At 45.1% G+C, this 144179-nt stretch overlaps 3 protein-coding genes and 1 long non-coding RNA gene across 7 annotated transcripts; 1 reads left to right on the top strand and 3 right to left on the bottom strand.

The window, feature by feature from the left end:
• Positions 1–42896: 42896 nt before the first annotated feature.
• On the bottom strand, positions 42897–45337 carry LOC144711426 (uncharacterized). The gene is made up of 2 exons (XR_013583544.1): positions 44104–45337; positions 42897–43174 (listed from the first exon to the last, which is right to left on the bottom strand). It is a non-coding gene; the product is annotated as an uncharacterized LOC144711426 (long non-coding RNA).
• A 2760-nt stretch (positions 45338–48097) lies between these two features.
• Positions 48098–75625, top strand: EMB2423 (telomere length regulation TEL2 family protein). Of its 3 annotated transcripts, none has more exons than XM_078585524.1 (13): positions 48098–48329; positions 48801–48903; positions 61168–61342; positions 61736–61933; positions 62419–62579; positions 67804–67956; positions 68294–68570; positions 71786–72000; positions 72080–72184; positions 72457–72926; positions 72987–73723; positions 74720–74918; positions 75008–75625. In XM_078585524.1, the coding sequence occupies exons 1-13, from the start codon at positions 48123–48125 to the stop codon at positions 75155–75157; spliced, it is 3150 nt and encodes a 1049-aa protein (XP_078441650.1). In that variant the 5' UTR covers positions 48098–48122; the 3' UTR covers positions 75158–75625. The 3 variants fall into 3 exon arrangements, with proteins under 3 accessions (XP_078441650.1, XP_078441649.1, XP_078441651.1); XM_078585523.1 differs by having other exon boundaries at positions 72987–73729; XM_078585525.1 differs by lacking the exon at positions 67804–67956 and having other exon boundaries at positions 72987–73729.
• A 1356-nt stretch (positions 75626–76981) lies between these two features.
• LOC144710834 (uncharacterized) lies at positions 76982–112617 on the bottom strand. 2 transcript variants are annotated; one of them, XM_078584650.1, is made up of 12 exons: positions 112287–112617; positions 112065–112193; positions 110903–111097; positions 96390–96437; positions 96184–96312; positions 95675–95799; positions 86834–86944; positions 84324–84432; positions 78577–78695; positions 78252–78402; positions 77954–78098; positions 76982–77171 (listed from the first exon to the last, which is right to left on the bottom strand). In XM_078584650.1, exons 1-12 carry the CDS (start codon positions 112398–112400, stop codon positions 77107–77109), a joined length of 1440 nt encoding a protein of 479 aa, XP_078440776.1. In that variant the 5' UTR covers positions 112401–112617; the 3' UTR covers positions 76982–77106. The 2 variants fall into 2 exon arrangements, with proteins under 2 accessions (XP_078440776.1, XP_078440777.1); XM_078584651.1 differs by having other exon boundaries at positions 76982–77165; positions 112287–112616.
• Positions 112618–132356: 19739 nt separating this feature from the next.
• Positions 132357–134357, bottom strand: LOC144711229 (uncharacterized). Its single transcript, XM_078585159.1, has 3 exons — positions 132910–134357; positions 132631–132798; positions 132357–132554 (listed from the first exon to the last, which is right to left on the bottom strand). The coding sequence occupies exons 1-3, from the start codon at positions 133468–133470 to the stop codon at positions 132525–132527; spliced, it is 759 nt and encodes a 252-aa protein (XP_078441285.1). The 5' UTR covers positions 133471–134357; the 3' UTR covers positions 132357–132524.
• Between the last annotated feature and the right edge of the window lie 9822 nt (positions 134358–144179).

Raw genomic sequence — 144179 nt, 5'->3', positions numbered from 1 at the left:
GTACGCCTGAACTCTTTGGTGTCGACGTGTTCTTCGTCTACTATTCCAGGAGAAATCCTCCACCGCCGACAGATTTTGACTTGATTTGAAATTCCCTAAAATCCTCTCAATAGTGATATTTCCTCATGACATGAATTCGTGTATTGGATTTGGTGCTTCGGTGTCGTCGCGGAGGTTGAAGATAGTACTCCTGCCCTCGACAAGGAACGGGACTACACCACCAGTATTTCATTGGTTTTAAATTCCGAATTTGATCACGTGGATTTCTGTGGTCTGTTTTATCCTTCCATCCTAAACCCGTCTAGCATTGTTCCCATTCTCCAGTCGAGGAGTGTACCAGAGGCTGAGGACACACCGCATTGAGGATAGGATCATCTCAGGGGGCATGTCGCTCAATTTGGAGGCAAAAGATACCTCTAAAGGCTATGTTGTTTGCCTAGATGCTTGCCAGGAAGCGGACAATAACCCGCGTGAGACGTCGAAGGTTTTTCCTGGCTGAATCTTCATTGTGCCCTCTGTGTGCGGAGGAGGAAGAGGAGTGCGGGCATCTTTTTTTCCAATGTCGGGTCGCTCGTGCACTATGGGCTAGCCAGGCGCTAGCAGAGTTAACGTCGAGCTCGGTCTTATGGGCTACACTACCGCAGCATCAACGTGGGTTTGACAGAGAGCGGGGGCTAAGATTCGGAGTGCTTTGGGCCATATGGTCCCACCGAAATGAGATCCTATTCAAGGGGACAGCAATGTCGGTGGACAGGGCTATAAATGAGGTGGAGAGACTTGTGTATTGCTGGTTTGGCCCTGGATGAGTTGGGGGTATGGGGGGCCATGATGGGCCATGTTTTTTTCTTTTGGCGTAGATCCCTCCTGTCCACGTGTACCGAGGATCACCAAGCTGGGTGATCTTCTTTATTGTTTTCAAAAAAAAAATATTGAGTGAATGTCCAAGCTTCACTGACTTATCTTATCAATAATGATAATCAATTATTTCTTATACAGCAAGAACTCCCTTCAATGATTCCAGAAACTAATTTCTTAAGAATTAATCGTACAGAGGAGATAGCATCGTTGTTCGCTGGAATAGAAATATCACTAAGATCTGGGTCACAAATTCCCTCAATCGTCGATACTTCCAAGGATATCACCTTGGCTTTCACCAGGGAAGTTAGCCGCCTACGTAAATTACCAACAAGGTCCGGTGAGTCTAACCAGGACCTTAACTTCATTAGAAAATTTTACTAGATGTCAGCTACTGTGATCTTATCTTTTCTTTTTTATTATGTTTTTGAGGAAGTAGGATATCAAGGGGGAACAAGCATAAAAACACAAGTATTCAAGGAGAAAATTTTCCTTTGATAAGCTGAAGGAGCAGAAGGAATCAAGGTTTGCATATATTTTATATTGTTGCACTAGGTACAATGCACAATTTAAGTTGGGGGCAAGAAAACACCATTACATGAGGTTCAAAGTTTTTAATTATGTACATCAATTTAAAGTTGGGAGGGGATGTAATTAGTGTAAAAGATCGAATTGTTTCAAAATTTAACTTCACAGTTTTTTTTAATAAGAATTTCATTCACAAATTTAATCAAACCCCACCTTGGAGAGTTCATTTACTTAATGTCTTAGAGGCATGTGTATAGAAGTTAGGCTCTTGCAGCGGATCATATGCACCTCTTTATGGTATGAGCCATGGGCTTAGACTCACATGTTAAGCTTCCAAGTGGTGAAGATATCTGGTAGGCTGAGGAACAGACATGAAAATCAAAGGGTTGAAGTACTATTTTCCTAGGTTGAGTGCTGAGTGAACAACCTCATCATACCACCTTCTGTTAGCAAACCTACTTAGTTGTTTTGGATCTCCATTAAGTGGAATCTCACTTGGGGTAAGGGTGGTCATTTTTTCAAGTCTTGAGTACAGAATCACTTTTTCCTTGAGCAACCTAATGCCAAAAATTGAATCGCATCCTTACCATCTCCATCTCACCCCTGACTACCCACATGTACCATCATAAATTGTATAGGAACACATCTTGAACCCATTTCCCTATTTTTTAAGATATGCCCAACTCCCAAGCATTTCTTTCCTCCCTCTCTACTATTATCTTTTCCTCTTTCTTCTATTCTTTTCCATCATTCATTATCTACAATAATCACCAGCTATTCTGGATTTGAATTGTAACCAGCTGCTATCACTTTTTACTTCTCTATCATCCCTTGTTATTTTGGAAGACATGTCCTTCACATTAGGGATATTATTTGTGTAATTTTGACTTTGTTTTTATAGGATTGATTTTTTTTATTTTTCATTACCCCTTTTAAAAAAAGGCAAAAAAAGAAAAATACAAAAAGGCAAAAAAAAGCGAGTGAGCAAAAAAAGCAAGAAAAAAAGGGGAAAAAGTAAGAAAAAAATTAAAAAAAATAAAATATGGGAGTCCTCAATAGCAAAAAATCCGAGGAACAAAGGAAAAACATCATTGGGGCTTGTTGTAGGTTTTTATTTTTTGCTCTAAGGACATCAACATGATTTGTTGATCAACATCATCCCTTGTCTGATGTTGTTTACATCTTCATTGCTTACTTTGAAAAATATTCTGCATCAAGGCAAGGAGCAGGTCATCGATCTCAAGGTCGGTCGGCGGCGCCCATATCCGGCGGCGGGGCGAACTCGGAATTTCAAAGGTCACAGGGGAAGCTAAGCAGGCTACTGGTTGAGGCCAGAGGTAGGAGAAGGACTCTTGCTATTTACTAACTCAAAGGAAAGGACGTGAAGAAACATTGGAAAAGATCATTTTTTAAAGACTCACTAAGGGGTCCTTGGGCATGCCTTCCTTATATGGGGGTGGGGAAGGTGCCAAGAGACCATAGGTGAGGAGGGGTCCATCGCATGACGTGGCCCTCCTCTTTACACGTAACAAAATGGAACGAGACGCGAAAATAGCGGACGAGGCCTAACACATGGCCAGATCCGAATGTTTATCACGAACAAAAAAATCAAAGAAAGATTATAAAAACTTACGAAGAGTACTTAAAGTCGTCGTCGCGGGCGTACGCACGAGCAGCTCGGAGAGGTCGAGCGCGTCCCGCGGCGGTGTCGTCGTGATGGTTCCCCATCACGTGATGTGCACGCTGACAGAGTTTCATCATGGCAATTATGGCATGAAGCGCCTAAATAGATCACATATATTCCTATTAGCCAAATCCGAAGGGACTTCTCGCATAGGTGATTTTTGACCGTTCTCTTGGCATAGGGACTTCTCGCATAGCACTCTCAAACACCATCTACCTCATATTGGCCAAAGTACTGGCAAATCGACTTTGGCAGGTAATGAGTGATTTAGTGGGACCGTTCCAATCCACGTTCATCCTGGGGCGACAACGGATCGACAGCGAGGTAGTTGCAGGGGAAATCATCGCAGCTTGGCAGAGAGAGGGCAGGAAAGGCTTCATGTGGAAAGTTGACTTCGCTAAGGCATACGACACACTTGATTGGGAATTTCTATGGGCCTCTCTTAGACACCGGAACTTTCCAAGGGAATAGATACAATAGGTGTGAAGGTGTGTGACGTCACATTCTTTTTCGGTCCTCGTGAATGGTAAACCAGAGGGAGGGTGGATCCAACCCCAAAGAGGGGTTAGACAAGGTGATGCCGGACGTCGTCTCAACGGCGTCCGACCGTCACCGAAGGAAGGAACTCGGTGTCGTATCGCTAACTAATCGGGTTACGTCCACGACGTCAACCGATGGATATGCGGAGAACAGAAATATATGTATGACGGCGACGGACGATGGTTCTACAACGGTACGTGCAATGCGCCGACAAGCTATGAGAGCCAACCCGAGCGGGACGGGTCGCCAAGCTGGGTCGGTCCAGCCTCCAAGTCGCCCGAGGTGGGTCGAGGCGCGCACGCCGCCGAATGGGGTAACTCCCACTGGAATGCTCACACGCGCCGGGCGCCCCACTGCATCGGACAGGTAAGACGCCGTCTTTGTTTCGCTGTTTTCAATCTGTCCCACTCACCTATCTAACCCGAGCGGTGGAGGCAATACGAAAGAATACTGACGGAAATAAATGACGAAAGAGGCTAGGGAAAGCAGAGTACCTTCGCCGCGCTGGCGACGGGATTTTCGCACCAACTGGTTCCGAGGAGGGAGTTGTCGGGTGCGCCGGAGGTTGACTGGTGCGAGGGCGGTTGTGCGGAGCGATGCAGGAGGCGGTCAGCGAGCGTGGGCGCGGCGCGCGCGGCGGGCGTGGCGCGGCGCGCGGCGCGCGGTCGCGCGGCGGCGGGCGCGGCGCGGCGGCGGCGCAGGGCGCGCAGCGGCGGCGCGCGGCGCTGGCGGCGGCAGCGCTGGCAGCAGCGCGCGGGCGCCAAGGTAAGCGCGGCGCGGGCGCGCTGGCGTGGCGCGCGCGCGGGCGCGGGCGGGCGCGGCGGCGGCGCGGCGGCGCGGCGCGGCGGCGGTGGCGCGCGGCGCGGCGCGCGGCGGCGCGCGGCGGGCGCGGGGCGGCGCGGCGGCGCCGGGCGGCGAGCGCGGCGGCGCGCTGGCGGCGCGGGCGCAGCGCGACGGCGGCGGCGCGTCGGCGCGGGGCGGCGGCGCGCTGGCGGCGCGGGCGCGGCGCGGCGGCGCGGGCGGTCGGGCTGCGGCGGCGCGGGCGGGCGGCGGCATGGCGGCGGCGGCGCGCGTGGCGCGGCGGCGGTATGGCGGCGGCTGCCCTTCCTCTTTCCTCCCTTTCTCCTCCTCCTCCTCTTCTTCTTCCTTCTCCTCTTCTTCTTCTTTCTTCTATTCTTCTCCACGACCTGACCCTTCTTCTCAAAATACCATTCTTCAAAATTTAGGTCAAGGAAGCGCCCACCTCTTCCCTTATATATGGGTGAAGATAGGCCCTTCCTTAAGTCCAAAAACAACAAAACAAACAAGGAAAGGAAAGGAAATAATGAAAACGGGCTTGTCAGGCCCAACATAAAGAGGGGGTGAAAGAGTTCTCATATGGATCCTTCCCGCTACACGACAACACGATAAAACCGAAAAGCTATAGAATAAGGTAACCAAGGTGTCGGTGTGCTCGTGGTCGGGCGTCCGCGTCATGCCGAGTAACGGAATGCGGAATCCCGTGTTGCCGCGGGCGCTCGCCGTGGTGGCTGGACTCGCCTCGTGGCGAGCTGGGTAGTGCCGGCTCTCGGTGCCGGGTCGGGAAGTCCTGCTGCTCCTCTGCTGCTGGCTCGATGACGCCCGGTGGTGACGCGCCATCAACCTCCCGGTGGGAAGGACTCGACCCGGCGAGTCAGGGTGGAGGATCGCGACGGTGGAAGGAGGTCGGACGGAGGCGCCGAGCTCCTGCTCAGAACCCACGGTCGTCCGCGCAGGTGTGGCCCGCCCAACGCACTAGGAATCTCTCGATGCTTCCCCACCTGCATGGTCAATTACCTCCTGCAAGTACACAATCGATTGCCTCGTGCCTATCGGGTGAAACAATTGGGGAGTGGTGTCGGCAAACTCACTCACGCTGAAGGGGTCTAGAGAGGCTGGGAGTGGGGAGGAAGAAGGGGCCCAGATCGAGCTAGGTCCGCCACATTGAATGTAGAGCCTATTCCCACGAGGAGGAATTTCGACGACATACGCGTTGTCGCCCACTCACGGAGGATCCGAACGGGCCGGCGCCGCGAGCATGCAGCTTCGTTGCCGCCCCGAGAGTATCTCTCCGCCCGAGTCTGACCATCACTAGGTCTCCCACGCCAAATGCTCTGGGTCGGCGATGCAAGTCGGCGGCTTGTTTGTACAATGCATTTTGCTGCGTGATCCTATCATGAATGCGATGATGTAATGCAGAGACATGCTGGGCAAATGCAAGTGCGCCCTCGGAAACCCTAACATGAGGATCTATGGGAGCTAGGTCTAGGGTCGACGGGGTGCCTGGCCGTAGGCGATCTCAAAGGGGCTCAACCCGGTGGTTCTGTTCACCGAGGAGTTGTATGCGAACTCAGCGCGTGGTATGACAAGATCCCAAGACGCGAGGTGTTCACCTACGAGGAACGAGTAGGTTGCCCAAGCTACGATTGACCACCTCCGCCTGACCGCCGGTCCGCGGATGGTAGGCAGTCGAGAACTTGAGCTGCGGCCCAAGAGGCTCCACAGTGGTCCTCCGTATAACTCGTGAAGCGCACGCCACGATCGGACACGATCGAGGATGGCAGGCCATGGAGGCGCACGATCTCTGGAAGAAGATCTGGGCGACCTTCACGGCGCCAGACGCCTTCGCGCAGGGCACGGCGGGCCATCTTCGAAAACCTATCCACGACTACCATGATGGAGTCGAGTGCCTCGCGTGCGGGCAGTCCCAAGACGAAGTCCATGCTCACGCCGTTCTGTGGACGCCGGCCGGGCAATGGGGTATAAAGTCCGCGCTCTTCTTGACCTGCTTGGCCAAGGCACATACACGCACTGGGCAACTATGTTGCCAACATCGCGCTTTAGGGAAGGCCAGTAGAATTGGCCTTCCATGGCGGCGATCGCCTTGTCGCGCCAAAATGACCGCTATACCTCCGCGTGACATTCCCAAGTGAGGAAGTCACGAGTGATGTGCGAGGTACGCACAATCTGTTCTTAAAGAACAGGTATCCGCCAGTAAGGACATAGTCCTTGTAATCGTGGGATGGTCCTCGCCGGACTTCCGCTGATGGGGCCAAATCAGGGCAGTTATCGCATCCATCTCGGATGGTCTCAACCCCAAGACTGTCACCTTCATGACGCTGAGCACGTGAGTTCTCCGCGAGGGCGCCGGCCACGACGTTGTCCTTGCCCTTCTTGTGCTTGATGACGAAGGTGTAGTCCTGTAGGTACCGACCCACTGGCGTGCCGATCGCCAGTTTCTGCCGCGAGTGCAGGTACTTGAGCGCCTCGTGATCCGAGAAGAGCACGAACTCCGATGATAGGAGGTAGTGTCTCCAATGCCGTAAGGCTTGGATGACCGCAGAGAACTCCTTGTCGTGACGTGGAGTATCGGCTTTGCATCGCTCAGCTTCCTGAAGAACTCCACGGGTGGCCCTCCCGGCCGAGGACGCCCGATGCCGATACCGAGGCATCGCATGTAACTCGAACACTTTCCCAAAGTCGGAAGCCAGAGTACCGCGCTGTGTCATCATGAGCTTTATCTGCTGGAAAGCTCTCTGCCGCCGTGTCCAGCGTAACGACTCTCCTTGAGGCGTCGGTGATGGGGCGAACGAACTGAAGTTCCGTGATGAATCGCCTATAGAAAGTCGCCAGTCCTATGAAACTCCTAACGCCGCATGTTTGCCGGGTCGGCCACGACGCGATGGCCCGACCTTCTCCGGTCGGCGGTTACGCCTGGGCGGACACGATGAACCCTAAGAAGGCAACCTCGACGCCAGGAAGCTACACTTCTTGGGGTGGGCGAGCTGCTCCTCGCCAGAGGATGGTGCAGACCGCCAAGGTGGTCTGCATGCTCGCCTCGATCTGCTGTAGACGCGATGTCGCCGGGCGAGACGCACCACGAACTTCCTATGAAGGCGCCGCAGCACTGCTCATGAGACGCTGGAAGGTACCGGGCGCATTGGAGAGGCCGAAGGCATAACCTCCACTCATATAAACCGCCCTTATCTTAAAGGCGGTCTTCCATTCGCCGCGGACGGATCCGCATTTGATGGTACCCACTCTCAAGTCTATCTTGGAGAAGATAGTGGATCCCGCCATCATGTCGAATAGATCCTGCACACGCGAATGGGAAAACGGTACTTGACCGTTATCTTGTTGATGGCACGCTATCGCAACACATGCGCCACGCGCCATCCTTCTTCGGGCGCTAGGAGAGCGGGTACGCGCAGGGCTCATGCTCTCCGGATGAGGCCCTTCCCAAAAGCTCCTCACTTGCCGTAGCAACTCCTCGCACTTCCGCGGCTCCATGCGTAATGCGGTAGGTTCGAAGCGACGCGCCGGCACCAAGTCGATGGCATGCTGTATGTTCCTCATCGGGGTAATCCGCTTGGTAGCTCTTCCGAAGACATCTCCGAACTCCGATATGAGAGCCTCAACCTCTGGGGTGCGAGGGGTCACTGACCGGTCAGCAGGACGCCAAGGGTGACGGCCAGACATAGGTGTATCGTCACCCTCGCGCCAAGGTCGCGAGTGAATAAGGGTCTCGACTATCACTAACCCTACTGGTCGGGTCGCGCCGCTTGCTGGCCGGCCAGGTGTACGGGTGCCACGTAACTCGCCGCCTGGTGCATAAAGGAGCAGGTGTTCACGCGCCTGCTAAGGTGACGCCGTGATCATATAACCACGGCCGACCGAGGATGATGCTACCCACCTTCATGGGTAGTACATCACAGAGCACGCCCTCGGCGTATGTGTTCACCTTCAGGGGACGCGCACCGACGCTTCACAGATAGTGATGAAGCGCCGATCCATGAAACGCCAGACGGGCGTGGGGTGCTCATCGGTCAACCCTGCCGCTGACCATAGTATCTGAGATCGCGTTGATGCAACTATCGCTATCCACGATCACCTTACATGCCTTGCCGCTGATCTTGATGTACGGTAGAAGATCGACGACGGATGGCCGCATCATCGAACGGTGTCGGCTGTTGAGCGCCCGTGGAAGTCTAGCGGAGTTGTCAACCCGCGGTGATATCCTATCTCTACCGCTGCCGGGTGTGTCGACAGCGATGTTGGCTAACGGCCGACGGACGCACGCCTGTCACGGGTGGGGCTCTCGCGCCGATGATCTGGATGAATCCTATTCGTCCATCGGGCCCTCGCACTCAAGGGCGCATTCCTCGCTCCCGTGATAGTGGTCCTCCTGGGGTACGCCGCCCATCGCAATAATCCTGTTCGGCTTCCCGACATCAATCAAAAGTGTAGATGGGCATTGGTGTGCCCGTGCCTCGCCCTGGCATTTGTAGCACGGATGTGTGCTTGACTTGGTGCAGCGCCACGGGCCGGGCATCGCCGCCGAGGCCCGGCTTGCGGGTAGACCCCACCGAGGTGGTTGGGGTCGCTCTGGCCCCGGTGACCGGTGCACCAGTGGTCGCGGTAGGGTGGAACGAGCGGTGCAAGCCGAACCGTAGGAACTCGCGCGCGGTGTGCGCTGGCGCCGGGTGTCTTCGACAGGCGGATCCATGTGCTCCACTAGGTGGTATGCCTCATCGACCTCCGCCGTTGGCAGTCAAGACCTTGCTGCGCAAGGCGGGCCAAGGTCAGGCAAAGAGGCCGGCGATGACGCGGGTCCTCCACGAACGGCAACGATCCGCATTCCTCGAAAGCCTCGATGTACTCCGACACCGAGTCGACCTTGCTTAAGGTCGAGCCACGAGAGGAAGAGTGTCATCTGGTACTGACGAGGAACGCATTTGTTCCTTAGCTTCCGCGCCATTTCTGCCCATGACATGATGGGCTGTCCTCGCTGCTCGCCGAGAATTGCTCATTCTCCCAGAAGATCTTGGCTTGTCCGCTGCCGCGGTTCTCGCGCACTCGACGCAAAGGTCGCCATCCATCCTGTACCACCTGAAATACGAGTTCATTTTTGATTCCCAGTCAATGAACTCCTTGGGCTTCCTCGAGCCCTCGTGACGGTACGCCGGGCGCGCACGCCTCTGGATGCGTGCACGATGCTCGCGCCGACGCCGTTGCCATCATAGTGCCGCCGCACGGGTAGTTTCGCCGCGGGTCCATGGGGCGACGGGCGGAATGGGTCGTGTCCGCGTCGCCCCCGTGGTAGGGATGACCATCCAGCGTGCTCGGTCCCAAGGCACCGGGTGATGTGGTGGTGGGCATGCACCGTCAGCCCGTAATATGGCGGGGTGGCGGCCGTGGTAGTCTCGCCGTGCCGGTGGCTCGCCGAACCGCGACCACGGGAGGAACGGGTCGAACCGACGGGCCGGATAGTCACGGCTCGGTCGCGCTGCATTGACGATAGGGAGATCAGGTCGAGCATAAGGGACCCCGCCGAGCCACGGGTGTAGTCATCCCGCTGGCGATGCATGTCCCAAGCGCGACATCCTGTGGGTCGCGTGACGGGCTCTGGCTAGGCGCGCATCGTGGCGGTACGCCGTGAAACGGGCGATCAGGGACCTCGTAATCATCAGCAAGGTCCGGTCGGGTGACCACGGTATTCGGTCTACCAGCCCCGTAAGGGGGCGAGGGCCTCGTGCAACCGGTCCCGCCAACTCCGCGCTCGGACACTCGGGTGTCGGCGAGCATCCGCTCCAAGCGCTCCGCCCTAGCTGCCGGCGCGCGACGTTGAGCTCCTTGGTCTTCCGGAAGTTCTTCTCTTGGCGGTACTGGCGAGTGGCGCCGTCGCCCCGCCTCTACCCCGCAGGGGTCGCCTAGGGGAGTACTCGACGACGGAGATTTCCGTGGTCGCCGCCTGCGGGTATCCCGGCCTCGAGTCACCGACGGAGTCGCCGAGACGCGCGGTGTGCCGCGTGGGGAGTGCTGGGATCGGCGTGAACCACCGGCGATGCCGGTGATTTCGATGCGCCCGAGCACCCGTGACGCCGGGTGGGACCGCGTGTCCTCGATATGGGGTAAGGTAGGTTCCGCAATCGGCGAGGCCGGTTGAGGTCCCGAGAGGGCAATCTCGCGTTCTCTCGCCTCGCGACGGTTCGACTCGCCGCGGGAGGTAGAACCTCCGCGTTGCGCCATCCGCGCGGATCGCGCCTCACGGCCATTCCTGGGTACCGATATGGATGCACGAAATCGATGGATGCGATGCACTAGATGCGATGCGATGCGATGCGCGGTCGGAGACGTGTGGGCGACCACACCGGCTCGATACCAATTTGATGCCGACGCCGCCTCAACGGTGTCCACCGTCACCGAAGGAAGGAACTCGTGTCGACGCTAACTAATCGGGTTACGCCCACGACGCCAACCGATGGATATGCGGAGAACAGAAATATATGTATGACGGCGACGAGGACGGCGGTTCTACAACGGTACGTGCAATGCGCCGACAAGCTATGAGAGCCAACCCGAGCGGGACGGGTCGCTGCTGGGTCGGTCCAGCCTCCAAGTCGCCCGAGGTGGGTCGAGGCGCGACGCCGCCGAATGGGGTAACTCCCACCGAATGCTCACACGCGCCGGGCGCCCCACTGCATCGACAGGTAAGACGCTGCCTTTTGTTTCGCCGCTTCTCAATCTGTCCCACTCACCTATCTAACCCGAGCGCGGTGGAGGCAATACGAAAGAATACTGACGGAAATAAATGACGAAAGAGGCTAGGGAAAGCAGAGTACCTTTCGCCGCGGGCGACGGATTTTCGCACCAACTGGTTCCGGAGGAGGGAGTTGTCGGGCGCGCGGAGTTGACTGCGCGGAGGGGCGGTTGTGCGCAGTCAGCGCGAGCGGCGCGGAGGCGTGGTCGACAGCGGTGGCGCGCGGTCGGCGGGGCGGGCGCGCGGCGGTTAGCGCGCGGCGGCGCGGGCGCGCTGCCGGCGCTGGCAGCGCGCGCGGCGGGCGCGGCGGCGCGGCGGCGCGGGCGGCGGGCGCTGCGGGCGGCGTGGCGGGCAGCGCAGCGGCGGACGGCGCGCGGCGGCGGCGCGGCTGGCGCGCGGCGCGTTGGCGGCGCGCGGCGGGCGTTGCGCGCGGCGCGGGCGCGGCGCGGGCGGGGGCGCGGCGGGCGCGTGGCGGCGCGCGGTGGCGCGCGATGGCGCGGGCGGCGAAGCGCGCGGCGGTGCGCGGCGCGTGGCGGGCGCGCGGGCGCGGCGCTGGGCGGCGGGCGCGGGCGGCTGGCGCGCGGCGGCGCGCCGCGTCGGCGCGGGCGGGCGCGGCGCAGCGCGCGGTCGCGGCGGCGCTGGGCGCGGGCGCCGGCGTCAGCGCGGGCGCGCGGCGCGGATGGCGTGGCGCGGCGGCGGGCGCATGCGGCCGGGCGCGGCGGCGCGATGGCGGCACGGCGCGCGGCGGTGGCGGCGGCTGCCCTTCCTCTTTCCTCTCCCTTCTCCTCTTCCTCCTCTTCTTCTTCCTTCTCCTCTTCTTCTTTCTTCTATTCTTCTCCACGACCTGACCCTTCTTCTCAAAATACCATTCTTCAAAATTTAGGTCATAAGGAAGCGCCCACCTCTTCCCTTATATATGGGTGAAGATAGGCCCTTCCTTAAGTCCAAAAACAACAAAACAAAGAAGGAAAGGAAAGGAAATAATGAAAACGGGCTTGTCAGGCCCAACATAAAGAGGGGTGAAAGAGTTCTCATATGGATCCTTCCCCGCTACACGACAACACGATAAAACCGAAAAGCTATAGAATAAGGTAACGAAGGTGTCGGTGTGCTCGTGATCGTGTCCGGCTATGCCGAGTAACGGAATGCGGAATCCCGTGTTGCTGCGGCGGCTCGCCGTGGTGGCTGGACTCGTCTCGGTGGCGAGCTGGGTAGTGCCGGCTCCTCGGGTGCTGGGTCGGGGAAGTCCTGCTGCTCCTCTGCTGCTGGCTCGATGACGTCCGGTGGTGACGCGCCATCACAAGGTTTCCCACTGGCCTTACTCTTTTTTCTCCTTGTAGTGGATGCCCTGGCCATCTGCACGGTAAAGATATGTGCATAGGGTAAGCTAAAGGGCTTTCAATCTGCAAGCTTCCCAACGAGTATACCGCTACTTCTTTATGCAGATGACACTACATTCTTCATAGAGGGCTCAATGGAGGAAGCCCGAAACCTGTCAACGCTATTAGATCTCTTCGCGAATTTCTCTAGCCTACCGATCAACTGTTCCAAATCCGTATTTGTGGGAGTGCACCTCAAACCAGAAGAGGAGGTCCAGTGTTCAGAAGCTCTGGGGACCCCCATTGGAGCACTTCCAATGCGTTATTTAGGTTTACCCCTGAAGAGGGGGCAACTAACCGCTATGGATTGGTCCCCTATGATCGAGAAGGTGGAGAAGTGCCTCGAGTGTTGGCAGAGTCGGGTGTTATCATGAGCAGGACGTTTGATTTTGGTGAGGTCGGTACTCTCGGCAATACCAATATTTTATCTCTCGATCTTCAAGTTGCCTAAGGGGATTGGCCAGCATTTAGAAGCTCTGATGAGACGTTTCTTCTGGAACGGGCCTGGATCAACAATTGGCCGAGTATCGGCAAGGGTGCCATGGGAGGTGGTGTGCAGACCAGTCGAGTATGGCGAACTAGGGGTAGCACATCTGAAATCCATGAATGTAGCACTGCTAACTAAGTGGGTGGCCAAGATTATGGCCCCGAAGGAGGACATGGTCACGAAAGTACTACGAGATGTGTACGACACGAGTTTGAATTGGGAGCTGCAATCGAGGCCAATTAGAGGGGCCTCGAGCTTTTGGTAGGGACTAGGCCAAGTTTTCCAGCAAAGCCAAAGGTTATTTATACCCAGATTAGGGGATGGCGCATACTTTGGTTTTTCGCTAGGTGACTGGTCCACAGGAGGTCCGACGCAAGAAGCTTTCCCCCGACTGTTTGCATTGGCTAGGAGCCCACAAGCGTTAGTGAGAGACTGTTGGGATGGCACATGGAATCCATGCTTACTAGATGCACTATCTGAACAGAGAGTGGAAGGGCTATTGAATATGCAACAGAAAATTGTGGACCAAAGGCCAGTGCATGGAAAAGGGACAATTGGGTATGGAGGGGAGCTCAGTGGTCAGTTCGAGAGACTTATAGGCAGATCCAGGGGAGTACGATAGAAGAAGCGGACTTTATACACGCATGTAAATGCCTATGGAAACATAAGGTACCGTTGAAAGACAGAATTTTTGGTTGGATGCTTCTTAGGCGTCAAGTTATGACACGTACTCTCCGTAGGTGCATGATCCTAGACACCCCAATTGCATGCCCCATGTGCGACCTTGGAGAGGAAGATTGTTCTCACCTATTTTTTGAGTGTCATTTTGCGTAGGCCGTTTGGGGAGCACAGCAGCTGAGAGGGGTGGATGTGACATCAAATGAAGCGTGCTGGAAGTCCCTAAGGAGAATGGCAGGTAGCGAACAGATGAGCTGGGGAAAGGTGCTTGCGGTGCTTTGGACGTTGTGGCTTCACCGCAATGAGGTGGTATTCAAGGGGAAAGCTGTGTCACTGGAATTGGTGTTGCACGATATAGGGAAATGTATATCCTACTGGTGTGGTAGGACATAACGAGATGAAAAGGGACCCAGTGGGCCGGGCATGTACTATGTCACGATCACATATATCAATAATATTTCTGGGTTGACCACCGTTTTTCCGGGTGGTCTTCCCTCTTTAAATTCAAAAAAAATAGAAAATATTTCAAACTCATTATTTACTGTATGATATATATCTAGTCTATTTATTATATTTATCTATCTTCTTTCTTCTAAGCCCTAGTTTACCTCGTACAATTTAATAGTTATCCTAATAATTTATTATTTTTCTATGCAGTATAAATATCATCTCTCTTCTAGGAACTAAGTATTTGCTCTCTTATGTGTTTATGTTTTAAAAACAAAATATCTTAAATAACTATCCCACAATCGTCAATCAATGAAACTTTTTTAGAATAATTCAAAGAAATTTAAATGTTCTGTTTGATCCTAAACTTTTTGATGACTAAGTACTTCCATTGATAAATTAATTCATTCAAAAATCTGTATTCCGTTTAAAACTTTGGATTATTTATTTATTTCAATAGAAAATTTCTAGATTTGTCGCGGCTTTAGTTTGTCGTTGTACAATATTTCTTTACATACTGCTGTTTAATAACTTGTGAAAGAGGCTTAAAATATAACTCTCATTCTTCTAAATAATGTCTTTCCAAATTGTATTGTTCTGTTTTGTTAGAGGTTTTTTGAATACTAATATTTTGCTCCTTTTTTATGCCCCAACATTTCTTTGTTTTGTTCCGGACGTTAAATATTTCCTCTATCATGATTTTCATTTTTGGTTCCTATGCTAATTTAACCTTTTCTTCCCAAAAATGTTTTCTTTACTTTTTTAGGTTCAAGCTTACCTTTACAAGTTTCTTGTTTACACTTAATGTTATTTTTATCATATAAAAATATTTAATATTCTATTTTAGACATTTTTCAGGAGTAAAGACGGAATGCTGTGTAGAAACGCAGCGCGCAGCTTAAATTTTTTTCCCGTGCCAAATTGTGGTTTTCTTCGTCAATATGATTAAAGTTATTTTCCGATTCTTTTAGAGTTGTTGTTTGTGTGATCAAATTTCCTTCTTTGGTTCTGGGTTTTAGTTTTAATGATATTTTATATTTTTATTTTGTAATGTTATTTATTTGTTCTTTCATAGGTGTCTTCGGTTATGTAAATATAAAATGTCTCATTTGAGCTTTCATCCAAAATATGTTTAAAACTCTTTTTCTGATTTTTTTAGAGCGCGAGTTCATCTCGCCAATTTTCCTCCTATGAATTGAGTTCCGTGTGCATGTTCCTTTTGTCTTTTCAATCTGGGCATGATTTATTTGTTATCATTCTTGTAGGTTCAGTTTTTTTTTCAAAAGAAATCCTTGTAGGGCCAGTTCTGTGTACGAAGAATGTTAAAAGTTTCTTCCCGATCACATTGTTTAAAGAATTCATTGTTTCTGGTTATGTAGCTTAAACGTGGTTCATTTTAGTTTTTAACGAATTCGTTTTACATTTTGAAAGGATGTCAATATTAGAAAGTTGTTGTTTGAGGTACTGAAGTTTTTGCGTAATATTCAGTTTTTGCCTAATCACGTTCTGCTTGATCGTGAGGATATTTAATATTCAGTTTTAGTCATTTTTCAGGAGTAAAGACGGAAAGCTGTGCAGAAACACAGCATGCAGATTACATTTTTATTTATTCGTGCTAAATTGTGGTTTCGGTTATCAATACGATTAAAGTTGTTTTTCCATTATTTTATCGTAGTAGTTTTTAGTTTTCACGTTATTTTATCTTTTTATTCTGTAACATTATTTATTTGTTCTTTCACACGTGGGTTCAGTTCTGTAAATGTAAAATGTCTCAATTTTCTTCCTGATGGCTTTTATTTTAAAATTTTACTGTGTTTGGTAAAATAACTGCACCGATGTTCGTAATAGGAAAGGTTCTTGTTTAAGGCACTGGTGTTTTTACCCATGTATCACATTGCTATTCATCAGTCTTATGTAAACTTTTAATTTAACCGAATGAAATATTTTGAATGCCCTGCTTAATTTTTAAGGTAGTAGTCATCCATTCATGCATAGGTTAGTAATTAAAAAACAAGATGTTTTTAAAAATTCATTTACCCATCGTGCCAACTTGAGCTTTCATCCAACATATGTTTAAAACTCTTTCTCTGATTTTTTAAGAGTCCGAGGTTGTCTCATAAATTTTCCTTCGATGAATTGAGTTCTCTGTGCATGTTCTTTTTACCATTTTAATCTGGGTATGATTTGTTTGTTCTTATTATTGTACGTCCAGTTCTGTGTATGAAACATGTTAAAAGTTTCTTCCTGATCACATTTTTTAAACAATTCATCGTTTCTGGTTATGTAGGTGAAAGGATGTCAATATTAGAAACGTGATTATGTGAGGTAGTGGAGATTTTGCCTATGTAGAACATTTTGATTAATACGTATTATGTTACCTTTGAACTCATCCGAATAGAGTATCTCAGATTTTCTGCTTGATCGTGAAGATATTTAATATTGGATTTCAGTCATTTTTCGAGAGTAAAGACGGAATATTTGTGTTTATACATCATGCAGTTTACATTTTTATTTAGTCATGCCAATTTGTGATTTCTATCATCAATACGATTAAAGTTATTTTTCTGATTCTTTTAGAGTCATCAACTTTCCTCTTTGGTACCCATTTTTAGTTTTCATGCTATTTTATCTTTTTATTATGTAACATTATTTATTTGTTCTTGCACAGGTGGGTTCAGTTCTGTAAATGTAAAATGTCTCAATTCTTAAAAGAAATACTTTTTTTAAAAGAATTTACAGTGTTTGGTGAAGAAACTTTTGTTTTAATAACTGCATCTATGTTTATTATTGTAATACATTTCGAATAAAACTTCATCTAAAATTTTAATTTATTCAAAATATTGTATTTTAAATGTTCTGCTTGAGGGCAAAGATATTTAATCTTTAATTTAGTGTCACACTGTCAAATCTCTAGCTAGGTTTCTTGCTCCGAATTGGTGTGTGCCGGCCTCAGTGCTTGGAGCAGAAAATTAAGCAGCCTTGATCTCTTCAAACAGAAGCTTTGCATATTGCTTAAGATCGCATAGAAAATGTTAGAGGAGATGGTGGTGCTAGGCACCATCAGGGAATACGGTCATTGCATTAATATCATAAAGAGTACATTTTCCTTGGGGATTACATCGGGGAAGACGAGGGGTGATACAACAAACGAGACGAGGTGCTATGCGCCGAGGTAATGTCACCACACTGCCTCAGGGCCGCCGCTCCGCGCGCGCGCCTATTCTGTCACTACACAAGTGCATCGGGCCGGGCGATCACACAAGCCACCCAGCCTTGACGATTCCATATGCCACCAGCACCCGTGCCAACACTCTAGCGCGCAGCCTGCGCGACGACGTCGCATTCGGGAGCGTTACACGCCCTCTGTGTCATCTCGGCGCTCTCTGTGCGCCACATGCCTTAGTCTCCTAGCGGGATGTCTCCCAGCCCCACACCCCGCACCCCGCACACACAATGCGCGCGCTGCCCGCGCGGCACCCTGCACAACTCCGCACGCTACAACCGCGGCACGCCGCCCGGCCTGCGCATCCTGCACCCGTGCGCAGCACTTCTCGCTCCCGCGCGCAGCGCTCGGCGCTGGCAGGTGGCGTTGGCGCCCGCGTGGTGCTTGGCGTTGGTGCGCGGCGCTTGGCGCGCGCGCACACTGTTCAGCCTGCGCGCCCAGAACGCGCAGACTGTACCTGATCTGTCACGCCTTGGGCGTGGATGGGAACGTGCACAGTCTGCCGTTTGTCATCACGTACAGTGACAATGGCCTAAAAGATCAAGTATTTGGGCATCGCTACCCATTATGACTCAGTCCTTTAATGTCGTGAGCCAAATTACACTGACACTCCATTCCAATAAGCATGCAGGCCTCTAGAAAAGGAATGTCGCCTAGTTAAGGGCCTAACACGCCCCACCGCCTGAACTTCACGACGCCCTCGTCGACGCCTGCTACTCCGCTTCATATGCTCGCAGTAGGTCCTCGAACTGCCATAAGTACGAGTCACCCTCCCAGGTGGCTGATTCCTCTGGTCTGTTCTTCCACATGATTAGGTACTCAATCTTGTGTTAGCAACCGTGAGGTCCTCCCCGCCAATTTTCCACTTCGCCAGGACAGCTTTTGCTTCCTGATCAAAGTGTGCCTGCACATTTGGTGGCGTACGTTGGGGCTGGTTCCTCGTCGCATCTTCAGGATCTGGTATATATTCCTTCAGAACCGACACATGGAAGACCAGATGGACCGCCAGCCGACAGGGAATGTTGAGTCGGTAGGCACCCCGTCCAATTTTTGCTACCACTTTGAAAGGTCCATCATAGCGGGGAACCACACCCTTGTGCCGTTGCTTTGCTTGCTTCATCTTCAACATCTGTGCATTAGTCTTCAACAAAACCTTGTCTCCAACTTGCAACTCTACATCCCATCTGTGTTTGTTTGCATACTTCTTGATTCTTTGAGCAACACTCTTCAATGCCTCATGGGCCTCCTCAATGCAAACATGATAATCACGCGCAAAGCGGAAGGCCGCAGGGAAATGTCCATTCCCTTTCCTTTTCACAACGTCTAGAGGACTCAGTGGATGTCTTCCCGTTGTAATCTCAAATGGTGAGTGACGTGTAGCCGAGCTCTGGTTGATGTTGTGTGCAAATTATGTTGTATCCAGCAGCTCCACCCAATTCTCCTAATTGACCGAAACGTAGTGCCGGAGGTATTCTTCGAGCATGGAATTGATACGTTCCGTCTTACCATTTGTCTAGGGCTGGAAGCTCGTAGAAAATTTGAGCTTGAAGCCCATGTACTTGAACAGCGACTCCCAGAAATGACCAGTCAACCTGGTGTCTCTATCACTAAGAATGTCCAATGGAAGACCCTAGTACTTCGCCACATAGGACATGAACAGACGAGCCACGCCATCTGCATGCACTTTCAACGTGGTGGAGATGAAGGTCGTGATGGAAATATATGTGCCCGCAAGCCAATCACACATTCCACATCTCATTCCATATTCATTAATAGAATATATTCATTATAGTGCACGTGTGATGCGTATAATGAAGTCCATGAATACATGATCGGACTTAGTGAATTATGATGAGATCGTAATACGGAGATCACTAATCTTTAAGCATGTGTTCTAAATAGTCCTATTCAAAGGATACGCAAGAAAGACATCAAAGTATCCGGATAGAATAGCACTATCTAGCCTCACTCATATGATGAGTATGGCCAATCCCGTAGCCATTAGTGTGGCGACACTAAGGATAGATAGTGGGTGCTCTTTAGTGGAAAGACTTCACTAGATTGATCTGTACGAATCCCTGAATGGTATTATACCGAACTGTCAATCAGGTTGATTCACGTCACGGTTGTGTAAGTGGTCCTTAGACCTGAGACACCAAAGACGTCTTGTGGACAGGCGGTTGTACTTTGGCTATGGCCAACGAGCTTCTAATCATGGGATTCTAAACGGTCTTAGTTTGGGTGCATCAAGAAGTACACGAAGGCGATTGAGTGGTCAAGATGGGATCGTCCACCCTTGGTATAAGAAGTGAAAGTTCAAGGAAGACGATGCGATGAAGTCCTTACCCAAGGCAGTGAAATATTGGAGAAGAGTTCTCCGATGATTTCCAAATGCATCAGTACTAACTCGGATGACCGATTAGGGTTTGAAAGTTGACGATACCCTAAGTCATCCAAGGAGCGTCAAGTGGATGAGGGATTATACATACACGGTAACCGATGACGAACAGGTTCCATGAGTGAGTCGATACACACTCCTTTGTATCTTCTAGATCACGAGGTGTAGCTTGGCACCCCACGTGTCGGAGTCTCGACCTATCGATTTGGTTAAATCGATCCGACATTAATTAATCTATATGATGATATAGTTAATTAATTTGGAAGGCAAATAAAGGTTATTGGGCCGCTGGAGTCATTAACTAGACTAATACATGGCCCTAGAGGGTCAAACGCAAATGGTCTTTTGGACGTTGGAAGATATACTTAAGTTTTGGGGGTTTTATGAAAAATACCCACTTAGTATAAATAGGGGAAGGCCCTGAACAAAATTCACCCAGGCCAGAATTGTTTAGGGGCCTTTCCCCTTCTTCTCCACTCTCCCCACACCCCCTCTCCATCCCTGATGTGATCGGGACGATGTAACGACGCCGACGGAGAAAGAACGGGGCTCGTCAAGGAGAAGGAGGAGATCCGACGTGCCAAGGACCGCGTGGATACGTCTAGAGGCTGCACACTTGAGCAGCTCGACTCGTCTCGCTCCGGGATCAAAGAAATCACGAATGAGACTCGTGCAAAGGTACTTTGTTTTAATGTTTTTGTTGATCTCGTTCGATTCGCAAAGAGTCTTCCGCTGCACATCGTTTTGTTTTGTTCATCCAAGTCAAGGTCTCTAGAACCCAACAGGTCCCATACTTGGAGAAATGATCCTGATGGCGAGGACGCCAACGCATCGACATTGGACTCATCACCATCGTCAATCGAAGTCAACGCCGCCACTTCAGACACCCCGCCACTATCAACCAAAGATATTGCTACCTCTACAGACACGCCACCACCATCATCAGACAAACTGGCGTCACGCACGTCTCCACACATGCACGCTCCTTCCTTCATCATGACACATTGCCAACGGTAGATCAACAACTTCCCCTTGACGTGATACGAGTCATGTCTCTCGTTTTTAATTTCTTGTCGTTTAGTTATGTTTTCTCTTTCCTCCATGGCCTATATGTATAGGCCATTGTTTCAAGAAATAGCTAGGCAGTCATTATTCAAGAATTGAGTTTGTTTTAACTCTTCTTGGAGGACTGCCCAGCCTCCCCTATCCCTTCTCCTCTCCTACCGCCGTCGCCACCGCCGTCATCGTCGTCGCCAGCCTCCCTCCGGCTCTCTCTTCTCCTTCTTCCTTCATCTCTCCCTCTCTCTTTCTCACCCTCTCTTCTCTCATCCTTTCCCCCCACCACCCTCGCATCAGGCCACTCGACACCCAAAGCACCAGGCTGCCCAGCGCCCAGCGCAAGACCGCCTAGTGCCCATGCTCCTGGCCGCCTCGCGCCCTAGCGCCAGGCCAGCCCGCGCCCAGGTGCAAGGCTGCCCACGCCCTAGTTCCAAGCCGCCCACGCCCAGGCGCAAGGCCACCCAGCACCCATGCGCCAAGTCGCCCCCGCGCGCCAAAGCAACGGGCCGCCTAGCACCCACGCTCCTGGCCACCTCGTGCCCTAGCTCTAGGCCACCCTATGCCCAAGCGCAAGGCCGCCCAGCTTTCGAATGCCAGGCCGCCCCCGTGCCCTAATGCCAGGCTGCCCCACGACCAGGCGCAAGGCCGCCCAGCACCCTAGCACTAGGCCGAACCCAAGCCCTAGTGCCCGGCCGCCTTGCGCCTAGGCTCTAGGCCACCCAACGCCCTTGACGTCGCCACCAACTTCCCGCGCAAGTGACATCGTGCAAGCCTCCAATCCGGCCGCCCACGCCCAGGACGCCATTGGCGCCACAGCACATTGTGCATACCATTTTGGTGTCGGGGTGCTGCCCCCTACCCCGCACGGGGGCGACTTCCCCCTTGACCCCCTGCCAACTGACAGCGCAGTTGGATCCGCGGCCCCGCATCGAAGCGCCTGTCAATCGTCACGCTTTCCGCTAGGGCCGCACAACGCTCGAAACGCCCAGACTCTCTCATCCAGTGGGCCATTCAATGCGCGTATTAGCTCAGTCTTGTCACGATCAGAATTTCCTGCAGCCTCTTCACACACTACAGTGCCGAGAAACGCCTAAACTCTTTGGTGTCGACGTGTTCTTCGTCTAGTATTCCGCGAGAATCCTCCACCACCAACAGATTTGATTTGATTTGGGATTCCGTAGAATTCTCTCACTCGTGAGATTTCCTCGTGATGTGAATTCGTGTATTGGATTTGGTGCTTCGGCATCATCGCGGTGGTTGAAGACAGTACTCCCACCCTCGACGAGGAACGAAAGTGCACCACCAGTATTTCATCAGTTTTAGATTCTGAATTCTATCTCGTAGATTTTTGTGGTCTGTTTTATCCCTCCATCTAAACTCGTCTAATACCCTCCCTCCACTCGTCATCATCATTCCCATCTTCCCTAGTTGTCCTACATCAGATCCATGACAACCAGAATGGCGTCGTGCCTAAGCACGCGCGAAAGGCAAGTGATGAAATCCATTGAAATAGACTCCCACAGTCTGCTCACCCTTGGGAGAGGTTCTAGTGTTCCAACTGCCTTGGCCTTCTCCGTCTTGTCTTGTTGACACACCAGGCATGAACGGACATAGGCTTCTCCATCTCATTCCATTCTCGGTCAGTGATAGCTGCTGGATAGGAGTGCAAGCGTCTGGGCGTGCCCTGGGTGTCCGGCGTGGGGCGCGTCATGTGCTTCATAGAGGAGCTTTCGACGCAACCCACTCGCACGCGGCACATACGGCTCTTCCCATTTGCGTATATGATGTCGTCCTTAGTCCAAAATCTCCTTGTCTTGCCCACAGCAATGTGCTTCATTAGGCGAACAACTTCTGGATCATCTTTCAGCGCCAACTTGATGTCATCGAGAATGCTTCCTTGGACTGCTGAAAGTGCAGCCACGAACACTTCTAGCTCTTTGCGGCTTAGGGCGGCGGCCACTTGGTTGGCGCGCCTCAGCTTGTACTTCAAGTCAAAGTTGAACTCCGCCAAGAAGTCTTGCCATCTCGCTTGCTTCGACGTCAGCTTCTTCTGGGACTCGAAGTAACTGGTGGCCACATTGTCGGTGTAGACCACGAATTTCCCTCCGAGGAGGTAGTGGCGCCAAACTCTCAAGCAATGGACCACCACTGTCATCTCCTTCTCGTGTACCGAGTACCTCCTTTCTACGTCATTCAGCTTGCGGCTCTCGTAAGCTACGGGGTGTCCATCCTGCATCAAGACACCTCCAAGTGCAAAATCAGAAGCATCGGTATGTACCTCGTATGGCTTGTTGAAATTGGGCAGTCCGAGCACCGACTCACTAGAGACTACACTCTTCATCTTGTCAAATGCTCTTTGACACCGGTCTGTCCACTACCACCTCACATTTTTCTTCAATAAATCCGTCAGAGGGGCAGCTAGTCGGAGAAGCCTTTGGTAAACTTCTGGTAGTAATTTGTGAACCCAAGGAAAGATCTCAGTTGCGGCACTCCCTTCGGCTCTATCCAATTCCTCATGGCCTTCACCTTCGAGGGATCCATGCGCACACTTCCCTTCCCAACCAGGTGTCCAAGAAACTCAATGTCCTGCAAGGCAAACTCACACTTTTTTGGGTTGAGGTAGAGCTCGTGCTCCTTCAGCTTGGCCATCACCTTCCTCAGGTGCCTCACATGGTCATCCAAGTTCTAGCTGTATACGAGAATATCATCCAAGTACACAACAACAAAATCATCGATATAATCCCAAAAAATATTCTTCATCAGGCAACAAAACGTTGCAGGAGCGTTCGTGAGCCCAAAAGGCATCACGCAAAATTTGAAGGAGCCATAGCGAGTCACGCACGCCGTCTTCGGTTCATCCCCTCCTTGATCCGCACTTGGTTGTACCCGCTCTTCAAGTCCATCCGTGAGAAGTAGCGAGCCTCGCCGAGCTTGTCGAACAACTCTTCAGCATTCAGTACAGGATATTTATTTTTCAGTGTTACCTTGTTCAACGCTCGGTAGTCCATGTGATGGCGCAGCACCGCCAGTCGTCATCGAGCCAGAGTGCGAGGAGTCACCATCGTCATCGAGCCCGCCACCGACACGTACCCAGCCGCCACGACGAGCCGCCGTAGTGACGCGCGACCCCGAATTCAGATATTCGGCATGATGACGCGTCGCCACCACCTCCGGATCGCTCACCGTCTCGCCCACATTTTTCATCTTATCGCCGCATCTTTCTTTTTTTAATCTTATCTTTGTAAGGGGGAAAGAACCCATATGAGGATTCCTTTCCCCCCCCCTAGCACTTTAGCTGGCCTTAACAGGCCTTCTGTTTTCTTTCCCTTTCTTTTTTTCCTTTTCCGTTTTGTTGGTTATTGGGGCCCATATCATCCATCCTATATAAGGAGGAGGGGCGCCCCAAGAACAGTACTCTTGAATTTTTAAGTTATAATGTTATGAGAATTTGAAGAGTCACGGTCGTGAGAACAGGAAGAAGAAAGGAAGAAGAAGAAGAAGAAGAAAGAAGAAGGAGGAAGGAGGAAGAAGAAGAAGAGGAAGGAGAAGAAGAAGGAGAAGGAGGGAAAGAAGAGAAAGAGAGAAGAAGAGCCACCCCCCGCCGCTCGGCCACCGCCGTCCGCCGCCCAACCGCCGCCGTTCGTTGCCCTACCGCCGCCTACAGTTGTGCCGACGCCGCGCCGTCCCCCTCCGTTTCTACCGCTGCCGCACCGTCCCCGCTCATCCCGCCGCCGTTGTGCCTCCCCCTTACCCTTCTGTCGTCGCCCCCGCACTTCCCGCAGCCCCTACCGCCACCCTCTCCCCTTTTTCTTCCGCTCCACCGCTGCTCTTCCACGGTCGCACCTTTTCACCTCCCGCCGCCGTCTGCGCCGTCTTCCTCGCCCCTGCCGACGCCGCACCACCTCCCACACCCCCTTGTCTCTGCCCACGCTCTCCCCGCATATCTTGCCCCTACACCTCCCACCTCCGCCCGCGCTATCTCCCTTTCCCTGCCCCCGTCGCGCCCTCTCTCGCCCCAGCTCCTCCCGCCCACGCAGTCTGTTTTCCTTTCCGGTCGCGCGACACCCTCCATTGTCAGGCGACCTTGCGCCCACACCCACCGCCCACGCCCACTACCCACTCTCGTCCCTTTCTCCTCCCCCACACCACGCCATTCGACCAAACCTACCCGCCGAGACACCCCAGTCCGCTACCGCTCTCTCACCACCCGGGGGCGATTCTACCCCGCTGGTAGACGCTCAGCGCGCACGGTCCCGTGACACATCCTCGGCTCCGGCCGCCCACATCGCATCGACCCGACACCTCCCGTCAACGTTCGAGCTGCCGCCGACGACGGTTACTCCTGCGCCCACATTCTCGCCGGCATCTTCCCATCGCTCAGGACTCCCGCTCCCCTACGAACCTCCGATTACGAATATCAGTCGCCAGCGCGACGACGGTACCTCTCACCCGCTCCCCTATACGTCCTTTACTTTCTTCAGTGCACTTTTGGTTCGCCTCTTTCGCGCTCGGGTTAGATAGGTGAGCGAGAGACAGGTTGAGAAAACGACGCAAATACTACAAGAGTCTTACCTGCCTGGTACGAGTCGGGTTCACCCGACGCGTGTGAGCATCACAGCGGGGTTTCCCCGTTCGGCGGCGTACTCGCCCTCGACCCTCTCGGGCGAGGTTCAGGAGACCCATCCGGCCTCACTTAGAGCGATCCCGTCAATTCTCTGGAACGGCACCCACCACTCGTCGGCGCACGCACGTACTATACATAGGATTTTTGCATTGCACGTCATCATCCATATATGTCATTAGCTTTTGTCAGACGACTTCGGTCGACGCCGTCCAATTAGTCCTCGATACGACACCAAGCCGTACCCTCGGTGACGACCAGACGATGTCTTGACGACGTCCGGCATCACCATGCAAAGCCAGAGCGACCCGTCCTTCTTCTGGAAGAGAACTGGGGCGCCGAAGGGAGCCTTGGACGGCCGGATGAGCTTGATCTCCAGCAGTTCTTGGAGCTGTTTCCTTAGCTCCTCCAGCTAAGCGGGTGGCATTTTGTAGGGTGCCCGCATAGGGGGACGTGTTCCGGGGAGAAGTTTGATCTCATGGTCCACATCCCGCCAAGGGGGCAGCTTCGTGGGGAGTTGCGCAGGCATCAACCTGGTAAACTCCCACAGTACGTCCTCAATTGGCCCCGGTAGACCACCCGCGCCTACACCAGGGTTATTGTCGTCATCGTCAACCCAACTAAGTGCCACCAAATGGGCTGATGCACACCCCTGTTTTTCACCCTTTTTTTTGGGGTGCCGGCCCTCGTATGGTGACGAGGAAGGTCTCTTCCCCCATCCTCAATTCTTCCTTGATTTGCATGGCGGACAGGAGAGTGGTGTTCCGCAGCTTCTGGACCCCTTGGTCCATCACGAAGCATGGGTGAGATACCTCCGGTAATAGTACACCGCCGAACTAGGCGAACACGATAGGCCGTGAACCCATTAGAAGGTCGAGACCCAGGACGACCGTGAAGTCATCCATGGGGACACCATGAAGTTTGTCCGGTCCTCCCACGTTCCCACCTACAGTAGCACCCCCTTGGCCACACCGACGATGTCTCATACTTCCGAGTTCACGGCCTTGATCTTCCCCGCACTTGGGGACAGCTTCAGGCCGAGCTTCTTAGCTTCCTTCTCAGTGAGGAAGTTGTGTGTCGCCCTCGTGTCGACCATCGCAGTGGAGGGCTTGTCATTAATCGGTAAGGGGATGTGCAAGAGGTTCAGACCCTCATACTGGACTGGGGCACCCACCTGTAGTGCCGCTAAGTACTGCAAGGGGTTTAGGGTCACCGTACTGCTTCCCCGGGAACATCCGGTTGGGCCGGCTGCACGACCATCGCATTAACATTGGTGGCCACTGCCGTCCCTCTTGGGCAATCCCTCATGAAATGGGGTCCTCCGCAAGCGAAACAAGTTAACTTGTTGCCCCCACCGCTTGGACTCTGTTTCCACAGCCTCGGGCTCTTACCCTTGTCTCGGCTCTTGTCGTGGCCCGACTTAAACTTCCTCTTCAGGCCTTGACTGCTCGGTGCTGCTAGTGCCTCGGCGCGCTCTTGGCGCAGCTTGTTCCCTTTCACGGGTCTGTCCTCTGTCTTGGTGGATCTAGAGGGGCAGAGCTCTGTGCCTTCCACGACCTTGTAGGCTGAGTTTAAATCTCTGCACTCTCTCCTCTCCATCTCTGTTTGTAGCCAGTGGGGAAAGCCCTTGGCGAAGCGGTACAACTTGTCCGCCTCAGACATGTCGGTGATCCTCTGATTATGGACACGAATTGGCCCACATATTCTGATGTAATACGAGAGCGAGCCGGGATCGATCAGCTCGTATTACGTCATAGGAAAACGATGAGTGGGTTCATGATTAATGAATGAATGCCGAGAGAGAGAGAAATTCCTTTAATGAGCAATAAAGGGTGGCCACGGAAGAGGAAGGATGATCAACGTCGTCTGCTGGGGAAGATATTGATCTGATTAAACTCCCAATGACCCTTTCGAAGACCAAGTACGACGGCTAAGTAGCGAGGGGCGTTTAACGGCCCAAAGGTGTTCAGTGTCTAGGATCAACGATTAGCCCTCTACCACAAGAAAATCCTATCGCTCAACGAAGGTGGCTATCCTATCGATAAGATCGTGAAAACCCGGCAGAGGACGAGATAGCAGAAGACAATACTGCTAGACGTAATGATACTGGAATTAAAGGAGGGGAGACGGAGAGGTACCTGATTGATGATAGTCCACTGCGCGGAGAGTCGTTTAGAATACCACGAGTTGAAGATGAGTCGATGGCAGGACCGTCAGCTGGTGATGCACAGACGAGGGATCACCTGTGGGCACAAGCGGGCTCCGAGGGCGCGCGGTTACCGGACGACGGACACGTGCGTGCACCGTGTGGGGCGCTGGTTGGTTGGTCGCGCACAGGGGCCGCGCGGGTGGGCCTTGGCAGGCGCCGGAGTCGCGCGCGAGCTCTGGGCTGCGGTATGCACGCGTGGCTGCGCGGGTGGGCCTTGGCAGGCGCCGAAGGCACGCGTGAGCGCTGGGCTGTGGGATACGCGCAATGGCTGCGCGAACAGGGCGCTGAAGAGTGCCGAAGGCATGCAGGAGGGCCTGCCTGCGGGGCACACGTGGGATCGCGTTGCTGAGCGGTGGCCGGCGCTGAAGGTGTGGACGACTCCGAATTGCAAGTCGTGCACAGGCCTGCGCGAGCGGGAAGATGGCGGGAGCTGGAGGCGCACGTGCAAACGGCGTTGTCAGGCACGCACAGGCGAGGGCCGGCGCGCAAGAGGGGAGGGCTGAAGCCTACGGTTATTACTGGTAAGGCGGCGGGGTGGTTGAGCGGTGGCGGACAGGAGCCGCGGGCTGGGCGGTGGGTGGGATGCCTACGCGCAGCCTGAGTGGGAACGATCGGCGATGGCGGCGAGGGCTCAGTCGAGGGCAATCCTCCAAGAACAGAATTCTTGGAGAGCAGTTGTTCAAGAATCCAAGGGTGACGAGCCTTTGATCAATCAGAGGATTCCTGAGGCAGAGGAGAGATCTTGGTGGGAATCGGCGATGGCACTTCTTGAGTCTTCAAACACCTTCGGAGTGATCTCGACGAAGGAGTCTTCGAGCTTCAAGAGAGATCGCTTTCTTGAATCTTTACGCGTCTTCGAAGTGATCTCGACGAAGACATTGAACGCGCTCCACGGAGTGATCTCGACGTGGGGTCGCGGGCTCTACACCACGGAGTGGTCTCGACGTGGGCAAGGGCAGCCACTCCTCTTCTACACTCTAACTCTCTAACTATGATAGGTGGAGACAAGTTTGGAAAAATTATTCAACAAATGCCTCAACCTTCACTTGGGCATGTTATCCCCTTGTATAATGAGTATAGGTGCCAAGTGAGAACGTGGGGAGGACAAACTGTCGCGAGACGTGGTTCGCCCTCGGTTTCAATTCAAAATAGAAACATGACAAGGACGAGGCCCAACATCGGCCCAGTCCATAAAATCCAAGAACGAAAATAACGAAAAGATAAAACAAATAAAAGGGAAAATAAGATGCTTGCGCGGAGTACTTAAACCCCGGGTGGTGAGCATCGGCGCGAGCAGCTCGGCGTGGCTGAAGACGTCCGGTCTTGGCAGCAGCTGGATGTTCCTCCATCATATTCCCTCAGATTACCCGTCATCTTGAGGTTTTCCAGCTCTCCCCTTGCAATCCACACCGTGTTGTGTGGCATGAAGCTCTCCCGCACAAACTCTTCGGATGTCGAGCCACTCAATTTCACACACTTCTTTAGTCACCACCACGACTGATGCAGAACGGACATTGTCGACGCCAGGCGCGGGGCGCAGTCCGCTTCGCTCTTCCTGGGACGTTCATCCGGGCGCACGCCCGCCTTTGTTGGTGGGTGTCCTGAAAGATCTTGTCCTGGGGTCCTCACCCGTGGAGGGCCAAAGTAGACTCTATCTCCACATGGTTCGGCGCCCGCGGTAGTCGCGCGTATGGTAGGCCCGACTACGGTGGAAGGGGGCTGTTCAGCCGCCGGATGGCGCAGGACGGCGACGAACTAGCAGCCGCATAAGACGGCCATAGGCGACGCCGTGTGGCGAGCGCGATGGTCAGCACAGCGGCGGCGGCAGCCGAAGATGGTGGCGGCGCATCGCTGGAGATGTCGATGACCGAAGGTGGGCAGCGGCCAAGATGGCGCAGCGCGCGCTGATATAGCGCGGCGGCGCCGAGATTGCCGGATATTGAGCCGCCAGAGGGCCTCTTCGGGGTAACAGACCACCGAGATGGTGGCGTCCATGTTAGGGCCCGTAACGGGCATAGGAGCTGTCGCGAGGACTGCGCGTATCGCGTGCGCGGCGCGGCTGCGCGTGGGCAGGCCGCGTGAAAGCGCGGGCTGCTGCGGGCCGCGCGGGCGGAGGGCTGGAGGAGCGCAGCGCGCCGCGCGGGCTGCGCGCGCCGCTGGGCGTCGCGTTTGCTGCGAATACGAGTTGAAGCGGGCATGGGCGCCGCTGGCCTTCACCGGTGATCATGCGCAAGGCGTCGGGCCGCGCGGGCGGCGTTCCGCGGCGCGCGCGGTTACGGGCAGCGGACACGTGTGTGCACCGTGTGGGGCGCTGGTTGGGTGGTCGCGCCACGAGCTGCGGGTGGGCCTTGGCAGGCGCCGGAAATGCGCGCCAGCTGCGGTATGCCGCGCGTGGCTGCGCGGGTGGGCCTTGGCGGCGCCGAAGGCACGCGTGAGCGCTGTGGGATACGCGCAATGGCTGCGCGCGAACAGGCGCTGAAGAGTGCCGAGGCATGCAGGAGGCTCATACCGCTGCGTGGGATCACACGTTGCGCGGCGAGCGGGTGGCGCTGAAGGTGGACGACTCGGACTGCAAGTCGTGCACGTGCTCGCGCGAGCGGGAAGATGGCGGGAGCTGGAGGCGCACGTGCAAACGGCGTTGTCAGGCACGCACAGGCGAGGGCCGGCGCGCAAGAGGGGAGGGCTGAAGCCTACGGTTATTACTGGTAAGGCGGCGGGGTGGTTGAGCGGTGGCGGACAGGAGCCGCGGGCTGGGCGGTGGGTGGGATGCCTACGCGCAGCCTGAGTGGGAACGATCGGCGATGGCGGCGAGGGCTCAGTCGAGGGCAATCCTCCAAGAACAGAATTCTTGGAGAGCAGTTGTTCAAGAATCCAAGGGTGAGCCTTTGATCAATCAGAGGATTCCTGAGGCAGAGGAGAGATCTTGGTGGGAATCGGCGATGGCACTTCTTGAGTCTTCAAACACCTTCGGAGTGATCTCACGCGAAGGAGTCGAGCTTCAAGAGAGATCGCTTTCTTGAATCTTTACGCGTCTTCGAAGTGATCTCGACGAAGACATTGAACGCGCTCCACGGAGTGATCTCGACGTGGGGTCGCGGGCTCTACACCACGGAGTGGTCTCGACGTGGGCAAGGGCAGCCACTCCTCTTCTACACTCTAACTCTCTAACTATGATAGGTGGAGACAAGTTTGGAAAAATTATTCAACAAATGCCTCAACCTTCACTTGGGCATGTTATCCCCTTGTATAATGAGTATAGGTGCCAAGTGAGAACGTGGGGAGGACAAACTGTCGCGAGACGTGGTTCGCCCTCGGTTTCAATTCAAAATAGAAACATGACAAGGACGAGGCCCAACATCGGCCCAGTCCATAAAATCCAAGAACGAAAATAACGAAAAGATAAAACAAATAAAAGGGAAAATAAGATGCTTGCGCGGAGTACTTAAACCCCGGGTGGTGAGCATCGGCGCGAGCAGCTCGGCGTGGCTGAAGACGTCCGGTCTTGGCAGCAGCTGGATGTTCCTCCATCATATTCCCTCAGATTACCCGTCATCTTGAGGTTTTCCAGCTCTCCCCTTGCAATCCACACCGTGTTGTGTGGCATGAAGCTCTCCCGCACAAACTCTTCGTATGTCGGGGGCGACCAATTTCCACACACTTCCCTTAGTCACCACCACGACTTTGCCTCATCTGTGAGGAAGTAGCTAGCCTGTAGGATTTTACTCTCATCCGAGAGTTGTCTTTTGCCAAAATACCGGTCTTAGTCGTATAGAAAATCTGCCACTACGTCTTCCCAGCGAGAACCGTTGAACCGCGGTTCGGGTAGTCAGTGCTTCCTCCCATCGTCGTTACTGGAACGATTGCTGGTGCCTTCTTCCAGCCTCTCCATCTTGAGTTTAAGAGTCAGGACCATCTCGATCAGGTGTCGAATGGTATCTTCGTGTTGTCTGATCGTCTCTTCGAGGACCTCATGCGTCCGGCGGGTCTCCACCGACACTTCTCTTACATCTGACTTTAGTTCGTCGTAGTTCTTATCAACATGGGTCTTCAAACCCATCACGTTCTTGTGCATCAGGCGATTAGTCAACCTCTGCTCCTTCTCCTTCTGTCGCCTCTCTTCGTGTAATTGTGCGTGAAATGACTCTATCTCCTCAACCGAAGTCAGAAGCACAGGTGGAGGCGATCCAACCTAGCTCTTGATCTCTTGCAACGGAAGCTTTGCAGATTGTTTAAGACCGCATAGAAGCGGTTAGAGGAGATGGTGGTGCTAGGCACCATTAAGGAATAGGGTCATTGCTTTAATATCATAAAAAGTACATCATCATTAGGGATTACATGCGGGAAGACGAGGGGTGATACAACGAACGAGATGAGGCACTATACGCCGAGGTAATGTTGCCTCACCGCCTCAGCGCCCGCGGTTCGCGCGCGCGTGCCCATTATGTCGCTACACAAGTGCACCGGCCCAGGCGATCACACACGCCACCTGATGGCGAAGCCCTCTAACATCTAGTTTTTTTCCTAGGTTTAGTTAAAGTTTCATGTTCAAATAAACCATGTATTAGAGGTCTTAAGAGGGGACCTTTTCCTAATAGGTTCCCCCTCTTTTGATCCCTCCTTAGGGCCCATTATCCTCCCTACATAAGGGAAGGAGAGGGCACCTGTTCTCCTAAGTCTATTTGGAATTTTTGGAAAAAAAGAAGTCCCGTTCTGTTTTGAGAGTAGAGAGTAGGAGAGTGAAAGGCGGATGGGACGGGGCCGACTTTGGCCGCCCGTCCGGTTCCGCGCCCCCCCGTTCCATCAAGACAGACCGGCAGCACCCTCGGCGGCCACCGCCACCGGGGTCCTAGGTCAGAGGGGCGCCGCCCGGATCGCAGAGCCGCCACCCGTGCAAGGGCCGCAGCCGCCTGACCCGCGGCCGCCGCCATGAGTAGCGGCCGCCGCCGTGAGTAGCGGCCGTAGCCGCCGAGCGACCGCCGCCAGCCGCAGCCGCCATGGCCGCCGCAACGCCGCAGAATCGCAGCGGCCTCAGCCGCCAGAACCACCGCAGCCGTGACTCGCCGAGCACCAGAGCCGCACGCAGCCCCCTAGTCGCCAAAGCAGCCGTAGCAGCCCGCAGCAGCCACAGCCGCCAGAGCAGCCACAAGAGCCGGAGCGATCGCAGCGCCGCAGCATCCCACAGCGGTCGCAGCCGCCGAGCGCCGCAGCAGCCTGAGCGCCGCGGCGCCGCGGCTGCCCGAGCGGCAACGGCCGCGCCGCCGCAGCTGCCGGAGCGGCCACAAGAGCTCAGAGCGGCGCAACGCCGCAGCCGCCGGAGCGCCGGCAGAGCGGCGCGCAGCTGCCGAGCGGCCTTAGCCGCCATCAACGGCCGCAGCCGCCCGCCGCCGCCAAAGCGGCCACAACCACCACAGCGACCGCAGCCACCGGAGCAGCCGCAGCCGCTGGAGCGGCTACAGCCGCCCTCAACGGCCGCGGCCGCCAGACCAGTCGCAGCGGGCGCGACGGTCGTAGCTGCCCGCAGCAGGAGCGGCCTCAACCGCTGTAGCAAGCACCACTGCTACGACGGCCGCAGCCGCCGGAGCAGCTACAGCCGCCGGAGCCGCTACAGCCACCGGAGCCGCTAAAGCCGCTAGAGCCGCGCACGCCGCCCGCCGCAGGATCGTGACGGCGATGCGCTGCGTTCGCGACCACGCCACCCCGCAGTCCGCGCTCAGGCCGCGCCGCGCTTCACACTGGTCACTCCTCAACTGTGCCGACTCTGCCCATTGGGCCCAAGCACTATTAGTCGGTGCCCCTATTCCAGCCCAAGGGGCCTACTCGACAATCTGGCTCCCGTATCTCGAGGCACCGCATCCCGCTCCCCGAAGCGCCACCGCTGCCCTCCGAACCGCCGCCCTCCGAATCGCCGCGAAGTCCAGCCACTACCACGCGCCCCGAGGCGCCGCAACCGCTCTCCAGGAAGCCCAATCGCCATGCAAGCATCTCGAGGATGCCACGACAGCCCTATGCCCGTTATGGGCCTAATTTAATGGGCCGCCGCAAATCTCAGTGGCCCGCTCTAACCCAAGCCCGAGGCATGTTACCCTGAAGGAGGCCCATTACCATGGCTCAATATCCTGGCTATCTCCGGCTGCCGCCATTTTGGCCGCCGCCGCCGCTGCCATTGTTGCTGACCATCGCCGCTCGCCACACGACGTCGCCCATGGCCATCGTATGTAGCTGCCAGTTCGCCGCCGTCCTCGTCATCCGGCCGGCTGAACCTACTCGCCCACCGGTCGTCAGGCCCACCAATGCCTCGACGACGACACCGTGGGTGCCGACCAAGTGGAGAACAGTCTCCCTCGGCTTGTGCAAATTGAGGCCTCGCACAGGACCTTTCCGGGACTCCCACATAGAGCGGGGCATGCCGTCCAAGATGACCGTCCTTGGAGAAGGACGAACGGATGAGCACTTCCACTGTAGGACGTTGACCACGTCCGTCCTACATCACCACCCCAGCCTTGACGATCCCACACGCCACCGGCACCAGTGTCAACACTCTAGCGCATAGCCTGCGCGACGTCGCCGCATTCTGCGCCCCCAAGCTGGGCACTGCGCGCCCAGCACTACCCGCGAGAGCACTATGCGCCCTATGTGTCGTCTCAGCGCTCTCTGTGTGCCACATGCCTTAGTCTCCTGGCGGGATGTCTCCCAACCCCGCGCCCTGCACCTCGCCCACGCAATGTGCACGCTGCCCGCCCCCGCTGCGTGGTACCCTGCACAACTCCGCACGCTACAATCGCGGCACGCCCGCCTGGCCTGCGCGTCCCGCACCCACGCGCAGCGCTTTTCGCTCTCGCGCGCAGCGCTCGGCGTTGGCAGGTAGCGTTGGCGCTCGCGCGTGGCACTTGGCGTTGGTGCACGGCGCTTGGCGCACGTGCGCACACCGTTCAGCCCGCGTGCCCAGCACGCGCGGACCGTACCTGATCTGTCCCGTCTTGGGCGTGGATGGGCACGTGCATAGTCTGCCGTGTATCACCATGTACAGTTGCAATGGCCTAAAGATCAGGTATTTGGGCATCGCTACTCATTATGACTCAGTCCTTTAATGTCGTGAGCCAAATTACACGGACACTCCCTCCCAATAAGCACGGAGGCCTCTAGAAAAGGGATGCCGCCTAGTTAGGGGCCTAACATTTAGGTATACTTTTGTATAGTAAAAGTGGGAAAAAATTGAGCAACATTTAGTTCAAGTAGTTCAAAATTTGTAGATTATTCATTTTCAGTATAGATGTAACTTTATTTGGACTAATTTACTATACAAAAGTATACCTACATGGTATTCGAAAAAAATAATTTTATTTAGTTTTTTCTAACTATTATGTATTTTAAATATTATATCTATGTACCAAATTTGTAGTGTTTAGATTTCGTATTGTAAAACATTTAATCTCGGCCTTAATTTATCTTACCTACTTTTAATGTTATTTTATCTTTTGAATATTAACCTTATTTATTTATTGGTCGATTCAGTTTTCTCTCCAAGTAAAATGTTGATGTTTCAAGGAGTCATTAAGATTAGAAATGACCTTGTCTAAGGCGATGGTAAAACATTTTGATAAATCGGTTTTATTGTAATGTTTTGACGTTCTAATTTATTTTTTATTTTAATCGTAGTACATTTTATTTAGTTTTCTAAATATTATGTATTTCAAATAATCTTTTTATGTACCAAATTGTTTTTTTGAACGAAATATCTTTAAAGTTATCTTTTTTCTTAGTTCTGATTTCTCTTTTCTAAATATTATGTATTTCAAAAAATCTGGTTATGTAACAAGTTGTTTTTGTTGACCAAAATAGCTTTTTAGTATTTTTTTCCTGAGTGCTAACTTATCTCTTAACTATCCCTCTTGCCCCTTTAATTTTTCTCTTAATTTTATTATTACCTTTCAAGATTACTATTACTACTTTTACATTTATCTTGTGAATTTAGTTTTCTTATTACTTGGATAAAAATTTAACATTATTTTTTCCCTTTATATTTGTTTTCTTATCTTCTGAATTAATTTTTATTTGTCTTTGTAAAATGTTGAAATTTTCTTCCTTGTTAAGTATTTTTTTATTGAGAATTCACAGTGCTTAAATTTTCTTCCTTTTTCTTCTTAATAACGTTATTTTTTGTAATTCATAGTATTTGGCAAACTAAGTCCAATGATGTTAGTGTTGGTATCTAAAGCACAGGAGCTTTAAATATATTTAGATTAAGAAGTTTTATGTAAATTTTTAGTTCAATTTAATAAAGTATTTTAAATTCTCTGCTAGATCATTTAAGGTACTGAATCTTTAATCTTGGTCATTTTTCAATAGTAAAATATGAAGATTTGCTTCTAGACATTATGTTTTATTTGCCTGTGGCATTCTGTTAAAATTATTTTTTCTGCTTCTTTTAGATGTCGTAGTTTATCGTATCAATTTTCCTTTTATGTATTCAGTTTATTTTTAATAATATATTTTCTATGTAAGGATTATTTTATTTTTGTAAGGCATTGCTATTTTATTGATGTAATTCATTTCAATTAATAAGTTTTATGGAAATTTGTAATTCGATTAAATAAATTATTTTAAATGCTCCGCTGGACCTTTGATATTGAATCTTCAATATTGGTCATTTTAAATAGTAAAAAAAGGAATATTAGTTTCTAAAGCACTTTACAATTTGTATTTATCGATGCCGAATTGAGCTTTTTATTTGTTGTTATCCATGTGGGTTCAGTTCTGTCAAACTAAAACGTTATATTTTTTCTGCGACGGTTGTTTGAAGAATTCACAGTGATTGATAAAGTTACTGAATTCATGTTTATATTAGTAGGGTTGTTCTTTCACATGTAACATATTTAGACTGATACAGGCTAATTTATCCAACTACAGTAATTCAAATGTTCTGATTGATTGTTCAGATATTAATCATCAATCTTAGTCATTTCTAATCTTGAAAAGCCAATACACCTTTTATTTATTCCTGAGCGATAGAGATGTTCATGAATTATAAGCTTAACACTGTTTTTTCTTATTCCATTGGAGTCATAATTTATCTTTCCTATTTTTAATGTTATTTTATCTTTTTAATATTAACCTTATGTATTTGTTGGTCGATTCAGTTCTCTCTCCAAGTAAAATGTTGATGTTTCAAGAAGTCATTAAGATTAGAAATGACCTTGTCTAAGGCAATGGTAGTACATTTTGATAAATCAGTTTTATGGTAATTTTATAATTAACTAGAAATTTCAGTCATTTTTAATGATAAAAATGTATTTTGTGAACATTTTCATGTTGGTTCAGCTTTTTCTAAGTAAAATACCAAAATTTTCTTCATGGTTACATGTTTTTTTATGAATTAATTTTCGAATAAAAGTGTTTTTAATAATCATTTAGCTTTTCCTTTCAATCTTGTGAGTTTACATTTTGTTTCCTCTGTAAATTTGATCATTTATATATTTAATTTTTTTTTGATTATTTGTTCAAAAATGTCTTCGAATGTGTTTGGTGTACCGCAACACATTTCTTTAACTCATACAACTCATACAAATCCTGTAGTTCTCATTCATCTAAATCCTATACATTTTAAAAAGTGTATTGAAGTGTTATCCTAGTTTACTTTTTAATACTAATATTTTTATTAGTTTTTGTCCACTACACATTTACATCATTTTTATTTTCAGGTTGAATGGTGCTTTTCATCCATATGTGGTTTAAATTAATTTTCATGTGCTAATTTGAGCGTTTGACACAAAAAATTATGAATTTTTTTATAAAGTTTATTCTTGTGTGTTTAGTTTGACTCTATATATATTATATTGATCCTTTATTTTTAACATTATGAATGAAAGTTTGAACTATATAGTTTTCTCCCCCCCTCACCGTCTCCCTCCTCTGCCCTGCCACACCTCTTCTTGTCTTCCTCCTTCGTCAGCAGAAAAAGTCGATTCTCTGTTATCCATTAATCCTTTTCGACATCCGTCATTTGTCACGAATGATGGATGAGTAATGAAAATGTTGGGAAGTCTAATGGGATTTGGTTGTGATTTGGTTGCATCCCCCAAGGAGGTCATAAATCACTGTGTTTGTATGACGCACTACGGCTTCACGCATGACATCTAAATCATGTACTCCGTCAACTAAGCAGTTGTACCCAATTCTAGGTGTAGCAATGACTTTAAGCCAGCTTGAACACATGTTCAGCACGTGTGCAACACACGGAACATGTCGGCCCACCATGAATGATCATGTAAATGATCATTTATCGGCTTAAGCTCCTTCGCCATTAGTGATGTCATTTGCCCGTTGCTTGAGGCATCTGTAGTGATAATGCCAACCTACAGTGAAAAATGGCTGAGTTATGCCATAAATAAATGTACTACATAATGAAGCTTGATGGGTTATTGCTGATTCGACCTCAAATAGAAGTCATCTAACGCTTGGAACACAATTGTGCTCATATTCTCACCATCTTGTTTCACCACTAGCTTGCGTATTGAAAGCACATGTTCACATAGTTCCCATAAGGATACGACATTAGAGCTGCCAACATCTTGTTTTTTGAGCTGCTTACCTTGCCTTCCATACCTATAGCTGTCATGGCACCTGCCATTATGATCCCATGTTCCATCACCACTCTCTCCTTTTCTCACACTCCTTTTCAATTTAGAATTTTTTATAAACTTCTGATTTATTCAAGTAAAGTATTTGAATTTTTTTGGATCATCAAGTTTGGGTGGTCCGCTTTTAATTCAAAAAAAGGATTTGAAATTTTATGTCTGACACTTTAAATAGTTACATATCATTTTTGTCCATTAATTAGATAGTAAAGTAGATTCAGTAATGTGAATTTCATAAATGTTGTTGTCTCATTTACCCTTTTAATGCATTTTTTAAAATATATATTTCCAACTGATAACTTTTATTCCTATCGATTTAATTTTACACTTAACTTTATTTTCATTTTTGTAGTATGAAAATTAGTTATTTATTGTTACTATGGCAGATTAGTCGTGTTACTTTTTAGTAACTTGAAATATAATTTTCCAAGGCCTTTGGTATTCAGGTCATTTTACTCATGTAATGTATTTCTCTTAAGTTCGAATTTGTGACTGTTAAGATATTTAATCATCAAAATTCTAACGCACATGTTTTTTTTAATTGTTAATAAATAAAAGAGTGCAAATGTTTTGTTTAATTGTAGACCAAAATATCTTTAAAGTAATTTTTTCCTAAGTGCTAATTTATCTTTTAACTTCCCAGTAACTTGAAATTTTCCAAGGCCTTTGGTATTCGGGTCATTTTACTCGTGTAACATATTTCTGTTAAGTTCTAATTTGTGACTGTTAAGATATTTAATCATCAAAAGTCTAATGCACATGGTTTGTTTAATCATTAATAAATACAAGAGTGCAAATGTTTTGTTTAATTGTAGATTGAAATATCTTTAAAGTAATTTTTTCCTGAGTGCAAATTTATCTTTTAACTTCCCAGTTGCCCCTTTAATTTTACTCTTAATACTATTATTATCTTTCAAGATTAACATTATTTTTTATATTTATCTTTGTGAATCCAGTTTTCTTACTAATCTTATTAATCTTGAAATTTTCTTCCTTGTTAAGTATTTTTTATTGTTGAAATTTTCTTACTAATCCAGTTTTCTTCCTTGTTGAGATTTCATAGTGCTTAAGTTTTTTTTCTTAAAAATGTTGAAATTTTGAAATGTTTCTATATAAGTCAAACGTTGAAATATTCTTCATGATTACGTTATTTTTAGAAATTCATAGTGTCTGGTGAATTAAATCCAATTAGGTTAGTATTAGAAAGGTCGGTTAAGCACTGGAGCTTTTATTCATGTAAAAACATTTTGATTAAGGAGTTTTAAGTAAATTTGTGATTCAATTTAATAAAGTATTTTAAATGCTCTGGTAGATTGTAAAGGTACTGAATCGTTAATCTTGGTCATTTTTCAATAGTAAAAAATGAAGATTTGTTTCTAGACATTATGTACTTAACATTTTTATTTGCATGTGACATTATGTTTAAAATTATTTTTTTCTACTTCTTTTAGCTTTTGTAGTTTATGTCAATTTGTAATTCAATTAAATAAATTATGTTAAATGCTCTGCAATTAAATAAAGTATCTTTGATATTGAATCTTCAATAGTAAAAACGGAATATTAGTTTCTAAACATTATGAATATGTCTAAATTCACAGTTTTATTATCAATTATTCTCTCACTCAATACAAGTTCAACTTTTAACATTATTGCTTGTATTAGTAAGGTCGTTCTTTCACATGTAAACATATTTAGATAGTTAAGTTTAGGCTAATTTATCCAACTAAAGTAATCCAAATGTTCTGATCGATTGTTCAGATATTAATCAACAATTTCAGTCATTTCTAATTATTAAAAAGCCAAATTGAGATTTTCACCAGTTATAAGTTTAAGGCTCTTTTTTCTTGTTCCTTTGGAGTCATAATTTATCTTACCTACTTTCCTCTTAAGTATCAAGGTTTACTTTTAATGTTATTTTATCTTTTCAATATTAACATTATTTATTTGTTATTTTATCTTTTCAACATTCAAATGGTGATATTTTGTTCCTGGTTCTGTTTCTTAAGAAGTCATTAAGATTAGAAATGTCGTTGAATGGTAATTTCACATTTTGATAAATCCATTTTATGGTAATTTTACATTTCTTCTGCGTGATTGTTAAGATATTTATATGTTTTGTAAACATTTTTGTTTATATGTGCCAAATTGAGTTTTTCATCCAAAAAATTTTTATCTTCTTTTTAATTTTGCTCCTAGGAATTCAGTTCTACTTCAAGTTTTAATTATTTATTTCTTGTTATTCATTTGGGATCAGTTCTTTCTAAGCAAAACGCTGAAACTGATCAAAGAATTGCTTTTTAAGTAAGTGTATTTGTCATTGCCGTCTACTTATTTTCCTTGGGAATTTAACTTTTGCTTTCTATCTTGTGAGTTTAACATTTTCTTTCATATGTAAATTTGATCATTTATGTATTTAATTTTTGTATTATTTATTTATTGTCTTCCAATGTGTTTGGTATTCGGTAACACATTTCTATAACTCATGTAACACATTTCTATGAAGATGTTTTATGTTACATTTTAATTTATCAAATTATAGGATTTCAAACGTTCCGCTTTACTGTTAAGCTATTCAACAGCAAAACCGCAAAGATTGTTTATTTATTTTAAACACTATGTATGTATTTTAATGTTAATTTAAATTTATTTTTCTGCTATTCTTTGAGTCCTCTACTTTTCCTCATGTGTATTTTATCTCTGCCATTCAAATTTATTTCTTATTATGTAAGATTATAATTAAAATATAAAAGTGACATTTAAAATAGAACTAAGACAAAAAAAATAAGTGCAAGAGGAAAGGTGATAATATGAACTAGGACAAAAAATAAATGAATAATTTAAACCCCATTTGGTGTTTTTTTACAGATCTATATAACTTATTGTATTTATGTCTTATCCTCTAGTTCTCATTCATCTAAATAACATATTTTAAAAATTTTATTGATGTGTTATCCTAGTTTACTTTTTAATTCTAATATTTTTATCAGTTTTTGTCCACTACGCATTTAAATCATTTGTATTCTCAGGTCCAGTGGAGCTTTTCATCCATATGTGGATAAAATTAATTTTCGTGCGTGCATTTGAGCGTTTGACTAAAAAAATGATGAAAATTTTTGTTGTTAGTATGTGTTTAGTTTGACTCTATAATATTATCCTTTATTTTTTAACATTATGAATGAAAGTTCTCATTCATCTAAATGTAGATCTGATATCTTATAGTTCTGATTAGTCATTTTTTGAAATATATAGTTTCTCTGGTATACATCAAATATGAGTTTAAAATTGTATTTTCCTGTGAGATGTTACACAAAATATATTTCAAAAGTTAATATCATTTTTTCCAGTCTTATATATTTTTAGAACTCTTACTATTACGTCTTTAGGATGACTACTGACACTTTTTAAATATTAACATTTTATTCTTATCCTCGTGAATTTGATTTCCTGATGTACTTTTAGTATGTTTATACTGGGTGAATATATTTTTGGTTACAATAGGCCTCAAAAAGTATCTTAAGACTTAGTTTTATTTCAATAATTTGTATTTATGTGCTAGATTGATTTTTTTATCAGAAATTTTCTTTTATAATTATTTTTACAAGTCCTAAAAAATTATTTTTAGTTTATTATTTCTTTTTTTCACTCACCCTCTCGTTCGTGCTCTCTCTCACCGTTCCCTCAAGGCCCCCTTTCTCTCGGCCTCTCTCCGTCTCTCACCCTCACATTTTCTCTCCTTTTCTCTGTCACCCTCTCTCCCGCTTTCGCTCTTGCTCCCTCTCCCTCTCTCCCTCTCACTTCCCCGCTCCCTCTCTCTCTCTCTCTTATATTCTCCTTCTTACGTGGACTTTCACATTGACTAGTCAACATGACCTACCGGACAGGTCCAAGACAGACCAAAATTCAGGTCTAGGTTTAGTTTTTTGGTAAAACCAGATCGCAAGCAGCCCTTCACATAAAACTTCTTATTTTTAATGTGTTATATGAATAGAAAGGACGGCGTTTTCAACATGAGAACTGGACCAGGACTGGAAGGTTAGGTCAGTCCTAAAAGGCTGACTGACAGCCCAGCCAAAGTTTGATGGATTTTTCGAGACCCTAAGATGTGTGACGGGACGGTGACGTGATGAAACTTTTGTCACATCATTGTTCGTCAGGGATCGTCATCCGTCCCATCACGTCTGTGGCCTAACGTTCCAAACATGTTGTTCCCTGCTCAAAACACAGTTTTCAGAGGCATTTTTGCACTAGATCCTTTATTTGTAACACTGCAAATAAGTTTTTTTCTTTAGGGTTCTGATTCATCTATATTAAGTTCTTTATCATAAGGATAGCTAACCATGACGTTTATTCATTGACTAAAGCATAACAAAATATTGTTTATTTTTTCCAAACAGTACATAATTTGACATTTGAAAAACGTTTTGATGATTCCTAATTTTATAAAAAGTAACTCAAGTAGGTTATTATTATAAAAATGAAAATATAATACTATTATCACAAACTGACGTCATAATATTCACATTGGATTTGTACGCTCCTATCATAAATTTGTGCGCTCCTAAATTTTCTTTTACAGGGAGCATAAGAAAATGAGAATTTTAAGATACTATTATTTAATTTCAAGGAAGAATTGTGAAAAATTACAAACGCTTAGGATGATGCGTCATCTCTCCCCCGTCCCATGTCTAGAGCTCAGAATGGATGACGAACGGCGCAGATATATGACAGGATGACGCAAGTAGTTTCTATTCATATTCAAACAGTTATCAATTAAAGTGTTGAATGCAATCATGGGAGGCGAAGACGAAGAGCGATCATAGGGGCATAAGGATAGAGAAGAGATCGAGACCCTGCAACACCAACAATGCAGACATCTGTGCATAAACAATCATTTTAGAACGATATTTTACAGGTGTGAATAATCAACCCATGAATTAGATCAAGAGATAGTTTAATATTTGAGAATTAAATAAATTAGATGGTGTGATTAATCGACCCATGAATTAGATCAAGATATAGTTTAATCTACTTGAAAACTAAATAAATTCATGAATGGACAGATGGTGTGCCTAATCTACCCATGAATTAAATTGAGATATTGTTTAATCTATTTGAAAATCTAAATAAACTAACAATTATTGGACATATAATGTGACCAATCTATCCATGAATTAGATCGGAGACTGTGAGAGATATAGTTTACACGATTTGAAAAACGTGTAGAAAATAATCATAATTGATCGGATACTGCATGAGGAAAAAACAATCTTGATCACAGATATGGATATTAAAGATGAAAGCGGAAGTTATTTCCCACACACAAACAACAAAAAAATCTAGAATATCGTTCTAAAATGAATCATTAATGGACAAATCAACAATGCAGACATTCGTCCCTAGAACCCCCAAAAATAAAAAAAGTGAAGGTGCATTGCTAGTTTGGATATGAAAACCCATGATATTGATAGCAAATCTATGTCTGAAGGTACTCGTCACACAGTAGGAGAGAATTTTGGGTTACTTTTAATAAAATGGTTACGTAGGCCTGAGGTTTTCAACTTTCAGGAGAGAATTTTGGGGTTTCGTACAAATAGAGAGAAAGAGATAGAGAGAGAAGCCTGTACATAGGCCTGAACGTTTCCGTCAATTTGTAGGAGAGAGAAAAAAGGGTTTCGAGAGAAGCAGAGAGAGAAAGAGATAGAAATTGAAGTAGAAACCTGGGGACAGAAAGAGTGACAGAAAGAGATAGAGGTAGAGATAGAGATAGAGAGAGAGAACAGGGGAGAAAGAGACGAATTGAAACCTGCAGGTGTTGCCGGAGAGGAAATCCAAGGGCTTCGAGGACGTTGCCGATGGCGTGGATGACGCTGGAGAACATTGGAGTCCCTACAGTTGAACCCCTTTTCTGATGAACATGCGTTCCAGTTGACCCCGCTGCCCTCTGCTTCTGTAACCATTTTCTGTAAAAGAGCATTTCTGATGGGAAACCCATGAACAAAAACAATAACCTTCCTTCTCTTTCACCGGTGAACGAAGGTACAGCCAATCAGAGGCCAGGATGAACTTCATACGTCTGTTTTATTCAATTGAATTGGTAAATATACTCAAATTTGTAAATAAAATTGGTAAAAGTACAAAGAACTGTTAAGAAAAGATGATTATAGCTTGGCTAGAATCCCTGCTTGATCCTCGCTGACGGATGACAATGATAGAATTATCCGACTTAAAGTACAAAGAACTCTAAAAAAAACCAACCTTTGGTAGAAGTTCAAACTTGTTGAGCTTCCAGCGTATTCCTTGGAGAAAAAAATATATTGTGGCGAAAACAAAGCGCGATTACATATCGATATTAAAAGATTTTGATTGAAAATCCGCGATGAAATCGGACTTGATAAAATCTGAAAAAATGGATTTGATTGGACGAAACAAGGATTGGCGTTCAACGATTTTTAAATAAAAAAATGAACCTTTGATGGAAAGTCGAACTTTTTGGTCTTCCAGCGTATTCCTTCGAGCAAAAAAATATATTGCGGCAAAAACGAAGCGTGATTACAGATCAATACGAAAAGATTCTGATTGAAAATCTGCAACGAAATCGAACTTCATAAAATCTGAAAAAACAGTTCTCTGTAGCCAAGCGACAGAGATATTGTTGCATGACGAAAATAATTTGTTACATCACGCCGCGATTACAGATCGATACGAAAAGAGGATTCTGATCGAAAATCTGCAATGAAATTGGACTTGATAAAATCTTTTAAAAAAGATCTTTGTACTTTTACCAATTTCTAGTCGTCATCGAGGATCGAAGCACGGATTCTTTTGTTACAAATTCTGATGATGAAAAAAAAAGGATTTTTTGTTACAGATTCTGATAAAAAAGATTTTTTTACATCATGCCGCGATTACAGGTCGAAACGAAAAGAGGAATATGATCGAAAATCTGTGATGGAATCAGACTTGATAAAATATGGAAAAAAAACACATTTGATCGGACGAAACGCGGATTGGAGATCAACGGTTTTTACATCAGAAAAACCAACCTTTGATGGAAATTCAAACCTTTTGGGCTTCAGTGTATTCCTTTGAGCAAAAAAATATCTTGCAGTAAAAACGAATAAAGACACGACTATTACTTCCGGTCGATAAAATTATTGGCCCAGTTCGTACAAAATTACACTACGCGAGAGAAGAAACAAGTAAACAACGATTAAAAATAGTGTTAACAGCATAAAGAATAAACTTGAAACATAGCGAGGTAAACGGGATTACCAATTATAAATTTCTCTTGGACGATTGCGCCGTCATTTTCCGTGTTCGTCTCGATTTTTTTTCTCCAACATCGATCTTTCCTTTCGGTTTCTTCTCTCCTCCATATATATGAAAAGAATCTGATCGATGGATGATGATGAAACGCGAATAAACACGGAGCAACTGTTTACTTTCTCAACCGTTTTTCTACTCTCAGTATATATCAGAGTTGATGGAGGACCATCCAGGAGACGCGACGACGGGACGACATCAGCCTCGCCGAGCTGCTGGTGCCGATGCTCGCCACCCGGGGTTTAAGTACCCCGCGTAAGCATCCTATCTTTTATTTGGATTTCATGGACTGAGCCGGTGTTGGGCCTTGTCCTTGTCTTGTTTCTTTATTTTCAATTTGTATTTTCAATTTTAAGAGAGGCCGAACCACGTCTCGCGACGGTTCGTCCTCCCCCACGTTCTCACTTGGCACCTATCCTCATTATATAAGGGGATGGCATGCCCAAGTGGAGGGTTGAGTCATTTGTTGAAGGAAAATCCAACTTGTGTCTCCACCATATCGTAGATATGAAAGTAGACGTAGAGAGGAGTGGCTGTCCTCGCCCACGTCGAGATCACACCGTGGAGTAGAGCCCGCGTCCCCCCACTTCGACACCACTCCGTGGGAACGCGCCCAACGTCTTCGTCGAGATCACTCTGGAGATGCCTAAAGAATTCAAGACTCGCCATTTCTTGGAGCCCTGAAGACTTCCTCGTTGAGATCACTCTGCGGGTGCCTTGAGAACCAAGAAGTGTTGCCAACATCCACTGTTTCAAGATTGTCAAAAATTTCACCAAGCAGTCCAAGAAGATCAAGAAACCCTCCGCCAGGACTCTTCCTGGGTGGTTCTTCCAAGAAGTCACGTTCTTGGAAGTGCTCGCAACCCTCCCTGCTACCACCGCGCCTCCGTCCGCACGCCCGCCCAACTCGCTCGCCCGCCGCCCCCGACGCCCTCCCTGCACGCCCCGCGTGTCCGCCCATTGCCCGCGCTGCCCACCTGCACGTAGACGCCCCGCCGCGCGCGGCGCTTTGCCCCTCCTCCGCTCTCCACTACGTGATCGCCCTCCGTTCGCGCCAGCCAGCCGCAAACCAGAGGCCTGCCACGCGCGCAATCCCGCCTTCACCGAACGCCGTCGTGGAGCCGTCCCCCCCATTCGCGCTGCTCGGTCGCCGCCGCCTTCGCGTGCACACTCGGTGCCCGCGCGGGCGCAGCCTGTGCACGGTCCCGTGCAGGCGATCGCTCGCCCTCGCCCGCGCGGTCTACCACCCTGCTCGCCCGCTCAGCCGCGCATGGCTCTACCCCGCGCACGGCCGGCCGTCACGCCCGCTAACTGGTCCTCGCGCGCACGCTCCGCGCCCGGCTCCGTCTGTTCGCCTGCCGCCCCGAGGGCTTCCGCCATTAAGTGGACTTTCGTTGATTCAGGTACCTCTCGTCTCCCCTCCGTTAGTACCAGTATTATTACTTTCGGCCGTCTCATCTTCTGCTATCACGTCCTCTGCCAATTTTCACCATCTTATTGATAGGATAGCCACCTTCGTCGAGGGGTAGGAACTTTCTCGTGGTAGAGGGTAATTGCTGACCTAGGCGTCGAACTCTTTTGGGCCGTCAAACGCCCCTCATTCCTTAGGCATCTTAGTCGATCCTAAGGGTCATAAGGAGTCTGATTAGGATCAATATCTCGTTATTGATTGGTATTGGCCTTCTTCCCTACCTGTGATCACCGAATATTGCTCATTAAAGAGATTTCTTACTCGCGGCATTCATTTCATAAATACTTACAAATCAATTCTTCTTCATCCTGTGACGTAATACGAGCCGATTGATCCCGACTGTCATCGTATTACATCAAGAGTTCTTCTCGAAACAACTGTCGACGTTCTCAATCGTTTTTGAACTCTCTCTCTTCTCTCTCTCTCTCTCCTTTTCAGCCAATCAGAGGCCAGAATGGTACACCAATTCCTATTATAGCAGTACTAGTGGGGCCCGCTCCCAATGCTCGGTTGGGTGGAGAGAGAAGATAAAGAAAGAGGGGCCGTACTCATTCTTGGAGATAAAAAATCCCATATTTAACAACTCAGACGAACCACACAGATCTGAAGCTCGTAGACAGATGACAGAGAAGAAAAAAAACGAAGGCTCTTTCATTTGGATTACATGCCGGGGTAGCATAGGCGACGGGTGGCTGAGCAGACTTCACCTGGCCCCTACGCGACAATTTGACCATTCCTTCTTTGCATCGAAGCTTCTTGCCCCCGCTGCTAACAATATAATTATCCGGTTGCTGTGGTAAGAAAAATTCTAAATAAAGTAGAGTATAATATTAGTTAGTGTCTTGATTTATTCCTATTACAGTAGTATAGATTACCAATGCTTAGGATGACGCGTCATCTCTACCCCGTCCCAAGTCTTAATGCATAGAGCTCAGAACGGATGACGAACGGCGCATATATATATGCGGACGACGAAAGTAGTTTCATTCATACAAAAACAGTTTTGAATTCAAGTGTTGAATGCGATCATGGGAGGCGAAGACGAAGAGCGATCGCAGGGGCAGAACGATAGAGAAGAGATCGAGGTGCTGTTGTTGAAGAAGATCGATGATCTCTCATCAATTCTCGGCGCCGCTCAACGAGTGGAGGATGTCATCGGAGCTTTACGCTCCCTCGCAATCTCACTCTTTTCTGTCGACTTTGCGACCACTGAAGAGCACAGCAACCGCGATTTGGTGAGACTAACACTCTCGTTGGAAGATTTTAGTAGTCCTACGCTGATTTATTTTTTCAGATTTTGTTTTTCTCCGCATCTGCTTTTTGATTCTGTGGAGGATGCGATTTTTAGGGTAACATGCATTCACACAGTATTATCGATTGATGACGAAGGAAATTTACTCTGATGTCTTTGACACTCTGAATAGACATCATTTCAATTTTTTTCCCGTGAAGATTCTTAATTGTGGGGGTTTAGATGATTTCTTCCCGTGTTCCTGCTGAGGTTTGGGGGTGGCGGGAAGAGTTAAGTATTATGAGTTCAAAATTGCCTTCTAAGAGTAGCGTAGGTGTTTTTAATTTTCATTATTGTGACTAGCGAAAGTCACTCTGATACTCTCAAGTGAGCAGCTAAGATAGTAGTGTGGATTTTGTAACCTATCTTCCTGTGTTCAAGTTTTTTGTGGTAGACTCTCATTGTTGATTGCCAGGTTTTTTCTGCTCATGTCCCGGATGAGGTTCAGCGGGAGAAGCTGTACAATATTTTCTATCAAGGATCGGCATTTCCAATAACTGCAAAGATTTTGCTCTACGGTGAGTCAATAGAATCTATTTTTCTGGTATTTTGATTCCATACAGCGGCCTTGGATGTCCTTCAATCGAATTTTCTGGATAAATGATTGATAATGCACATGAATTTTACTCTTAGAAATATTTCTGTCTTTCTTGTACCATCTTTAGTCGTGGATTATTTATTTTTATTATTTCCATGAATAAATTTTATATTTCCTGTGTTTTTTAATTTTCAGTCATTTTATTTTTTTAGTTTCAGTTTTATTTCTCCATGATCAGTTATTTTTGCCTGCAAAATTTGCCTCTGGTCGTTTAGATCTTTAATGTGTGGTTACTTCCGCGGCTCTGTCCCTTTTTCTCATGGGCGAGTATATCTGTACTCTTAATTCAGTGAACATCGTAATCTCTTACAAGGAGCAGTCGAGACGTTCAGTCTGTGGCACTTATACCAAGACCATTGTATTCTAGACCTAAAGGCGGAGGTGACCACCAGGAGTACTGCTGTGTTATTCAAAGCTGTGTCTGTATCGAGGCTACAATATTGAAGTCCTTGAGGAGACAGTGGGAACTTTACGGCATCAAGGTGACCACATTTTCATGGTTTGACCATGGTCTTGACCGAGAAATTACCAAACGTCTAGCTTTCCTGCACGCTTGGCGCCAATGAGTTTTTTATTTGTTTGATTTGAGAAAAAAGACCTTGCCTTCGCTGTAGGGAACATTAATAATAAGTAAAAAGATAATGTATGGGCATTGACAGCAGTTGTTCTCTGGGTTAAGGAATGCGGTGCTATCTGCAGTAGAGGACCTTGGCGGTGGCCAGTTGAGTTGATTGCGGTGCTGGCCTTAGCAGAGAACCTCGACTTTGACCAGGAGTTGACCATGGAGAATGATTCCAATGATGACTGAGAGTTGACTGTGGCCATGAGACCTTGCCATTGACCAGTCGTCGACAGTGGGAAGACCATGGTAGAAGACCCGGCATTGACCATGAGTTGATTGCGGCGCAGACTCAGCAGACTGCAGGAGAGAACCTTGGTGTTGACCAGGAGTTTACCATGGCGTTGTCTACAGATGTTTGACTTTGGCCAAAGCCATGGATATGACTGCGGAGAAGGCCGTGGGAATGACCAGAGTGGAAGCTCCAGGCACGATTCTAATGAAGGGTTTGGGTTTGGGCCAGGTTTGCCAGTGTCAGAGGACCTCAGAGTTTGCCAAGTGCGTTGACCAAGTTGAATATCCTACGTGTTGAATTCATCAACCGATGCATTGACTGTGGGATGCAGACTCCTTGAGTTGACTCCAGTAGAGGAACCCTGGAGTTGATTGTGGTGTTGTCTGCAATAGAGGACCTTGGCATTGACTGGGGCATTGGCTGTGGTGTTGACCACATCCAAGGTTTTGGCATCAAGCGGGAGTTGACTGCAGGTATGACCGTGGCAGAATACGTTGACATTGACTGATAGTACCTCAGTGTTGACCACAGAGGAGGACCTTGGTGTCGACCGTGGGCATGACCATAGTGGGGATTGCGGGTATGGCCGCTGCAAGGACCAGGGTATGCCTGCAGCAAGGATCCCACCATGACCACTGTTGTGCCAGAAGAGCACTAACTGACATCCTAAGGCAGGCTATGTCATGAAGTCAGCCACATCAGCAAGGACGCCCTCTACCCTGCACTCTGCCCTAGCTGGCATTGAAATACTTCATTACCATCTTGGGGGGTGTCATTATTCATTACTTTACTAAGGGTATTATGACATTGTACAATATTTTCTCTGCCTATAAAAGCTTATGAAATCCTCATATTGAGGGAGCCATTTTTAGGATTTATTTCAAGCTCCCACAGCTGCGGGCTCCTCTGCAGCCCTGCCTCTCACCTATCCATTCGTTCTAAGGTCAACAATTACAATAACAGATAAGAAAGGAAATATAACGAGGCTGACTAACATAGCTATTTTAGAATATTGCTTTTTTCAGGGGAAAAAATGGTTTTGACTTGAAAAATATTATTCAAAGTATTGAGTGATGAACCTTAAATAAGGCCTCTAAGAGTCTAGTCATGCTGAGGATTAAATGACCCGAACGAATGGGTAATAATGTGGCTACCAGCAGAAATAACCAAGGAGTGGAATGAAGATCGTCCACTACAAGGATTGTATGATTTTCTAATATTAAATATGAAAATGATTAATTTGACTGATGGCAGTTATCTTCTCAATTTCAAATTTAATCTTTTTCCCTCTCTACTCTTGCATATTTTCTGATCGAACTTCTAAATGCAGTAACTTTGCTCTCTATTTTGTGTGAAAAATAAGTGGCGATCCTGTTAGCAGAGGAGTTTACATTTATGTCTTGCGTTTTTTATTTCTCTTTCTTTCTTTGTTTTCTGTAAATGTGGGACCCACATATAAGAGGCCCACTAACTCTCCAATCCACTAGCGCATTTACTTGTGGGCCCAGCCCGTTTACTTGTATGTCTCTGGGTTTAAACCAGAGAAACCCTAAGGAATACAATTACAAGTCTTCTTTTCCTCTCGCCTCTTTCTCTTGCTCTGACTGGCGGCTAGGTCAAATGCCGACCAGCCATGGAGCAAGCTAACATGGTATCAGAGCCGGACAAGGGAAGCTCGTAGTCGACGTAAGAAGAAGCCTGATTTATCACCTCTCTACCCTGGAAGAAGAAGAATCTGGTTATTCCATGGAAATGAGAAGGGTCTCCTAGATAGATCAGTGGAATCTCTGGGCTTTGACAATGGCTACAGAGATGACGAAGGGGAGCTCCAGTGATCCTGCATTACTCCCCGACCGTGAAAGGATGGTACAACACACCTTTCCAGGTATTCCTGAACCCCTCAAGTACGATGGGTTGAATGCACTCCACTGGGGTGAGTACGTGGAGATTATCCTTGAAGGGAGAGGGCTTTCCGACCATTTGTTTACCACTGGGGACCCTAGTGGTGCGGGGTACAAAAGTTGGAAGCAGGATGATGCCCTAATCCGAGCTTGGCTTCTTGGAAGCATGCTTGGAAATGAATGCAAGAATTTCCTTCTTCTTAAGACTGCCAAGGCCATCTGGGATCATGCACACAAAGGCAGCTCAAAGGGGAAGGATTGGAGAATATATAGCCTAATTGCTAAGGCAGCCAGTCTGGTTCAAGGGGACAAGACAGTCACTGTATACGCCAATGAGCTACAAGCTATATGGCGAGAAATTGACTACTACCTGTGAAACCCTAACCTAGGTTAGGAGGAAGAAGATGAGATTGATAGAAGAAGAATAATCCCATAATAGTGAAGGTACATGAGTTGGGTATATATACCCTAGGAGAGAGAAACGAGAATAAGAGGGTAATGGGCTAAACATAGAGGCCCATTACCCATACAAGATATATCTCACTAACAGCCCCCCGCAAGCGAGGTGTGGATGTCGTCCATGCCGAGCTTGGAGACAGCACGTAGCAGGAGGGGGTTGGAGAGGCCTTTGGTCAGAACATCTGCAGTCTGGTCGGCGGAAGGAACAAACTGGAAGTCAAAGATGCCCTCATCCATCCGCTCCTTGAAGAAGTAGCGGTCACGCTCCATATGCTTGATCCGACCAGTCTGGCCAGGGTTCTTGGCCAAGGCAATAGCCGACTTGTTGTCGCAGTAGAAGTGAATCGGGCCGGTATACTTGACGCGAAGTTCGCACAAGATCCCGTAGATCCACTGGCCTTCCGACGCCCCATCGGCAAGGGCACGGAATTCTGCCTCGGCGCTGGAGCGGGACACCTTGTCCTGCTTACTGCTTTTCCAGCTGACAAGGCCACCAAACACGAAGGCGCAATACCCGGTGGTGGATCGGCAGTCGACGACGGACCCAGCAAAATCAGCATCCGTATAAACCTTCACAGTCAGGTCATTGCTCCGTGGGAAGAGTAGGCCCTTCCCGGGGCAGCCTTTCAGGTATGCAAGGACCCGATTGGCGGCCTGGCGATGAATCTCATGCGGAGCGTGCATGAACTGGCTGAGAAGGTTGACGGCGAAGCTGATGTCCGGGCGAGTGTGGGTCAAATACAGAAGCTTCCCCACCAGCTGCTGGTACTGGTAGGGGTTGACCGGTGGAGAATCGCCCCCTTCGCCCAACTTCACGTTGGGATCAATGGGCGTCCGGAGAGGAGAGCAATCAGTCATACCCATCAGTGCCAGGAGATCAACAGCATACTTCTGCTGAGATAGGAAGATGCCGCGAGACGAGTAGGCAACCTCAAGGCCCAAAAAATAGCGGAGAGGGCCGAGTGCCTTAATCTCAAACTCCCGAGCAAGAGCGAGACCGAGGCGAGAGGCTTCAGCAGTGTCGGAGCCAGTAATCAGCATGTCGTCGACGTAGACCACCAGGATTGCAACCCCGGCCGGCCCGTGACGGAAGAAGATCGTAGCATCACCATTACTCTGAGTGTAACCTTCAGCGGAGACTGCTTCAGTCCATACAAGGACTTCCGCAATCTGCAGACTGTGCCCGGAGGACCGAGGGGATACCCGGGGGGGTGGCTCATGTAGACCTCCTCCTCAAGATCGCCGTGGAGAAAGGCGTTCTTCACGTCAAACTGCCGGATCAACCACCCATGATGAGCGGCGAGTGCCAAAAGGAGACGGACGGATTCCATCTTCGCCACGGGAGAGAAGGTCTCGAAATAGTCGATGCCGTAGGACTGCGTAAAGCCCCGAGCGACAAGCCGAGACTTGTGACGCTCAAGGGAGCCATCCGCACGGTGCTTCGGGGTGTGAACCCACTTGCACCCCACGGCCTTCTTTCCCGGGGGGAGAGGAACGACGTCCCAAGTATGGTTTTTTTCCAGAGCCCGCATTTCTTCGTCCATAGCCGCCTTCCAATGAGGACAGGCAAGGGCATCGGCCAGGCGGCGTGGGACAGAGACCGAAGTACGCGGTCAAGAAGAGACGGTATGAGGGACTCAAGCGGTCGTAGGAGAGGTAATGAGAGAGGGGGTAGAGAGGTGTGCGGGTGCACTGGCGGACGCCTTTGCGAAGAGCGATCGGCCAGTCAAGAGAGTCATCGTCAGCACTAGAGGGGGCCGACGGAGAGGGAGAACCAACGGGAGTAGGAGCGGAAGCAATGGAAGTGGGAGAGGACGGCCTGGCAGGAAGAAAGGACTCGGGTGGAGTGGGAAGCAAAGGAGAGGGGTTACTCGGGTCCAAAGTGGAAGACAGCTGAGGAGGGGACGACGAGGGAGGAATCACGTCCGTAGGGGAATGACTGGCTGGGGACGCAGCAGGAGGAAAGGGATCTAACAAAGGGATGAGGAAACCTCGCCAGCGGAAGGCCGGAAGAGGAGGCGGCGAAGAAAGGTTGAAACTCAGCGAAGGTGGCGTTGGCAGACACGAAGAAACGGCGAGTGGGAGGGTGATAGCATTTGTACCTTTTGGAGAGAGGAGTAGCCACGAAGACGCACTTGAGGGCACGGGCGTCAAGCTTCGTCAAAGTGGGCGCCGTGTCGTGGACGTATGCCGTGCACCCGAAGACATGAGGAAGGAGGCCCGTTCGTAATGTCACAGCTGGAAAGGCGGTCGACATACGATCGAGCGGACTACAGAGCTGAAGAGACTGAGACGGTCGCCGGTTGACGAGGTGGGTGGCCGTCAAGACAGCTTCGCCCCAGTATGTCCAAGGGACGGAGTAGTTCACGAGCAGAGTGCGGGCGGTAGATGTCACGTAACCAATCCGACGTTCTGCCATGCCATTCTGCTCCGGGGTGGCAACGCAGGACGTCTCATGGAGAACACCACATGTAGCAAAGTACGAGGTCAGCTCCTGGTTGGCGTAGTCGCGAGCGTTGTCCGAGCGGAAACGTTGAATTGGGCGGCCAAACTGAGTCTAAACCATTGTGCAGAACTGCTGAACGGTGGCGGCGACAGCGGACTTGGTAGGCAGCAAGTAAGTCCACGTGTAGCGGGTGGCTTCATCAACAAAGAGGAGAAACCAGCGGTGCCCCTTCAGACTAGGCCGCGGAGCCGGGCCCCACACATCACTGTGAACACGATACAGCGGCACCGTCGTATGGGAAGTAGATGGAGAAAATGACGAACGTCGATGTTTGGCTAACTGACATGCCTCGCAAACAACGGTCTGAAGGTCCAAGCCCATACATAAGGACGGAAGCAAACGCTGTAAAGTAGAAAACGGCGGGTGGCCGAGGCGCTGATGAGTGAGCTGAAGGCGGTCGCGGCGAGAGTCAGCCGTGGTGTGAAGGCTGCGCTGCACCATGAAACACGATCGGCCCCCATCCTCGAACAGCAGCAATCCCCGATCCCGTCTAATCGGTGTAATCTTCCGCACCTTGTTAGACAAGAAGATCCCATCAGGTTGGATGTGGAAGGAACACTGAACCGCATCAACAAGGCGTTGCGGTGATAGAAGCAAAGCTCGAAGAGACGGAACATGGAGAACGTTGGGGATGAAACCAAGACCATCCACGTGGATAGTCCCGATACCAGCCACTCGAAGACGTCCGCCCTCGGCAGTGAGGACAGCCCGGTTCCCACCATGCCTCTCATAAGATACGAACCGGTGATTGAACGGGGTCATGTGTTCCGTGGCCCCCGTATCAAGCACCCAAGTGGTATCCGACAGGAGAGGAGCGGTGAGAGCCGTATGTCCGCAATACCACGAATCAGAAGTAGAGGCAAGAGGCGCACCGAACGTCCCGAAGGAAGCCATAGGCTGAGTCTGGAGGGCGGTCATCTGCGCAGACAACCGAGCAAGATCCGCCTGTAACTGCTCCATGGTGACGGTGGCACTGCCAGTCGAGGAGAGAGCCGGGGCAGGGACAGCCGCAACATGAGCTTTGGCATCTTTGGCAGCTTGGAGATCAAACTGCTTCTTCCTGCACCGCTTCGCCGTGTGGCGGCGCTTGCCGCAGTAAGTACAAACCAGTTTGTCTCGCGGGTCGGCAACCGAGTCCGGGGGAGCAGAGTGGGAAGGCACCGGTGGACGCGGCAGTAACCCAGGCGAGTCCCCAGAGCGGGAGACTAATGCAGTGGAGTCGGCCGGGTTCGCCATGTCGGGACGATCACGGCGAAGACTGCTCTCCAGCTCAATCAGGTCCTTGACCACGGCATCAAACTCCGAGAGAGTGCCCCAGGTGTGCAAGGTGCGGCGACGCACTCGGCATACTCCGGGTTGAGGCGATCGAGGAAGGACAAGAAGCGGAGACGAAGAGCATGACGCCGGTCCACTCCGTGCGGGTCACCAACCGGCATGTAGTAGTCAACCTCCCGCCACAGGGCATTGTGAGCCAAGCTGTAGTCCATGATGGACAGCGTCCCTTGGCGGAGAGCATTCGCACGCTCCACAAGCGAGAAGATGCGCCAGTGGTCGGCATCATGGCCACAGTACATGTGGGCATAATCCCAAATCTCCTTCGGGGTAGTCAAGTGGAGGAACTTATCGTAGACCGAAGTAGACAGCGTGTGATTCAGCAGCCAGGAGTGGATGAAATTTTGCTCAGCATCAAAGGCACCATAGTGCGGGTCGGTCGGGGCAAGCGGCGGGCATATCAAATGTTTGTGGAGAAGCCGGCCTTTGAGTGTCGACTCCACGAACTTGATCCAGGCCAACAATTGAGGAGCGCTCAAGCGACAGCACTCTGGAGCAGGAGGAAGAGGGAGACCGATCTTCGGAGAAGGGAGGTCTCTCCCGAAGTCGGCCGCGGTGAAGACGGGAGCCTGCACCGGGGGGTTCTCGTCAGACGAGGACCCTGAGTTGACGGTAGACATGAGGGGCAGGCTGGCGGCTGCTGCCTGCGGAGAGCGGGCGACGGCGGCGAGGGCTGCGGGCGGCGGCTGCTCGCGGAGAGCGGCTGCGGGCGGCGGCCTAGGGCTGCGGCTGGCGGCTGCTGCCTGCGGAGAGCGGGCGGCGGCCGAGGGCTGCGGCTGGCGGCTGCTGCCTGCGGAGAGCAGGTGGCGGCTGCGGGCGGTGGCCGAGGGCGGCGGCTGGCAGCTGCTGCCTGCGGAGAGCGGGCGGCGGCTGCGGGCGGCGGCCTAGGGCTGCGGCTGGCGGCTGCCGCCTGCGGAGGGCCGGCGGCGGCTGCGGCGGCGGCCTAGGGCTGCGGCTGGCGGCTGCTGCCTGCGGAGAGCAGGCGGCGGCTGTGGCGGCGGCCTAGGGCTGCGGCTGGCAGCTGCTGCCTGCGGAGAGCGGCGGCGGCTGGGCGGCGGCCTAGGGGCTGCGGCTGGCGGCTGCTGCCTGCGGAGGGCGGCGGCGGCTGCGGCTGGCGGCGGCTGCCTGCGTAGAGCGGGCGGCGGCTGCCTGCGGAGGGCGGGCGGCGGCTGCGGGCGGCGGCCTAGGGCTGCGGCTGGCGGCTGCTGCCTGTGGAGAGCGGTCGGCGTCTGTGGGCGGCGGCCTAGGGCTGCGGCGGCTGCGAGACGGATCGCCAGAAAGGGGAAAGAAGGGAGAAGCAAGGCTGGTGAGTCTGCAAGGCAGACAGTGGCAGCCGAAGCAAGGAGGAAGGTCTGGATCAAGAGCTTTGCTCTGATACCATGTGAAACCCTAACCTAGGTTAGGAGGAAGAAGATGAGATTGAGAGAAGAAGAATAATCCCATAATAGTGAAGGTACATGAGTTGGGTATATATACCCTAGGAGAGAGAAACGAGAATAAGAGGGTAATGGGCTAAACATAGAGGCCCATTACCCATACAAGATATATCTCACTAACACTACCAACCTATCAAAGACCCTGAATGGAATGAATGGCAATACACAAAGAAAGATAGACTCCACAAGTTTCTATTGGCCCTTAATGTGGAATATGAAAGTATGCGGAGTCAACTGTTGAATCGAGAAATAGTACCTGACCTAGAGGAAGCCATCAGACTGGCGAGAGAAGAAGAAGAAAGACTGGGCGTGATGTCTGAATCTACCCAAGGAGAAAGTGGAGCCGGATTGTTGGTGAAGACGGCGTCACAGAGGTCTCAGAAGTCTCAGGCAGCTCAAGGGGATCCGTGGAGTCAGCACTGGAAGTCACAGCCTCAGACTCAGTCACAGTCCCAGTCACGGGAGAGCATGTTCTGCAAATACTGTAAGAAGCGAAACCACAATATCGAGCAATGTTGGAAATTGCAGAATCGACCTCCTCGTCAGGGTCAGGCAAATGCAGCAATAGTCCAAGGCAACGCCGAGGAAGGCTGTGAAACAGGTGTCTCTGAAGAACCAAAAATGGTGCCCAAGAACCCAGGGGAAGAAATGTCTGCTCTTAGGGAAGAAGTGGAAAGACTCAAGTCTCTCTTTGGATCTGCCTCCATGACCACATCAGGTGATTATCTTATTTCTCATGCTTTTCATACATCTGTTCTGGGAATGAATTGGATTATTGACTCAGGAGTAACAGATCATATGACCCCTGATCACTCAAAATTCTACTCATATTCTTGCTGTGAAAATGGGAGAAAAGTGATCACTGCTGGGGGGGAAATCCTCCAAGTGGCAGGCATCGGTACGGTGCACATTAGAGAATTGGGGCTTCTTAAAGACGTTCTTCATGTGCCTGTTAAAGGCACAACTGATCTCCCCACAGCGACTAATCAAAGACATTAATTGTTCAGTTGTTCTAAGATCTGATGGGTGTTTCGTGTTTGACAAGGTACTAAATATGAAGATTGGATCAATTAGAGAGAAAGATGGGCTCCTCCAGCTGGATGACAATTAGGGACATGCGAGGATGACAGTCGAGTCAGCAAGGAACAATATCAAAGATTAGTTGGTAAACTTATCTACTTGAGCCATACCAGACCAGATATAGCCTTCGCCGTTGGGGCATTGAGTCAGTTTATGCATGACCCAAGAGAAACGCATTGGCAAGTAGCTCATAGAGTACTAGCCTATTTGAAAGGGACAGCTGGACATGGTTTGTTATTCAGAAGAAACAGTGATTACTCTGTAAAGATCTACACTGATGCCGATTATGCAGGGTCAGTAATAGACCGGAGATCAACATCCAGGTATTGCTCCTTCATTGGTAAGAATTTGATAACCTGGAGAAGTAAAAAGCAGGATGTTGTCGCCAGATCCAGTGCAGAGGCAGAATTCAGATCGGTTGCCAAAGGGATATGTGAAGCGTTGTGGATCAAAGGGATCCTAGAAGATTTAGGTTTCTCTCAAGAATCTCCAATCATCTTGTACTGTGATAGTAAATCCGCAATTGATATTGCACATAATCCAGTACAACATGATCGAACAAAACATGTGGAGGTCGACCGACACTTAATTAGAGAAAAAATTGACTCCAGAATCATCCAGATGAAGTACGTTCCATCATCGGATCAACTAGCTGACATCTTGACAAAAGGCCTTCCCAGCAATAACTTCCAGCAGATGACTTCCAAGCTGGGCATTGACAGCCTATGCACCAGCTTGAGGGGGGGTGTTAGCGGAGGAGTTTACATTTATGTCTTGCGTTTTTTATTTCTCTCTTTCTTTCTTTGTTTTCTGTAAATGTGGGACCCACATATAAGAGGCCCACTAACTCTCCAATCCACTGGCGCATTTACTTGTGGGCCCAGCCCGTTTACTTGTATGTCTCTGGGTTTAAACCAGAGAAACCCTAAGGAATACAATTACAAGTCTTCTTTTCCTCTCTCGCCTCTTTCTCTTGCTCTGACTGGCGGCTAGGTCAAATGCCGACCAGCCATGGAGCAAGCTAACAGATCCTATCTTTAAATGCATAAAATGATAAAATGTGCTACCGTTCACAAAACTAGAGCGCAAAGTTAGCAACTCATTGACAGACCAAATGCTGTTTTGTATCCATCTTGACTATTCCTTTAGAATCACTTTCAGAAGGCACGTTGCTAAATTTGCCTGCTATTAGTTGACGTATATTACTTATATTGGACTCACGTAAGGAATAGATGGATCGCTCTCCTGGAAAACCCATGTGATAATGGGCCCAATTGGGGGGTAGGGAGAATCAGCTTATAAATCGTTTGTTTGAAGAAATCAGTGTAGGGTGGCGCTGAGTTAGTGCCCGAGATTGGACAGTACACATTGTCTCTCTCAAGGTCAAGTTTCTTATACGAACTCCAACCCTTCCAGAAGTAGTTTTGTCTCTTTAACCCGCCAGGGGCATTATGACCTTTGACCCTAAGGTATTTTATGTGGAACTGTGGGCTTATTAATTGCTGACAATGGCAGCGAATCCCTCTTTCATGATCGTTGACTTAAAAAATGCAACAAAATGGTGAGGGAAAGAGGAGGGAGAAAGAACTAAAGAGAGAGAAACAGAGGGAGAAAGTACTCCAGCAGCGCTTCTTTTTTTTTTTTTGAATGAAAGAGTGAAGATAACCCAAAATTGGTGATCAACCCGGAATTAAAGATATACATGAATGTGCAGTACACGACCAACATGGTCCTCTCCAATCAACCCTCCCTCCCAAACCAATATGTAATGAGGCTCTCCACATCATGTAACACAGTCTGTTGAGACTGCCCTTTCCCTGAACACCACCTCTTTGCGTTGCAGCCATATTGCCCAAATAACTGCAAAGACCCTTCCCCATCCCATACGTCCCCTGCCTGCACTCCCCTGGATCGAGGCCCAACATGCCGCGTCAGAAGACACGTCCACCCCCGTTGTCGATCTGCTTCTTGATTGGAAAGTTGCTTATCCTGAATGGGAAAGTTGCTAATCCTGCATGGGAAAGTTGCTTATCCTGCGCGATTCCTCATCAGCATTTTCCCTTTCCCTCTAAATAAGCGTAACCCATCCTTTAGGAGGCCAGGAAAGTAATATCAGTGAAGTTGTGGTGAGGTTCCTGGGGTATTTTGGTCTCTCGATCCCATAAGGGCATTATGGTCTTTGTCACTAGGACAGTTTCCCCCTTTTTCTCCATCATCTCTGTCCCCTACAAAGAAGTATCAATGAAGTTCCTCATCTCTCCTCTCCGTCATCTCTGTCCCTTTCGTCGCATACACTCTTCTACATCCTAGATCGTCTCTAACTCACCACATCTCCAGCAGGCTGGTCCCTGATCAATCTCTATCTCCACCAATCGATCCCAAAACACCTTCTCACTAAAAGATCCTGTCCCCTGACAGAAACATAAAGCAAAGGCTCATATCAGATTCCCCAATTATCTCTATTTTGATCCCTCCGTATGGCTACTGCTCATGATAAGGTTCAGTGAAAATGAACAACATTTCAATTGTGTTTCTAGCAGAACTCATGATGCAGGTGTGTTTATTTTCAGTCGGCTGACTAATGGAAATGACTTCTCTTATTTTTCAATTTGACAGATGTCGCCCCAAGGTGGCTGGCGTGCTTTTCTTTGTCTGCTCAGTTGCAGGTCTATGATTCGTTCTTTCTCAGAGGACCAGCATGTGAAACTTTAGAAGCTCTTGTCTGTGGTCTTAATGCCCATGGATCTGTTGAAGCTGATAATCTTAATACCGTATACTCCAACATTGAGAGGTATTAGTTATCTACAATGATATTTTGTTTTTAAATTTTCTTTTGTCACCTGGACATTTAATCTTGTAATTACTATTCCATTGCGACATTATATCTTTTTGATAAAAGTTTATTTTTACTTTCTCAGTTGTGCTATTCTGGCGCTAATTTTAGGAAAAACATTGAGAATTTTGGTTTGCAACAACGAAATGATTCTTTTATTCACCAAAAGTAATCCCAAATTCTTTAATCTTTAAACTTATTCGAATGTTGGCATATCTCTATAAACTGCTGTTCCATTCAAAATCATTTCTCACGTAGTCTATTATGTGATTGTAATAAATTCCAAGGTTATTTTCGGGTATGTTGCAGATTAGAAATGATTTGTGCAGTACTTTTTTGCATCTTCGGCAGGTTACTAGTATTGTTCTTGCTTAAAAATAATGGAGCACATAAGATTGCTATAGAACTTGGAGCCTTATGTGGTGCTGGGAAATCTGCTTGTCTATATTCTCAGAAAAATGGTTTGACGTCCATTATCCGGATGTCACAGCTTCTTTCATCAGTTCCTGATAAGGCAAGGCCGGATGCACCTGACTTTCTTTCTGCTCAGTATCCTTGACTGGTAGAGAAGTATTTGCTGCAGTTTAATGCTCTATCTTTACATAATAAATCTGAGCGCCCAACTTGTCAGGTGTAGTTAATCATTCCTGTTGGAAGTTATAAGTGGTTTTATGGGTCGCAGTGCGACATCTCTGTTGATTTTTGTCCTCAAAGCAGCTTTTGTGGTTCACATTTTCTCGTTTTTTATTTTTAAGAGCATGAAACAGTGAGCTTTACTTCTTCATGAGTATTGTTTACCTCCTTATTCATGGTGACAAAGTGATATGAACGTCTCATTGAAAGAATACTCAGAATCCCAAGATGGCTTGTGAGATGCTCTGTTTAGTTAATTCATGCAAGCTAATAGATAGATATTAGAGCAAACGCTTACTGAACTTTGATTTAATGAAAATACCAATTACGTTTTTGGTAAGTATTGCAGTTTGTCTGCCGGAGCTTTTTATCTGCTTGAACTTTCCTTGACTTGATTTTAGCGTGTTCTTCAATCATATCGCCCATCAACTTTTGTGTGCGTCATATGAAATAGCTTCTCGTATAAATAAGGAAGGATATGGCGTGCTTGAAGCTTCTGTCAGTGGCACCTTCGCTTTTGTGGGTGAAGCATTCACGAGACTGTGTCGACGTGGATCTGCAGGTTCACATCAATTTTGAGATCTGACCTTTGGCGAGTGAAGTAATCTGTTAGAGCAGAAATAATATTTTTTTCTGTTGTGATTATCATTTATGACTGAAAAATTAATATCTGAGACTCCAAGATCTTTGTGTGCAAGTATTAAACCACAATACAGTTTTGATGTATTCATTCACCCACAAGTAGGGTTTCCTTTCTAATTGATTATTGAAGTGTCTACATGTTCATTCTAGAATCAATGCCAATGTTTTATTCTCCTTAACAAAGTTCAGTTCCGGTATGTTGATTTTAACCGTCTTGCTGTTTTTCTTCAGTCTTGTCTGCAAAAAAATTATCTTAGTGATGATACGATCCTAGACCCCCTAGGGTATCTTACGCATTTAGCAAATTAGGGGCACTTTAGTCATGTGATGTTTAGGTTAGCCTGCTTCCTTTTTCTATAAATATGTGTAGCCCTCCATTTATGTGGACAGTCAAGACTTAAGGTAAGATCAGCCCCTTGGCTCACTATCTCGATACTTCCTGTCTTGGTCCCGTCCCCTTGACCGTCCAGCGATTCCCTGTCCTTGTGATTGTTTCATCGGATATTCAGCCGGTTCCCTTCCAGTCAGGTCCCTACCCCTGCTGTTCGGCTCTTTTCTAGTCTTCGACGATCCTCGTCCCTGAGATCGTCAACCCATCATTGTGTCATCAGGCAATTTGTTCCTGGTTGATCCCTGCCTCCTCAGTTGGACCCCTCCTATCATTCCCGTTTCTTCTCTAGTACCGGGAACACCTACCTCGTCTCACCCTCTACTCCCCTCCCAATATGAATCTAGATTGAGGTTCAACCACAAAGGGTTTGGGCCCACTAACTCGAGGCCCGTCCTAGGAACAGGGGTCCTGAAATTTAGGATTTGCGACCTCCCATTCCCTTTGCCGATGCGTCAACACCAGTGGCTCGAATGATCCTGTTGGCAGAGCTGCGGGCTTTGCCTTTGATGTCTCCACAGTGGAGGCTGGTTGTGGGCTTGCTTGCGAACATATAGGCTTGCGGTGGCGGTAGTGAATGGCGGTGACCATGGTGGAGGCCGGGGGTCGTGGCAGAGGTGGCAACAAGTATGGCGCAGTCAATGGTGACGACAGAAATGGATGACCGTGCTGGTGGCTTGTGTGGCAGGTGATATGGGGGCAGTTGTGGAGGCGAGCATGATTGGCGTGGTGGGACAGAGGTGACTCCCTTGCCTGTGAAATCATCAAATATGATCATGCTGAGCGGCAATTATTGTCTGTCGGGATAATGTTAACTGATTTATTGAGTATTTTTGAAATATTTAAAAATTTGGATGTATCTCCATCTAAGTTGCAATGCAACTGGCCCAACATGATTTGTCTCAGTCCCACATGTTGGGTTTCTTACCCTAAAATAATCTTTGGGGAACACATCCTGAGAGGATCTGCATTATAACAGACCTGTAGGTGAATAGAATGCTATTGAAATCATCAAAATTGATTCTTCAAAAACAGAAATTATCAAAATTGACTATCGTAGACAGTGGGCTGCGAGAGACAAAGGCAAAGAAGTAGCAACTCCCTCCTGGGGGACGTCAATTTCCAGATTGAAGACGGTCGCCCGAGAGTCGAGGAGACAGCAAACAGTAATCAATTCAGGGATGGAGGATGATAGATACTACTCAAGAACACAGAAGAAGGAATAAGCACAAGGCGGGTCAAAGCTCTGTTGACCAAGAAAACGAGGAGAGAGAATGATCCACTATAAATAAAAGGGGAGAGAGGGCCGATAATGATTCTTGTTTTTTTCTCAAAAGTGAGGACTTGGTGGTTACACCGACGAGAAGACCAGTCCAGCGGTAGTCTCGCCAGCTGATCTGGAGGAGGAACTCGCCAGTTGATCTGGAGGAAGATCTCGCCAGCTGTTCTGGAGGAAGATCTCGCCAGCTTATCTGGAGTCCATCTATCTTGGGAAGGAGCTGCCGGATCGGAGAAGGAGCTCACCGCAGCGGGGGAGCCGTCCTGATCTAGACACTTACGTTTGCTCTGCAATTCCTACACTGAATCTTGAACCGGCATTGACAGTTTTATTGACTATACTCGATTCTTTCTACAAAAGTTATATTGATACGAATTTGGAGCATATCAACCTGTATCAGAGCAGATGATCTGATCGGAAGGATCTGAGGAGCAGTCGCGGATTTGCGATATGGCTGGACAAGAGGAAAGTGGAAAAGCAAGAAGTGAAGACATACCAGTCCCGGCTGAGATATTAGCTGGAATTCTTCAGCAGCCCCAATCGATAAATTAAAAGTTAGAAGCCAATCCATCTTCATCCTCAAGAACTACACAAAGAGAACCAGCAGGACACAGGCGTGTTCAAATGAATCAAGATCCAGTAGCAGAGCAAAAAAATTTCTTCCGTAAGGGTGATTTACCCTATTTTAACGGTTCTAACGCACAAATATCGTTGAACTGTGTTGAAAGATTTCTCAAGATCAACCGATTAACAGATGAAGAGAAATTGCAGCTGGTTTCCTTACACATGGAGGGACCAGCGCAAGGCTGGTTTATATACACGGAGCAAAATTTCGGATCTGGACATTGGCTGGTTCATAGGGCAAGGGGGCCCCAGGAGGAGGGAGGAGGGGGGTCGAGCGTTGACAGTGCTCTGGGCAATATGGCTACACCAAAATGAGGCAGTATTTAAGGGGGCAAGGTGTCCAAGGACGGGCTAGCCTACAAGGTCAAGGGCCTCATGGCATCATGATACGGTTCCTATAAGAATATATGAAAGGAGAAGAAGGAAACGGCGGGAAGTTAGGGGGCCAGCTGGCGCTGAGCTGGCCAACTAACGAACGGATTCTTGAATTAGCTTAGAAAGGAAATAAAGAAACAGAGGGTTATAAATAAAGGAAGGAAGGAGGGGAAGGGCACGGAAGCTTTGGGACTTTCTGGAGCTGGCTATTCTTGAGGAGCGGGAGCTGCATTCGGCGAGAGACTCTTCAAGGATTGTGGTTGCAGAGGAGAACGGAGGCGCCGTGGGTATTCTATACGACCAGGGCAAGGAGCGTGGAGGCAATCTGTAAGTACATTTCTACTAGAACTTTACCATTCGATACGGTAGTGTATCACATCACTGTTCGCTAGAGGGGTAATCAGATAAGGGAGGGGTTGGCCAGGTTGTGAGGAGAGTTAGCTATCTCCACATGTAACTCTGGGTGGTTACTGCTTTGTCAGGTGACCGCCTTAAATAACTTTTCAAAAACAAAAAAAATTGACTCTCGTAGAAGTTCCACTCTAGGTCTGCAGTAGAATATCTGGAAACTGTATTTTTTCAGGGGTAAAATAATGGTCCTTATCATTGTTTCATCATATGAGATAGTTGGGCCCACATTCAGAACCTTTTATTTGTGAAATATAAACCACAATCAGAACCTTAAATTTTTGGATCTAATGAGCATTTTTTTGATATAAGAAAAGTTGCAGGTGGGGAACTAGAAATATGTTGGGCACAGGCAATGGAAAGAGCTATGACATACCACTACAAGGCATTCTCTGGGCAGAGTGCCCGAAGCCAGTGGAGTGGGAGAGGGGCAACCAAGGTGACGTAGGAGCAGCAGGTCAATCTGGTGAGGCCTTTCTTTGCAAAGAGGTGAGGGAGGCCATCACGGGGTCAAATAAAGAAGGGTACCTGGAGAAGGAGTTGGTCAAACCAGAGGTAATGGATACCTTAAGTGTTGTGGAGAGGCACCTATGACCTAGAGCAAATCAATATACTACACCAATTCTTTCTACCGAAGAGCCAAGGGGTCATTCGAGTTGGTGACTTTCAGCCTATCTCGCCATCTGATTGAATATATTTAATCATTGCAAAGGTCTTGTCAAACAGGTTAATGGGGTTATTGGGAGATCTTTTTTTTTTTGAAGAAAGGGTTATGAGGAGACCTAGTCTGGTCTTTTCAGTCAGCTTTCATTACCTGCAGGTAGCTGACAGGCAATACACTAGTCGGATGCAATTTTCAGATCTGAACGGCTCAGTAGTGGGTGCCACAGTAGTGACAGCCAGCTGACGGACTACACATGGGTGGATGTCTCCTTAACTGAGGCCTTCTGGGACTCTTAGGGATGGGGTTTCCTGTGGACGGGAGAAATGGGGATGGCTCTCTCTTGTTCTCCGGGCAATATGGTGATAAGATCCCTGCCGGGATTGTATCAAGAACACGGTTGACCCTGGCTTAGTGGACGCGACCGGGGGGGGGGGGGGGGGAAAGAGCGGCGGGGAAGCAGTGGAGTGGGTGTCGCCAGAGAAACAGGGCTCAACAGAGAGGACATCGTGGAGAGAGAGAGACTACCAAAGCTGATTCGTGGTGGACCTGTAGACCTGATTGGTAGAGCCTCTAAGAAGTTCAACTAGTTCAAATCCTGAGATCAGAGAGGACTTCCTGGTAGAATGCTGTTATGTTAACAGGAAGTAGAATGCTCTTATCTTTTGTTTGCATGTCAGTTTGCCTAGGCGATATGGGCCTCCAGCAGATCCCATAGGTGGATGTATTCTCAGACGAGGCCTTCTGACACTCTTTTGAGGGGAGGTGAGTCCAAGAGAAAGATACAGTGAGGAAGGCTTCTCATGGTGCTATGGGCAGTATTTCTGCACCTTAATGAGGTTGTGTTTTAGGATGGACAATGTTCTTCATGACATGGAGAGCCTTGTTTCATCTTGATTAAGAAGGGAGTTGGGGTGGGGGGAGCATTTCGGCCATCCAGATTGATCACCATTCTCAGTTGATCTTCCCTATTTTCTTTTAAAAAGAAAGAATGTAAAAAACTAGAGTTAGAATTATTAAATCAATCTGAAAGAGTCAGGTGGATAGTAGTTACCTTGATGGGATGACAGAATACTGTTTTCTGGGAGAATCATCCCTTATGATATCTGTCATTTACTTTGGATTGGCTTCTGTTGAGTTTTGAACTCCTAGCAAATGAAATAGAGAGGAAACTGATAGGATCCCTGACCCTTGTTGGCGGCATTCTCGTCCTTTTGCCATTAAGGGCATCTAGGTCCCTTCCCTCCCATATTTCCTTTAAATAGCACAGCCTTCCTTCTAGGAGGGCAGACTAGAAGTTGTTCTGAAGTTCTGTTTGTTTTCCTTCTCGTCTCTCTCCTATGCCCAAGCTCCGTCTTCCCTCTCGATCCCCGTCCCTCATGATCATCTCTACCTCACTGCGTCTTCAGGCGGCTCCTCCCGGCCGATCCTTATCCCCTCGGGTCGGCCTCTCCCCAACCATTCCGGTTCTCTTCTTCACCTCGGGAACTCTCCTTATCCTCAAATTACATTGGAGACAATATGTCTTTGGCGGGATTGTATCAGAAACCTGCACTATGAAGGTAATGTATTTGAAACCCTCATCGTTAAAAAAAAAGTATTTGAAACCCAATTGGTAGCCTAAAATTACAGCTCTAATAACTACAACATGGATATTCTGCAATTATCTGCAAATATAATCAGTTATCCTGTCTTATACAGTCCACAATTCAGTATCTTTTCAAAACTATGAGCAGTCTCTCATGAAATCATCAAATTTGTTGCGTTTTCCAGGTGTTTGAAACCTGCAATACATATTATGCTCACTCCAAATTTTATGAGTAAAAATAATAGATGTTCTGCAAAGATTCCTTATACTCTCTTGATACTGGTGGCTTATTCAGTTTTTTTTTCTCGCAGATATTCTTGTTCTTGTGGTGACCCCTATGATCATTGATCATATTAGGAATTGCTTCAAAACATGTCTTGGTTCATCTGCCACTGAAAGACTTGAATCTAGGCCCGAATCTTTATTTTGGGTCTTGTTAGTGGAAGAAATAAGAGATTCATATGCCGTTGAAAGATTCTCTGAGGTTTTGCTTCGCCGTCTAGTTATACAAAATATAAATGATGAAGAAGCATATTTGATACTTTGGATGCTGTTTCACCGAACGTACAAGGCCAATGTTGCGACCAGGTATTCGGATTCCATTGTTTTCATCTAACTCCTAAGTAAATGGTTTGGCCGATCTTCTCTAATTACTGAAACTACCTCAAATCTCTTAGTATAAATATTTCAAGATAAATAGAGAAAGAGAGAGGGCGATAAAAATACAGACAGACAGACAGACTGACTGACTGACATATAGATGGAATGTAGGGTGAACCTATATACACAGAAGGCTGGGGTACCCTCACAGCCTCCCTCAAGATGGAGCAGAAAAAATATCTGCTCCAAGCTTAGAGGGTAGAATTGACAAATACAACCATAAAGGCCTTCATTAACTGATCGGCCAATTGATCCTCAGAGGACACAGACTCGGGATTAATAATTTGGGTTGAATCTTTTCAGAGATGAAAAGACTACCCACATCAACATCCTTGGTCCTATCATGAAACATTGAATTGGAGTCTGTATAAAGGGCAGCATGGTTATCACAATATTGAGGCAAAGGCACAGTGGAGAATAAGATTATATGAGAGGAGTAAGTGTAGAGGAGAAAAAGGGAGGTTCAACGTATTGGAAAGGATAACCACTGGTTCTTGACGGGTAGCTTAGAGAGGAAATAAAGAGACTATAAATAAAGTAGAAGGCAGCTCAGAGGGGGCATCTTCGGGATCAGATTTTCTTGGTGCGCACGGGATCTTGGAGGGCGGAGCTGCATTCAGCCTAGACGTCCGAATGGGTTCTTGGCCACCTCGTTATCCCAGTCTGTGTTGAGCATGAAATGGCAAAAAAATTGACAAACCACACAGGCGTAAACTGAGATCTCGGTTCAAATTATCTTTAAAATATTCCTCCCCGGCTGGAGAACAGATTGAATTTAACCTTTACACGAACTCAATCGGAATCGGTGTCATGTCTTCACTTTTCTAGCTAAACCCGTAAACTGTAACAGGAAGATCATAAAAGAGAAAAATAAACTATGGTAATGAGAGATGTGATGCAGTGGATGAAAAAAGTTACCTCCTAATGGGCTTTGCTCTGGAAGATAAAGCTGCAGTGTCTTTAGATGCATCTGTTCCTTCTGTCTTGAATTCCCTTTCATTGATCTAGGAAGAAACTCCATGAAGAGTCCAACAGAAGTGGGTTTTTTCATGCATCGGATTCCATATCATATTCACAGCTGAGCAATCCCACAAACATCCAACATGTAGCCTCAGTCAAGTGATCTCCATAGAGAGCATGTATACCAGTCAGGAACACGTTTGGTGAAATTGTCTGAAATCGTAAAAGGAAGCAATACATAAGTCTGAGACCTTAATGCAGTCATAATTCTGTCTAAGATGGAGTTTTGGAAACAAAATTGGAGTGACGTGAAGCTGTAAAAGAAGATAGTTGGAACAATCTCACCCAGACTTTTGCTTTCGGATTAGGGTCAAACTCAACTAGCATCATCAATGCGGAATGAAGAATTCCAGCAGCTGAGAGAAGATTGCAGACTCTAAAGAGCACCCACTCTATCTAACTATTGCTTTGTTGTCTGATCACAAATCCTGTAAATAACCACGAAAATTGCTTGGTCATAAGAAAGGAGAGAGGTGCATAGGTATATTTTGATTGCCTCCTCTCGACCTTTAGTTTCATACCGCAGTCGCTGGGATGGTGGGCCATGTTGCACCTCTCTCAGATCAGATATGAAAACCCTTTGCATGCTCCTGAACCCCTGCAGCCATGGGGGTTGAAAATATCAGTGGGTGCGGAATTCCAAATATACCCAATCCTCAGTAGATTTCCAGAGGGTGCAAGTTCGTGGGAATAAATTCATCTGCAGTTACAACTACTTTGTTATCTGTGTTTTACTGCCTCAAATTTACCAAGTATGGTTGTCACTGGTTGAAAATATATTCGCCATGGATGGCGAGACATCAATCAGGATAAAGTTCATAGAGTTTGCAGTCATATCCCAAAACCCATCATCATCCACAACTGGAACGATGATGATGATTTTTACTTTGCCATTGCTCACAGCTAGAATGATGGTGGCATCATAGAGTCGATATCGTCCCCATCATAGTTTCTTCCCTTGATGGCGACAATGGTACTGATTCTGGCATTGTCAACGACTGGAGCAACAGTGTTGATTTTTCATCATCATCCTGGTCGCATATAGATGACGCGACGATTTTTGTCATCGTCTCATCATCAGAATGAGGTTAACAGGGAGGGTGATGAAAGGCAATGACAAGACAAAAGTGTCATCGTCATCCCACCTACAGATGAGAGATAAGAGCGATGACAATTTCATCACTGTCGTCATCATCCAGGGAAGAAAAAATGATGGGGAGGATGTTGACTCTAGGATGCCACCATCACTCTAGCTGTGGGCTATGGCAAATGAAGATGATAATCGACTTTGGATGAGGATGATGACGAAATCTGCTGGTCATTATCACCAGTGATGATGTACACTGGGATGCCACACTTGCTTGATACCTCAAGATGGAGACCATTGGGAGGACCTCCCTCCTATAGTGGTGGAAGTACAGCCAGCAGAAAAAGGAGACAGTGTGGTGGAGATGGTTCAGATCAGTGAACAGTAGACCCAAATAGCGTAGACTTTGACCTGTGTATTCTCTCTTCTTCCGATTGCTCAATCCAATGACAACTTCAAGGGAGGATATTGAAGAGAAGATGAATCTGAGGAAGCGTAAGAAGAGATGCAATAAAGAGGAAGCTGAGATAGGGAGAGAGAAGTAGGGAAGTTGGAGGAATCCCGATTCCCTGGTAGTAGATAGAATTACACAATAACATAAGTTAACCAGAATAGGCCATATGTCTACCCTTTATTGGCAGACTTATCCCTGACACAAACAGTTTTAAGGAAAATCATAAAAGAGAACAACACCCCTACAATAGAATCATGTTCAGCCCTAGAATGCAACAATCATGCAGCAGATCATGGACATACTGACCCTGATTGATAACGAAGGCATCGGTGGAATCGGATGATTCAACGCTCAAGAAATGTGCAAACTGGATGATCCCTTGGTGATCATTACTGGTGACAATAAGAGGATCCTTTGTTTTTGGACAAATGAGATCTTTGATTAGGGAAAGATATTGATAAGATTCTGTTACATTGGTTCAGGGAGAAAGTGACATAAAGTCCAGCCACAAGTTTTGTATTTTTCTGTTTGCTCCTTGATCTTTTATGTTCCCTAATGAGTTATCTTAGAAACAATTTTCAGGGTTCTCTTCTCTGAGAAGTTTCTGTTGCGTAATGCATTTCCTATTCGTTGCCTCAAATGGATTCTTCAGTTTTCTGTCTTTGAGTGCTCCCCATCTGTTGGTTCCATGATCTCCCAACAAAAAAACCAGAGATTCATGGAAATTGTGCAGTGCATGATCAGTTTGTGGTCCAAGCGTGAATTCATTCAATCAACTTCTTTGGAACAGCAGGCTTGTATCCTTTTTCAAATCGGAATTCCATAGAATTATTTCCAGATTCTTGGCTTTGTATTATTAACTTTAATAAATGTTAGACGTAACTGCTGCTGTCGGCCTATCGCTGGAGAGGATGACCAAAGAGGAACTAGAATCCACGAAAGAGAAATCATTTTTGCAATCAATTCTCGAGGGAGTTAGTTGTAAGTATCCTTACACAGATATAAATGAACTTTCATGTGTGATCTCACAAATGTGACTACGCATATTTTTGGAGAAAAGGAAAAGTGTGTGTTTTGCGTTAACTTGGGGTGTATTTATACAAGAGTTGGTATCTTGAGGGATCCGGAAATACAACCTTCAAAAACATTAATTACATGTGAGACTGCATGGCATCTTGACATATATCGTGACATGAATATTGCAATCTTTGTTTTTCTTTGTTCCCCTTATGATGGTATTCTTTTGTTAACAGGTAGGCTTGAGAGCCCTGATGACCCGGTACGGATGATGGCCAGTGCTATAGCACTTGTTTTCTCTAGAATTATTGACCCCAAGCAACCTCTTTATCTTGACGATTGTCTTCGTCCTGGTGACGTGATCGATTGGGAATTTGGGCAAAAAGCTCTCTCCTCTCTCTCTATTGTTGAAACAGGCACTGACAGTAAACCTAGTGCTGATGTATGCGATGAGCAGAAGAAAAAAAGCTTTGAAACTGATGACAAGAGTCACTCTTGGGTAAATCCAGATGAAATTGTTGACCCGGCTGACCTGTATCATAAGTTTGATGCAGATGATGACTCACTTAGTGGGAGTTCTGAAGAATCATGTGAATCATCTTTGCAGCCGTATGATCTGGCAGATGATTTCACTGATTTGGATAGAAAGTTCTCTCAGCTGGGGGATGTCTTAACTGCATTAAGGAAACCAGATGACATTGATGGCGTACGTGTTCTTCACTTTTCATAAAACTATTTTTTTTTGTATTTATAGTATATTTCGCAGGTGGAAAAAGCTCTTGATGCGGTTGAAAGCCTAGTAAGAGCATCGCCGGATGAACTCCCACACAACGCTGGCGATCTTGTTGGTTGCCTGATTCGGCTACGGTGCTCTGACATTTCGGTTGAAGGTGAAGGAGAAGACTCCTCTGAAGAAAAACGGCGAAAGGCGCTGGTTGCACTGCTTGTGAAGTGCCCGTTTGAGTCACTATCAGTTCTGAACAAACTGACTTATTCCTCAAACGTTGACTTGGGTCAACGCATCCTTATCCTAGATGTGATGACTGAAGCTGCCCAAGAGTTGGCCACAGTAAAAAATGTGGAATCAAAGGCAGGGATTGAATTGATTTCGCCTTTCTATGGAATGCAGCGACCTTGGTTTCATCCAAGTGGAGGGCCCTGGAAGGAAGTTGTCTCCAATTCTGGCTTGTACTTCAGTTGGTGCTCACATGTGTATGAGAGGGAGCTTCCCCCAAGGCCAGGCCAAAGAAAGGGCACCTCGCGTCGGTGGAGCCTTGAGACGAGCCCTGGGGAAGGGACAAAGAACATGTTTCCTCTCTATGCGGCTGCCTTCATGCTTCCTGCCATGGAAGGGTTCGACAAGAAGCGGCACGGTGTGGAGTTGCTCGGGCGAGATTTCATCGTTCTGGGTAAGCTCATTTACATGCTGGGAACATGCATGAGATGCATGGCAAGGCACCCAGAAGCATCAGCTCTGTCTCCTGCTCTTCTCGATTTTTTGAGGTCCAGGTACCAAACCCCTGCTTCTCCTGATTAGATTATTCTTTGTTTTCTATAGAATGAGTTGTTGTCCATTATGGTAAATAATATAAAATATCAAAAGCTAATACTCACCCTTAGAGGATTCCATTCCGGCTATTGAGTTCTTAATGGATATTGTATTCTTGAGGCAGAGTACACTTCCGTTAGCACAACTCTGATTTCAACGGTATGGAGTGTTGAAGCTCAGTTATTAGGGTGCTCAATATCCGCCATTTTTTCCTTAAAATGAGTAGTCATTGATCAAATTAAAAATAATAATAATAAATGTACTCACACAGAAGGTTTCAGCTCAAGCAGTCAAGTTCATGTGGATTATTTATTCTTGAGACAGACTGCTCTTTCTACTCCAAACTGAACTCAATTATATATTGTTAGAGGTTACTATATATGGTGCTCGATGCTCTTCATTAGTTTCCTTAAAGATAAAATGTCTTCCATTGAATTTAGCAATAATTAGCATGATTACTCAGTTTAAGAAGGTTTCAGCTGAAGCTAACAAGTTCAGAACTGACTCTTATTTATGCAGAATAGTCTTTCTACATTACCAGAATTCAATTATGTTTAGGTTGCCAACCGCTAAATATTGAGGGTGCTCATTATTCTTGATTATTTTCATTGTAATAGGCATCCGTTAAACAATTTAGGTGAGTAATCTGAGAAAAATTCAGCTCAACCTATCAAGTTCACAGTGGATATTTTTTGCGGCTGAACTCTCTTTCTATACTATTCTGAATTAAATTATAAGTCGTGTTTGAGTTTGGTATTAAAGGTGCTCATTATTCCTCCTTATTTTCTTAGACTGAATGGTCTTCCGTTAAACTAAATAATAAACTCGAATATTCACCCTGAACTGATTTATTTTGAGGCAGAATGCTCTTTATGCAGCGCCTTGAATTCAATTGTATATATGTATTGTTGGACCTCAATATTTATGCAGCCAAGTGCATGCTTATGCAGGGAGATTGCACATCATTCAGAAGCATACGTCAGAAGATCGGTTCTCTATGCTACATGTTGTATCCTTTTGGCTTTGCATCCGTCTTATGTTGCCTCAGCTCTAATTGAGGGTAACGAAGGGGTCACCGCCGGGCTTGATTGGGCCCGGACATGGGCCCACCGCATTGCAGAGTCGGACTCGGATACTGAATGCTCTTCTGTATGTTTCATTTTTGCCCAGACTGTTTCTGAATTTTATCTCCTTTTCTGTTTTTTTTCTGATTTTTCTGTACTTTTTTTTTGTTTCAGATGGCTATGAAATGCCTTCAGCTCCATGCTGAGTTGGCACTACAGGCATCTCGGGCCCTCGAGTCGGCTGAGTATGTCCCTCAGAGATCAAAACTGGCGCCTTTAAAAATCGACGAAATTGTTCTGCCCTTCCCACGCAGGAGTTTTTAAGTTGATATGCTGGGATATGGTTGGTGGATGATGACAAAGTCATCGCTATCATTGTTATCCATATGTGGCTCGGAGGAATGACAATGACGATGAAGGTGCTGAATTCAATGGATGCCGTATCTTGTCGTGAAACCATGGATGACAGTGATGATGATGGCTTGTGGAAATACGATGACAATGATGATGATGATTTCTCGTCAACTGATGGATGATTGTGACAGTGACAATGAAGATTACGATGATGGCAGCAATGACGGCTCTTGGAAAACAGATAATGATGGCACTTTGTCGTTATCCATGTCTATCGCTGAAGCTGAACCATGCTTCCATGCAGTCTGGTGGATGGGGGGAAATGGTGGGTTCTTTGAACTTCTTTGGAGGATCTAGATTTGATTCTTTATCCTGATGGGGTTTTTGAATGAGTTTTTAAATTGGGCTTATGTGGAATGAAAGTTACATGTTTGGAGCTTTTTGAAAAAACTGAGAATGACAAAAAGAATATGGTTACAAAGTTTAGATCACCTCCCACTTCCCCACAGTCAATGTCTCTGCGGCTATGATGCTATTCTTGTTTGTAATTTATGTAAATTTACTAATTTAAATGCTCTGTTCCTTCCATATTTTTTTAACACCACTCTTTTTCACCAAAAAACTTTGTGATAATTTTCTTTACCATCTTCCTGCTTATCTAACCAACCTTTCTTTCTGATGAGATTATCTTATACTAACCATGGACCCAAAGCCATGTAATGTGTAATAGATTAACCTAGGGGAATAATAAAATTACTAACTCCTATAGTAGACTGCAAATGGACCCTCTGCAGGCCCATTAGCAGCCCAGTAATGGTCCCTTAAGGACCATTACTGGCCCACTAAGAAACCTAGACTGGTTCCTTAGTGCAGGCCCTTTAGGGGCGGAGATATCAGGCCCATTAGTGGGCCTGATATTGTCTGGGCCTGTTCCAGACAGGCCCAGCTTCCAACGGTTATTTTTATAACCGTTGGACAGGCCCTCCAACGGTCCCTTTTAAAAAGAGGACCGTTGGAAGCCTACTTGTTTTACAAGTAAGCTTGTTTTACAAGTAAGCCCCCTAACTTTACTTTCTGAAGGACTTTTTTGATAAAAAAATATATGTATAAAAAGGGGAACTCTGGTGAAGAAAAGATGATCCTTTTGGCCCCAATCTTGTGCACTCTCTCTCTCTCTCTCTACTTTCTCTCTCTCCTCCGAATTTCCACAGTTCTACACTTTCCTTTTTATTTTTCCAAAGGTGGCTAAAAATTTTAAGATCCAGAATTCTAGACTAGTTCTCTTAGATGAGTCAGCAAAAGCTATGTTTTTGAACTTCATGACAGAGTATGCAAGCTTGTGAGTTCCATTACTTTTAACTGGCATAGACAAAGTTTTTCGAATTCAACTTATTTTTAACATTGAATTGTTTAACTTACCCAAATGATGAAGACAAGTTTAAAAATTCAATTCAATGCCTCTTGCCTAAGTTGTTATTCAAGTCATAGATTAGGATAAGGGTCCTTGGCTCAGTTTTCTTTAACTTAAACCCATTTTGATCTTTTACTTTTTTGTTATCTAATTCCAAAACAGAAGCATGCATTTTTATACATATATTTCAAAAAAAAGGCAAGCATTTTTTCATGCCTTCTAAATATTCAAGCATAATTTATTCTTGCTTACCTTTTTCATTCACTTATTACTCTTTTAATAAAATATATTGATTTACATTTTATAATGCCAAATATTGAAACTATTATTTCGTTTTCACTTCCTTGTCTAATCTTAGCTGGATTTGTCATGGTGGGCTTCCATTAAGTGATTAAAAAATAGGGAACATCTAAGAAGATACAGCCATATAGTACAGAGCCGAGTGAAACTATGAGAATTTAAAAAGGGGACATGGGCGGCTTTGCTGAACCCAGGTTGAGTGCCTGCCTCATTCTCTCCAGAGCATCCTCCTCCAAAACCCGCGGCGCCGTGCCGGAGTCTCTGCTGCTGAAACTTTTCACCCTGGTGTTAGTGGGTACCTCAGAGATTCAGTGCAAGATGGCAATAATCAGAACTAATGAAGGTTTTCTAGAGATAAAGTTATGAGTCCAATGTGTCATTGGATCATGGTTCGGATTCTGTTGAAGGATACCTGGAACTGTTGTTTAATGGAAATTAATCCCTGATTCAGAGAGAGAGAGAGAGAGAGAGAGAGAGAGAGAGAGAGAGAGAGAGAGAGAGAGAGAGAGAGAGAGAGAGAGAGAGAGAGAGAGTGAGAGAGAGAGTGAGAGAGAGAGAGAGAGTGAGAGAGAGAGAGATAAGAAACCCATTCTTCAAGGAATGAGAGAATGGAAGAAATACCCAAAAAAGGAAACAAACTACTAAAAATGCTGACCAAATGAATGTGGTCTCAACAAGGATAGCCAAAATAGAACGGTTAAGCAAAGATTTTTTAAAAACATGTGTCTTATCCCAAGGAAAAATTATGGACCTCAGCATCAGAGGAAAGGATTACCAAAACATTGGAAGGTCGCACTTAAGTTGGATGTAAGTCTGTGATCCCAAGTGGTGTTGAACCCTAAACTCAAAAGTGTAAAACCTAATCCCTACACCCGTCCCCCTAAATCACAAACTGTTGTGATGCCCGTTACTGATACAGAAACAAAAGTTTGCCAAAGCATGTCTGCCGGGATGATTGGGAAATAGTTACTGAAAGGAGAAGCATGAGCCTTGGCCAGAAAGATGATCTGTCCACCAGAATGGAGGACAAGATAACAGAAATAAATGATTCTAACCTTGTAGCCCGCTGGCTTTGCGCAGAGCCTCCTCTGCAATGGGCCTCCACTCCTCTGAGCATGAGTAGTTGATGCCCATGCCGGTGCTGAGGCCACGAAGCAACTGCACAGTGCGGAGGATGGAGAACAGCTCCTCGGGGAAAGCCTATTTGGTAAACACAATTTACCAGCTTGAGAAAGCATGTTCAAATATCTTCTGTGTATTCTAAAAGTATTAGAACTGAGCACTTAACAAGGTTAAGCTTTTCTCAATGTCCGTATATTAAGGAATGATGAGGAGAAAGGATAATTGCAGTACCTTGACAGCAATTTTCTTCAGAGAAGAGCTCTCCTCAAAGGGGGAAACAATTCCTGATCCCGGACGAATCTTGGTGTCGAACATTGACCTCGCCAAGTTCATTAACTCGGTCTGATCTTGACCGATGGTTTCGGTTTCTATTCCCAAATCCCTGAAATTAACCACAATTGCTTTGAAACCCAAGTAATCTGTGTGCTAGTAAACAGATGAAACCGACAAGAAATCTTTCTAGATCACGTACGGTTGAAAGAAATCCCCCATTTTTATAAGGAGAAAACAAAAAATGAATAATATGGTATACTATATAATTAAAAAAAATCATCACCTGTAGCATTCCAAAGCTCTGGTCAGGTTGCCATCTGCAATAGCAAGAACTAATTTTGCATATCCAAGCCTGAGACTGTCAGGAAGGCACTTCACTTGCCCATAGTCTAAAAGCGCAACCTAGAAAAGTGGACGCTATAAAATTGATTACGCACAGATTTAAATACAAAAATTAAGATTAGGGGTATTCCAAAGGGGACTGAGGGAAAAATGCATTAAATTCAGTTGCATAAGGTTTATCAAGCATATTTCAGATTTGATTATCAAGCATACTTCCACTTTGCATAAAGGCTTAAACACAAAAAAGGGAAAATAAGGGTAGGAGATAATATTATAGGCCACTAAAGAACACAGGAATATGTAGAAGAGCTATTGATTGGTAGAAGAAATATGCAGGGAGAAGATTGTGTTTTAAGAAAGATAGGGGAGATCATCTTCCAATGTGATAAATAAATATGATTGTGAAGTAGACATGAAGCCTATAGAGGCCGCCATGCGCCCTGGCGGCGGTCCTTTAAACCACGCAGAGGTAAGACTCACCATTGCTTGTACAACATCATCCATCGATATGCTTTCCATTTGTTGAAGATGATCTTGTTTCTATGCAGACACATTGCCCATAGCACCTCAAAGGGTCAACCCTGCCTCTCTTTCCCCCTGAGTCCACCACCCTGTAGAGAATCCCAAAAAGTGTCCTTTGAGGAGACATCCACCCCTGTGGTTGGCTGGTCCGTGTCACAAAACCACCCTTGTAACTTCAATCCACTTGTAAATTCAAAGATGAAATTGTGTTCGAGAGAAGAGTTGTGCAATTAGAACTGTGAGAGAACTCGGGGAGAAGAGAGAACAGGGAAGGTAAACGACAGACGGGGTTGACACACCTGGGTTAACGGAATGGTGCACTCCAGGAGCTCAGGGCGACTCCTTGCTGCAGGGGTGATCTTCTGCAAGGGAGGGCAATGAGCAAAGGGGGACTTTGGACGAGAATTCGTAGAGAGATTATTTACGGTGGTCAAAAGTATCTTCCTCGCCTTGGAAATGCCCTCTTGAGGGTCTGGCATTGGGAACTGCTGGGCCGGTCCACCGTCATGTTGGATGGGCCGAGGACGACGCTCGTAGACACGGGAGTGGATCGTATCAGGACTCCACAAGGCTCAGGCAAATGAGCATTTGAAAAGAGATGGGCGCAATCTTCTTCACCAATTGTGCACAAAGCACACTCCACCAAGGATTCTGGGAGCCACCTCTTCATGATGACTTTCGTCACATGTATTTGTTGAAAGAGCAGCTAACAGAAGAACCTCACTTTAAGGGGGATCTTTTGTCTCAAAATGGTGTGACATGCGCTAATGATTCTTGGTTATTCCTGTGTCTGCGGCTAAGTCTCACATAAGCATCTCAGACGTTGAAGGATGTGCCAATCTACCCTCATTTGCCATTTGCCCCTCTTAGTAGATGTAGGTGGATTAGAATCTGCTGCATCCTCATTTATTATTCCACTCTTTGGTCGGACAAGGTGTTGCCCAGCACAGATATCATGTGCCATCCCAGCACTCCCAAACTGTGGCATGAGGGGTCTGTGCAAGGGAAACGGGAATGAGAATTATCATTAGTGTGCTCAGAGCTGAACATGCATCTAGCCAAAATCAAAATGCTGTGTGCTGCCCCAGCTTGGCTTTGAAGAATTGCCAGACTTTAAGAAACACCTGCCTCAGCCCTACTGGAACGCAGAGGACAGTCGGACTGGACCTGTGCAACTCTCCCAGCGTAAACTAGATTAATAGTTGTCCTTAAAAACCTGTGTAGCCATATCAGTATCAATTCCCACAAGTCTACTTACCCACTTGGCCCATAATGCTGTTTCAAATCCTGCATTTTCCTCCAACAGTTGACCAATGGAGAAGGAAGGATTTGAATATGATCGGATTGATGGTGAAGGGACTGTAAGGTTCACCAATTCATTGGGTGTTCACCCCTTTATATTTAAAAAAAAATTAAATTAAATCTTGCATTTTCAATACTCATAACCCCCCCAAACAGACTGGTCTGCTGGAAAGCTAAGGCTCCAAAATTCCTTCCATAAGCTGTTGGAGTAAGCCCCTGTTGTACTTAAGGCAAGGGCATTCACAGCCAAGATAAAGAGTAGTGCAAGAGGGCATCCCTGTCTGAGCTCTTGTTTGGTAAAATCCACCCCCCTTCAGGATGCCCATTGAACAGCATTGAAAAAGAGTGGGTTGTAATACATCTTTTAATCACCCCACCAATGTGGTTGGAAACCTTGATGCCACAAAGATGCACATTGGAACTCTCAGTCAAGACAGAATCCTCCTTCCACACAAACCCTTTTATCTTTGTTCTTTTCCATGCCGTCAAGATCTCTATTGCAAAAACTGTGCCATCAACGAGCTGTCTTCCTAGAATAATGTGGATTGTAATGTGATGTAGCCCAGAAGCCCCTTTTCTGAGGCCCATTAGCAAATTGTAGCCCAAGAAGGAGATTCTTCTAGAACTGACAGGATCTGCAGAAATTTCCCTAGAGCCCCTCAAAATCCTCTGACAGGATTTTCTCTGACAGGATCCTCTGACAGGATTTTCTTTGACTGGATTTCCTCTGACAGGATTTCTCTGACAAGATTTTCTCTGATAGAATCTCCTAACAGATTCATACCTGACAGAATCCTCTAACAGATTCTTCTTCTACCAGGATCTCTGCTCTAACTTGTCAGGGCTGCATATCTTCTGTTTTGTCCCATCAGGATCTTCTTGAGCCACACAAATATCTCCTGACAGCTTCTACATGCCTCAAAATCTGTAGGATATCTCTGCTCAAGCCTGTCAGGCTGCTTATCCTCTGGTTTAGCTTGTCAGAATTGTTTTTCTCAATATTAATTTTGGACGGTCGAGCTGGGAAGTGTTCTCGCGATGCTTTGGACGTTGTGGCTTCAGCGCAATGAGGTGAAATTTAAGGGGAAGGCTGTGTCGCTGGAATTGGTGCTACATGATGTAGGGAAATGTATATCCTACTAGTTCAGTAGAACATAAGGGAGGGAAAATGGGCCCGGCGGGCCAGGCATATATATCAATAGTAATTTTTGGGTTGACCACCGAGTTCAGGTGGGCTTCCCTCTTTTAATTTCAAAAAAAAGAATTGTTTTTCTCAATGTTTTGACTTGTCATTTCATGGGTACACTCGTTATGGATGACCCTGCACTTGTTGTGGCCTATATGAGGCCCCCATGTACCCCTGAATGAGGATTATTGAAGTCTATTGTTTTGTTAAAACTATTGTTTCTCCCCTCTGAGTGTTTTCTTTGCTAGAGAGTGCTTTAGTGTTTGTGGATTCAAGCACAACCCCTCGTGGACTCAAGGGTTGGAGAAGCTAGTTCTGTGGATTCAGGACTTGGCTCCTTCAAGTATAGCAAGGCTTGTGGATTCAAGTCCTGTTCCTACACGATTAATGTACTAAGGCTGCGTCATAATGGTCCTACCAAGATGCCCATAGTGCAACATGTCAAAATCCTCCACTCTAGAGCAACACTAGATATCCAGGATTTATTCTTTACAATCTGAAATTTCCTTGCCGATGTTTCCACCATGGCAATTACATCGATCTTGCCTGTCTCCCAAAATCTGTTGTAAAAGAAAAATGAAAGACCATCTGGCCCCCAGGCTCCTTTCCCGTTCAGTCCCTTGATGATGGCTCAAAATTCCAACTCTAAGAAAGGCTGTACTAGCTCCACCTGATGTGCTGGCCTTGGCCGAGTTGCTCCACTTATACTCCACCTCCATTCATGTCTAGTCCCTTGCAATGAGAAGCTCTTAAAGTAATATGTTAGTACTCTTTCAACAACCTAGGCTCCCAAATACTCTTGGCTTCATGCTTGCACCCTCTGTTTTTTTTTTGTTTGAATGAAAAGAGGGAAGACTACCCAAACTCGGTGGTCTACCCAAAATTACAATGGATATATAAGATAGTGACATAGTACATGCCCGGCCTGCCTGGCCCTTTTTCCCTCCTTTATGTCTTACTGAATCAGTAGGATACACACTTCTCCACATCATGTAGCACTGATTCCAGCGACGCAGCCTTTCCCATAAATATCACTTCGGTGCGGTGTAGCCACAGCGTCCAGAGCACCGCGAGGACCCTTCCCCAGCTTGACCGTCCTCTACCCGTGCCTTTCTTGAGGGACTTCCAGCACGCCTTGTCTGACGTCACGTCCACCCCTCTCAGCTGCTATTCCCTCCAAATGGTCTGCGCAAAAGGACACTCAAACCACAAGTGAGAACAGTCTTCCTCTCTAAGGCCGCCCATAGGACACTCGATTGATGTGCCCGGGATCATGCGCTGTCGAAGGGTACATGTCATAACTTGACGCCTAATAAGCAACCAACCAAAAATTCACACTTTCAGTGGTACCTTCTGCTTCCATAGGCATCTACACGTATGGATAATGTCTGCATCTTCTGTCGTAATCCCCCGAATCTACTTATACACTTCACGAACTAACCCCTGGACTCCCCTCCATACTCAGCTGTCCCTTATCCCATTGACGGGCTGTAGATCCACTATGGTCTATTGCATGTTTAGGAGATCTTCTAATCCCTGTTCAGACAGTGCATCCTGCAAGATCGGATTCCATGTGCCATCCCACCAGTCTTTCACCAATGCTTGTGGGCTCGTAGCCAATGCGAATAGTCTGGGGAAAGCTTCCCGCATCAGACCTCCTGTTGACCAGTCATCTAGCCAATAGCGAAAACACGCTCCATCCCTTAATTTGGGTACAAAGAACCCTTGGCTTCGCAGGAAAATTTGGCCCAAGCCCTGCCAAAAGCCAGACGCCCCTTTGAATGGGGTCGATTGCTGATCCCAATTCAACCGTGTGCCGTACATATCTCTTAATACTTTTGTGACCATGTATATATGTACATATCCCAATTCATTCATACCAACAGAGATACAAAAATATATTGATATGATACCGGGCCGCATTTACGAGCGTCGGCGGCCCAAGACACATCAAGAGCCCACAAGCCCAACGGCAACCCTAACTTAAGGGTTGGGGTGTTGGAGAAGGAAGGGAGCAAATATCATTGTGAGTCGTTCTCCTCTACAACTTTCTCTCAGCAAGCTCGGGATCTCTGTCTCATTGCTTACCATTCACCGGCCCTTCAATTGCAGACGTTCTTCCCTGCAACCGGACGTCGAGGAACCTCGTCGTGGAGTGACGTTCTTCCCACTCCCCGATATTCTCCCCGTTTCTCTCCCCTTTCCCTCCCCTGACCTCATCTTGTTCTCCCTGGCATTGTCGGAACTGTTATCCGTTCTGGGCATCGACGAAGCCTAAGAGATGGGAATCGTCTTTCCTTTTCAGTAAATGAAGTGTTTTGGGAGTTTCTTATCATATATATGAAAAGACAAGGGGGAGGTTTCTATAGAGTAGTGGAAGCAAGACAAAATTCAATGCAAATGGCTCCTGCAACACATCCCAATTCTTGCGAGAAAATTGTAAATTTCATTGGGTACTTAGGAGACAAGAGCTTATTATAGATGACTGTTGGAATCAAGCGCTTACCAACTGTGCTAAAAACTATAGCTGATAGCATGGGCGCTACTTTTCATCTTTAAGCAGGATGTTGTTCTTCAATAATGACTAATACTTGATTTCAAAAATCAGCAATCACCAGAAATTCAGCATTAAGAGGATAACACAAAGGATCACCAACTATTTATAGAATTCTTATTACCTTGGAGCCCTTGCAGACAAGAATGTTTCCAGGATGAGGATCCGCATGGAAGAAGCCATTCTCGAGGATCATTTGCCCATAAGCAAGATTAAGATTTCGCAAGATACTCCTGATCAATGAGAGTCCATACTGATGTGTCAAAAACATGTCCTACCCTCACAAGGAGAAGTTCATGAAATTTCAAAATACAGTTAGTTTTGATCCCACAGATAAATGAAGGATGCTTCAAATGTGAATTTCATGATCATTCAACTGAGGAAGTTTTATAGAATGGCCCCAATTAAGAAAAATATTCCTATTTCTCCTCAGAATAAAATGTTTAATGGTTTATTTTGACTGATAGAGGAAGGGACAGAGAAGAAGATTGAGGAAAATATGCTGATATCTAAACACAAACAGAACACACCCCCTCAACCTGGAGCAAAGATGTGATATGCACTCCACTTGTCACAAAATAGTACTACATGGGTCCCTAGGAGAGCCTTCATGGAGATATCAGTGAGTTGATCACCCAAAGAGGTAACATTAGGAGCAATCAGGTGATTGTGGATTCTCTCTCAGGTAACAGTCCACTTCAATGTCTGTTTGTGGAAGACTGGATTAGGCAAGGCCACTGGTAGGGTTCCCCGGGTCGTGTCGGGGCATTCTCGTCATGTTTGGCTCTATAGGGCAGACTGGAAGTTTGGTTCTTAAGTGATCTTTGGTGTTTTCCCTCCCCTCTCATATCCTCTATATCCACTCTCCGTCTCTCTCCCCATCCTCGCGATCGTCTCTGCCTCACCGCGTCTTCAGGCGGCTCGTCCCCGGCCAATCCCTACCCCCTCAGCTCGGCCTTCCCCCGACCATTCCCATTCTCCTCTCTACCCCTGGAACTTCTACCTCTCCTCGTCCTCAATTGTCCTACCAATACGAACCAAGATCAAGGTTCTTATCAGCCACCTGACTGATTCTGTATTTTCAACAAAGAGAAGAGTAAGGGTGGTATTATAAACATGTTAAAGAATTATAAACATGTCTAAGAATGTCATTTTGCTGAGGGGTATCTGGGGCAGAACTGGTGGATAATATGACAGTTAAGAGGAAACACATCTTTGAGGAGCTGAAATATTCTTTGGCATAATCCAATTGTTGAAAAGCTTGCTAAACTGGGAACAAGTTTCATCCAAAAAGAGAGGAGAAAATAAGTTTCTTTTAAAACAAAAACAAGATAAACCCAAGTCTATCAAAAAAAAGAATACTGAATTGAAGTTTGGAAGTCAAACAACTTGGACTCTGGACATCTGAATGAACTACACCAAATGGAGAAGAAGAATGGAAATGAGATCTGGGATTAGAATCAGTTTGAGTATGTTCATCCAACTGATGTAACTCGCTAGCAGAATACTTTAGGTGAGGCAAAGGAAGGTGGAGCTGCAGCTTGAAGATGCAAACATGTCCCAGGCAATGAGGGTTAAGGGAGATTTGAGACTATGGAGAACAAAACCAAGCAGTAATGAGGGTTAAGAGAAGATGGCACCAAGATTGACAGTAGGAGTGCTCAACCCCATCTCTAGGGGTAACTGAATATGAACTGATCCAATGTCATCATCCTGATGACTACCTTTGCTGTGTTGCGCTTCAATTCACTACCTTTTCGTTTATTTTGTTTTTGCTGTTGATGGACGACGCCAATAATAAGGCCATAAGGAAAAGCATTGGGGACAGTACAAAATATAAGGCACTTGATATCAAGGAATCATCTTTGTGGAAAAATTGATAAGGCACTTGATAAGGGGCATAATAAGAAATCTGGAAAAATTGTGGAAGACTTGTCTGATCCATAGAAGGTATCATAGGACTTGTTGAAGAGCCTCTGCCTTAAAAGTGTCATAGGATGAAGGAAATGTAATCTTATGGATCTTTCTTAGACAATTCAAAAGTATGGGGTGCAAAGAAGGGGAAATTGAGTTGGATGCAACACCCCTTTTTCTTTTCATTACATGGGGATGGGGCCAAGGAGCCTTTGAGATTAGAATGAATTATCTCGTCCACCAGCTTGAGGATCTCTAAGAATTCAAGGAGGCAATGCTAACTTTATCTTATTTGATGAGTTTTGAGTAATACTCTTGGATTATGTTCCGATTTAAGGTAGACAACAAGTCATGGAAACGTATTGGTGTAGCCCTACTCCTATTTCTTTCTAGTTGCAATCACGATTAATGAAAAAACCTCTGTTTTATGAAGAGTAAGAAACTCAATATCGTTTGTTATGCCTACAAATATTCATGGTACAAAAGATCTGATACAATAGGTGGCACAAGGTCAATGGGTTTAGAATTCAGAGAAGGAAATAACTTTATCAGAGAGAGGGACAAAAAAATGACAGAAAATCACAGCCTAAAAATTAAAAAGAGAGGGACATTCAAAGCAACATTCATACCAGAACTCTAGTTTATCCACATACTAGAATAGTCAAGGTCAATAATATAAAGAATAAGAAATGACCACATGATAAATTTCCAAAAACTTACTCTTTTGCTGCGAGTGCCATCTTACTGTTTGGATTTATACCTCTTTGACTCATCTCTTCCCCAAGATTCATAATTGGAACCCCATCGAGAAAATCCATTACCAACACTCTCCTGAGAAAAGCATAAAGGAAACAAACGCTAGGTTATAAATGGATTGATCTTTTACTTTCATGATTTCTTCAAAAAAATAGTTTCATGATCCTACATCCAGCACATCAATGAAAATACAAACAGAACAAATGTTTTTGGTTGATAAATTTTTAAAAAGCACATGAATGATTTCAACAAATTTGTATTTGAGAAAAATAGACAGATGATGAGATAATCAGGGTGATACTTTCTCTGCTTTTAGCTTGATCAGGTAACCAAATAAACCCACCTCACAGCACACTCTATGCAAACAAAATTCTCAATCGTGACTAATAGATGCATTTGTTATTCTCACTGAATGGATTGAACATAGATACAAGTAGAGAGCGGCATGCAGTTTGAACATGGCTGGGACCATGTCCAGATACAGTATATCTCAATTCATTATTGCTCAGATGGTAGGCTAATACCAACTTGCTAATGGAAATTATGACAAGCCTCCATGGCACGCCAATTGGTACTGGCCCGAGTGACTTCAGTTCGTCAACCCTCATGGTCCATCCTGACCCATGATTGGAATGGAGGATTCACTTCTGGCAAATGGAAGATAAGAGTGTGAGGCTTTTCGGGTGAAGGGATCACAGTATGCCACAGAGGACGCTGATATTGCAAAGGAGGTCTTTGATGCTCAGGACTTTTAGTTAGGAAGCACTTTGTTCTAATCAGAACTGAAGTACCTCATTAACATTTCCAGAGTGAGGTACTCGTGGGTGTTCCTGGCCTGCACCCAGATGGAGTCTATTACTCAACGCCTCAATTCCATGGAAGAATGCTATCACATTATTGAGAAGCAGGATCATTTCACCACAGACACACAGAAGCAGATGTCCGCACAACATACGCGCATAGAGGTGACTTCCAAAGGTTTTCCCTTCTGAACCCATGGTGCCTTACTCGAGCACCATGGATTGGGGCACACTCAAGGCCAAGGTTGACGATACAATAACGGTACAATATGGAGGCAAGACCTCTACTTGCAGGGGACTATGCAGGAAGTTGGCTGAGGTGGGCCAAGTGGTACCTCTGGGTCAATCTTATCACCGAACAGGAGAAGTTCTAACTTGTTCTTCTTGACCAGAAAGAAGCTTTGGACTGGTACATCTTCATCAAAAATTTCAGGGATTGGAAGGATTTTGATACAGTCCCAATTAGAGTATATAAAAAAAAACACCGTAGTCAAACAAAAGACATTGACCAGGCATGACCATTAAGGGGCCATGTAACCAAGGTGGTACCGACATGGCCACTAACTCCTGCAGAAGCGGGTCATTAAATAAATTAAGCCCAAAAATAAGAGGAAAGACCTCAAATAAAGGTAACTTGACAGTTGGACTTCATGGAGGGTGATGAATTCTCTGGATGGAACAGCTTTATGGGGCAAGAGGTACATCCAGAGGTGATAAGACTGCTGGAGGAGCCAGTTTAATAGGAAGGAGGCAATCACTCAAAAGCTGAGCAGATTGGATCTCCACCAGGAGTGCGGACGTGGAAATCTTCAAGTATAATTCTTGTTTTTTTTACCAATTTGACAATGTAAATATCAAATTTCAGGCAGATACTGATATAGAGTTTTGGGATCTCATCTTAGGATATGCCCCAGCATCTCAAAAATCTTAGGCTGGACTCTAGAGTTTGAGCATTCCATGTGAATTTGAGTTTTTGAGGGCAGCATATATACCCAAACCATCTTTGTACTTCCTGGCTCACACCTACCTCAATGCACTGAAGCCAGACATCAGGACAAAGGCACAGAGAGCAAAGCCTTTGCACCCTGATAAAAATCAAAAATAATATCATCAAGGCTGATGTGGTGGCATCCTGGGTGCTCGAGATGGCAGACATCAGCTGTTTCATCATTACATTGCACAATGGACAGACAAAACACAATTCTGAGTAATGCGTGAATTTTACTAAGTTTATATATAAGGGTTGGAAGCTACCCAAGACTTTCTGTTCATGCCAGCACCAACACCATTTTAGGCATACAGTGGCTGTGTAAGCTCCATCCAACTGGAATCTTCTTGTGATGCATTTCAGAATTTTCTTTGCTCTGGCGTGTCAGTAAAGAACTTCAAAAGCTCAATCATTATTTTTAGAGCTCCGCCAGATAGCCACATAGATCCAAGCCCGCGAAATACTGAAATATCTCTATGCCACATCAGCAACCAACATCAAAGGCATCAGTGCTGAATTTTAAAGCTCCACCAGATAGCCACAAAGGACCAGAAACCATCTATTAGCTGGATCTCTCTTGGGGTTACCGCCAGATCAGGATGAAGGCAAAGGATGTGCCCAAAACAGCCTTTAGAATGCATCAAAGACATTATGAGTACCTAGCGATGATGTTCGGGCGCACTAATGCACTAGCCACGCTCCAATCCTTGATGAACTGCACCTTCCAGCCTTTCAAATGTGTGTCTGTACATGTGTTTTCTTATGACATCTCAATGCATAGAACAGATCAAGATTAGCAGAGGATGTTTTCTTATGACATCTTCAGTATGTATGACACAGTCAAAGCGCCATCTTCACATGAACCATAAGAAATATCAGTTTGGGAAAGCACGTATTGAATATTTGAGGCATTGGATTTCAGGGGACAGCATGTCACTGGATAGTTCTGAAAGTCAGGTGCTCTCTCTGTGGCCTCCACCAATGATTATAAAAGAATTAAAAGCTTTTATGGAGTTATCTGGTTATTTCCCGCGCTTTGTCCAGGAGTATGCAGCTTTCACCTGAACCTCAAACAACTTTTTGAAATAAGGGAAGTTTGTGGACAACAATGAAAATGCATTTGAAGAGACAAGAGGGAATTCTCTTTACCTCCAATCCCATTCCTGCGCCATTTCTCTTCATCTTTTGTGGTGGAGACTGATGCCTTTGGACGTAGGTTGTCACACTATCAATAGGAGAAGAAGAACAAAATAGTGGCCAAACGCACAAAATGTCTACACCGTCAATGATGACCAAAAACTAAGAAAATTCTGAAACCTCAGATTGACAACCTCTATCAATGCCACTTCCTCTGTTTTTTTGCCCTAATCCTCCTGTGAGACCCTCACTTAAGGGTAGGGTTAGGGCTGGTTTCACATTTTCCTAAAATGCACATGTCCGCCCCTCTTACGGCAGAGATAAGTAATCGGGACGGTGGACACTATTCTCACATAGAAGGGGCTGCCAGTGGCATATTTCAGCAGAGTCTTTCTCTGGGAAGCCAAAAACAATCTCACTTATGAACGGAAGTTGAGTGCCAAGCCAAAGTGCTGGTCTTACAAAAGTGGCTTCATTGCTTATCACTTTAGAAATATATTTTTAAGACACGATCAGAACAGATTGCACACCATAATAAGTCAGGAGGCACACCTTCGGTATGACAAGCTACTTACCAAACTTATGGACTTCCACATTGAGATTGTTTAAAAGGAGGGGAAGAAGAGTGGAGCTGCAGATGCATTATCAAGATCATCCCTCTCCAGGAGTTCTGTGCATCTCACTATTTGGAGTGGGCCGGCATCAAACAAGAAATCAGGGGCTACCAGCATCTAAGTGGCATTCCTATGTAGATTGCCATCTACCCAAATCACTCTTCTTCGAGCTGGGTGAGTATTTATCCCCCATCTTCCCTGATTTTCATGATATGTCACTAACAAGGCATGATGGCTTCTTATAGACATATAGTACATATTTGTCTCGGATGAGAAACATGATCACAACATAGGTGAATGAAAGGCCTGAATGCCAGAAAAAAAAGAGCTCCACTGCATCGTCATCTGGATTATTACAGGACTGACATTCCAGCTGTCATTTTGGAGGATATACTATGGGTAATTGAAGTTCTACCCAAATTCGTGAAATTCAACACCATCCTTTTGGTGTTGGAGGGGGGACCAGCTGAATAAGTTTTTTTTTTTTTTGAAACAAATAAAAGGCAGTCACCCGACGAGTCGGTAACCACCCGAGAAGTATATGGGCCCTAGAGCCCATATGATACATGCTTAACCACTCTCTCTATTCCCCCCTTGCGGGAACCATGCCACAATGAGGTTGTCGACCTCATGGGTGAGTTCGATGTAGCCATATTCCCCAGAGCACCGTCAGTTTCGATGTAGCCCCTTTCCTCTTTTCGTCTATTTCCATTTATTTGCATGGATTCCCAGAAGGCCTCAGCTGATGTCGTATTGATTCCCAGATGTGTTTGAGTAGCCCAAGTTGATCGTGCAAAAGGGTATGCAAAGAACAGATGGTCACAATCCTCTTCTCCTTGCGTGCAAAAGATACAAATCATCGGTATCTGTGGGTACAACCGTTTCAGGAAGGCGCGAGTCACCAGTCTCTTGCGGTACAGTAGCCACCCGAAGATCTTTACCTTTAGGGGGGCTTTTAGGTGCAATATAGCTTGGCACGTCGATATGGTCGTTTGGTCCTAATTCCCTTGGCGGATCCTTGTATAGACTTCTTTGATTGAAAAGCGGGCATTATTCCAAACCCAACCGTCCTTTTCGCCTAAACATGGTCAGATGTGGTGCAAGGCCTGCTGCATGTCCATGAATTCCGTTACCCTTCGGTCTGACAAAGCACCGTCAATTACTGGGTTCCAAATGTTGTCCCAACATTCGCCCACTGTGGCCTCAGGATTTCGGCGAGCGCAAATAACCGCGGATATGTATCACAAAGTGACGCAGCCTTAGTACACGAAAGGCGTAGGAACAGGCCTTGAATCCACAAGCCTTGCTCTACTTGAATGAGCTAAGTACAGAATCCACAGAACTAGCCTCTCCAACCCTTGAATCCACAAGGGGTTGTACTTGAATCCACAAGCATAGAAGCACTCTCTAACAAAGAGAACACTCAGAGGGGAGAAACAACAGTTTCAACAAGACAATAGATTTCAATCATCCTCATTCAAGGGTACATGGGAGCCTTAAATAGGCCACAAGAAGTGAAGGCCCGTCCATAATGACTATACCCATGACAAGTCAAAACATTGAGAAAAATAATTCTGACAAGCTAAAACAGAGAATAAGCAGCCTGACATGCGTGAGCAGAGATATCCTGTAGATTCTGGGGCCTGTAGAAGCTGTCAGGAGATATTTGTGTGGCTCAAGAAGATCCTGATAGGACAAAACAGAAGATATGCAGCTCTGACTAATTAGATCAGAGATTCAGGCTGAAGAAGAATCTGGCAGAGGATTTTGTTTGAAGATCTTGTCAGAGAAAATCCTGTCAAAGAAATCGTGTCAGAAGATCTTGTCAGAGAAAATCCTGCCAGAGGATTTTGTGGGGCTCTAGGTATATTTCTGCAGATCCTATCAGTACTAGAAGAATCTCTTTCTTGGATCACAAGTTGATAATAGGCCTCAGAAAATGGGCTTCTGGGCTACATCACAAAGGGAGCCGCATGGTGGGATTTGTCTACCCAGAAGCGAAATATAGCGCCATCTCCTAGCCTGATTGAGTAAAACTCATGAACTTGGGAGAAAATTAGGCAAAAGCCTAGCCAAAAGGGCGACGCCCTTTTGATTAGGGTTGTTTTATCCTCCCAATTCAAACCTCGACCATAGCTATCCCGCAACATCTAGATGACGAGGTCCTCACTGGGTTGCATGAGCCTTGTCACCCATTTAGTTTGTAATGTCATGTTCATACATGGTAAGTGCAAGACTCCTAACCCTCCTTGACTAGCGGGTCTGCAGACAGTGTCCCATGCCACCAGTGCCAAACGTCGCTTGTGGTCTGATTCTGCGCCTGTCCTGAAGAACCGTCTCATTAGGCTTTATAATCTTTGAAAGCGGAGAGATAGAAGATGGGGATTGCTGACAGTACTGACTTCAGTAGAACCAACCGACCCCCCCCTAGACAGAACACCAGCTGAATAAGTTCTATCATTTTTTTTCTCTTCAACATCCTTTCAATGCCAGGGACATGGCTGATTCTTTTGCCAAAGTGATAATTGGACTCCAAAAATCACTATGATCGATTGTCTTGGACAAAACAGAAGGTTTGTGATCTGTCCAAGTCATGGACCAGTCGACGTATGTATGTTATCCATCCAAACCCAGTTTGCTCCTCGCTCAGCAGAAACCAGGCTGACAAAGTTCTTTTGTGATTATTTCTGATGGTTGTTAAATTTTCAGAATTACAGGTTTAGCAGAATTCCAGATTCTCATTTTTGATTAATGAAGTATCTTTCAGCTTCTTTGCATTTTTAGATAATGTTACATTGGGCCATGAACAATAATCCCACATTTATCATCAAAGAATAATCCAAGAAAGCCCTCAACAAAAACTTATCATGGACATTATTCATACAAAGTTACTGATACAGTCTTCTCAGAAATATTAAAGTTCAGGCAAAAACAAACTAGAAAGAAAAGTACAATATATTGATCAGAGTTGATGATACAAATATCCAGACCCTCTCTTCCTGGATCTGACCCACTAGACGATTACTCATCTCCCAATCTCTTAAGAATTAACTTAAGAGCCATAGGAATCACTCCCTCTTCTCCTCGAGTGTTTTTCCTGAACTATACACACTTATCTACACATATATATACTATCCTGCCTCTTCAGTCGCCTTCTTCGAACATATCCAAGGGTGGCGTGTGTTTTTTGTTTGAACTATCAAGGGTGGTGTCTGTTGGGCAACCCCCCTGGATTCTTCTTCAGGAGATGCCTTTGTTAGTGTCCCTTCAGATGTCTTAGGTGCTTCATTATGTTGTCTTGACGCCCAGTCTTCTAACGGTATACGTGGGTGGCTGCCATAACTGTCATACCCATAATAAATGTTATTTTTCATAATCAGTTACGATTTGTTTCTTTTTTTGTATACTTTAGGAAGATTCATATCAGTTACCTCGTCCACTAAAGAAACCACTACCTTAGAATAAAATTTAAAGAATGTAGATTTCTTTTCTCCATTTGAATTTCTACAGAGGCAGTAGAAGCTTTGCGATTCCAAAAAACTGGATCTCCTTGTAAACACCATAACTGCTTTAATGATTCTAATTTTTGGGAAGCAAGTGGCTGGACCATGGGCTGGGCTAGTGTCAACCCTGGGTCAGACCATAGGAGGCCTGCAAGTTGGAAACCAGCTAGACCACATATGGTCAACAGTCGGGCCCCATGGGGCAGACCCAATTTGTGGCAGCCCTTATGGCCTTCCATACAGCAGCCCCAGGGTTCCTGAACTGGGCTGATCAAGTGACCTGTCCTTTGTAAGTATGCTGCTAGTCCAGTCACATGGTCACTCAGTGTCGGGGTGGAACCAGCAGTCTAGACACAACCCAGCAAGTGATCTATTTGCAGACAGCCCTGAGGTATAGCCTGTTATCCAGCCTGTGGCCCATTCTTCAGTCCACTATAGGTCTTGACCATTATCCAGTCATGCCCAACCTAGTCCAATAGGCCAAAAAAAATTAGGTTAAACCAGCATGAAGTGTTGGGTTTCTCCGACAACTATACCCAGGGATGTAGTCATTGATACATCTTACTCGACCATCATGATAAATTAGGTTTTTTGCATCAAAGTGAAGCATGTCCCAGTCAAGCTAGACTGCCAAAGCAATCGAAATTCTCATTCTATGAAACTTTGTGTCAGGGGCAAAAGTCTCAAAATAAATGATGCAAAGGGACAGGGTGAGGTCTTTTGCTCCCAATCTTGCGTTATCTCTCCAAGGTCCTATCTGCACCCACCAGACTCTATCCAACCTCTTACCCAGAGGGAGTGGAACAAAGTCCCATGTTTTATTCCTCTCCAGGGTCTCTACCATTTTATCCATAGCATTATTATATTCTCTACTCCATGGTGTATCTTCAATTCTATGTATTTCTCAACGTTTGTTTAAAATAAGTATTTCTCAGAGTACTCAAGAAAATTCTGAATTCTTAGACCCATGAATCATATGAAACATAATGCCCCAGAGGATACCTGACCTGATTCTTAAAGCCTCTCCCTTGTTTAAGCACAGCAATCCACCACCCAAATCTTCTTCCAGAGAGATTTTACAATTTTTCCAGAATCTTAATTCTGCCGGACTTAAATCAATCACTGGATTGGCGTCAACGCCCTGAGCCAGATTGTCTCTGACAATTTTATCAGGCTCAATTGTCACTTAATAACATATACTTCTTCAAACATGCCTTTAAATTATTGTATGTTGTTCACTTGCACAGGACTTCAAAGAAAAGCAATTATAGGAGCACAACACTAATTCAGTGACAAACAAGCACTATCAGATAGCAAGGGGGGAAGAATGTTTTGGGTGTTCAGTTGTCACCGAGCCTCAAGGCTAGCTATAAATAGAGACATCACCTCAGACCTAAGAGCTACTATGATGCCTTTGTGCTGGAGTATAGATGGTTTATTTTTTCATATCAGTTCTCATGCGTGACAATTTAATCTTGATAGACCAAGTTGTTTCAGGATCTAATAAAACACAACATTCAGGAATTAAAAAATTATTATTTCTATTTGAAACCTTTTCATGCTCCAAATTTACGATATGTCCTCATAACCTGTATAAGATGGCAAAACCTTGTCTTGGTAAAACATGAAAAAACTTAAAAAATAAGGAAAAACAGTTAAGCAGCAACATGATCACAACAAAATCACATGAAACATATTGTGTATTTAAACGTAAGATTTAAGAAAGGTACTGATTATCCCCAATACCCCACGGTATTCCCTACCTAGTCACCATTCCACGAAATATACGTGGCACCATAATTGGAGACTTTTTATTCTTCTGGTGTAGAAAATGATAAATCTTCTCCATAGAATCTGCTTCCCGCATAAAATCAAATTCATAACCAACCTTAAAAAAGTTTAAGCCTCATTAGAAGAATAGTTTTTTGGAATAAATCCTGATACTTGATTTGAAAATGAAAAAAAAGACAATCTTCCCCCAAAAGAATGTATCCTAAGATAGATGCACCAATTAAAGAGGAATATGAAGATTTTTAGGGAAATAAGATGGACATAGGATTCTGTTGCCTATATTTACTAACAACGAATAAAACATTTAACAACTCAAAGGTACAACAAGAAAAATAAGGCAAACTAGCACAACTTTTCACATATGAAAAAAGATATATGATCCATGTACAAGAGAATCCAAAAATCTCTCATTGGTCCATGATAATCTCAATACCCTCACGCAAGAAGAAAAATAATTCATCAACAGCACTAACTTAGAGACCTGTTTTTCAATCTCCTTGGTGACTGACAAAAGATCAAATCTCAGCTCTGTTTTCTGCAAGAACACAGCAAATGCCTGCAGGTTGCGGATATCTGTCATCATCAGCCGATGAACACCTGGATGTTGTACCTATCAATGAACAAAAAGTAAATGGCTATCAATTCCCACCCCTCAATCTCTAAAAAAAAATTATAAATATTCCCTGCCTTGACTGCAACATCACTTTTAGTTCCTTTTAATCGTGCTCGATGGACCTGGGATTTACAAACAAAAGAAATAAAGTCATCATCACCATTTTGATTAACAAATGGCCCAAAAATACAATTTTAAATAAATTTTAACAAATAAACCGAGAAACTACATATTTTCTCAACCTAGAACTTGGAATCATGAAAACTTTGTTCCTCTTTTTTAGTATCAACAGATTTGATCAGGAACCTTTTTCTTTATTGAAGAAAACTTGTTTTCCTTTAGGTTTTTATGGTTAGTACCCTTGAAATAAATACTGTCAGCCGAAATATTGTTCCTTTTTTAGATACTTTATTGTATTTTTAATGGGATTTCTATTATTAGCCCATACAGATGTACAACATTAACTATATAAGCCAAGGAACCCCATTGGAAATATTGATGCAGTTATGTTTGTTTCTTGAATCCCTTGTCTTCTCCTTTTCTCTTTGAGGGTATCCTAGAGAATTCTATCATGAGAGACTGGAGAAATTCTTTTTTAAAAAAAAACATGAGGCGGTCACCCGAACAAATCGGTAACCACATGACAAGTACATGGTTCGAGCCCTAGGGCTCTATTACATATATACATTTTCCTCTTCCCTCTCCATCTCTGTCAAGAGGAAAACCATAATGCTATGAGACCTTCTATCTCATGTGCGAGCCCGTCTGTAGGGGTCTTCCTCCCTCTGAAGATCACCTCATTTCTGTGTAGCCAGATTCCCCAGAGCACTGTCAGCGCTCGGGCTCCCACTTCTCTACGCTTGGGACCAGTCCTCTGCATGGACTCCCAAAAGGCCTCCTCTGATGACACGTTCACCGCCAATTGTGCTAAACTGTGTGTGTGAAAGGGCATCCAAAAAATAAATGATTGCAATCTTCATCGTCTCTCGTGCACAACACACATACCATCGGGTCATCTGGATACATCATATTGAAAAAGACGCGGGTCATGAGTCTCCTTCGGAGCAAGAGCCACCTAAAAATTTTGACCTTAAGCGGAACCTTAAGATGCCAGATGGCTCGACACGCCTGGATCATATTTGTGTCTTCCTCGTTGCCCTATCGGATCCGTGCATAGGCTTTCCCCACTGAGAAAGGAGCTCTTGTCCAATCCCAACCATCTGACTCCCCTGGGTTAGGGCGGATCTGACTTAGAGCTTGTTGTAAGCCCAAGAAATCAGTTAGTCGTTGGTCTGACAAGGCACCTTCAAACCTCAGATTCCAGGTATTGTCCCAGCATTCAACTACTGTAGCCTCGGGCATTGCGCGAGTGCAAATAGCCGAGAGAATGATTCTCACAAGGGGTCGCGCGACAACCAGGGGTCTGTCCCGAATTTAAAGAGAGAGCCATCCTCTATTCGGATAGAGTAGAACTCCCAGACCTTGGGGAAGATTTGTCTGAGGCCGTGCCAGAATGCTGATGCCCCCTTGATTGGTGCTATTTTCTTATCCCAGTTCAATCCCCGACCGTACTTGTCTCTCAAAAGCTGTATGGCAAGGTCATCGCTCGGTTGCATGATCCATGTCACCCACTTTGCTAATAATGTCGTATTCATGCTTCGGAAATGCAATACTCCTAGTCCGCCATGTTTGGTGGGCCTGCATACGGTATTCCATGCAACCAGTGCGCGTCCTCGACTCTGGTCAGTACCAGTGCCTTTCCAGAGGAAGCGTCTCATCAAGCCTTCGAGTCTCTGGCCGATTCTAGTAGGCATCTTGAATGCAGAGAGATAGAATATAGGGATTGCTGACAGGACCGCCCTCATTAGCACCAACCTACTGCCTCTGGACAACACTTTGGCTTGCCATCCTTCCAACCGCCTCTCGACCTTGTCTATCACCGGCAGCCAATCCGCCCTAGTCATCCGCCTTCTAGTTAATGGCAGACCCAGGCATCTCATAGGGAGGCTACTGATCGGTGTTCCCAACGCCTCTGCACATTGACCCTCCTCCTCCAAGGAAAGGCCACAGCTCACATTTGCAGACTAAGCCCGATTGATGCGTAGGCCTGAGAAGTCCGCGAATAGGTCGAGTAACGTGGACATGTTTTTTGCCTAATCTATAGAGCCTTCTACAAAAAAAGTAGTGTCGTCTGCATACTGTAGTAACGGGATACCCCCAAGGACAAGTAGCGGTTTGAAAACCCTTTTAAAGACCGTGTGTGCATGCTAGATTAGTGAATGTGGCGAGTGCGTCTACCGCTAACACAAAAAGTAGCACTGCGAGCGGGCACCCTTGCCTCACGCCCCTTTGCGGTTGTATTCGTCCGCCTTCCGGCCTTCCATTCACCAACACTGAGAAGGAATGTGTTGTGATGCATCTTTTCATCCATTTGACCCATTCTTTCGGAAAGCCCCTCCTTTTCATTGACACCAGAGGAATCCCTTGTCAAGCGTGTTATGTGCCTTGGCAAAATCAACCTTCCACATGAGACCTTTAGTTCCATCTCGTTTCGATGTCGCTAGGATCTCGCCTACTGCTACGGCACTGTCGACTAGTAAAGGCCAGGTATGAAAACTGATTGGGAGGGTCCCACAAGTTCCCCAATGACCTCTCTCAATCTATTTGCGAAGACCTTTGCAATGATAATGTATATGGAGTTAGACAAGGAGATTGGTCTGAAGTCCTTGATTCGTTTCGCGTCTTACTGCTTGGTGAGTAGAACCAAATATGTCTGATTTAGTATCTCCATATTGCACGTCCCTTGTTGGAACTCTTCAAGCGTGGCCATCACATTTGGTTTCACTAACTCCCAAAATACACTATAGAAGAAAACTGGCAATCCGTCCAGGCCTGGCATCCCTTCACCATTGAGTCTTTTTATTGCCTCCTTGACCTCTTCCTCCGAAAACAGATGAATCAACGCCTCCTTGTGTGAGGGGTCCAGAGTCCGAGCCCCCTTTCCCCATCACATCCACTTCCTGTGTCTACCTTTCTTATAGCATGTGCGGAAGTGATCCGCAACTGCACAGCCCACCGGCTGGGCTCCGACATGCTCATGACCTCCGACCGTCAATTTCCAAATATTGTTGGTCCGACAATTCCCGTTTGCTGCTAAGTGGAAAAATCTCGATTGTTCGCATTACCAGCTTGTAGCCGTAGCTGTCTGGACCGTTGTATCCAGTCCATCTCGAGTTTTTTGTTTTCTGCGGCTATCAACCCCCTCCACTTCCTTCGTTCGTGTGATTCTTCTTCTTCCAAAAACTGTATATCCTCAAGATCATCTAGTTGTTTGATTCTACACAAAGCCTCATTTCTTGTCTTCTTTCTATGCTCGTATACTCGCTTGCAAAACTCCACGAAATGTTGCCGCATCCCGTATATTTTGGCGGCTAATGTTTCTGTCTCTGATCATAGTCGGGGTAGTGAGCGCCATTTATCCTGGACTTCTTCTTTGAAGCCAACCTATTGCAGCCATGATATGTCTACCTTGAGGTAGGTGGGTGTATAATCAGAGAGAGGGCGCAGAAGTGATCTCAAGTCCGCTAGTGGAAATCACTCCGCGAGCTCAACAGAACATAGAAACCGGTCCAGTCGCGACATCCTGTTTGGTCCCGTTGCGCTTCTCCACGGATATATGCAGTCAGAAGGCCCCATTTCCTGTAGTGATGTCTCTGCGAGTCTAAGTCTCTCTCTCTGGCTTCATTTGGTCGATCCTTAGCCTCTAATGGCATGTTAAAGTTGCCACCCAACAACATGGGGCACCCGTTGAACGTGTTTGTTAACTCAGTCATCTCCGTCCATAGTTCCCTTCTACATTGGGCATTTGCTGGGCCATATGTAGAGGCCACGACCATTTTGAAGTTATTGCTCGTGCGCTTCAATTTGTCTGCTGCGGCGAAATGCCCCGATCACGTAGCCACTTTGGAGAACATGGCCTCATTCGATGCTACCACCACTCCACTGGACCGTCCGACCACATTGACCGCCAAAAAACCGTCCAGGAAGCCTCGACCCACTGTGTTCCATTCCTTAAGCTCGTACTGTTCCAGCATTGTTTCCTGTAAGCATGCCACCGAGGCCCCCCATTCTCTCATATAGTCTCCCACCACCCGTCACTTGCCTTCGTCCCGAAGGCCTCTGACATTACATGAGATGCACTTCATGGTAAACCTTCTTCGCCCCCTTCGTTGCCCGGTGTCAGTTTCAGTCCTACTGTTGATGCCATCACTTTAGCCCAGGATTCTTAAGAGCATTGTCTTCGATGTTTGTCGGCCTTCGTGATCCTGCAGCTGAATAGTCCCATAGTCTCCTTTTCTTTCTCCCGAGACTCAGCGTCCCCCTTCACCCCATGCTCTGTCTTGGTGTTGTTTCTCGTCAAACTCTCCGCCGCTAATAGCAGTCGCACGCTTTTAGCACCACAATGTGATTCTTCTCTTATGATGGATGCCTAGTTTTTTGCATTTGAACAAATACTGCATCAGATTTCTTGATCAACTTGAATTTAGTAACATATATGATTGTGAAATACATGATGAACCAGAATGGTCTTCTTTCCATCCTTCACTCCTTCTGAAACGAGTATGAAATCAAAATCTCCACATCATATGGGACAGTGTACTTCATTGTGGTGCAGCAATATCCCCCACAGCATTGCAAGGAGCGTTTCCCACCCCACACGTCCCCTGCATCCACCAATTCAAATTGAGACCCAACATGCCTCATTGGAAGCCACATCCACCTCGGTGAGCTTTTGCGAACTCCATATCACCCTAGCAATCTTCTTCTACCTATGCACCCATGGGACACACCACTGACGTGTCTAGAAGCATGCACTTCTGGGAGAATCATTTCATAACATGCCTCTTGGGGAGCAGCCATTCAAAATTCCTCACTTTTAATGGAACTTTCTGCTTCCATAAAAGTCAACAAGTAAGAATGATTTACTCCTCTTCTACTGTACCCTCTCTGATCTTCTTGCATACTTCCTTAACCAAAAAAAAAGATGGGGCTCTCCACACCGTGCTGTCCCATTTCCTGTTTGAAGGTTGAAAGTGTAATATCGACTGCAACATGCTCAGAAATTCTTCCACCCTTTGGTCTAATAGAGTGCCCTAAAAATATTTTTTATTTTTTTATTTTTTGAAATATAAAAGGGATGAACACCTGACGAATCGGTGAACCACCCATCTGGACCTTACAGTCCCTTCATTGTCAATTCAATCATATTCTCAAAACCCCTCTGCCTGTCACTAGCGAAAGCCATGCCGCCTTAAATCCCTCCGCTTTGTATTTCGATCCATCTGTCAAAGTTGTTCTACCCCAAAACTACACCTTGTTTCTGTGCAACCAGATGGCCCACAACACCGCCAAAGCTCAGCCACCTTCTTCATGTCTTCTACCTCTACAAGTTAGGACTGAGTCCCACAATGCCTCTTCAGATGTCACTTTCACCCTTGACATTGACTGGCTGACCCAAATCTTGCGAGCAAATGAGCACTCAAAAGAAAGATGGTTGCAATCTTCTTCTACATTTGAGCATAGCATGCATTGCGAGGATGTATCTGGATATCGTCTTTTGCGAAAGACTTCTGTCATTAGCCTTCTTCTTGCTAACAGCCATCCAAAAATTCTCACCTTCAACGGGACTCTTTGTCGCCATATGAATCTGCATGCCCTGATTAATGATCTGTGTTCCTCTTGCCCCTCCCAGAGCTTCGCGTTGGCCTTTTGGACCGAGAAGGGACTATATGTCCATGCCCAACTGCATCAGACGCCCGCTGGTTTGATAGGGCACCATGTATGATTGGGTTCCACATTCCATCCCAATAGTCCCGGATCGGGGCACTTTGATTCTGTGTGAGTGCATATAGATGGGGGACTGCCTCCCTCAAGATGTCTCTTGACAACCATGCACCCAGCAAAAACTTGAATGTCAACCCATTGCGTAGCCTGGCTGAGAAAAATCTTTGCACCATTGGGATGATCCGTCCAAGCCCTTTCCAAAAATGGTGACTCCCTTGGGAGCACCTTTGTCTTCTCCTCCTGATTGAGACTCCTGCCATAGCTGTCTCGCAAGCAGTCTGATGACTAGGTCATCCCATGAGTTCATGATTCTTTCTACCCATTTGGACAATAAAGCCGTGTTCATGCTTTGCATGTAAAGAACTCCCAACCCTCCCACTTTGGTAGGTCGACACACACTGTTCCATGCCACCAGTGTGAGTCTCCCCTTTTGTTCCATCGCAGCACCTCTCAAAAAGAACCATATCATCATGCCTTCCAGTCTCTTCATTATTCGGGATAGATGAGAGTACCGATCGCAGCAATATCAATCGGCCCCCAGTCAATAGCACTCTAGCGCGCTATCCTTCCAACCATCTTTCCACCTAATCAATATGCAGTAGTCAATCTGTTTTTGTCATCTGCCCCCTCGTTAGAGGTGGGCCCAAATACCCCATTGCAAGCATCCCAATTAGTGTGGTTAGTATTTTCGTGCACTGTATCTCCTCTTCTGGGGATAGTGCATTGCCCAAAAAGGCTGATTTATTTTGGTTGATTTTAAGCCCCAAGAAATCTGCAAATAGATCAAGAATGATAGACAGATTTTCTACTTCCCTTGTCGACCCTTTAATGAAGAAAGTGGTATCATCAGCATATTACAGTAGGGGTATCCCCGTGCTGTGATCTGATATTTAGTAGCCTTACAGAAATCCCTTTGAGCATGCCACGTAGATACAGACTGCGAGTGCGTCCATTGCTAGGATGAAAAGTAATGGTGCAAGCGGACATCCTTGCCTAACCCTTCTTTGTGGCTGTATTCGACCTCTTTTTGGGCATCCGTTTCTTCACCCAAGCGATCCACTCTCTAGGAAAACCTATCCATTTCATAGAGGCCCACAAGAAATCCCAGTCTAGTGAATCATATGCCTTGGCGAAGTCGACCTTCCACATTAAAGCTTTTGTGTCATTCCTTCTCCATGATGCTAATTTTTTTTTGAAGAAAATAAGGAAGACCACCCGGAGCGCTGGTCAACCTGATGTTATTAAGATACGAAGCTGTGTACAATCCCTATACAAACTGACCAAAATGGTCTGTCATTCACCTCTCCAAAAAAAATATATATTAGCGCCTTAACGTCCTGAAGGACATTCTCCATGGAGGCCTTCTTCCCCTTAAATACCACTTCATTATGGTGCAGCCATATCGCCCAGAGCATGGCGAGGAGTCTCCCCCGATCCAGCTTGCTCCTGTATTTTTTGTCATCAGTTGAGGCCCAAAATGCCTCATCAGAGGACACATCCACCCCCACCAACTGCTGCGATGCCCATAGTCCCTGGGTGAAGGGACATGTAAAGAATAATTGGGAGCGGTCTTCATCGTCTCTAGCGCACATAGGGCACTCTGTGGAAGCCGTCAGGACCCACTCTTGCGTAGGACTCTTGTAACCATTCGTCGTCGCCTCAACAACCAGCTGAAGAGCCTCACCTTGAGAGGGATTTTTTGTTTCATCAACATGGAGCATGTGGTGCTGATTGCTGAATCCTCCAACGCTTTCCCTCTGATATTCATATAGGCCTCTTTCACCGAAAAAGATGTCCCTTGCCAAACCCATCCATCACGTGACTCCCTCGCTGATCTAAGATGGAGGATATGTTGCATCTTCATAACCTCCAAAAACTGTGGCTCCGATAATGCCCCTGCCATGATTGGGTTCCAAGCTCCGTCCCAACACTCACAGGCGGTAGTGTGAGGGTTCCACACCAGTGCAAAAAGTCTTGGGAATTCTAGTTTCAAGATGCCTTTATTAGACCAGTTATCAGTCCAAAAATGAAACTCATCACCATCTCCCAATTTGGCGTCAAAAAACCCGCGGATACATGGTATGGTTTGACGAAGACCCTGCCAAAATAGAGACTCCCCTCGAGTTTTTGCCCGACGCCTCTCCCAATCATTCTCTCAGCCATATCTGTCCCTCAAGACATTGAAGACCAGGCCCTCTTCTGCTAATGCAAGTCTTACCACCCATTTGGTCAATAATGCCAAATTCATGGATTCCAGGTGGAGGATCCCCAGACCCCCCTGTTTCAGGGGTCTGCATACTATGTTCCAGGAGACCAGAGGCACCCCCTTGCGCTCTTCATGTTCATTGCCTCCCCAAAAGAATCTTTTCAACAATCCATCCAAGTGTTTTTCTACACCTGTTGGCATCTTAAGGACCGAAAGATAGAAAACTGAGATTTCTAAGAGTATTGATCTTAGCTGCACCAGGTGACCCCCTTTTGATAGCACTTAGTTCAGCCAGCCTTCCAATCTCCTCTCCACCTTCTCAATCAGTGGCTTCCATTCTGCATTTAAAATACTTCTCCCATCAACAGAAGAACCAAATAGCTCATCGGGATTGACCCCCTAGGTGTGCCAAGAGCGCTAGCTCATTGTGCCTCCGCATCAAAAAGTCCGAATCCCACAAATGCCGATTTGGCTCGATTCAATTGTAGGCCTGAGAAGTCTGAAAATAAATCTAGTAATGTAGATATAGTACGTGCTTCCTCTGTTGATCCTTCTATGAAGAACGTTGTGTCGTCTGCATACTGAAGTATGGGGATGCCCGCCGGACAACTCTCTGTCTGGAAGCCTCTTAGAAGGTTGTGCTTGAACGCTTTGAGGGTGCAAGTAGCCAAAGTATCCAGTGCTAGAACAAAAAGTAGAGGTGCTAACAGGCAACCTTGTCTGACTCCCCTTTGTGGGCAAATCCAATTGTCTTCCGCATTTCCATTCAACAAGACTGAGATTGAGTGGGACATTACACATCGTCGCATCCAAGCCACCCATTCATCGAGGAAACCTTGTTTTCGCATAACAGACCAAAGAAATCTCCAATCAAGAGAATCATAGGCTTTGGCAAAGTCGACTTTCCATAGGAAGACCTTTGTCCCATCTCTCTTCCATGTTGATAAAATCGCTCCTGCTACCACTGCTCCGTCCACTAGTTGCCTACCTTGAAATGGTCCGACTAAACCTTCCTCAACCGGTTGGCCAACACTTTGGCAATGTAAGATAGATTGAGTTCGATAATGCAATGGGTCTGAAATCCCCCACATTGGTTGCTCCCAGTCGCTTGGGCAACAGAAACAAGTGTGACTAATTGAGTCTTTCAAAGCCAAAATTGCCTCATCAAAATTCGTCTAACACGTCCATAACCTCGGACCTGACCAGCTCCCAGAACTCCCCAAAGAAGACTACCGAAAATCCATTTAACCCTTGGATCGCTGCCCGCACTTCTTCTTCAAGGAATGGTTTCACTATCTCAGTCTTTTGCTCTTGTGTCACCCAAGATGCACTTCTTCCGCTCCATTTCCACCTGTTTTGAGGGCCCTGTTTAGTTACCACTCTGAAGTGATCTGCTAATGCTCCTCCCACGGCTCGTGTTCCAATGTATTCATGGCCCCCACCTGCACTCACAGTATTTGGTTCGATCGACGCCATCCATTTGCCATCAAATGAAAGAAACGAGTGTTGGTGTCCCCCTCCTTCAGCCAAAGCTGCTTTGAGCGCTGCCTCCAATCAAGCTCTATCTTCTTGTCTTCCTCTTCCACCGCCACTCTGCAGGCTTTTCTTTCATTGAGTTCAGCTTCCACTAAGCACCGTGTGTCTTCTATGTCATCCAGTTGTCGGACTCCTAATAGTGCTTCATCCCTTCTGTGGTGTCTACCTTCTCGAATTTTCTTCTTGAGCCCCATAAGGTGTTGTCTTAGTCCTGTCAGTTTCGTAGCCAACCTCACCGTGGTCGTGCCTCGATTGGGTTGTGATGTCCACCACGAGACCACTTCTTCCTTGAAGCCCTTCTCCCGTAGCCACGATCTATCCAGCTTGAAGTATGTAGATCTATTTTGGCCGACGTTATCTTGCCAAATAATTGAAACGTGATCTGACAGCGGCCTAGGAAGTGCTCTCACATTGGCCAATGGGTATTCATCTAGCATGTCCACTGAGCACAAAAATATGTCCAAGCGGGAGATCGTGCTTCGCCATATGTATGTACAATTTGTCGGCTCCATTTCTTGCAATCCAGCTCTCGAAATGAAGGACCAGAAATTCACCGACCTTGGGTCCTAGTATCCAGTCCCTTTTGGTCTATCCCCCGCCTCCCGCGTCGCATTGAAATCCCCCCAAATAGTACTGGAGTCCCATGAAAGAGTGAGACCACTCCTTCCGGCTCCTCCCACAGTCTGTTCTGTCTCAATGAGCTGCAATAACTAGGCCATAGACCGACACCACAACACAATGGAAATTGTCACTCCTCTTCAGTTTTACTGCAACCACTAATTGTTCTGTCCAAGAACCATCCTTAGCAAAAACCGCCGTGTTCCAAGTAACTAGTAAACCTCCCGACCTACCGACTGCATTGACTGCCACACATCCCTCCAAAAAACCTCACCCCACCAAATTCCACTCTTCTGCACCACACTTCTCCAACATAGTCTCTTGTAAGCAGACTATTATGGCCCCCCATTGGCGCAAATACCTACCCACCACTCCACGTCTCCCTTCATCTCGGTGACCGTGCATGTTCCAAGAGACACACTTCATAACTGCTCTGATGACTTCCCCCCTTGCAGCGGCTCCGGCTGTAGCTCCATTTTCTCGGCTAACTCACACACCATTTGTTGCGTGATCTGATTCTCCTCTATCCCAGTTTCCAGTCAACGGCTGGATGGCTCCTCAATCTCCTTTCTCTTGTTGTTTTGCTGTTTTGTTTTGCCCCCACCCGTCGCTTGCCTTGGTACCACTTTCCTTGACAGCCCTTCTTCTAGCAGCCGCATTTGACCGCTTTTCCCAGTCACCAACCATGCCTTCTTACCCTCTCTGCATCAGTCAGGGCCAATTTCCCTCGCCGGTACACCATGTCGTTAAAGCGTTGAAGGTCTGCATTCTTGATCCGACGTGTCCTCTGGGGCGCTCTTACCCTCCTCCATCGTGGTCTTTGGGCTTCCTTGCTGGTTTCCCTTTGTTGGGAAACCACCATGTTCAGCACATCCGGCACATCTGGTGGCTGCAAATGATCTGAGCCGTCTCGCTCTATAATTTCCAGTCTTGGTCGGAAGCGATGGCACAATGAGTGCCAGACAAGCCCTGTGTATCATAGAACTGCTTTCTCCCGCTTGTGCAGGACTTTCCTCCGTAGTCTGCTGTCTCGGTTGTGCTCAAATGGGGGAGCCCCTCTCCAGCTTGTCTTGTCGAGCCCCAGGATTCCCAGTGGTGCCCGGTGCCGGCGGTGGGATCCTGCATCAGAACTCCACTCTAAAGAAGTCCCCGCCATCTTGGAACCGAACCGACCCTAGGATTGGATCTCCTTCTGTCATTTCAATGTCTAATAGCACCACGTTGCGGTCCCCCAACTCCAAGCCCATCGAGATGATACTCTTGAGCCTCCCAAATGATGCGACCATAGAGTCCAATGTCAATTGTCTCCGCTGCAACATTAGGACCCCATGCGCTTCCACCACAATCTCCGCCTTTTGTTTCCCTTTGATCCCGTACATGGGGAGAACCCGACGTCATCTTATCTTTGTGATGTCATCGATCCTCTGCGTCCAACCGTCATTGATTCTCCATGATGCTAATATATCCCCCGCAGTTACTGCACTATCCACCAATAATCTTCCCAGAATAAAAGCTGACTGAGCGGGTCCAATAAGCTTTGCGATCTTGGCTCTCAGCATGTTTGCCAACACCTTGGCGATAACCAGATATATAGAGTTGGACAGTGAGATAGGTCTGAAGTCTTCAATTTTTCAGCTCCCTGGCATTTCTGCATCAGAAATAGATGTGATATGTTGATCTGCGCCATATTCCATCTTCCTTGACGAAATTCATCTAGCGTGGCCATCACATCTGCTCCCTCCATTTCCCAGCACTCACTGTAGAAGAACACCGTACAGCCGTCTGGGCCTAGTGCCCCTTTACCGTTTATCCCCTTTATGGCTTTTTCGACCTCTTCTATAAAAGGGCGAATAAGTTCCTCTCGATGATCTGGGCTCACCATCCTTGGCTCCCTTCAGCACCATTTCCAACGGTTCTATTCCCCCTTCTTAGAGAAATATTGGAAATGATCAGCGACAGCCTCTCCGGCCACTCGTGCGCCAATGTATTCACAGTCTTGTACCTTTATTGTCAAGATTTGATTTGTCTATCTCCTACCATTTGCAGCCAGATGGAAAAAACCCGTGTTTGCGTTGCCAGCTCAGACCCATAGTTGTCTTGAGTGTTTTCTCCAATCCATCTCCATTTTCATCTCTTCTTCCGCTACCACCCAGTTGCATCTTCTTTGTTCCTGTACCTCATCTTGATCTAGGATTCTGCTATCTTCCACCCCATCCAGTTGCGTTACTTCGGCTTAGGCCTCATTTCTCCTCCTCAAGTGTAGGTTCGAGAATGCCTCAAGACTCAGTTTGGGGTGTCAAGGTGTCTTCTGATACCTTAGGGATACTTATAAATCCGAGGGGTGAAATATCAAAATTACACGTAACACCGATCGCCGAAACACCAGCGGGACTGCTCTCAACAACACACGGCTCTGCCATTCGTCTAGTCTCCCCCGCAACTTCTCGATCAGCATGCCCAGTCTGTGCTTGAGATCTGAAACGATTCCAATAAGAGTATATAAGAGGAGGAAGCGTAGAGGAGAAAAAGGGAAACTGGAAAGGGTCACAGGTCCAGCTAGCGCTGACTTGGCAGAATAACTGCCGGTTCTTCACCGGTAGTTAGAAAGGAAATAAAGTAGACTATAAAAAAAGGAAGAGGACGGAGAGGGGATCCGACAACAGACTTTTCTTGGAGCGCACGTGAACTGGGAGGATGGGCTGCATTCGGCCAAAGAAATCTGAGCAAGTCTGGGCTACCAAGAAAGTTGGAGACAGAGATGACAAGCATTCCACTTGAAACACTTGGTAGAGTGAATCCCTCACTATAAGTGACTCATTTCTATTCTGATTTTCTACCAATTTGGTAGAAGAAAATATCAAATCCTTCCCCCCCGTCAGAGGCAATCCTAGGATAATGACCCAATGGGCATCCACAAAGTCCTGAAGAATTGTTCATCTTCCTCCTGTACGTAGGCAACCTGACGTAGCCTAGACCCCTATTTATTGAGGCCCATCATCAAGTAGTGCCCCAAGATGGAGATCCTTCTAGAAGCTGACAAGATCTACAGAAAAACACATAGGAACATTATTGAAGTATTTTGTTTTGTTGAGAATCTTGTTCCCCTCCCAGTGTTCTCTTTATTAGAGAGTGCTCTAGTTATTGGGATCTCAAACACAACCCTTTTGCAGACTCAAATGGTTAGAGAAGCTAGTTCTGTAGATTCAGGACTTGGCTGCTTCAAGTAGACTAAGGCTTGTGAATTCAAGTCATGTTACTACGCTATTCCTGCCTAAGGCTGTGTCACAACCTCTCTAGGTATCTCCACTATAGGGTCGATGAGAGCCCTCCTCTCTGATGACATTTTGACGCATCCTTTCAGTCACTAGGGTACCTCCTGGGTCGAAAACAGAAGACCACAGATAGACAGTGGCATCTCCAATCCCAGATCAGTGCCTTGACACCTCCAGGAAGCATCTCCCAAACCAGATCAGCCTTCTCTGGGGAGCATCTCCCATTTCAGATCAGCCTTATCCCAGGGAGCATCTCCTATCCACGTCACCTCGTGCTCCCTTCTTCTTCATCCCTTCTAGCACAAATGGCCCCAAAGATTACATCTTGCCTTCTCCCATAGGAAGAGGAGCTCCAAAAATTTAAAGGAGAATACCTAAAATATTTAAGGAATTATCCCAGGCAGGTCGAGCATCATATTAGAGTACATTCAAATATAAATACCATGTTGGACAACCTGACTTGCTTCTGCTGCATACCAAAGCCCAGACCTTTTGCCCCTTTCTAAAGTCCTAATACAGTTGCCTCGCATGACTCTGCCAAATAAAATCTCTGTGGCAAGACATTGAGCAGATAAGAGTCAGACAGAGCAATCGTGGTCACCCTGATTCTTATGTCCTTCTCTCTGATATCCTTGTTTATTATGCAAATGGGAATCTCTCTTTCTTCTTACTCACCTTTTCCCTTTTGCCTTTTCCACTCTCTAGTACAATACCCAGTGCAGCTGGTGACCCCTCTCTCCCCGTCACACAAGTTCATCTGAACTTCCACCGCTGATCCTGGTTCCAAAGCCAAGTCTGATCCTGGGACCCAAGTGTTATGGGCCCACACTTACATTTTTGATTGCCACATACAAGATATTTGCAGCATTTCCCATATCGTTCTCTCATACTTTCTGGTTTAGTTCACTTGTCAAAAAATGCCTTTTTCAGCAATATAAATGCTTGATACGCTTGAATCCATCCAAGTTGGAATTCTAATTTCAGAGTTGCATCATTTTAATGGTACCCAACATTTATTCAAAGAAATGATTAAGCTTTACTTGAAGGATAAAGAGGGCAAAAAAACATTTTTATAATTGAACTTAAGGAATTGGATTGGGGGCTTTGGCACCTGGGCGATTGAAGCAGAACCCAAAGGAATAATGTCAAACTTTTCAAACATCGTCGAGAAGTTCTGACAAAGATCATCCTCCAATATCTCTTTAACAACTTCAAATGGCGTCTCAGGTGCTCTGTCACACAGAGTGACAAGTCTTTTCACCCAAGCAGCTGGAGCCAAGTCCGGCTTCCCCACAACTTGAGCAGCCTGATTGAAATTTCATCCGTTTTATATAATGGACCAATAAAGGCTTGATTTCAGCGGAAACGAGGCATCCATGCACGTAGAAACGAATTAAATTTTCAGGGGTAATAACCGGTAAAATTTTTTTGAAATATCTTTTATCAATGAAACAATAAACTTAGAGAAGAAATAAATAAAAATCAATTTCAAGACAGCACAAAGTAGCTCAACGATAATCATAGAATTCTGGAAGAAAAAAGATAGATGTGTAGATGATGTTGGGGAAAATCAAAAGAAAACAGATGAAAGTGAATCCAGAGGCATGGTGCAGATGATAATTTCAGGTTTGCAGATTTAATATGTCAATCCGGATAACAATTATTCTAAGGCCCAACAAGATTTACTGAATCGAAGTCCCGAAAAACCTTCAACAAAGATGTATGCATGAGATCATTTTAGTTCAAGAAACACACAGACGTTTGACCAGAGTATTCGAGACTAAACGAATTAAATGAATTTAATTCCATAAGAAATGGCACTGGATCCTACCTTCCTCGTGGAAGTAGCTGAATAGTTCAACTCAATTTCACGTTATTTGCTTAGCTTTGAACGCAAAAAGAAACTGACATGAAAGAACGAATAACAATTCCATTATTCAAATGGCAACTTAGAGAGCAATCGATGATTTTTTTCAAAAGAAAAGAATTGTGGACGACAGAAGAATTGGGGGAGGATCAGCCATAAAATTTCATAAAAAATGAATGAAAGAACGAGTGACAATCCCATTATTCAATGGGAAACTAGAGAGTCATCGATGACAATTTTTCAAAATAAACAAAAGAAAATATCATCCATGACGGTAGAATTGGGGGAGGATCATTCATAAAAAGATATAGCTCCAATCCATTGTTTCCATAGAAGAAGAATTTCCATCAACCAAGAGCACCAATTCCAAACGATAAGATAAAACCTATAGAATTATATGTTTAACCTTGAGGAAGAAGCCACCGAGCTCGTAACACATCGCGTAGACTTTTTCCGCAGCAACTTCATGCTGCCTCTCCCACATTTCGTCGCGCGCTTTGCCATCCTTCGTCAACCCAGCTCGGAGTTGGCAAACCTGAAAAAACAACAGAAAACGCAAAATCACACAATCAGAGAGGTCAAAATGATCACAAAACACTCGAAAAGAAATAAAAAAATGGGCATTAACCTTGTACCCAGTATAGACATCCGCCGCGCGAACCCAGAATTGCAGAGACCGGTGCCAGGGTTCCAGCAAAATTGACATTTTTTCCGGGAATCCCGGGTTGGTTGAAGAATTCATCACTCACCCACGCTACAAAATCCTAGAAACGCCGCAATGTTCCACTTCCTGCAACTCGAAAAGCGACGGAGAGTTCGGAGAAGAGAAGATCAGTCATCTCACCACGTCCAGTGGTTGATTTGACACGAACGCATGAACAGCGATGAAATCATGGAAGGATGCGCAATTTGGGCCCACGTTGCCGGGCGCACAATTTCCATCACAAGATCCGAAATCTTTTCAAATTCAATGCCATCACAAGATTGAGCTTGCATTTTAGGCCCCATTCTTGCATCTTGGGCTTTGAGATTCAATCTGATTGGTCGGATCGAAGCCTTGATCAACCCTATCTGGCCCGGCCCACAGGTCGATCCGGTACACTGAACACGACATAAAGGTAGGGCCGGACAGTATTTCTTTAAATGAAAGTTGACTGTTACCGGCATAGTTCTGGATCGTCCGGGACGTGGACGATGTTCATTCCGTTCCGTCCCTATTATTAGAGTTTGGTCTAAATCGTCTCATCCAGGGTTCGTCCCATCCAAATTTTTTCGTCCACATCCCATCCCGTCCGAAACCGTCCCGTCCAAGAAATTCTCTTACCGTCCGACGTCCCAGGACGAAACAGGGCGTGCGTCAGCATTAGACCACTCAGAAATTGACACGTGGCAAAGCAGTGCGTCGGCCAGCTTGACCTGTTAGGCGTATACTCACTCCCACAAGACGCAGAAACCGTCCCATCTCCCGTTCAAGGGCCCAGACGGGATGGTAATTTCTTCCATGGTCGAAGCAATCGTCTGGCACGGGCGGACGATTCTTCGTCCAGTCAATGGTCCGAAGTCCTGGACGGGACAATTTTTTCGTCCACGGACGAAATTACCATCCCGTCCGTGTCCCTGCACTATACTTACAGGTGTACACAGCAGGTTAGCAAACATTTACTCACTCTTGTGTTTTATTAATGTTTTTATGCGTCCCAATCGGCCTTGTCTAGGGCTTGGTCGGGTTAAGGACACTCTCAACTGTACTCGGTTCGGCCCATGGTCCGAGATGCAGTACATGATCTAACTGAGGGGTAGGATCAAATTTCTTTAAATGAAGGTTGAGTCTTACTGTTTTTTCCATATCCCAATCAGTTATTGTATCAGGCTTGGAGATTCAATCTGATCAGTCAGATCAATGCCGCGATCAACCATATTTGGCCCAGCCCACAGGTCATTCGGGTTACCTAGTACACGATCTCATTATAGGGTGGGGTCAAATATCTTTCAATGAAATTTGAGTGTTACTGGTGTACAGAAGTAGTTTATAAACACCTACTCTCTTTTGTTTTTTCTCACCATTTTCCACATCCCAAGCAGTTCTTGTCTGATTTTGATCCGCATTACATTCAAGACTATCCCTCATGTCATTTGAGAAGCTTAATTGTGTTGATTCTTCATCTGATCTAATTCTTTTATTTCTGCTATTTATAAAACTTGTATTTGGTATCTTTTCTGATTTCTTAATTCATGCACTTTACTTGTGACTGTTCAATGTGCTTTATAAAGATCTGATCTGCATCAAAAAAATGGTCTGTGATCTAAAGCATTTGGACTTTAATCTCAATTTCTAAAACCTTGGACCAATATTTCTTAGTTTATAACATTCATGATCTGAATTTTACTTATTTCTAGGTTGATTAATAATTGGAGTAAACAGATAAAGATCTCATTAGACTTTAGGATATTCAACATTTGACGAGTATTATTTTACTTGGATCTTGAGATGTCTATAGTGGACATCTAAAGAAATCAGAGCCAGTTGATCAAAAGGACAAAAAGGCCAACTTTATTTTCATAAATTTACAGGATAAAAGATTGATATCAACAAGGTTCAATCAAATGAAATGTATGAATGAACTAGATCATGTTAAATCAATTTATTTCCAAACTATAATATCTCAATGCATTTAGAGTCAACAGAATCAGCTTATGCTAAAAAGAGAATAAGAGTAAGTTATTGAGTCACTAACATTGCTCATTTGTTCAGTGTGAATAGAAATATGTACATAGATTTACTATCATTGGGATATGTCTGGGAACTCAAGCCAGTCTAACCTTTAAGCTTCATCTTCTCTCCCCTATAAATACAAAATGAATCATTAGTCCTGCTCAAGTCCTCAAGGATGCATTTAACTTTTGTACAATATTTCCCTCTTGGGTCAGCCTAAATATGCTCAATAGCACTAAGGGCACATGACACATCCGATATTGTACATAGCATTGTGCACATGATGGATTCGATAGTTGAGGCACATGGGATTCTTCTATCTTTTCTCCCTTTTAGGGGGATTCAATAAATTATCCTTAATGATCTTTGATCTGTGTCTCATTGACATGAGACCTAGTATAGAGTTCTCCCGCAAAACCATTTTTAACAAAGGTTTGTATGTGCATGGATTTGGAGCATTTTAACAGCCTCCTTGATCTATCTATATATGTATGTCTTCCTAACATGTGTATATTCTTCAAATATCTTTCATTGGAAGATATTTTAAAAATATTCGTCTATCAAGGATAACATTCCTCCATCATATTCCAACTTAAGGAAAGCTTGCTTTAGTCTATGATTGGAACTTCAAAATCTGCACACCTTGTACTCACAACCTTTAGGTTTATCACATACACCTTATTTAAATTGAGGAAGTCAGTCTTGGCATCTATTTCTCAAATTCTATAATCACAGTGTGCTACAATAGTGAGAAGGATACTAATTGACTTCATGGAAGTTATTGAGAAGTTTTTTTCTTAGTCAATTGTTTGATGATAACTTTCTCCACAAGATTTGCCTTGAAAGTTCTAGTAAACTGTTTATCCACTTATCCAATGGCACCAATATTGAATTTTCATTTTTTTCTTTAAATACCCTCTTCTACCTATATGTTTAAGGATATTGTGGCATCATTTGACTGATTTTATCTTCATATTGATTTGAATTCTCATTTCATGCAGTAATGAGCCATTTGTTCAAAAAATACTTTTATATATAATTTTTTGAGTAATTTGCAGTCCCATTAATTCACATTGACAATATGTTAAAACATAATCAATTTTAATGGGTTTAACGATTTCTCTCAGGTGTGTTATTTTATTCTTTGCAGGGGGGAAGCCAAATTTAAACAAATAAATAAAAATAAAAAAGAGAATAAAGAAATAATGGGTTCTAGTGAAATGCTAGCAGATGAGGCAAGCGCAGAAGTTTTTAAGCTAGCCATAGGCGAGTGAGCTTAGAGCGCTTAAGTCCACCCACAACCAGAGAGCACCAGCACACAAGGCCAATAGAGAAGGCTCATAGCAGCATCACTCACACTTGGCCAGGTAACAGAAGGCTCATAAATAGAGCTTGTAGTATATGAGACCTAGCACAAAGATAACCCAAGCTCACACATGGGGGCTATAGTCAAATAGCATTTATATACCGCCCGACATTTTAATTTTTTTTGCAATGGGTTTGCCAACAATAGTCTCATTCCGCTTCACTCCAAGCCGAGCGGACAATAAAGGAGCAAGATTGATCTTAAGAAAATAACAAATAACCCACAATCGGGCTTTGACGAGGCCCAACCTGAAGCCCGGGTCATAATGAGCTGAATCATGTGATGTTTTAATCACAACCATCCAATCTTCGTATGGTCCACATAATATCTGACACATCTTTTATCTTGCTTCTTTTTTTTGGCATTCGATTGGCCGTGGAGACTAACTAGTATGATGGGGGCCCTCAACAATTGAATCAGATAGGAGAAAGGGGCTGATAGGGCCTATGACAAAGAGGCTGACGTGCATCGTGGGTGCAACATAACTAATGGGGGTCCATGGTTGTGACCTAATCAAAATTAGGGGCAGATCCATCCATCTCCCCCCTAACCGTCTACTCCGTCGGTTGGTCGACGGAGTTTGGCAAGAAGGGGGGGGGGACTACAGGCCATCCAATGGCAAAGGACCTAAAAGGCCTAACCATGAGATCCACAGCCATGGGAGGTCCTTCCTGGACAATTAAAAGGGCTTGATGGCTTTCAATTTCAGATCTTCCAATCCAGACCTAGAGCTTGTGACACCTCCAAGACAGCTTTTCTCACATATGAAGGCACTGAAGGAGGTCCAGAATGCACAGGATCTGCACAACATGGAGGAAGACGAGCATGGACGCATACCTAAGTATGAGGCAATGATGGGCTCTTCTACCCCTACTCACCTGAATCGGGGCAATCCAGGTTGATCTCTGTATCAAATTTGGTAGGTATTTACTAGATAATCATGATTGCTTTCATATATTTTGTTAAAATCACTTGTCGATGTTGATTTTTTCTAGATTTCATAGTGCAGCCTCTTTGAGGTATTCTATCTAATATATACTAGGCATCGGGAATTCCTTCTGTATATCTATTTTTTTCCCAAATTTCTCAAATAAAAAAGGATAAATACTTTCTAAATATATATACATATATAAGTCGTATTATATTATTATAAGATATCCCAACCATATAATCGTATAAGTACTAAATTTGTTCCCATTATCTTCTCGTACTCGCTCCCTCTCTCTTTAAATAATTAAACCCCTCTAAAATTAAATAAAATATGCTCATGATGTTTCTCTATTAACCTTCATCTATTAACATATATATACCTTTCTCTATCTCATTAATCGACATATAATTCAATAATATATTTCCCCAATCTTTCCTAGATATAATCCCTTTCATATTCTCCTCTTCATCTTATATCCCACTAAAATAAAAGATCTTATTTACTACCTACCTAAATCTTAATATCTCAACTTACTCTATCCATCCCTCCTATCTTACAAATAAGCTATTAATTAAAAGAAATAATCCTATAAAGTGTATCATTTACTAACCATAGTATCCTTGACAATCTCTCTACACTTTATTTCTCCTACATCTTAATTAAAATCCAAAAATGTATCTTCCACTACTTATCTTTCTATCCTTCTTAAACATAATACTATGAATTGATTTCATTACATCATTTGTGTACTATCTCTAATATCTATAATAATATTAATTCTAAAAATAATACAACTAAGATCTTCTCTGATAAATATCTCACCTCTAGCTTTCCCTATTTATTTATAACTCTTACTACCAATTTCTACTTACAAACTATTTTTTACCTTATCACTATCATATCATTATTCTTACTTTATTTATTATATTATCTTGTTACATAACTCCCCTAATCCCTCAATTAATCGTCTTATTTTTCCGGCCCTAGCTCAAGTATCAGACTCGTCTCTAAAGGCCAGTGCCTCTGGAGGTAACCACACTCCCACTATACATATTTGAGTGAAATTGATTTAGGAAAATTAATTTACAATGGCACTTAAATTAACACTGTAATTTGCCCTCCCCAATGCCCAATAGGTATCATACCTTTGGGAGGATCTACCAAGTACCAAACTTAGTAAGGTGCACTGAAAAAATTTCAGAATCCATTTTTTCCCATGATTTTCCAAATTTAGAATTGGCATCTTTATTGGTCAGGAATAGACATATCTGAGATATAGTATCTCAACTGTTAGTTGAAGCATTAAACCCAAAAAGTTGGCAAATTGCGTAATTAATCAACAGATGAAGTTATTATATGTGTACATGAACAATTTTAAGGATTGTGGGTCATCATCTAATGAGGCTGTGATAGCTGCAGAACTACTTTTGCCATTATATTCTTATTAAAGATAAGTGCATTACAATAAGACATCCCTTTTGACTTGAAAGCACCTTCTCTGTTCCTCAATACATCACAATTAGTTCAAAATTTCTTACTTGGATATTCCAAAATTCCGTACCGCAGAGATGTTGACATTTGAGTCATGCTTCATCTTATGAGCTAGACTTCCCATTGCTCTACATATTTAAAAATAGGTTTTTTCCTTTTTCTCCAACTCTTGTCAATTGCAAATCATGCATTTTCATTCTGTCCTTCTTTCCCCAAACAAGTTCAACATGTATCCAACTAAAATAAGTGCAAATACCCAAAGAATGGTAGAAAACTTTAAAATCTCATTATTATGAATCATGGTTTTATTTCACTCAACTTGAACTCAATTTCTCAATAGAATATCAAAACAATGATGAATTTTAACACCAAAAATATAAATATATTAAAATATCACCTTTTCACAGATAAAATCTGCAATTTCTTGGTCGTCAAATGAGCATCTTTGAGATATTCCCATTTTCGGCCTTCAGAATCACTCTGAAGGAGTAACATGGTACCTGCCTTTATTTATTTCTGGAATAGCTATACATTTATCATTGAACATGATTTGATTTATCGATCTGGATTTCTTGAAATCTAATTTTTGGGACCAAAATCCATATCTGGAATTTGGAAGCTTGCTTTTGAATCGGAGTTTCTAGGTAAGGCAGCCCTAAATAAGGGCAAGAGATAAAAAAATTGAATTTGGGGAGAGAGGGAGGTAAGTTGGATTATTTTTAGTGTTTGGTTTTGGGTTATCTTTATTTAAAAATTGCATCATTTCCCATGAGAGTGATTGAGTTCGATTACTTTCTATCATGGAGTTATGTATTAATTGAACTCTTTGGTGTCTATTTCTTTAGTTAACTCTTAAATTAAAATTTTTTTATTCCCCCCGGAAGATTATGCGGGGTAACCTGTATTTAGTTTCTCTTCTCTATATATGAATTTTTTATTTCTTATCTTGAATTAAGAAAGGAATTCGATTAATTCATACAAATCTTATTTCAAAACCAGAGTTTTTTTAGGGTAATTATGGCTTTTGTGTAAAATTTATGCTGTCAGCTTTTACTTATTTGAATCCATTCTCTGATACTGATATACGCATTCTAATATGACTCCTTCTGCAATTTCTCATGTTGAGGAATTTTGAGAGAGTTCAAACCAGTGTACATACCCATTTCGAAAATTCGATCAGTTTTTTGAACTATTGAAACATATTTTCCTCATGTTATAAAAAGGACAAGAACGATTAAATTTCTTACTTATCCTTTTGATTCTCTCTTGATTTTATCATTTTTAAGATGAGATCATTTACCCTTTGAAAATACATTTTTTTATTTCTTGCTTTGATATATATCTTATTTTGTTTGTTCTTTCTGCTTGTGATCAAGTTCTCTTGATTTTCTGGATTCATGCACTCCTAATGTAAACTCAAGTGCTTAAATAATTGGTTTTCTACAATCATAACACTTATGACTCCAGCAATATGAGCCCATATCCAGGTTTGGACACATGAATCCTACATTAGGATAATAATATAACAGATTCGCCATCATTGTCACAAATTAAATATTAATATTACCCTCCAACAAAAGTCACAATGTAGGAACAATTTAAAATCTTCCCTTTGAAGTCATAGAGCCTACTTCTGAATTTTATACATCCATATTCATGCATGTGTCCCACAATGAGAAATTGGTTTGTGGCACCAAGCCTAATTTTTATGCTCGGTTGATGACCGAAATGAGCTTGCATTCCATTTGAACTAACAGCACATATATTAGCACATAAGTCAAGTGAAAAATATTCCACTAATGTATTTCTAAAAAAAATTTAAGTTATGTGAAGATTAAGCTTTAAGGGTATTTTTAACACAATGTTTGATGAATGTTCAAAGTGATGCATGCCTCAATATGGGTTGTGATCAAAGCACAATAGGCCCTCAGTCAAGTAGTTGACTGATTGTATGGCAAACTAAAATAAGAGCCTTAGATATATTAAATGCTATGTTGATATCTTTAGTTAAATATTATGTTAAACATATCTAAGAGTTTAATATTACTTTAGATCTCAAGTCCTTGGCATAACGGCTAGTTTTGCTCTTAACTCTTGAAAGGTATTTTGAATTGAGGGAAAAATTGTAAATATAAACAAAATCGAAATTAAAATGATTAATATTTTATACTGCTTAATCATAATCAATGAATATGACTGTTGAAATTTTGACAGATTACCATTATGCCCCTTTTGGATTTCCAAATCTATATATGCAGTTTTGAGCCCTAATTTCAAACTTCCTTCTCCTTGCCCTTTGAAAATTGCAATCCAAAAGCTAGAGAGATCTTTCAAGTCCTGTAGCAATTTTCAAGCAGTTTTTGAGCATTCTTTGAAGAGATCATTTGTTTCTAACATCAATCCAAGTCCATAGAACTTGGAATCGTGGTTTTTGGTGGAGGGTTTCTCAAGATTCTAAGAAAAGAAGGCTGGGATCCTAACTTCGCACATCTTCGACCCTGTGATAAGTTTATAATTTTTAGCATATTTTTTATTCCGATTTTGAGCTTTTAATAAACATATGAATCATTCCTAACATCCACTCAAAACCAAAGAAATTTGAATCGCATTATTTGGTTGAGTTTTGAAAGATTTACAGGGATTTGAAGTTGAACACAAGGGGAATCGAGCGGTGAACAAAGGACGTTGAAAGATTGATATTTGGAGATTTCTATGATTCATTTTTTAATATCTTGTGTGAGATAATATTTGTGCGAAATTGTGTTACGAAACCATTTCAGGTAGAATCATTGCATTTGGTGTAGGATTGAAAAAGATATCGGCGTTTTAAGCATCAAAGGTCAAACGCGAATTAAGACTTTTATCTAAGGAAAAACGTGGACGAGAAACGGATAGAAGAAAGAACGACCAAAAACAAGGAGGTATTGTTGAAGGGAAGTCATGGTTAGATTTATGAATATTTAACTCAGTATAATTTTGATATAATTTTTTTTTTAAGTACTTAACATTGATCATTGCCTTGGATACTATTTTGAGTAGCCATCAATACTAAGTGTTGTTGAGGAGAATACATCATTCATAAATATATTGTTATTGCTAGATCTTTGTGATCACTCAGGTCAAGGCTTTGGGGGCTATAAGAAGAACGCTTTGGGGGCTAAGTTGAAGTAGATTACACAGTGTCATTCCGTGGAAGCCTTTGAGGGTTGAGGACGACAAAGCTTCATCGACTTTTTATTTTTCTTGGTATCCTTGTTCAGCCTTATTTCCAAGTGATTTGCTTGGGGGGCATTCACACAAACTTGGTTAGGGCACATCATTACCTCGGGACGGATACCCCCAAACAGCATTAAGGATTAGCCTAAGCTGTATAAAAAAAATAGCTGTCTTCCATTTCCTCTACCTCGTTTCTTAAGTAGAAAAATCCTAGGCTAATTAAAATAAAAATAAAATATAAATATAGAACCTAATTCACCCCCCCCCCTCTTAGGTTGTTCCTTGGCCACCTAAAATATAAGTTATGTTTTTTCAAGTAAAATATCACAAAATATCTATTTCCTAATGAGGAATGGAGAAAAAATTTCAACATATTTTCCAATTACATTGAAAGGAAGCATGAAAGATCTTACGATGAGATTAATGGTGTATGCAATAGAACATCCTTAAAAAAGGATATTACATTGGCATGAAGGCCTAAAAAAAATTCAGATGTAACATTTATCTCATAAAAGCCTTGCAGAAATGTTGACCACCTATGATTTAATGAAATTACAAATTGATAACATGCATTTATGTAGTGTAAAACCATGATTTTTGCATGCATTTAGACACTAAATTCATCATTTTTATCATTTAATCATTATAGAAATGCATGAAACATCATATTATCATGGTTTTATACATTTTATGGACTTTTCTTGATTTTATTTCATTTTTAGCTTGATTTTCAATAAAAATAAAATTTTTTCAATTTTTTATGCATTTATTTTGCTTTCAATAAATTTCTGAGATTTTTCTGGATTTTTCCTGAATTTTTCAGAATTTTCTGGATTTATTTTCATGCTTAAAATAATTTTTAAAGCCAAAATATGATTTTTATTATTATTATTTTTTAATAAGAAAATCATTTTTAAAATACAAAAATACAAAAAAATAGAAAAATGGGCCACGTGGCGCGATCAGAGTGCGCCACGTCGCCCTTTAACTGTTACTAAATCCGATTTTAAATAAAAGAAAAAAAGTAAAAATAAAAATAAAAAATTCAAAATAAAGAGAGCTGTGCGTATCGCTCCACACGCAGCGCGACGTGGACGAACCACGTCGCACTTAACTCGCTGCGTGCGGCGCAGCGAGTTAGTGCGTGCGACGCACGCGCTTCGCACGCAGTGCGTCGCACGCACGGCGACGTGGCTCAATCGGGTTTTAAATAACCCGATCGGGTGCGTCGCGCTGTACGCACGCGATGCGTACGCGGCGCGCGCGCACGCATCGCGTGCGTACGCGTTTAAAACGCGCCACGACCCCTAAAACGCGAATTAAATTCGTCGCACGCTTTGCGGGCGACGCGCAACTTACCTGTTTTGTAACCGAAATCTCAGGAGGTTGTTCTTGCGATTTTCGGCTACAAATTGTGGGAAAACCGAAATTCTCCCAAAAAAACTTCTTGATTTTTCGCGCAAGGTTTGAACGCCTGTCTTCCTTGCAGACTCAGGAACGCCCTGGAGCAGATTTGAAGCCGCAATTGAAGCCATTTTCGTCGATCCGAGCTCGTCAAGTTTCCACACTCGTCCCAAATCCGGAAGTGGCAAATCTCCGGATCTTGATGCAGTTTGTTGCGCGAGGATCCTTGAAGAAGGTCTTAAAATCTTCCTCCTTGAATCCCAGGCACTTCTATCATAGTTTTAACGCATAATTAGGGTTTAATTCAAAGAATTTGAGTTGAATTTTATGATATTTGACCATTTCTTCGATTTTGACTCTTCTTCCAAATTAAATAAAAAATTCTCTTCAATTTCGATCCAATTCGACTCATGATGTTTCCCTAAACCTAATAACATAATTTCGATCAAATTATTCTCCAATTAATCACAATAATTAGCATAATTAAGGCAAATTTGGGATTCTTGACTAGAATTCCCAAATTTGACTTAATTTTGACAAAAAAAAACATAATAAAAGTAAAATTAATTCCAATTCTGACCTTAATTCAGACTCAGTGACGTAAATTGCCGTCAGCCTCCCTTGGGTTCGACCCCTTACCTAACCACTAAGGGAAATTAAAAATATTATTGTATAAGCGCGAAAAGCCCTAAATAACGACGAATTTAAACGCACTTTTCGAGCTTATCACAAATCTCTGTTCGTTTACTCATGTGTGCATTTGAATATGCACCTGCACATGACACAATGCTCGAGTGGGAGCTAAAATGTGCACATGACATGCATAATTATACATAATGTGTGATATTTTGTGAACTATGAAAAGTTAACTTACCATTAGGAAAGACATAAAGAGTAATAAAAACACATTTTTATAACTACTTGTATTATGTTTATATGTATCAAACTATCCAACAAATGAAACAAATAAAGACAAAATTTACATTTTAATACTAATTATAAATCGTTATGCATATTCCAATGTTTTAGAAATGAAATTGAATAAAAAAATTTATTAGTTATTTTTTATTTAAAAATTATGTTGTTTATAAGTTAAAGGAAATAAAAATAAACTGTTATTAATAACTAGATATTATTTGAAATTAGAAAATAAGTTATATAATATTAGTAATCATTTGTATGGTGTCGAAAGTAAGAAAAAATAATTGAAAAACCATCCATAAGTCCCAAAAAATTAATCACAGCACAATATTCAACATATGTAAGTCTACAAAAGAAAATTGACATCACAAAAAGTGCATCTCATCTAAAGTTCCACTTCTTGGTCCATGAATTCACTATAGTCATTGTCGCTCCCTTCAATGACCTTGTTATCTTCTTATCATGCCCTACAGTTCAATAACATCAGCATGGATATCATCTCATCTTTTAAAGGGAACCTCCAGCAAAAATTTTTGACTATCTTGTAAAAAGTTACACCCTAAGGGTGTGCTGGTGGTGTAGATGCAAAGACAATCCCTTTATTAAACTTACAAGATTTGGAAAATCAAATAGATAGATTTTTTTGTAGCAATGCAATGGATTCCTGGAATCTAATCCTTGGTGTACTCTGTACCATTGGTTGAATTCCTTCTGTCATGACTTCCCTATTTTTACTGCATCTTAAAATTGGGGAATTGAGACACAGATAACACAGATGTTATTCTCATTATTCATATTAATAATTACTTCAATATTTTTTCACACGCCCGAATTCATTATGATTGGAGATGTGCACCTATAGCTCATGTCAGACATGTTCCACCATTTCAATAGACATTCCATAGAGCATGTAACATGGATACAAGGATACTATTATGTTGATGATCAAAATTGCCTTCAATAAGGGTTTTCACTTACAACTTCTCCTTCATCTCCAAGTAAGCATGCTTTAGAGACCATCCATTGGTACATAATAGAGACCCATCCTTGTTACCCATAGTCTTAAAAAAGTTTCATATTCTCCTGCACCATATTTAATGAACTTTGAACATATATGATACATCTAAAATAGATACTGACATGAAGGTGCTATGTAATTCGGTGTCATCACAAAAAGTCGACGATTAATGAGAATAGAGCAGGTCAAGTGGGCTAAAAAATCATCCCAAACAAGACAGAAATCAACTAGGTAGAATCTTCACAAACTTGGTTACCTTATATTTCAGTAGTTGGGGTATAAGGGACACAATGAAGAAACCAAGGCATACAAGGTATCTAAAAAATATGTGTGATCTTGGCCATCCAAATTTGGTCTAAGGGCCAGTATTTTCATGTTTATTTGAGCTCCCTGCCCTTTTATATTCATCTTCTAATAAATTACGACATGTTTAGACCTTGTGAAATTTCTACTGAGTTAGAATGGGTTTCCATTTGAGATAAGACACTGATATTTTACATTATCTGATGTTCTAATGGCTCAGGCTTTTGGGAATTAAAAACCCTTTAGTTGCCATTTTCTAAGTCTTTTCTTCAGTTATCTTCTCCAGTCATTTTCAGAAATAATTTTGTTCAAGCCAAACATCTAAAAGAATAATCTTTAAATCAAAGGTACAGTAAATCATTATTCTCTAAACGGATTTCAAGTTTATAAATTTAAGGATGGATTAAATACTAAAGTTAAATGGTTATCATCTTGATGGGGGATCATGGGTGTTAGGGATAGTCATGGTAAGGTCTTTTTATTGCTTTATAAAAAACCTAAACATAGACCTAAAGTTCTATTTAGTCTTGATCTTGTCAAGACTGGTCGGGTTCGGTCAGGTTGTCTAGTCCTTTTCAAAATCAAATTTAGGAATTCAATGGCATGGTTTTGAACAAAAATTAAAATTTCAAAGTTAATAGTATAAGATCAACTAAAATATTGACATGAACGTCCACTATGAGGAATGATGTATTATAAAAAATGTATAAATTCAGTAGTGGAAAACATAATATTCACCTTTCAATGGATTCCACTAAACTTGCTATCGCTTTCAAGTGGACTACATTTCTCAATCTGGATAGAAATAATATATAATTAAGTGCCCGGGCATTAGAAACACAGCTTCTAATTAGAGAATGATGGGTAGAGAATAAAAGGAATTGGATGGAGGTGGATAGAGCGAGAGAGCACGATGGAAACAGATAGTGTTAGATTGGGGTGAGAATGAGGAGTGAACGAGATAGAGTTAGAGAGTGGGAGATAGTGAGGAGGAAATAACATAAGATTTAAAGAGGGGTGGGAGTGGAAGGGAAAGACAAAGAGTTAGAGAAGGGGAGAGATAAAGAGGGAAAGAGAGAATTAGAGAGGGGGATGATGCGACAAAAAAAAAGAGGGGGATTGATAGAGGTGTTGGGTTCGGTGCCTTGGTTCGTCCATAGAAAACTTGTTCTATGGATGTGGAAGCGTGTCGATTGATTCACAATAGATCTTTAAAACAAAACATTGAAATTACCGTTTGGGGAACTCATTCTACCCTTGACTTTGCCGCTCCGAGATCGTTCTAAAGTCGTTCACTAGGCACTTGTATCTCCACCTCTTCCTCTTCAATTCTTCTTGTAGACTCTCTCCTTGGTTGATGTAGACAATGAAGAAAGGGAGGAGTTCTCAAATCAGGCTTGCATGGGTGCTTAAAATGAGACCCATTTCCCTCTTTATATTTCACTTAAGGTTTTTCTCAAAAACCCTCCAAAGTAAAATATATCCATCACTGCCCTTATGACCTTGTGCGTGTGACCCTCTAAGCCCTTGTATCGTTCTAGTTAATAACTTTAATGGCCCAATAACATTTATTGACCAACCTTATTAATTAACTATATCAACATATAGATTAATTACATAATGATCGATTTAACCCAATTGATAGGTTAAGTTTCCAGCCTGTGGGGTGCCAAGCTACTCTTCGTGCTCTAGAAGATACCAAGTAGCCTCAAACTCTCTCATGGAACCTTTACCCTCATCAGTTACTGTATATGTATAATCCATCATCTGCGCGAGACTCTCGAATGACTTAGGGTATGGTTTATCGTCAAATCCTAATCTGTCATTCGATTAGTATTGACGCCTAACGGGGATCATTGGAGAACGCCTTACCCAGTATCCTCACTACCCTGGCCAGGGATTTTTCTGCATCATCTTCCTCGAGTCAATCTCCTCTTATACCGAGGGAGGATGATCCCATCTTGACCACTCAATCATCTCCGTAAGCTTCTTACTACATCCGATCGATAACTTATTTGAATCCCATGATTAGAGGCTCGTAAGTCATAGTCAAAACATAGTCGTCCACTTACGAGATGCCCTTGGTATCTCAGGTCAGTGGATCACTTCTACAACTGTGACTTGAATCAACCTGATTGACATTTAGGTATAATACCATTCAAGAATTCGTACGGATCAATTCAGTGAACTCTTTCTCCAAAGAGAACCCACTATCTGTCCTTAGTGTCGCCACACTAATAGCCACAGGATCATCTATACTTATCGTATAAGTAGGATCACCTAGTGCTATTCTATTCGGATAATTTGATGTCCGTCTTGACTATCCATCAAATTGAAATATTTAGAATACATGTTTAAAGAATAGTGATCACTGTATTATGATATCATCATAATTCACTATATCATTGCACATATTCATGGACTTCATTATAAACATCACACGGAATAATAATGAATGCAAATATTTTATTCAATGAACTTAAATAACATGGTAGTGTGATTGGCTTGACGGCCACATCATATCCATCAAGAGGGAGAGGATGTGTTAGTGAAAGAGAGAGATGGATAGATGGAGATGCCACTTGATGTGGGACATGACAATGGAATACCTGAAATTGATAAATTAACACAAATATATTATTAATCACGTCTTCCTTGAGGGTGATCCAAATTTGGTTTAATCCTCTAGAAGAGGACTAAGTCAATGGAGCAGGGACTTAACAAAGATACTTTGGTAATACTTATGATATTCCTAACTTAATGGAAATAGGAGTTTTGAAATAATCAATCAAAATTTAGCACAGGGAAATTCTAAAGTAAACAATCACTCAGAGCAAATTGACCATTATCATGAACCACAATTATTTCAAAGTTAAGGAGTCACAAGGTACCTCAGAGACAGGAGCCAATCGCTTGAATGTTATGATGTTGAATGGCCTTTATTGGTGTGGGAAGCGGATAAAAGGGAGTGTGAGATTTTATCGACACAAGAAGATGTTGATGTGTAATGTGAAAGAGCTAGAGATGAAGTGTGGAAAATGATTTACACAATGGATAGTATGAGGCGTGAGAATTGTTGAAGTTAGGAAGAAGGGAGACAATGTGATGGCGAGGACGCCAACACTTCAGCATCGAACGCGTCACCACGGTCAACCAGAGTCAACACGCCCGCTATGGACCACGGTCAACCGGAGTCAACCGAAGTCAACACGCCGCAACCGTCGACAAGCACGTCTCCACCCACGCACGTCCCTACACGCATCATGACACGACGCCAGAGGCAGATCCACAACTGCCCTTTGGCGTGACACGGCGCACGTCTTTATTTTCTCATTTTTATTTTCTCGTCATTTTCTCTTTCCTCCAAGGCCTATATATAGGCCATTGTTTTGAAGAAACATTAGGCAGTCATTAATTCAAGAATTGAGTTTTGTTAACTCTTCTTGGAGGACTGCCCAGCCTCCCCTGTCCCTCTTAACCCTAGCCTTCGTCGCCGCCACCGCTGCCGCTGCCTCACGACACTGCCCAGGTAGTCCACCAAGGCCACCTAGGCTGCCCGCGCCGCCCTCGCGCCGCGCGCGCGCTGCCGCCGCGCCGCATTGCCCGCGCGCGCCGCCTTTGCGCCGCCTGCGTGCCCGCCCACGCCCCACGCGCCATCCGCAAATCGACCGTGCGCCGACAGCGCGCCGCTCGCGCGCCGTTCGCGCCGCCCAGGCAGATTTCGCCAGGGCCGCCCGAGGCAGCATTCTGGCTGCCCCTGTCCAGATGCCGTCGGCGCTTCAAGCCGCGCGCGCTTCGCGCGCACGGGTGTTCGCCCACGCTTGACGTTGCGCCCATGACCACCGCACTCAACCAGGGCCGTTCAACGCCCGGAACGTCCAGCCTCGTCTAGTGGGCCGCTCAACGCCCGGATTCACCCAGCTTCGTCACGATCAGAATTGTCCGCAACCTCTTCACGCACTACGGTGCCGAGGTACGCCTGAACTCTTTGGTGTCGAAGTGTTCCTCGTTCAGTGTTTTCCCGAGAAGTTTCCACCGCCGTCAGATTTAGATTTGGTTTGAGATTCTATCTCTTCTCTCCTCTTCTCGAGTATTCCCTCGCGACGTGAATTCGGGTATTGATTTCGGTGCTTAGGCATCGTCGCGGTGGGGGAAGACAGTACTCCCGCCCTCGAAAAGGGTCGGAGCTACACCACCAGATTTTCATCGGTTTTTAAATCTGAATTCGATCGTGAATTTCTGTGGACTGTTTTATCCCTACCTATAATCCGCCTATTACCCATACCTGTCGTCAACCCATCCATCCCCTCAGTCACCTTTTTCCTTAGTTGTCCTACGTCACAATGAGAACTAGATGGAGATGATGGGGTGAGATGAAGGAACGTGTTCAACGATGGGGATGATGGGGATACAAGAATAGGAAAATGATGGAGATGATGATGTTGAATAAGAGAAGCCTATGTAACCATTCCATTGACGTGTCGTTGTCATTATCACGAGAAAATCACCAAGGAGTAACTATTTTCTCCCAAACAACTTCACATTAATTCTCAAGAAAATGTTTCCATGCAAGCAGGCTCATAGCCCTTTTAAAGGAAAAGAAACATGCAGTTACAAAGAAAATAAACCATCGACAGTTTTAAGAGAAAGTAGTAGAGAGATTGATGGTTCACATAGAAGAAGTTATGGGGAAAGGTGAGGGAGAGGTTGGAGAAAAGTCAATTTCGAAGTTGTAGAAAAGAGAGAGATTAAGAAAATTAGAGAGGGAAGAGAATGCTGGAATAGTGAACAATAGTGGGCAGGGAGAGGGAAATATACAGAGTTAGGAGAAATATTTAGAAAGGGGTGAGAGATTGAGAGAGGGAGTGAAATAGAGTTAGGTAGAGAGAGGGAGAGTGAAATAGAGATAGGCAGGCATAGGGAGAGAGGGAGAGGGAAATAGAGATAGGTGGGGAGAATGACAGAGGGAGAGTGAAATAGAGAGATAGGCTGGCAAAGGGAGAGAATGAGATGGATAGAGAGATATATTGAGAGAGTAAAATAGAGATTGGCGGAAAGAGGGAGAGAGTGAGAGGGGGAGAGAGAGAGAGAGAGAGAGAGAGAGAGAGAGAGAGAGAGAGAGAGAGAGAGAGAGAGAGAGAGATTGAGATAGAGTAAAATAGGAGAGAGATTTATAAATATAAAAGAATGAGAGAAAGAGATAAAGTTAGAGAGAGTGAGAGAGAAAAGACCAGAGAGAGAGCAGAGAGAGTCTGTGTTGATGATGTTGAATCACTGATTTATTTTACTGATGTTTATGCAGGTATTCTTACCATCTTTTTTCATGTTTTCCTTCATAGGTGGGTACTCTTTTTTCATGAGCAGAGAGAGAGGAAATAATGTGTAACAAGATGCTTACTCCCTAATATGCTTTATCTTATATTAGATAAGTAGTTTTATTTGTGTTTGTGTTGATCTTCTCTATATATCTGCGGAGTACACAAGACTGTCTCAAAACTAGTGGTTGTCCAACCGATATCCGTCTGATACCCGATATCGGACAACCGATATCCAATATCTGGAAAAAAAGCGGGACGGTGTCTCATATTGGATATCAGATATCGGTCGATATCGATGACAGTGTCTGATATCGGATATTCGTCCTTTAGGTCTAGACGGATATCGATGACGAATTGGGGGGGGGTAAGGACAAAATGGGTATCGGATACAGGATATTGGATTTCGACATTCGGATATCAGAAGCTGTATCTGGATGTCGATATCTAGTATCAACATATAAAATAAATTTTATCATCACATTCGTTGACTAATGTACACCAATGCCATATGCTTTTGATGTATTTTCAACCTCAGTTATATATAGACTGCAAGATTTTTATTTTCTTTCATATGGGATAACAGCATTCGAAGTTTAATGTAAACTCCGAATCCTGTTATCCCATATGGAATAAATTGAAAAGATTCAGCTGTATATATTAATCGAGCCACTTAATCAATCAAAAAGCTCCCCAATTACCCTCTTGTCCATGTTGATCCATTCTAACTGCAGAATAATTATGGGTTAATTATATTTTAAAATATCTCTCTAACTTGGATATTGAAATCCGATATCCACGCCCGATATCGTCATCCTCCCCGAGAGACGGAGGCGGATGACGACATCGAGACAGATATCGATATCAGATATCAGTACTATAGCAACCGATATCCGATATCCGAATATCAAAAAAAAATAGATACTAAAAATTTGATTTTCGGTATCTGGTACAACATCCATCCTGATACTGTAATCCGATACTGGTATTGGGACAAGCGAACCCTACTCAAAACTTGCATTTATCAGAACCTCCACTGTCGCCATTTCTAAATGTTATGGCAATAATGAGTCCACCGCCTTATGCATAGTCATGATTAGAAGAGTCTAGATGTTTTATGTCAGATTGAATACATATCTTAGACTTAAGTTAAGTTTGTGAATTTATTTTGAGAAGAAACAAGAAGCTGCCTTTTTCGTGTATGGTGAGGTGCTTCCAAGCTCCAACTGAGGGAAGGAGCGAGATAAAGAGCCAGAGAGAGAGCGGAAGCAAGACAGTGATAGAGAGAGAGTGAAAGAGATATTGAGATAGGTGTAGAGTATTAACATTACAAAACATAATAATTATGATTCCACTTTTAGTCTTTGGTCCAATCTGTCAGTCAAATCATAGCTGGACTGAAACTTACATATGATCTTAAAGGGTAGCAGTGGAGAGAGAGAGAAACAGTTAAGGTGGACAGTCTTGGTTTGGTCCAGTCTGACCGAACTTTGCTCAGACAGTGATGGTCCCTAATGGGTGGAGGGGTTGGGGAGTGGAGTGGTTGGGAAGGTAGAGGCGACAAACGGCGGATGGGGGAGCACAGATAGGGGGTCATTGGGAATGAGATAGAAATAGAGATATAAATAGCAGAGATAGAGATGGAGATGGAGATGGAAATAGAGATAGAGATATAAATAGAGAGATGGAGATGGATATATATATATATATATAGATGGAGATGGAGATAACAACAGAGATAGATATAGACATAGAGATAGAGATCGAGACACTTCCCAAGATGATGGACTACACGACATATCAAGACATATTCTACATGGCACGAAAACTAGGATAACATAACATTAATAAGAAACCCCAAAAAAACTTTTTTTTAATCTACATTTTGGAATTGTGTATAGGGATCCAAAAAAAGGGGATGCTAGAGATATTCCCCAAAGTAGGCAATGATGATGGCGACAATTCATCATCATCTGTTAGTGGATGAAGAAGCCCAAATTAAACCTTTTAAAAATGCAAAAAAAGCAACAATCTTGAACCCTGCAAATACTTTAATGCTGCAAAATCCCCATCATAATTCACTATTTTTACAAGTCTCCATCAGAACCAGCAAGAACACAGGAGCAATTAAGCCCTAATTATTTTTTGCCAAGTCTCCCACAGCACCAGAAGAGAATCCGCCAGCCCATCAGTCCTCATCCCTCTTCACAAACCGTCCCTGAGAAGCCAACCAGAACAAGCCACGTGTCAACGGAGTTATCGGATCCAACCGGTTCGGGCCAAACCGGACCCACCTTAATCCGCGGGCGCTTCTCAGCGTTGACCTTCCGGACCTCGTATCGGATCCGCTTATTATACAGCCTCCGCCGCCGCTTCTCCCTGTACCGCATGACCCTGGCCTCTCTCTCCTTATCCGGCACCGCCCACGTGGCGCTCTCAGAGGTCGGCACGTCGACGAAAACCTGCCAAAACCCCCCTTCTTAACCCGCTCCGCGGCGCAGCGAATAGCGACAGGCCGACAGATTTTTTTTAAAAATTAATAATAATAAAAAAATGGGGCTAGGCTAGCTAACCGGGGAGCCGAGGGCGGTAAGATGGAGGTCAGGAACAACTTGGCAAGCGTCGTCCGCGTCAACGTAGAAGGGGCTGAGGTTGGGCCAGGCGCTGAGGACGCCGTCGTAGTCCAGCTTAAGGGAGAGGTGGCGCGAGGCAGTGGACCGCGCGGCGGCGCCGCCGAAGTAGGCGGAGGAGGAAGACGAGCACGAGTCGGCGGCGCCGCCGGGCGAGTTGAGAAGAGAGAGGAGAGAGACGGCGCCGCCGCCATCATCGGCGGGGAAGTACCGGCTTAGCTGCTCATCATTGGGGTCGTACGGCCGCGGAGAGGCGGCGGCGGCGCCGCCGCCTCCATCGCCTTCTTCTTCTGCGGAATGAACGTGGGAGTCGGCTGGCGGCGGAGAGGCGGCGCCGCCGTCGGAGGGGAGCACGTAGGAGTCTTCTGGCGGCGGAGAGGCGGCGCCGCCGTCGGAGGGGAGCACGTGCGAGTCGGCTGGCGGCGGATAGGCGGCGGCGAGGCGGCGGCGGAGGCTGAGATAGCGCGTCTTTTTCCGTTTCCTTGCTGAGATTTTAGGACCCATGAAGAGAGAGAGAAGAGAGAGAAAGAGAGGAGAAGAAGAAGAGGTGAAGAGAGAGAGAGAGAGAAGAGAGGGGAGAAGAAGACGATCAAGAGAGAGAGAGAAGAGAGAGGGGAAAGAAGAAGAAGAAGAAGAAGAGAGAAAGAGAGGAGAATAAGAAGACGATGAAGAGAGAGGGAGAGAGAGAGAAAGAGCGAAGAGAGAGGGGAAACAAGAAGAAGAAGACGATTCAGAGAGAGAAAGAGCGAGGAGAGGGGAACAAGAAGAAGAAGACGATTAAGAGAGAGAAAGAGCGAAGAGAGGGGAAACAAGAAGAATAAGAAGACGATGAAGAGAGAGCAGAGAGAGAGATGAAGAAGGAGACGCCGGAGAGAGAGAGAGAGAGAAATAAGAAGAAGAGGACGATGGAGAGAGAGAGAGGAGAAGAAGGTGAGAGAGAGGGGAGAGAAGAAGAAAGAGGAGAGGAGGATGAAGAGAGAGAGAGAGAGGAGAAGACTAATAAGAAGGGAGAGCTGGTTGTTAAGGAAGAGGGAAGTGCAGAAAAAAGGGGGGGGAAGCGATGAGAGGAAAACAGAGGAGAGAGAGATGAAATGATGTGAGAGAGATGGCGGCGATGTGTTGAGATTGCTGACAAGTGGGGGAGGAGGGAGGAAGTGGGGACTCTAGAGAGATGCAGCAGACGACGAAGAGTTAGAGAGAGAGAGAGAGAGAGATTGGTGTCGGTGCTTGTAGAATATGAAGAGACAAAATCGAGGAACTGAGGAAGTAGGGAAGGGAACAAGAAGACGACTATAATCACAAGAGAGAGAGAGAGATAGAGGTCTAGAGAGAGAGAGAGTTGCTAGACGAGACAAAGAGAGATGCAGAGAGGGCTGGCTAGAGAGATATGTGCAGAGAAGGATGGCTAGAGAGAGAGAGATGTAGAGAGGGATGACTTGAAGACGGAGAGAGTACGGTACAAAAAGGAATGGGTAGAGATAGATATATAGAGAGAGGGATGACTATTAAGCGAGAGAGATGCAGAGAGGCTGACAGGAGAAAGATACAGAGAGGAATGGCTAGAAAGAGAGAGATATATATGCAGGCAGAGAAGATGGCTAGAAAGAGAAAGGGACAGAGAGAGAGAGAGATCTGCAGAGAAGGATGGTTAGAGAGAGAGATGCAGAGAGAAATGGCTAGAAAGAGAGAGATCTGCAGAGAAAAATGGCTAGAAAGAGATGCAGAGAGGGATGTTCAAAAAGAGAGAGAGGGAGAGGGATGGGTGGAAAGAGGAGAGAGTTACAGAGAGGAATGGCTAGAGAGAGAGATACGGAGAGGGATGGCTAGAGAGAGAGATAGAGATATGAGAGGAATTGGTCAGACCGGGTTGAAAGAGAGGATTAGGGAAGAAGAGAACAGCTGTCCAAAAAGCGAAGACTGTAAAGAGTACTTTTAGGGACGTGGCATCCACGTGGCGGCCTATGATTCCTCCAAATCTCCTTATCCAGATTTCGCTGCTGACGAGGCTCCTTTGAGGCCTTTATGAGCTCACGGAAAGCTGGAGAGGCATCGGGCGGCGCGAAGACCCTCGATCGCCGTTCGATCTTGATCCGACGGTCCTCCTTTCGCCTCTTCCTTGTTCTCTTATTCACCGCGGGCTCCACCCTCTGGCTTCCCGCTTTCTGGCACCAGCCAATCATAGATATTTGTTTAATATCTCCTACATTGTAATCTCCGCCAATACATGGAAGTTTTCTAATAGACAAGATAAAATATTTATATAGTTGCAGAAGAATACCCCCACGGACCAGCCAATCATAGATATTTGTTTAATATCTGCTGCATTGCAATTTTCCGCCAATACATGGAAGTTTTCTAATTGACAAAATAAGTATAATATTTATATAGTTGCAGAAGAATACCCCCACGGACCTGTAAGTGGACTGTGTGCTGGGGTTAATTGGACCGTCTGCAGGTCTGCTGTCTGCACCGAGAGCATCACGTGCCGGCCTCCCGTCATGATCCCAGCATCTGAGAGCCGTTGTGCCCACAACACGGCACCGACGTTAGGGCAAAATTGCCCGTTTTCGAAGTCGTCAGATGCGTCGGTACTGATGTAGTGTAGTACGAGTGCTACATAGGGAGACACGACATCTAGTTCCACAGCCTCTGGATGTTGCACATAGATCTGCGGTACAAGGAGCACATTGTGTGACAAAAATAATTGACGCACATTGTATTACTTTTGAAACTGCATTGCAAGGCCGAGTGTGAAGATCAGGTCACGTCAAACATGTTGGCAAGGTTCTCTTAGTATAATATAATGGAATCTCTCATTTTATGGTGAACCTTTTCGGCATTATGCAATTGGCAAGACTCTTGCATATTTAAATCACACTTGTAGGGTCATAAAGCAATGCTACGCGCAGTGGGGTAGATAAACTACATCCCAACCTGATGTCACCCACTCAGAATGCATATCGACCCACAAGTAGTTTCAACCACATTATGTGTGAGGAATTTAAAAATTATACAAAAAACTAAAACTAGACTGACTAATTTGGCACGTATCAAGGAAACACATACACTTGTCAGGCCCAGTTACACATATGAAATGTGCTACCTTTCTAATGTCAGTTACCACTGCTCTTGGCCTCCATTAAAACATATCCCCATTCTTATCTTTCTATATAGAGAATCAACATCTAGTATCACAGCCTCTGGATATTGTGCACGGATCTATGGTACAAGGAGCAAATAGTATGAAAAAAATTATTGATGCACATTGCACTCTTTTTCAAACTTCATTGCAAGGCCAAGTATGTAGATCAGTTCACATCACACACGTTGGCAAGGTTCTCTCATATAATATTAAAGAATCTATCATTATGATGAACCTTTTTGGCATTATGCAATTGTCAGGACTCAAGCATACTTTATGGTAAAAGGGCCATAAAACAATGTGACATGAAGCGGCGTGGATCAAACTACATCCCAACCTGATGTCACCCACTCATAATGCAAATCGATCCACAAATAGTGCCATCCCCCATTCTGTGTGAGACATTTAAAAATTATACAAAATCATAATACTAGACTGGCTCATTTGGCACGTATCAGGGCCACACATACACTTGTCAGGCCCAGTTACACATATGAAAGGTGCAACCTTTTGATTGCCAGTTACCACTGCTCTTGGCCTCCATTAACACATATCTCTATTCCTACCTTTCAAGATCATCCCCCCGCTGTCTTTCTTGATTTCTTTATTTTTTTCTATCTTTTCATCTAATTATATATATATTGTATAAAAAAACATGTGTTTCATTATTGTCTATCACCATCCCACTTGTTGTCCCACCATGAGAGACAACTATGTAACGTTGATATGGAAGGCCCTAGTCCAATCCACGTCTGTACATCCTATCCACTTTCCACGCACCCCCACATGGCTCTTGAGCAATCTAGTGTGGCCACACACTACGCTTCTCTACAGCACCATACAAAAGGTGATATCTTATTGTTGAGTTCTAATGGTCAGTGTTGAAAATTTCACCTCAGGCTTTAGAGGCTCCGCCGATTGAGAACACCTAGTTTACTTGTGGATAAGCAAAACTCATATATTTTATAAGGACAGGTTTCATACATTTATTAAGGCTATTTTCTCAACAAAATTCAAAACCAGATCATAACATACCTTTTAAAAAACCAAATTTCATCATCAATTATTTTTTCCACATAATCAAATCTGCTATCCTTCTTGGTTTCTCAAAAGATTATTTGCAAGCTACATAAGTGTCCATTAACATATCAAATATCCTTGTCTTCTACTTATAGGCACCATAATTAACCCCGAAAGGATCACACCATAAAGGAGAGCAACAAATGAGAGAAAGGATAAGAAGGAGGGTACCCAATAAAATTATTGCATCATCTTCTTTGAGATGTCTCCCCTTACATCAAGGGTGGGTAATCCCATATTAACCACACAAACACCTTTTGTGAACTACTGTTCCATCTAATCTGAGACATTTTGGAATCCCTTAGGAATTCGTATGTACAAAATTGTCCATCTAGAATATGCCTTTAGTGCCTAGAGTTTAAACACCATGTGCACAATCATGACATAAATCAACATGATTGATAATTGGGTTTAAGGCCATCCAGGATTCATATGTATCAATTAGATGAATTCTTTCCCTAAATATCACTCTCTATCCACCCTATATATCTGCACTAATGGCTTGGAGACAAGCCATACTCATTATATGAGTATACTAATTAATATCACTCTATCCATATTGTTGATATCCTTCTTGAAATATTATGACTATGAGTGTCAAGTGATCATCATATTACGATTAGATCATAATTCACTAATCATTATATGCATCGATATACTTCATTAAAAGCACTACTTGTGAATTATATGAATAAGTTTGTATCAATTAATATTGAACAAAATAAAGGAAATTTGATTAGTTTGCAAGCCATATATCATTCCATCACTTCTCCGGTGGATCGCTTGTTGATTGTTGCCAATGCTGAATGGTTGGAATCTAGCATAAGGCATGTCACACATACGCCCACCGTAAGGGTACGGGCTTGGAACACACTCACAAGTTGGAAAATAGATTGACTAATAATGTGTAATCTCAATATATCCAAACTAATTATATCCCCTTGTTCAGCTATTGGGATGCCATGTCTTGTTCTCTAACCCATCCCTAATTATCAATAATATATAATATAGTTATATTTTAAATATATAATTAAGTTAAACATTAATGCATAAATTTTAATTGTATAATGATGGAGGGATGAGCTAGGGTTGGAGAGCGATAGAGAGGAAGAGAGAGAGGGAGTAAGGCAGAGAAATGGATAGAGAGAGTGACTCAAAGATATAGATAGAGAGAGAGGAGTAAGGAGAGATGGATAGAGAGATTGAGTTTGGAAGAGAGAAATGCACGTAGGAAGAGGGTGTGAGTGAGAGAAAGGGAAGGAGGGGATGGAAATATATGTGGCCCACAAGCCAATCACACATTCCACATCTCGTTCCATGTTTCATTAATAGAGCATATTCATTATAATGCACATGTCATGGTTATGATGAGGTCCATGAATATATGATCAGACTTAGTGAATTATAATGAGATATGGAGATCACTAGTCTTTAAGCATATGTTCTAAATGTTCCTATTTGATGGATACTCAAGAAGAGCATCAAAGTATCTAGATAGTAGATTACCATCTAGCCTCACTCATATGATGAATATGGTCGTTTCCATAGCCATTGGTGTGGAGGCACTAAGGATAGATTGACGTAGGACGACTAAGGAATGGGTGACTGGAGTATGGGGAAGGTTATGAATGGATGGACGACGGTGGATGGGTTGGGTACAGGAGGGATAAAACAGCCCACAGAAATACACACGGTCGGATTTGGACTTTAAAACCGATGAAAAACTGGTGGTGCAGCTCCGACCCTTGTCGAGGGCCGGAGTACTATCTTCACCCACCGCAACGATGCTTAAGCACCGAAATCAATACCCGAATTCGCGTCGCGAAGGAGACTCTAAAAAAAAAGGGAGAAAGTGGGGAAATCCAAACCAAATCTAATCCAACGGCGGTGGAAACTTCTCGTGGAATACTAGACGAAGAACACGACGACACCAAAGAGTTCAGGCGTACCTCGGCACCGTAGTGCGTGAAGAGGCTGCGAGGAATTCTGATTCATGACGAGACTGGACGATTCTGGGCGTTGACCGGCCCACTGGATGAGAAGATTTGGACGTTCCGGGCGTTGAGCAGCCCTGGTAGTGAGTTGATGTTGTGGTCGCAGATTCATGCGTAGGCAGATACCCGCGCGCGCGAAGCGCGCATAGGGTGCGCGGAGCTCACGGAGCACGCAGAGCAGCCCACGTGGGCGTTGAGCGCGCGGAGCGCGTACGCACGTGTGGAGAGCGCGGAGGGCGTGCAGCGCACCCAGAGCGCGCGGAGCGCGCGCAGCTCGAAGCGTCGGACGGCATTGACGATGACTGGCGTCGGTGGCACAAGCGTGCGCTGGGGTGATCCTGGGCGGTTCTTGCAGGGCAGTTTGGGCGGCCTAGGGGCAGACCTGGGCGACCCTGGCTAGGGAGGCCTGGAGCTGCCTGTTGGGGCGGCTTGGGGCTGGCCCTGGGCGGTCCTGGCAAGTGCGGTCTGGGTGGCCTGGGGCTGCCCTATTGGGGCGGCCTGGGGGTGGCCTTGGGCGGCCCTGGCAGGGGTGGCCTGGGATGGCCTGGGGCTGCCCTGTTGGAGTGGCCTAGGGCTGGCCTTGGGCAGCCCTGGCAGGAGCGGCCTGGGGCGGTCTGGGGCTGCCCTGTTGGGGTGGCCTAGGGCTGGCCTTGGGCGGCCGTGGCAAGGGCGGCCTGGGCGGCCTTGTGCGGCAGTCCTGGGAGGGCAGTAGAGAGAGAAAGTGGGAGAGTGAGAGAGAGAGAGAGAGAGTGAGAGAGAGAGAGAGGAAGAACGAGGGGTGGAAGGCCGACGACGCGAGGGGGCAGCGGCGGCGGCGGCGGCGCTAGGGCTGGAGAGATAGGGAGGCTTGGGCAGTCCTCCAAGAAGAGTTAAACAAAACTCAATTCTTGAAATATGACTGCCTAACTGTTTCTCGAAACAATGACCTATACATATAGGCCTTGGAGGAAAGAGAAAATACAACTTGAAGACGAGAAATTAAAGACGAAACGTGCTTCATGTCACGCCAAGGGGCAGTTGTTCATCTGCCGTTGGCGACGTGTCATGATGCGCGAAGGAACGTGCATGCGTGGAGACGTGCGTAGTGGAGACGGTTGCGGCGTGTCCGTAGAGGGAGTGTTGTTGTGAGAGCGTGGAGACGTGCATAGCGGAGACGGTTGTGGCATGCCCGGAGCGGGAATGATGACATCAGTTGACTGTGGCGGCGTATCTGTTGTGGAGACGTTGACTTCAGTTGACAGTGGCGACGCGTCCGATGGTGGTGTGTTGGCGTCCTCGCCATCATAGATAGTGGGTGTTCTTTAGTGGAAAGAGTTCAATGAATTGATCCGTACAAATCCACGAATGGTATTATATCAAACCATCAATCAAGTTGATTCATGTCACGGTTGTGTAAGTGGTCCTTAGACCTGAGACACCAAAGACGTCTTATGGACATACAATTTCACTTTGACTATGACCCATGTGTCCCTAATCATGGGATTCTAAACGGTTTTAGTTCGGGTACATCAAGAAGTTCACGAAGACAATTGAGTGGTTGAGATGGGATTGTCCACCCTTAGGAGCTTAAGTGGTCGTGTTGGAGAATCAACCTATCGATTCGGTTAAATAGATCCGACGTTAACTATTCTATATGATGATATAGTTAATTAATTTAGAAGGCCAATAAAGGTTATTAGGCCACTCGAGTCGTTAACTAGACTGATACATGGGCCTAAAGGGTCACACACAAATGATCTTTTGGACGTCAGGCGATATATTTAAGTTTTGGGGTATTTTTATGAAAAATACCACTTAGTATAAAAAGGGAAAGGCCTTGAACAAAATTCACCCATGCCAGAATTGTTTAGGGGCCTTCCCCTTATTCTCTCTTCTCCCCATGACTCCTCTCCACTCCCGATGCGATCAGGATGGCGTAACGATGATGACGGAGGTTGAACGGGGCTCATCAATGAGAAGGAGGAGATCCGATGTGCCAAGGATTGCGTGGATACATCTAGAGGATGCACACTTGAGCAGTTTGACTCGACTCACTCTAGGATCCAAGAAATTACAGATGCGATCTGTGCAAAGGAACTTCATTTTAATGGTTTTATCGATGTCATTGTAATTTTGTTTACATGTCTTCTGTTGTGTCAAATCCTGATCTTCATCCAGATCTAGGCCACTAGAACCCAAAAACTATCTACATCAATATATCATCATATAGATTACTTAATGTCAGATTGATTTGATCCAATCAATAGGGCGAGTCTCCAACACATTGGGTGCCAAGCTACACCTCGTGCTTTGGAAGATATAAAGGAGTGTGTATCGACTCACTCATGGAACCTATTCGTTATTGGTTACCACATATGTATAATCCCACATCCACTTGACGTTCTTCGGACGACTTAGGGTATGGTCAACTGTCAAACCCTAATCGATCATCCAAGTATTGATGCGTTTGTAAATCATCTCGGGTCTAAGGAATACTTACATAATCGTGACGTGAATAAACCTACTTGAAAGTTTTATATAATACCATTGAGGGATTTGTAATGATCAATTCAGTGAACTCTTTCCACTAAAGAGCATCCACTATCTATCCTTAGTGTCACCACACTAATGGTCATAGAACTGGCCATAACTCATCATATGATTGAGGCTAGATAGTGTTATTCTATCCGGATATTTCCATGTCCTCCTCGAGTATCCTTCAAATAGGAATATTAAAAACACACACTTAAAGACTAGTGATCTCTGTATTACAATCTCATCATAATTCACTAAATCTGATCATGTATTCATAGAATTTATTATAAATATCACACATGCACTATAAAGAATATGTTCTATTAATGAACATGGAACGCGATAAGGAATGTATGATTGGCTTACCGGCCACATATATTTCCATCATCGCCCATGTTTACCAATGGCAGACACAATTATGGCATTTGTCAAGTTTGACATTAATGGGTCACATGGCCCAAGAAGGGTCTTCACAATTGGTAGTGGGGCAGTATGTCAAAAGAGGCGGATCATGGCCCAATTTGAATTTTCAATATGTTGAAAACCCATTTGGCCATGGGCTCCCTATTTTGTTTCCCCATTGTGGATGATTCTCATCTCATTTTCCTCATTTTGAATCCAAAATGGCTGAAGACCCTACACCGACTAGGAGGCATGAAAGGGAACTAAAAAGAGTAAATAATGAAAGGTCAAGGAGAATGATGGCCTTCTTCATTGATTTTTCTCTTCTTTATTATTCCCATACCATGACCAAGACATAATACTCAAAATCCATCCCTCTCATCCCCTCCTCCTTGGCCTCTGTCTGCATTGATCCTTGGAAGTTTGAGAATTCCAATACTGCTTTTAAATATCTAAATCATATTGATCATAATCCATAATGTCTTGCTTTCACCTTCTGACTTCTACAATCCTCATTTTATATTGTTTTTAGATATTTATGTTTCATATAGATCTTTATGTTAATGAATTTGGACTGATAGCATTTTTTAGAAGTTCAAGTTCATGATCAAAGCTGAAATAAAACTTTAATCAAACTAATTTGCCCATCACATTCACTATTCTCATTGAAAATGCTGGACATACCTAATATTTATTTATTTTACTAAATACTCAAAAGGTATTCTTCTAGAGTTTTAGACAAACCTCTATTCTCATTTCTCTCTAGAAATAGTTTATGTTAGATAATTCAATTTTTTAGACTAAAGTTTTTATAATCAAAAACACATTTATTTATTTATTTAAGTTTTATTGTTGAAAGATTGCTATGTATTTCATCTTGTTACCATAGTGTGATTTTTTAGTATTTACTGAGTTATTTGTTTCATTACCTAAAATATTAACATATGCTACATGTAAGTTAAGAATTCAATCTTGGATCACACTCATGATATTTGTGTTAGTGGAAGGATTTATAATGGATAAATTTAAACATTTCACTATGTGGGGTTTGATTTACTAATGGTTAATAGAAGGCATGTCAGATAAGTCGATATATAAAAAATATTCAAGGGATACTCTTCTTAAACTTCCATATTTCGGTTCATTTTTTAGCAAGATTATTTCTCCTTTTGTGGAAGCTTGATGACTAAGTTCTGAAAATAAAATGTAAGCCTATAGAAATATATAAATGTAATAGGAAAATAAATATGGGATATTAAGAACTGATGACATCTGAATTAAAGCTTCCTTGAGGATTGATTTTGACACTTGAAATTGGCTTAGTGAATACTAGGGAAAAAGTAGTTTGGGATATATTATAAGAATTTGTTCATTTAACTCAGTTATATAGGATACAACTTTACTCAAAGGTTGGACTATATCCATAAATGTTCATATTAAAAATTATACTCCTGCAATGAAGTTGATAGAACATACAAATATAATGTTCTATTAGTTGAACCTTATTTTTCTTGATAATATAATGTTCAAATTTGACAGTTGACCGTACCTAAGTCTTCCAAGGAGCGTAAAGTAGATGAGGGACTATACATACACGATAATCGATGATGAACAGGTTCCATGAGTTAGTCGATACACACTTCTTTGTATCTTCTAGAGCATGAGGTGTAGCTTGGCCCCCCACGTGTTGGAGACTCAACCTATCGAATGGGTTAAATCGATCTGACGTTAATTAATCTATATGATGCTATAGTTAATTAATTTGGAATGTCAATAAAGGTTATTGGGCCACTGGAGTCGTTAAATAGACTGATACATGGGCCTAGAGGGTCACACGCAAATGATCTTTTGGACGTTGGAAGATATACTTAAGTGTGGGGGGGGGGGGGGAGTTTTATGAAAAATACCGACTTAATATCAATAGGGGAAGGCCCTAAAAGAAATTCACCCAGGTAGGAATTGTTTAGGGGCCTTCCCCTTCTTCTCCCCTTTTCCCATTACTCCTCTCCACTCCTAATGAGATCAGGACAGCGTAACGACGACGACGAAGGTTGAGAGAGGCTCGTCAAAGAGAAGGAGGA

This window comes from Wolffia australiana, chromosome 13, assembly GCF_029677425.1.
Source record: "Wolffia australiana isolate 7733 chromosome 13, ASM2967742v1".
NCBI classification, from domain to species: domain Eukaryota; kingdom Viridiplantae; phylum Streptophyta; class Magnoliopsida; order Alismatales; family Araceae; genus Wolffia; species Wolffia australiana.
This window is presented reverse-complemented; position numbering and strand designations above follow the sequence as displayed.

Bases quoted from the DNA above. Each gene is read 5' to 3' on its own strand.
- EMB2423 (XM_078585523.1), top strand. From the start codon at position 48,123: ATGGGAGGCGAAGACGAAGAGCGATCGCAGGGGCAGAACGATAGAGAA. The intron at 61,934-62,418 runs GTATCCTTGACT...ACTTGATTTTAG, and splicing joins CCTGACTTTCTTTCTGCTCA to CGTGTTCTTCAATCATATCG. The intron at 73,730-74,719 runs GTACCAAACCCC...ATGCTTATGCAG, and splicing joins CTCGATTTTTTGAGGTCCAG to GGAGATTGCACATCATTCAG.
- LOC144710834 (XM_078584650.1), bottom strand. From the start codon at position 112,400: ATGAATTCTTCAACCAACCCGGGATTCCCGGAAAAAATGTCAATTTTG. The intron at 112,194-112,286 runs GTTAATGCCCAT...TTGTTTTTTCAG, and splicing joins ATGTCTATACTGGGTACAAG to GTTTGCCAACTCCGAGCTGG. The intron at 84,433-86,833 runs GTAAGTTTTTGG...CTCATTGATCAG, and splicing joins ATGGCACTCGCAGCAAAAGA to GAGTATCTTGCGAAATCTTA.
- LOC144711229 (XM_078585159.1), bottom strand. From the start codon at position 133,470: ATGGGTCCTAAAATCTCAGCAAGGAAACGGAAAAAGACGCGCTATCTC. The intron at 132,799-132,909 runs GTTAGCTAGCCT...GGGTTTTGGCAG, and splicing joins TTACCGCCCTCGGCTCCCCG to GTTTTCGTCGACGTGCCGAC. The intron at 132,555-132,630 runs GTGGGTCCGGTT...TTGGCTTCTCAG, and splicing joins AGAAGCGCCCGCGGATTAAG to GGACGGTTTGTGAAGAGGGA.